General features: G+C 38.9%; 4 protein-coding genes across 5 annotated transcripts; 1 reads left to right on the top strand and 3 right to left on the bottom strand.

Moving 5' to 3' along the window:
• Positions 1-17,064: 17,064 nt before the first annotated feature.
• Positions 17,065-18,297, bottom strand: LOC103230946 (olfactory receptor 2G3). The gene has a single exon (XM_007990081.3). It carries the CDS (start codon positions 18,112-18,114, stop codon positions 17,065-17,067), a length of 1,050 nt encoding a protein of 349 aa, XP_007988272.1. The 5' UTR covers positions 18,115-18,297.
• A 16,462-nt stretch (positions 18,298-34,759) lies between these two features.
• Positions 34,760-35,829, bottom strand: OR2G2 (olfactory receptor family 2 subfamily G member 2). Its single transcript, XM_007990071.3, has one exon. The coding sequence runs from the start codon at positions 35,762-35,764 to the stop codon at positions 34,760-34,762; it is 1,005 nt and encodes a 334-aa protein (XP_007988262.3). The 5' UTR covers positions 35,765-35,829.
• A 53,714-nt stretch (positions 35,830-89,543) lies between these two features.
• GCSAML (germinal center associated signaling and motility like) lies at positions 89,544-143,813 on the bottom strand. Of its 2 annotated transcripts, XM_037986127.2 has the most exons (7): positions 143,705-143,807; positions 138,995-139,361; positions 120,068-120,243; positions 112,811-112,870; positions 103,975-104,024; positions 101,313-101,341; positions 89,544-91,735 (listed from the first exon to the last, which is right to left on the bottom strand). In XM_037986127.2, the coding sequence occupies exons 3-7, from the start codon at positions 120,094-120,096 to the stop codon at positions 91,496-91,498; spliced, it is 408 nt and encodes a 135-aa protein (XP_037842055.1). In that variant the 5' UTR covers positions 120,097-120,243; positions 138,995-139,361; positions 143,705-143,807; the 3' UTR covers positions 89,544-91,495. The 2 variants fall into 2 exon arrangements, with proteins under 2 accessions (XP_037842055.1, XP_037842056.1); XM_037986128.2 differs by lacking the exon at positions 138,995-139,361 and having other exon boundaries at positions 143,705-143,813.
• Positions 125,804-136,455, top strand: LOC103230934 (olfactory receptor 2C3). Its single transcript, XM_037986126.2, has one exon. The coding sequence runs from the start codon at positions 130,915-130,917 to the stop codon at positions 131,935-131,937; it is 1,023 nt and encodes a 340-aa protein (XP_037842054.2). The 5' UTR covers positions 125,804-130,914; the 3' UTR covers positions 131,938-136,455.
• Positions 143,814-144,179: the final 366 nt, after the last annotated feature.

The following is a 144,179-nucleotide window of genomic DNA, read 5'->3' as shown; positions in this document are numbered from 1 at the left end:
TGGAAACACACAGCCTCCCAATATTGAAGCTGGAAGAAATTAAAGTCATGAACAAACCAAGAATGAGTTCTGAAATTGAATAAGTAATAAGATGCCTACCAAGAAAAAAACCTTAGACCAGATGGATTCACGGCTGAATTCTACCAGACATAAAAACAAGAGTTAGTACCAGCCTTACTGAAATTATTCCAAAAAATCAAAAGGTAGGAACTGATTCTATGAAGACTGCATCATTCTGATACCAAAATCTGGCAGAGACACAACAAAAAATGAAAACTTTACACCAACATTCTTGACAAACAGAGATGCAAAAATTCTCAATAAAATACTAGCAAACCAAATCCAGCAGCATATCAAAAAGCTAATTCACCATAACCGCATGGAATGCAGATACCAAATGCCTGTAGTGAGAGCTGATATTACTTAATGAAGAACTGGATTTGTGAATGTATAACAATTGTAGCACCAAAGGGGGTAACTAGATTTTTTTTGACAATTTCATTTGTTCAATTTACCTTTATTAAGAGAGGTATGTGAAAAAAAAAAAAAACAAAGACATAAAGAAATTTGTTGGTGGTATAAGTATTTTGGCATTGTTAGGTTTATAATACATATTAAACATCCCATGTGTACGTTTAGTAAGTATTCAATATATTGGTGTGAAATTTAGAGTAACCACCAAGGTGGATGTCTAAATTTTGCAGTACCCGACATACAGATGTTCCTCAAAGCTACTGAAGTGGACCAACTCTCTGGGGAAGATAACATAGAGAAGAAAGCCATGCCCAGATCTTCAGTTTACACTAAGAATTGATGGCTGAACTGAGGAGAAATTTAACAGGATGAAGAAGATTCAGCATGGGGGAGAAAGTCAGGAATGTGTCTGCCACAGCAGCCTGGAAAAGAGCAGGGCTCAAGAGTGAGGAGTGCTCAGTGGGACAGGGTGCTGCTAAGACTTCAGGTAGGATGAGGAGAGAGAAGAGGCCACTGAATTTATTAAGACTGACATGGTAGATGATACGACTTCATTTTAATTGTATTGACTGACGAATTAATAATAGTTATGAAGGTCAGACAGTCATTTTAGACAACATTTTTAAGAACTTTGTCTCTAAGGGAAATAGATATAGAGGGATGTACCTGAATGTGGAACTGGAATATAAAAAGTTTTAGTGGACTGTATCTTGAGACATGTCTGTACATCACTGACAAGCATTCTGACAGGGATCATGTAGAAGCATGTCTTTTGAAAAGCAAGTAAAAGTTGAGTCCAAGTAACAACCAGAGGGACTTTAGTTTTCTATTTTAACAGAAGGGAAGACAGAAATGCCATTAAAAATGCAAATGTCTTTGGATTTCATGGTGGTAAGATAACACCACCAATTGCATTGCTTATACTTTCTTAATAAAGTATACAATGTAGATATAGGTACTGTTGTGAAAAGGCAAGGTAAGGTATTGAATAATTTTTTTCTGGAGTGAAAGAGTAAAAACAGTAAGAAATATTCTTTCTCATATTCCTTCTCAGAATTGTCTACCTCATGCTTTTGGTACCAATAAAGGGACTTGTGTGTTGATATCCACTTATGTTCAGCTGTTCAACTCCACATACTGAATAGGCACATGGTTGGGCTTTATCAGATACACGATGTTTTCATATGTTGAAGAAAGAGAGACGTGCAAGTAAATCAAGGCAATTTCAGAGACTGAATAAGGATTTTGAAAACAAAAGAAGGTTAAGGAAGAAAATGGAAACCAACAGAGTACTGGACAATGGCAATTTGTGTGCTAGATAATTTCTATCTTCCCCCTTCAGATTCACCTTCTGATTTCTCTACTATGCTCCAGAAAAGGCTGACCCCTAGGTTTTGAGTCATCCAGCTTCCTTTCCTCTCCATGCCAGGTGTATTCATCCAGTGAGAATACAGCAAATGTATTAGTCCATTCTCATACTGCTATTAATAAGAACTACCCAGGACTGGATAATTTAGAAAGGAAAGAGGTATAATTGGCTTACAGTTCTGCATGGCTAGGGAGACTCAGGAAACGTACAATCATGGCAGAAAGGGAAAGAGAAGTAAGGTACCTTCTTTGCAACATAGCAGGAGGGACAAGTGCTGAGTGAAGAGGGAAAGAGACCATTATAAAACCATCAGATCTCATGAGAACTCACTCACTATCACAACAAACAGCAGGGGCAAAACCACCTCCATAATTCAATTACCTACATCTGGTCTCTCCCTTGACACGTGGGAATTATGGGAATTATGGGGATTACAATTCAAGATGAGATTTCGGTGGAGACACAAAAGCTAATCATACCATTCCACCCCTGCCTCCTTCCAAATCTCATGCCCCTTTCACATTTCAAACCAATCATGCCTTCCAACACTCCCCCAAAGTCTTAACTCATTCCAGCATTAATTAACCCAAAAGTCCAAGTTCAGAGTCTCATCAGAGACAAGGCAAGTCCCTTCTACCTATAAGCCTGCAAAATCAAAATAAACATCAAGTTAGTTACTTTATAAATACAATAGGTGTGCAAGCATTAGGTAAATACACTCATTCCAAATGGGAGAAATTGGCCAAAACAAAGGGGCTACAGGCCCCACGCAAGTCTGAAATCCAGGGAGGCAGTCAAATATTAAAGGCCTGAAATGATCTCCTTTGACTCTGTGTCTCACACTCAAGTGACACTGATGCAAAAGGTAGGTTTCCATGGTATTGGGCAGCTATGTGGCTGTGGCTTCACAGGGTACAGCCCCATCTCCCAGCTGCTTTCACAGGCTGGCATTGAGTGCCTGTGGCTTTTCCAGGCTTTTGCACGGTGCAAGCTGTCAGTGGATCTACCATTCTGGGGTCTGGAGGATGGTGGCAGTCTTCTCACAGCTCCACTAGGCAGTGCCCCGGTAAGGACTCTGTGTGGGGCTCCAACTTCACATTTCCCTATAGCACTGCCCTAGCAGAGATTCTCCATGTGGGCTCCACCCCTGTAGAAAACTTTTGCCTGGAGATTCAGCCATTTCCATGTATCCTCTGAAATCTAGGAGGAGGTTCCCATACCTCAATTTTTCACTTTTGTGCATCCACAGGCCCAACACCACAGGTAAGCTGCCAAAGTTTGGGGCTTGCACCATATGAAGCAATGACCTGAGTTGTACTACACGTTGGCCCCTTTTAGCCACAGCTGGGATGGAGGGCATCACATCCTGAGACTGCACAAAGCAGCAAGGACCTGGACCCAGCCTGCAGAACCTTTTTTTCCTCCTAGGCCTCTAGACCTGTGATGGGAAGGGCTGCCGCAGAGGTTGCTGACATGCTCTGGAGACATTTTCCCCATTGTCTTGACGATTAACATTTGGCTCCTTGTTATTTATGCAAATTTCTGCAGCCAGCTTGAATTCCTCCTCAGAAAAAGGGTTCTTCTCTTCCATTGCATTATCAGGCTGCAAATTTTCTGAACTTTTTTGCTCTGCTTCCCTTCTAAACATAAACTCCAATTCCAAACTATCTTTGTGAATGGATAAAACTGAATGCTTTTATGAGCACCCAAGCTACATCTTGAATACTCTGCTGCATAGAAATTTCTTCTGCCAGATGCACTGAATCATTGCTCTCAAGTTCAAAGTTTCACAGATAACTAGGGCAGGGGGAAAATGCCATTAGTCTTTGTGCTAAAGCATAGCAAATGTGACCTTTACTTTATTTCCCAGTAAGTTCTTCATTTACAGCTGAGAACACCTCAGCCTGGACTTCATTGATCATACCACTAGTAACATTTTGGTCAAAACCATTAAACAATTATTTAGGAAGTTTCAAACTTTCCCACATCTTCCTGTCTTCTTCTGAGCTCTCCAAACTGTTCCAACCTCTTCTTTTTACCCCATTCCAAAATCACTTTCACATTTTGGGGTATCTTAATAGCAGTACCCCACTCTACCAGTATCAATTTACTGTATTTGTCCATTTTTACACTGCTATAAAGACATATGAGAGACTGGGTAATTTATAAAGGAAAGAGGTTTAATTGACTCACACTTCAGCAAGGCTGGGGAGGTCTCAGGAATCTTACAATTATGGTAGAAGGTGAGAGAGAAGCAAAGCACCTTCTTCACAAGGCAGCAGGAAGGAGATGTGTCAAGTGAAAAGGGAAGAACCTCTTATAAAACCACCAGATCTTGTGAGAACTCACTATCATGGAAACAGCATAGGGGAAACCACCCTTATGATTCAATTACCTCCACCTGGTCTCTCTCTTGACACTTGGGAATTACGGGGATTACAATTCAAGATGAGACTTGGGTGGGGATACAAAACTTAACTATATCATCAGAATACTGGAGGGTAGAAGGAGAGGTCAGAGTATTTAACTCTACTTCTTCCTGTCAGCCTATGGTCTGGCAATTGCCCTCTTCCTTTGCCTAAGTTCACAGCTACCATTGTCAGTGAATAAAACCACTTTCTTCTTACCAATTGAGATTTCGTCTTGTAAATTCTATTATGTGACATTATTGCTTGTTGGGTCTCTTAACCTTAATAACCATGTGTAAATAGTTCCTTCATTAAAATCTCTTCTCAACTCCTTTGAGTAGGCCATCTGTTTTCTACCAGAACCCAATTAATTCTCCAATCGAGACCTTAAGAACCTCACAAAACAACACATCAAAATGGGTTCTTGAATTGGTTTGCTCACCTGTTTTGGAATACAAGAATAACTTTAGACTGATAAGCCTAGATTAATTTGGAAGGATACAGAGTTACATTACCAATTGAATCTATGATCATCCAAGTTCTCCTATGCTACAGGAAAGACATGGATTGGGAGGAGTGTGATCCTGAGAAATGGGTTGCAGACAGTTTAGTATAAACAAAGACAAGAGTGGCAACTTTGAAACTGAAAACACTGAATATTACTTGTTGGTGTAAGAATTTCATACCCCCTACCCTGATTTGAGACAATCAGCAACTCTGTACATAAGTCTTTTCATTGGCTTCAACTGGGTAAGTTATTCACATGTTTGCCAGCATCTTTCACTTCCTCTAAAGCATAGGAGATTGATATCCAGCTTGGCAGAGAAGAAGTAGAGAACATGCACTGAGGAATATGGCTCATGTACTAAGTGAGTTGCAGGTCTTGACATTTTTCTTGGCAGAAGTCTGAGGAACAACTATGGATGTACATTCTATGGCTTTTAGACAAAAAAAGATGTAATCTAATACCAGATATGGTAATATTCATTACCATGGGTACTCCTGAAGGATTTATAATTTAATATGTTAGTTTAAGTGTCTGGGAGGAGCATTCACAGTCTTCTATGTTGACTAATTGAAATCTGGACTTAAAGGAGGCCTATAGTAAATGAGTATGAGATGCCAGAACTTCTGCGTCAAAGTGTAGCAAGATGAATACTAAGGCTTAGTGAGATAGGTATTTATTATGGTAACTGTACCCAACTAGTTGTTATCTGTACTTATGGGAGGGCCCAAAGGCTACTGTTGTTGTTGTTGCTGTAATTTTTAAATCATATTATTTTGTTTTTATTTTTAAGCAGAGCACCAGAATCCTAGAAAAGCTTGTGGCTGTCCTCAGTAGTCCACAAATAACAGTGAGGCATTACACATTGATTCCATTGGCCTCTCTGATATCAAAGAGTTTTAGACATGTTGAAGGGGCATAAAAATCAGAGATAAGGTAGACACATCTCTGGCAGATGGTGAGCTCAGTTTCTGTGTATTCCAAACTTTCATCAAGTTCTGAGAAGCACACCTGCTCCACCTGACCCAATCATGACAAACTAAATATACCCCTGCATTCTGGGATAGCTCACTGAACAGAGGCTCTAACATCAGCTGCCATGCACCTTGACATTGCTCCCCTCCAGTCAAAGCTTATAAATGACAACAAGTGACACAGAGAAACCAGGGCTCTTTTCTGTCTTTACGCAAGGAAATACAGCATATACTCCTGGTAAAGTTAAAATTATACCTTCTCCTTTTAAGCCTTTTGATTGAAGGTTTACAAAAACATTACAACTTTCGGAAATCAGATCTCTAATCCAGGTAACTGAAAGAAAAATAAAGGAAACTGTATAAAAAATAATATTGTCCCTAATACTGTCAATTCACAACTTTACCTCAAAATTCTTTTCCCTCAAGAAGTAATGTTTATTAACTGCTCTTACTGGCAAGAAACTTGCTCAGGTGAAGCAAATATTCTAGAGAACAGAAATTTAGTCCAAAAAAAAATTTTTTTTTTTTGAGATGGAGTCTTGCTCTGTCACCCAGGCTGGAGGGCAGTGGTGTGATCTCAGCTCACTGCAAGCTTTGCCTCCTGGATTCAAGCCATTCTCCTGCCTCAATCTCCTGAGTAGCTGGGACTACAGGCACCGCCACCACGCCCAGCTAATTTTTTTGTATTTTTAGTAAAGATGGGGTTTCACCGTGTTAGCGAGGACGATCTCAATCTCCTGACCTCATGATACGCCGACCTCAGCCTCCCAAAGTGCTGGGATTACAGGCATGAGTCACCACTCCTGGCCAGTCCAAAAATATTTTTTAATTGAAAGATCAAAGATTTTTTCTCAATTACAAATAGATAAAAATACACATTTTTAACATAATTTAAATTGTAATGATGAATCAGGATCATTAACATAAACAAACCATTCTTTCCATTTCTAAAGTATATCACTCATAACAGAGCTTTCTCTGAGACCTCTACAGATATTAGAGAACAAAAAAAGTGGTGGAATAATTCAATTTTTAGGACATTTAACATATTAATGTGTATAGCAACTTTCTTAGAAAGGATTATACTAAGTAGTATTTCCCACATTTTAGCAGCATTTTTTTCATTTATTTTCAAACAGCATCCTGTAGGAAGGCATTACTAGATGTATACTTTGGAATACACTGCCACAGAGGTGGCTATAAAAAAGGGGAGGGGGTAATGTAGAAGAAAGGGACAAATGAGGCTTCCCATCTCTGAGCTGCTTTGGTCTATAACTTCCCTGAAATGACTCTCCAGAAAAAGACCTTGATGTCTGCATTCCTTTGGAGATTTTTCTGTTTCACATAAAGGCAGGGTACCACATGTGTTCCACAGGGTACCACTGTGATCCACAGAAGCAGCGCAATCAAGTGCCTTTTTTGAAAACTATGGTCAATAAGCCAGATCAACCTGCTACCCATCAGGGTCCATTCCTGTGTGTTCCTATGGACTGACCTCTTAAGGGTTAACAGTCTACAGAACATGACTCAAAATCTCACCTGAAGGACCACCTTTCTAACCTACACTTCCTTGACAGGATGTAAAGGACATCCTTCACCATTCCAAAAATGCAATATTTCCAACTACCACCCAACTCACACTAATCCCCTCCAAGGTTGGCTTCCCTTTCAATACTTATCTCTCATCTCTATTCTCTACCTCATTTAATAGTATCACCATCTACCTAGGCACTTCAGCTGGAAAGCATGGGGAAAATGTCTGTTTCTCTCTCTCTCTGACTCAGCCACAAATGCCATTAACTTCTAGGCCCCAGCATGTCCATCCTCCAATCTCCCTCAAATCTAACTTGCTCTTCTCCATTTCCAATCATACTAACTTTCAACATTTCCTGGCTTTATAACAATCTCCCATCTGGCCTCCTTGCTTTCTCTACATCATCTTCATTCTAGCTTCACTTCTGAATCACACATCTGGGCACGCTGCTACAGTGCTACAGTTCTCACTTTTTCTTTTTTTTTTTTTTTTTTTTTTTTTTTTGGAGACAGAGTCTTGCTCTATTGCGAGGCTGGAGTGCAGTGGCACAATCTTAGCTCACTGCAACCTCCATCTCCCAGATTCAAGCAATTCTGCCTCAGCCTCCCGAGTAGCTGGGATTACAGGTATCTGCCACCACGCCCAGTTAATTTTCATATTTTTAGTAGAGACAGGGTTTCACCAGGATTGTCTCGATCTCCTGACCTCATGATCCACCTGCCTCGGCCTCCCAAAGTGCTGGGATTACAGGCATGAGCCACCGTGCCCCACCAGTTCTCACTTTCATGTACATATTCCCACTAAACTTTAAAGCAAGCCTCTTAGAACTAGTTGACGCCTTGCACAGGTGCTTCAGCAAACATGGATAAGAAGATTCATATGAGGACTGTTGCTCACAACAAAAACTTACAAACTACCCAAATTATGTGACATAATCAAGTGGAATAATAGGCAGCAAGGAAAAACAAACTAAACTGTACACACAGTTGGATATAAATAACATACTACTGAGTGAAATAAGCTAACTCCAAGTCGCTCCATACAGAATAATAAGATTCATTATGAAGTTCATAAATGAATAAAAGTAAATAGAATATTGTTTAGGTGCTATATTTAGGCTACACATACATGTGAACATATATACACAAACAACACATATACATACATACATAAACATATATAAATACATGCACACTGACAAAACTATGAAAACTACAAAAAAGGCAACAGAACAATCAGTACAAAGAGGTAAGAGAGACAGGCATACAGGCTGCAGAGAAAAAGTACAGAGATAAATACGGACAATGTTGTTATTCTCTGGTTGTTAATCATGATCATATATGATCATGCCATTGTTTAGCTATTTAATTATTAAAAGAAAGCTGTGCATAAGCTAAGAATTATATGTCCAATTCAGTATAACTAACGTATAGTGAAAGGAAGGGAGGCAGGAAGAGAGTGAGAAAAGACTGTGCAATGCAGGAAGAAGTTTCCATATTTAAAAGAGGACTTGAGGCCGGGGGCGGTGGCTCATGCCTGTAATCCCAGCACTTTGGGAGGCCAAGGCAGGTGGATCACCTGTGGTCAGGAGTTCAAGACCAGTCTGGCCAACATGGTGAAACCGCATCTCTACTAAAAATACAAAATTAGCCAGGCATGGTGGCAGGCGCCTGTAATCCCAGGTACTTGGGAGGCTGAGGCAGGAGAATCGCTTGAACCCTGGAGGCAGAGGTTGCAGTGAGCCAAGATCACGCCATGGCACTCCAGCCTGAGCAACAAGAGTGAAATTCCATCTCAAAAAAACAAAAAATAAAATAAAACAAAAAAAGAAAAAACGAACATACAAACAAAAAAAGAGGACATGGAAGAAGACCCAGAGCAAAATCATGTTAGTGAAAACTGGCTACATGGGTCTGACAGTCAATGCTTTTGGGAAACTGTAATCTGTGGCCTATCTACAGGGAAGAGATTCTCCAAAAGAGCATTCAAGCAGCACAGACCACCCCGGCAGTGCTATCTGCTCCCTCCTCCTGAGCTTGCCAAGATTTGGTGGTTTTAATTAGGCCTCCCCATTCCTGGATCCCAAAGCACTCCAAGCAAAGTAATATTGGTACTGTTTATCCCTACATTCAGTGTGCCATCTGAAATCTTCAGTTTCCCACGTCAGTCTGTTTTGTTTTTTAAAAAGGATGATTATAAAATAAAGTGAACATCTGGATCTCTGGCCAAGTGAACCTCAACCTCCCTTATAAACCTCAAGATGCTCACTTCATTTACTAAGAAGCAGTAACTCTCTTCAAATCCTTAAGCAAACAATACAATATTAATTGCAATCTGGATCTCCCAACATGTCTTCCTTTGATCAGCTGTCAAGGACATTAAGGAGATGCTCAAGACTCCTCAAAAGTTGGGGGCATGTGTGTAAGGGGAGAGATTTGTGACCAATTAAAATGCAGAAAAGTTAAATAACATTTCCAACTTTCCGGTTTGAGGCGCAAACACATTTGATGTGGAAGGAAACAGATTAGGAATGAACAAAGCTATAATTTATAGCTTCAGTACGGTCATGGGACGGGAGATAATGTGTGGCACTTACAAATTCCATGTCCAGGCCAGGAAAAGCAAAACAGAAACAAGGACCAAGAGGGTGGTACTTAACCTAGAAAGACTGAGGACTAAGTAAGTCCCTACTGCTGAGCAAGTCCATGCAAAGCAAAACCAGCAAGTGACAAGCAGCTGTCAATAATTTTGGCTTCCTGCCTACCCTGAGATACTCTTTCCAATAATTCAAATCTAAAAGGTTTTGAGCAGCATGGGAATTAAAAAAGAAAAGAAAAACCCACCTCTGTGAAAGAGTGGCTTATACACAGGTGACCATTTTGGATGGCACATCTTAGCATTACTAACTTAATGCATCAGAAAGGTCACAAACCTATCCTCTGTAAATCGGGACAGAACCATGCCCTCTACCTGCTTTCTGCCTGAGCTTCATCCTTGACTTCTGAAGTTAATTTTAATGGTTTAAGCCCTTCCTCTCCGTTTCCAATAGTTTTGTTTAACTTTCTTTTATCCCCCATTCACATCCCGACAGATTATGGTATAAAATAACAAAAAGTCCATAGACTTTGAAATCAGATAGACCTGGGTTTAAATCAGATAGACCTGATGCTTCATCTCTGAATCTTAACTGTAAGCTTCTGCAAAATGGACTAGTAATAACTACTCCTGAAGTTCTTCTGAGTGTTAAATGAGACAATGTATGGAAACATATCATGTATGTTGTAGCAGACATGCTACAGTGACACAGCACACCTACTCCAGGACAAATCATTCATGCTTTGGATAGTATCTGGAACAGTTAGGCCTCGGATAGTATCTGGAGCAGTTAGCTGCTCAACTGCAATCATCTTCTCAACACATTTACCAAAATACAGAAACGTGCTATGCATCAGTTGCTTGCAAAAATTCTATCTCCAGCCCTGATCTCTCTTCCTTGAGTTAGAGCCCTGGATTTGTAGCTACTTAGTGAATATGACTGTCTACTAGAGACGTTAGAATTGGCTAGAATTCATTTTATGCCATTGCTATTAGAAATAGGAAAGCAGATCTCAACACATGAATTCATTTGGCCTCTGTTATACATACACAGACAGGAAAGGATGTAGGACTTAGGTCACTCACCTCTCTATTTCCTGTATTTTCCTAAGTGCTTCTTGATGTCTCTCCACCAGCTGAACCATATAGAAAAGCAAACTTATCACCACATTTCCTCCAAAATTAGTTCCCCCTCTGGACTTATTTCTGTTAATTGAACCTTAATTTTCCTGGTCTGATTCAGGACTTGCAGTGTCCTTGGCGATATTTTCTGCCTTCTTCTACATCCATCCACCAGTCCCTGCATCCATTTGTTACCAAACTACCATAATTTTGTCTTTTACAAAGTCTCCTGTCTATCCTTTCCTTTTAGTTTCACATTGACAGCACATTCTAGAACCTCATTACCTCACACCAGGACAAAGGGGTCCTACCTAGACGCCCTTCCACTTGCCCATCTAATCCCAAACACTCTACACACACTATCACTTTCACCATCCCATATCCACACTTCACAGAGACACCTGCAAAAACACTTCTAATGCAAGACTCAGCCACAACTGAGCCTCAGAGTGTGACATCTAGGGGACACGTTGACAAAGAATCACAGGAGAAACCAAAGCGGTGGGTAAAGAACCAGGAGAGGAAACTCCAGAAAAAGGTCAAGACCCGGGGGCAGACACCAAAGAAGAGATGAGAACGGCAAACATTGCTCTTTCGCAGCCTAAAGTCCTCCAAGTAAATGTCAGAAGCCAGCAAATGCCTTGAGGAGCTGATAGGGAGCCCTGACCCATCTCCAGAGATTAATCAAAAACCTGTGCAAGTAGAACAAGGGGCTGGAAGACTGATCTAGCTACACGGGACGCCAAGGTGACGCTGAGGGACTCACTCACAGATGCTGAAGGCTCAGCAGGGTCTGCACCGGGTCTAAGGAACCCAGCACTGAAACGCCATTCCGCGTTGCTCAGCCACTCCGTGGACACGCGCTGGACTCCCACATCCTGAAGATGTTCGTTATCCCAGGAAGACGTTTATCAGAAGAGAATTTCAAAAAGAATAAGTAACTTTTCAGTAAATGTCTTCAATTAGACTCCTGCTTTAAGGCAACTGTTGAACTTTCCCCAGTGTTGGAGGATACATGTGACGACATGAAATGTTCCTATTTTTCAAAATTTTCACTTCCAAGTCGTTTCATGTGCGGTTTAGCACTGTTAAGTTCACTCCTCAAAGTAACAGGTTCTATATTATGGCAGAAGATTCTTCGTCCTAAATTTCTGATTCAAAATTGGGAAAAACTTCCAAGTCATAAAAGATAAAGATATTTACCAGTATTCCAGTTAAATGTATAATATAAATGGAAAAATACGAGTAATCATTGAGTCACCTTTTCCAGATGTCTCAGAGAAAACCTCTGACTACAATGCCCATGGAAAATCATCTTAATTCCAGAAAGCGGGGGCTGAGGGGACACACTGTTGAGAGGGTGAGTCATGGAAAATCATGGTGGTGATGATTGGTGGCCGGCGCCCCGTCTCAGTTCCCCTCAGGAGAGGGCGCCCGCCGGTGCGGACCGCGAAGCGGCGTCCAGGACAAGGGCGATTGGGCTCCGCGGCCCCAGCGTCCGCCCAGCGCGCCCTCCCGCGCTGCCTCGTCCCGGTTCGGCCCAGGTTCCCCGTCTCCAGTCGCCGGCGTCGTGAGGCTCGCGTGAATCCCCAACGCCCGCGCCGCGCTATGGCTGCCGGGTAGCTCTGAGAGGTTCCAGGCAGCCCAAGGGCGGGATCCTCACGGCGCAGGCGCGCGCCTCTGCCACAGCCAGGAGAGGAGCGCGGCGCCAGCAGCTACAGGTAACCGTTAGTGGAGGAGCCCCGCCCCCACGGCCGCCAGGCCCGCTCCTCCCACTCCGCCTCCGAAGCTGGAAGCTGAGAGAACCCAGGGCTCGGGCTCCACCTCCCAAGCCTGTCGCAGAGCGTGGCAAGTCCGCTTTCGGGAAGACTAGATCCTCAGACCGACATGCCTGTGGCCCAGGTGGGATTTCCAGGACAGGCCACTCACCAAGAAGCCAGACGACCAACTTCCCTTCTCTTCGGGCTAAGGTAGACACAATTGCTTCACTTTTAGTTTTAGTGACATTAAACATGCTCTGGGAAAGGACGTCCCGTTTCTGAGTCAGCAGTCCCGCCTTTTCCACTTCTAAAGAGGGAATCGTGAATTCCCTGGAGTGCTATAAAAGTTAGGCCTAAATAAGATGATAGAACTTCGCATCAGACTTTTGAATCTTTTGGTAACTTTAGTAAGGGTTTGCTGCTTGGTGGCGAGAATTCCTGGCTCATTCAAAGAAAGCTTTACCAAAGGAGAATCAACCTGGAGAAGGGTTAAACACCGTCACACAAGTGACAAATCCGAGGGGACTTTGCATTAGTAAAGAAAAACGAGGCGCAGGCCCTTAGATGCTGTAAAGGTGACACCGTCAGCTGTACTGGCCACTCCAGAAAATATCAAAAACACATGTGGTTTCTGATTTCTTCTTACATTTTTGACTAAACATCCTGGCTTACAACATTTTATGTAACATCTGGAAATGGAGTGAGCTGGCTATAGCAGTATGTGCATTAAAATATATCTAATGCATGCTAATAGTGTATTTTTATGAAATTTCAGCCCTAGAGACAATAGTAGGAAACTTAAGATGTAAACTTGTGAAACATTCCATCATAAAACTGATTAAGTTGAAAAAGGGAAGTAGTATAAAAAGGAAATAGAGTAATAAGTGCCAAAATACACTCTGATGCACTTGTCCCTTTTTCGTATGTCTTCCCACTATTGTTATTTTTCCAGTCAGTTAATTTCTCCTCTGCTTTTCCTTCATTTTCCTAAGTTGTTCTTCACTTTCTACCCCTCTCCCTGCTCCACTTTTCGAACCCTGTGGCAGTGAATCAACTATGTGATCCCAGCTCTCACAACTGCTGCTGGGAGGGTGTGGATACGTTACAGCTCCTAGCTCACTTTCTCACTTGTACAGCGGAACTGACCACACCCTCCTCCCAAGGTTATTATGGGGTGGAGCAAGTCACCGATCTGGGAAGTGCTCATTTATTCTTATCAGAAGATGGGAAGCCCCTACTATGAACTGGACACTGGTATCAGGACCCAGGAGCACAGTTCCTGTGCTCAGAGATCGCATAACCTCATGGGAACAGCAACCAGAGAAGAATTTCATGAGGATGAGTTCCATGCACTATCCTCACTCCGGGCCTCTTCCTTTTCCTTCTCTTTTACTTTGCATCTTAATGCTCAAGGCTAATGCCAAAAAAAAAAAAAAAAAAAAGGTGAAGTAGGGAAAGGCTTTCTAGAGCATCTCAAACTTCTTTATGTCAACTTTACCTCCCTCTCCTGATGGACTCTGCTCTTTTCTCCACCCCATCCTCAATTCTGTGGAGTTCAGTAAATGTTAACTGCACAGTCCTTGTGCAGGCACTCTACCGGGTGCTGAGAAATCAAATAACGTAATTTCAGTGTAAAAGTGAGAGTACTGAAATCAAGGGAACCTATCTAAGTCATCTCTTGCTGCCAAAAGCCCAGATACTGTTTTCCATCAACAGGACTTTCCTAGGCCTCCACCATGGCTTTATGCCCCAGCAGGACAGAGCTGCCCTCCTTGTTGATTTTACATTTCTAATGAAATCTGGATTTTTTTTTTTTTCTTTTTCTTTTATGTCCCCATTATTTATATTCCCAAGCACACTGCAGAGCTCAGCTCCCAGCCAGATTGAGCTGCCATGTGACCTTGTTGGTTCTTCTTCCCACCTGGGCCCTGCTGTAGTTCCTCAACATCCTTCCTGCTCATGGAAAAGGTCTCACCCCAAAGTGGCCCTGGGATTCCCTCTTGCACATTTTCGTGTGTGTGTGTGTGTGTGTGTGTGTTTACAAACTGAACTGATTTACTCCCACCTCTTTAGATCTCCTTTAGAAAGGAGAACACAGACTGGGTGGCTGTGAGCAGCAATTACCATTCTCCATGGCCTTGGTAGGGCCCCTTGAGCCCTGCTTGCTTCTTCACACAGGAAGGAAACTAAAGAACTTTCTTGACAACCAGTACCTCTCCCAAGCATATTTGTGTTTTCACACAGGATTTTAATTTCTACCACTGTGGGAGGCACTAGGTTCATAATTTGAAAAAGTTAGTCCCCGTGCTGTCTCTGAAATTATATCCACAAAGATAGTTGTTCATTTTAAGTGGCAATTAAGATGGTGAGAAATTCAAAATTGTGCCTAACAACAAGAACAGTAATAATAGCAACACCATCTATTAACTGAGTTTTAGTAGGGATCAAACATTCTTATTTAATCTTCAGTGCTTTATAAACACTATCTTACTGAATCTTCACTGACATCCTATGAGACATTTGTATTCCTATTTCACAGGGGTCTGTTGGGTGCACAGAAATCATGTCTTTCAAAGACCACCAGGTGGAGAGGCCATGGCGAGGCCCCTGGACTCAAGTGGAAAGAAGAGGAGCAAATGTGTTCCCAAGCCCATGTTGAGACATCACCATTCCAAGGACACCCAGAAATAGCTGGGGAGGAATTTAAGGAGACAAGAGAAACATGGGGTTGAGATCTTGTCAAGCAAGTGAAGATTTGGAGACATGGAGCTATGCATGCGAATATGCATTGACATTCATGAACTTATTTACACTCATGAACTCCTGAAACCTAGGAGGGGTTGAAAAATTGCAAATCCTCTTGCTCCTTCTCCACACCCAGGCTCCACTTCTAAGTTATTGCCAACTGCTCATGGCTGAAAGCCCGCATTCACTTCCATCCTTCATCAGCCATGTCAGGCTCTAGTTTTCGTGGCCCTCCAACTGCCCACCTACTCTTCCCTGCCTGAGTTGGTTTTCAGACACTTGGACTTCACTGATCTGCCTGTTCTTCTGAACACTGGACACTGCTCTCCCATCTGAATTTTTGATACTCCCATTGTGTTATCATCAAAAACATATATTTGGGCCAGATGTAGTGGCTCGCACCTGTAATTGTAACAGTTTGGGAAGCTGATGCGGGAGGAATCCTTGATGCCAGGAGTGTAAGACCAGCCTGGACAACAAAGGGAGACCCCATCTCTACAAAAAATGAAAAAAATTACCCAGGTATGAATGCATGCCCTTAGTCCCAGCTACTTGGGAGGCTGAAGCAGGAGGATCACTTGAGCTCTGGCATGACCCTGTCTCAAAAGTTAAGGTCAACATGTTTATCTATTTGATCTTTGCCCTTGATTCCTGGTAAAAAGGCACCTGACATTCTTGGAATTTCCTGAGTGATAGGAGTTTCTTTCATTATTCATAAAGAGCCCCTTTTGAAGCTGTATTTTTCAAAAAAGAAAATAATAATGTCTTTTGAAGTCCAATTATTCTCATTGATCAAATATACGAAAAGGTTTAGAACAAAATTATTTGATTATTTTATTCTTTCAAAAGTCTTGTACCTACCATGCATAAAGTGACCTCAGTGCTCACTTCTGTAACTCATATGCTAACATTGAAATAATACAGAGAAGATGAGCATGGCTCTGTACATGGACAAAGTGGCCTCAGAACACAAAAAGAGATGCACTCTCTAAGTTATGAAAAATAATGTGTTTAGCATATTTTGTTCTTGTTGCCCCTTATTAAATTCTTAAAATGTATTTGGAATGATTATTTAATAATAGCTAATACAATATCCTACTGACCAATAAAGTTGAACTATGAGCACATGCAGGAATTGCTTATTTTCAACATAAAACTATAATGAAGGACATTACTATGTAAGTGTGAAGTGTTTGGCAGGAAACTGGACATTTTATTAAAAATGAAGAAAATCATCATAACCTGGATAAATAAGTGGTAAATATTTAATAGTTTATTTTTCTGAATCCCTGGGAATAAGTGTAAGACATAAAATAGAGACTTTGTGGTGAGAGACTTTGTGGTGAGGATCACAATATACAACCATCCACAGCTCTCTTTTCAATAGTGTATGCGACCAAATACACATATAAACATTTTACTTAGTTACACATAAAAAAGGAAAAAGTCCCTTATGAAGAGAAAATAAGTGAATAGTAATATAGCTCATGTGAAATTTAGAACTATGGGTTTGACTAAGTAGAAGCTGAATAGCTACATGTCTTATAATGAATTCCTTGCATATCATGTCCACAGGAATCACAATTTTCCCGAGAGAAGTTTCCTCAGAGCCTCTTTCACATCCTTGTTCCTTAAAGTATAGATGATAGGATTTAAAGTGGGGGTCACCATGGTGTAGAAGAGGGAGATAAACTTCCCTTGGTCCTGGGCATAGCTTTCACTGGGTTGCAGGTACATGTAGATTATGGTGCCATAGAAAACAATCACCACTGTAAGGTGGGAGGAGCAGGTGCTGAAAGCTTTGTGCCTTGCCTCTACTGATTTGATCCTCAGCACGGCTTGAGTTATGAAGCCATAGGAGATAAGGATGAGTGCTGGTGGAATGACAAGAAACAGAACACTAACAACAAAAAGCACCAATTCATTGACAGTGGCATCCACACAAGCCAACTTGAGGAGAGCTGGTACTTCGCAAATAAAATGATCCAGCCTATGGTTGCCACAGAGAGGCAATTGCAAGGTAAAAGTTGCATGGATCAGGGAATTGGCCAAACCACTAAGCCAGGAGATAGATGCCAGCTGTTGGCATAGCCGTGGGTTCATGATGACTACATAGTGGAGGGGTTTGCAGACAGCAACGTACCGATCCAAGGCCATGACGGCCAAGAGGATACATTCAGTGGAGCCCAGTGCCAGAGAAATATAGAGCTGTGCCACACAACCACCGTAAGTGATGGTCTTTGGTCCTCGCAGGTTAACTAAGATCTGAGGAGCAAGGCTAGTAGTGAAGCAGATGTCCAGTAAAGAGAGGTTGCTGAGAAAGAAGTACATCGGGGTGTGAAGAAGGGGATCCCGACATGAGATGATGATTATGGTGAAGTTTCCCACAAGGGTCAGGAGATAGAAGAAAAGGACAAATACAAAGAAAACAGCCTCCAGACGAGGGTGGTCTGAGAAGCCTAGAAGGATGAAATCCATTAGGGAACTCTCATTGGCCAATCCCATCCCTCCAGGGGGAACTGCACCTAAGACAGGGATGGAACGGGTACATCCAAAACAATTAAATTTAGAATCACAGAATACACGAGCCGAGAGGATCATGGAGACCAACTTTCCCAAACTGTTCATTTTTCATCCCTAATGTGCTGCTGACTTGGAACATCAATCCATGTTTCCTCATTCCAGTTCAAGGCTCATCTTTAAAAATTATGAATGGTTTCAACTTTGGAGTTGTCTGGGGACTGATTATTAAAGCCAGTCAAAGTGCATATTTACATGCATATCGAAAATTCCACAATGACCTACCACTAAAAATAAATTTCTCTCAAAACAGAGTGAACAATATCTCCATGATTTTCAACTGTCAACAAGTAATCTGCATATGAAATACCTTACTGAGATTTGGTTGTAAGCACAATCAGATGAGGAAGTCTTTTTAGATAAAACTAAATAAAACAAAGACTTTAAAACCTTTAAAATGGGTATGGTTGGTATGAAAGAGATAGAAAATCATTTCTGACATGCGTCACATTGGTACTAACTGGAGGAAAATGAAAAGACATATTTAAGGAACCAAAATACATGATATAAATTCAAATCATCTCATACAAGTTTATTCAATGACTGAACTACCAAAAAATAAAAATTATTTTTAAAATTTTTTATTTATTTAGGCATTATTTAACCAAGTTGGCTAACAGTCCTTACTAGTGAAGAAAAATATATATACTCAAAAGAATATATATTATTAATAAGAGTTAAAGATGCATTGCGGTATTCTTATAATTATAAAATTTGTTTGAAGGAACCCTTGGATAAATCTATTAAAACTCCTTAACATTTCAGCTGGGTGCTGTGGCTCATGCCTTTAATCTCAGCACTTTGGGAGGCTGAGGCAGGTGGATCACTTGAGGTCAGGAGTTCAAGACCAGCCTGGCCAACATGGTGAAACCCCATCTCTAATAAAAATACAAAAATTAGCCAAGCGTGGTGGTGCACACCTGTAGTCGCAGCTACTCAGGAGGCTGAGGCAGGAGAATTGCTTGAACCTGGGAGGCAGACAGTTGCAGTGAGTCAAGATCACACTGCTGCACTCCAGCCTGGGAGACAAAGTGAGTGAGATTCCATCTCAAAAAATAAAAATGAAAATAAATAAAATTCCTTAACTTTCAAAATGTCAAAAACACAAAACAAAGTATAAACAAAAATGAAAATAACTTACAAGACTGTTTAAGAAAACTCAAAGTCATCTGGAGAACATTGGAAGAGGATGTGTGAATGATTCACTTGTCTTTGTAAGAAGATTCAAAAAGAAATACTTTGCAAATTATGCATCTGACAAGGGACTAATATCCAGAATCTACAAGGAACTCAAGGAAATCAGCAAGAAAAACCAAATAATCCTATCAAAAACTGGGCAAATGACATGAAGAGACATTTCTCAAAATAAGATATACAAATGACCAACAAACAAACTTTTTTAAATGTTCAACATCACTAATAATCAGGGAAATGCAAATTAAAACCACAGTGAGATTCTACCCTACCCCAGCCAGCATGACCTTTATTACAAAGTCAAAAAAACAATAGATGTTGGCATGAATGTGGTGAAAAGGGAATGTTTATCCACCGCTGGTGGGAATGTAAATTAGTATAACCTCTATAGAAAACAGTATGGAGATTTTTCAAAAAACTAAAAGTAGATCTAAAATTCAATCCAGCAATCCCACTACTGGGTATCTACCCAAAGGAAAAGACGTCATCATATCAAAAAGACGCGCATGTGTGTATGTTTATCACAGCTCAATGCACGACTGCAAGGATCTGTAACCAACCTAAGTGCCCTTCAACCGATGAGTGGATAAAGTAAATGGGGTATATGTCATGGAATACAACTAAACCATGAAAAAGAATGAAATAATGCCTCTCACAGCAACTTGGATGGAGCTGGAGGTCACTATTCTAAGTTCAGAATGGCTAATACCGTAGGTGCTCACTGACAAGTGGGAGCTGAGCTGTGGGTATGCACAGGCACACACAGTGGTATGATGGACGTTGGAAACTGAAAAGGTGAGAGAGTGGGAGGGGAATAGGGGATTTAAAAAACTAGATATTAAGTACAGTGTACACTACTCAGGTGATAGGTGCACTGAAATCTCAGAATTCACCACTAGGCAGTTCATCCAGGTAACCAAAAACTACTTGTACCCTCGAAGCTATTGAAATTTTAAAATATAGTTTATTTGTTTTGTTTTGTTTTCTTTACTTATTCATTTATTTTTAATTGACAAATTAAAATTGTATATAATTATCATGTACAGCAAGATAAATACTGTGTTTTAAAAACATAGTTTTTTTTTCCTGGGCCTTTTTCATTTAATATGCTTCAAAATGTGAGGTAGGTAGTAGTGTTCTAATTCCACAGATGAAAAATGTTTAAAATACATGCCCCAAATTACTCAATTTGTAAATTTATGGGGCGGATTAAGCCCAATCCAGAGTTAGCCTTAATATTTCCCTAGAGGCAGCTCATATACTTGATTCCATAAACACCTTTGGCACCTAGGACATGTGTATTTAATTTTCTTGTGCAAAAGAGTAAATGGAGTTGCCTGTGGCCGCGCCAACTGTCTTTCCACTACTTCAGCCAACTAAAGTTACTGCTGTGTCCCCAGGACCTAGCAAAGGGTCTGACCCACAGTTGGGCTCAGTAAATACTATGGAATGAATGAGTCAGTATTTAATCAGAAAGCTGATCACATGATACCACTATTATCATGGATTTTTAAATTATACTTTAAGTTCTAGGGTACATGTGCACAAAGTACAGCTTTGTTACATAGGTATACATGTGCCATGTTGGTTTGCTGCACCCATCAACTCGTCATTTACATTAGGCATTTCTCCTAACGCTATCCCTCCTCCAGTCCTCCACCCCCCAACAAGCCCCTGAGTGTGATGTTCCCCTCCCTGTGTCCATGTGTTCTCATTGTTCAACTCCCACTTATAAGAGAGAACATGCGGTGCTTGGTTTTCTATCCTTGTGACAGTTTGCTAAGAATGACGGTTTTCAGCTTCATCCATGTCCCTGCAAAGGACATGAACTCATCCTTTTTATGGCTGCATAGTATTCCATGGTGTATATGTGCCACATTTTCTTTATCCAGTCTATTAATGATAGACATTTGGGTTGGTTCAAAGTCTTTGCTATTGTGAATAGTGCCGCAATAAACATACAGGTGCATGTGTCTTTATAGTAGCATGATTTACAATCCTCAAAACTTGTGCTCTCAAAGCTATTGAAATTTTAAAATACAGTTTTTTGTTTGTTTTGTTTTTCTTTACTTACTTTGTTTTTATTTCTTTATGTATTCATTTATTTGTAACTGACAAATTAAAATTGTATATATTTATCATGTACAACAAGATAAATACTGTTTTTTTAAGTGTAGTTTAAAAAAAAAAGATTCAAAATGGTGAGTGCTGAAGGTATGCTTAGAAAATAAAATGCTTGGAGTCAAACCGTAGAAATCACTGGGTGAAATAAAGTTCTTAGCTTTGCTGTGCAGGCAGTGAGATGTTGTTAAAGGCTCTGAGCACACAAGAGTAATATTTTCTGTTTCCATTTTGGAAATATTGGTGCATTGATAGAAAGATGGGTAGGGAGGATATTGATGTGAGGGAGTTCAGGTAGGGATAGTTCCATAGTTCTCATGATATTAACTAGGTTCATGTCATGTGAATAGCCTGAGAATTACCAAAAATGACAACATGAACTGAATGAAAGTCAATGGGAAAAAAATTAATGGAATGAAAATGACAAAATTAACCTAATACTGACTTTTTAATGGAAAGGGAGGTAAACTGAGGATATAAGATGATTTCGTGCTTTTCTTTCAAACAAGCAAAGTAGGGATATGTGAAATAACAGGACAATTCCTATTCTGATGAATTGTTTTATGACTTACCAAGACTCCCAATTCAAAAGGTGTTTCAGAATCTCATCAGCCAAGGTTATTCTTCCTGCTTGTTGTAAAATGATAGCATAAAATTTGAATAAGGTGTTTGTGTCTAATGTGCATATTTACATTCCCTTCAGAGCCAGCTGTGGGTTCCTTCCTCCCACCGGAGGCAGAGGGAACATTTGCAGAATGTCTTTAGAAATGCCAGTTTGTGCTAAACTCAGACACTTTTCTTTTACGATTTTAGACAGTTCTAATTTATATTTCTCCCTATAATTGAGAATCTTTGCATTAAACATGGCAAAATAAATAATAAATAGGAAAAGATAGATATTAGTACAAGTTCAGAGAAGAGAATGATCACAAACACATTTAGAGAAGAGGGCAGAAAGCAAGCTGAGCCCTTACATCCAGCTATGCTGTGTGTGTGTGTGTGTGTGTGTGTTTACCTTTTATTTTAAGTTCAGGCATACATGTGCAGGTGTGTTACACAGGTGAACTTGTGTCACGGGGCTTTGTTGTAAGATTATTTTGTCACCCAGGTATCAAGCCTAGTACTAATCAGTTATTTTTCCTATTCCTTTCCCCCTTTCACCCTCCACTCTCTGGGAGGCCCGAATGTGTGTGGTTCCCCTCTATGTGTCCATGTGTTCTCATCATTTACCTCCCACTTACAAGTGATGACATGTGGTATTTGGTTTTCTGCTTCTGCATTAGTTTGCTAAGCATAATGGAGCTATGACTTTTCTTATGCTGCTTCCCATGACAGTGATAATCTTCTCCAACTCCCTTTACCAGGCAGTTATCTACACACTTTTAAGGCTCAGTACTTCTCACGAACATACTAAGTCCTCTTTGACTCTGATGAGCACCCTCTCTCATACATCCCTCCACCCAGCCTTGTGAGGCTTATTTTGTGTTTATTCCTACCCTAAACTTACCTCTATAATAAAAAGCTCCAATACCATACTGACCTAATGTTTTATGACTGTATATATCTACTAAATCATAACCTACTTCTTAAAGTGAGGGGTCACGTTCTACCGATATTTTATGGAATTTATATGATATCAAATGCATACGAATGTGTCAATAAATGCTTGATGAAGAAATGAATGCATTTTTTTATGTGTCCTATTTCCTAGTCAGACTATGTTGAATCTTTCTGGACGGAAGATACTGGGAAAAGAAGTGGTTAATATTGGTGGATCAGCTGACCTAAAGAGAGAGCTGAGCTATAAGGCGTCAGAGGAGCCTAAAGCAGCAAGGAACCAAAATGAAAGCTACAGTGAAGCCTCTAATCACTGACTATGATAATGTATTTCAGTGTATAAAACTGGAAGAAGCATCAACACCCGCTAATCCCTTCCCATCCCACTGCCCCACTTCTCATGCAGTGGTGCTTGGTGAAGGTAAATCAGCCCAGATGCGAAGGTCCTGTCACTGTCAAGGGTTCCACGAACAAAAGGCCCCTGCAATTTTATGGACTCCAAAACCAGGGAGAGTGAGAAAGGAAAAGGGCTACATGTGGTAAGGTACTGAACACTGAGTCAAAGATGGGAAAGTTGTCTTTAAGGTTTTCTCCTCCTCCTGCCTTATAAGAAGGCTTTGGAAGAAGACCTCTGCCCACAGCACCAAACAAAGTGCAAGGAATAAAGATGAGCAAGGAATAAAGACACTTAAGATATAAACGTCATTATGCAAAAGAACATGACAAACCAGAGAGGTCAGAGCAAGCCCTTGACTGCAACTGCCTCCAGAGTCTTCAACATGCTGGCTGTTCAGGAACAGTGAGGTGGGGAGGCAGCTTTCCCCTATCGGTACTTTTCCACATCTAGCCCTTTCCCTTTCTCATGGCCCCTGGATCCATAAAATTGCAGGAGCCTTTTGTTCATGGAACCCTCAACGGCGATATGACCGTCACATCTGTGCTGATTTACCTCAGCTTTCACCAAGCACCATTGCATGCCAAGTCCTTGCAATTCCCTGCAAAACAGGTTTTTAACCACAAACCAACCCCTTAAATACCTGTGCTGTCGTGCCACTCAGCCTTTGTTCATTATTCTAACCATCTGCCTGAATAAAGCTTTAAGACAGAGACTGAAAAATCATAATCGTGTCCTCTCTCAATCTGGAGAATCCAACTTAAGACCAATGCGTTTCTGGTCTAGTCCATTTTCCAGATGCTCTGGTCTTCCACGGTTACTTGACCAGTTGGTGAAAATATGAAACCAATGGCTATAGATTTCCTAGTGTCTGTTCAAGTGTTTTAAGACCAGGTTGGAAGTTGCCCACCTGATCGGTAAAGTACTTGGTCTGATGTTTAAGTAAGTGTCCTCTACCCATACATATTCTTGCCAACCATCAAATTTTACTAAAATACAATTACTTCACGAGAAAGAAACACAGAAATTAGAGCAGCATTAATATTGTCAAGAAAGAGTGGTCCTCTGGAAAACATTTTATTTCTACTCAGTGAAATCCAACCCAATAATTTAAACCCTCATTCATTTTGGTTAAATTGTACTTCAACTATCCCTCTGTTTCAGCTGGCAGAGAGCTCACAATTTCAAAGGTTAGAAATGGTGTACTTGGGCCAGGCGCGGTGGCTCAGGCCTGTAATCCCAGCACTTTGGGAGGCCGAGACGGGCGGATCACAAGGTCAGGAGATCGAGACCATCCTGGCTAACACGGTGAAACCCCATCTCTACTAAAAAATACAAAAAAATAGCCGGGCGAGGTGACGGGCGCCTGTAGTCCCAGCTACTCAGGAGGCTGAGGCAGGAGAATGGCGTGAACCCGGGAGGCAGAGCTTGCAGTGAGCTGAGATCCGGCCACTGCACTCCAGCCTGGGCGACAGAGTAAGACTCCGTCTCAAAAAAAAAAAAAAAAAAAGAAATGGTGTACTTGAGGAAGCTTCCTCTGCAGTACTTCTCTTGAGTGATTTTTTACAGAAGGCTGAAATTACCTTGAATTGAGTGTTCCACTTGAGTTATAGCTGTGTTTTTGTGGAATTGAGTGTGTGCTATATCTATCAACTAAGTTGTTTGTATAAGTAAAATTTTTCCCCAAAATGCTAATTATACTAATTATATGACACTAACTTACACATATGAAGACTAACAAGAAATTGCCCTATCTTTATATTTGATAAACGAAAGCAGAAGTCCAGATAGTTTACCTGTGTCACACAACATTATTACTTTAATAATAGAGCAAATCCAACAGTAATGAAAGCAATAAACTTTCTACCTATTAACTTTTATAAACTTCTTTAAGATATGATTGCATTCAATTTAGACTACACCAGATTGAATTTTTACTTACTCTCAGGAATATTTAAAAGTGTCAGTGTTTTTCACATCTTCAGGATGCAAGTCATAAAACCTTTCCTTAGCTTTGTTATTTTGTGTCTAGCCTGCTGTTGACCCACAAGACAACTGGCTTCAAAAAACAATCTGTTCAAGATTTATTTTCTCACTTGAGTTTATCCTGAGGAAATTATGTTAGTGGCAATGAAAACTTGGTGACAAGGGGAAGGAGAAACTGTGAATTTTGCAAATTTACAAAATTGCCATGATTTGTTTTTACCACGTCTTCTGGGAAAAACCTGCACCCCCAGTAGGCAATTAGTGGAGGAACTGACTAACTTCTTGGGATCATCAAGGAACAATAGTACACATATTTCCCCAGTGTGAAGTATTCCTTTCTTTCTTCAGTATCATTCTGGGACCTCTTACTTCACATAGGAAATAGAAGCCATCAAACTTGTCCAACATGAAAGAGAGAAAAGAAAACCCACTTAAGTCTTCTGGGTCCCTCCTCCTTCACTCTAGTTACCATAGAGAAGATCTTCGTCATCCCCTTTAAAGAGAATCTCTTTGCCCGTACTTTGGATTTCTAACCTTGAGCACCATTCTCTTAGAACTGAGATACTTTGTATTAAAGCTATCATAACAAATGTCTAGAATAACTGTCTTTTTTGCAATCTCTTCTTACTCTATTAAGCCCTTAATGGTTGGATTCATCAGTCCCAGTCCAGTGTCCTCATCTTCTAACAAATTAAATTTTCCCCTATGGGAAACTATATGCTTATTGCTATGTTAATTACGTGTAGATTTCTCTACTGAGGACTAGATTCATGTATCCTATTTTGAAACTACCATGTCCACTTGGAGAGACACCTCAAATGCACTGTGTTCAGATCTAAACCCTTGCTCTCTCCATTTTGTTTGCTGTAAAAGTAAATAATGTCACTATTAATCCAATTATGCAAGCTAGAAATTTAGGCCCATCTTTGATGTAACTGTCAATAACTTTTTCTACTAGGTATAAAAGAGTTAGGGCTGAAATTCAAAACTATTCAAGTCTGGTGATCTTTGTACTACATCAACAGTGTCACTTGGGAGGTTATTTGACATAATGAAATCTGTTAGCTTTTCATATGTTCAAGCTCTTGTATAATCACTGTATTTTTTAGACTTCCTTCCTGAATTCTTTCCCCTCTGAATTCATAGCCTGTTTTTAATTTCTAAAAAGTATACATAGTAGTAAAATATTTATTATATGTATATAAGCATATATATAAAATAAATAAAAAGTGATAAAATATACACAACAAAAACCTCACCATTTTAATAATTGTTTAATCATTTTGACTTTTATTATAGATTAAAGGGAACAAGTACAGGTTTGCTACATGGGTAAAATGCATGACATGTAAAATGCATGACACTAAGGCTTGGGGTCCCAGTGACTCATCCCAGGAAGTGAGTATAGTATACAACAGGTGGTTCTTCAACCAACAGCCCCCTCCCTCCCTCCATGTCTGTTGGTCCCCCGTGTCCATTGTTCCTAACTTTACAATCATGTGTATTCACTGTTTAGCTCCCACTTATATGTGAGAACAGGCAATCTTTGGTTTTCTGTTCTTGCATTAGCTCACTCAGGATAATGGCCTCTAGCTCCATCCATGTTGCTGTAAAGTACACATTTTTATTATTTTTTGTAACTCCATAGTATTTCATTGTGTATTACATGTCTACCACATTTTCTTTATCCAATCCACTGCTTATGAGCACCTAGGTTGATCCATGTCTTTGCTAGTATAAATAGTGCTCCAACACACAGGTGCATGTGCCTTTTTGACAGAATGAATTATCTTCCTTTGGGTGTATACCCAGGAGTGGAATTGCTTGGTCAAATAGTGGCTCTATTTTAAATTCTTTGAGAAATCTTCAAACTGCTTTCAAAATGGCTGAACTAGTTTGCATTCCCACTAACAGTGTATAAGTGTTCCATTTTCTCCCCAGCCTCACCAGCATCTGCTGTTTTTAGACTTTTTAATAACCGGTATTCTGACTGGTATAAGATGGTATCTCCCTGTGGTTTTGATTTACATTTCTCTTATGATTAGTTAATGTTGACCATATTTTCATATGTTTATTGGCTGCTCATATGTCTTCTTTCTTTTTTTTTTTTTTTGAGACGGAGTCTGGCTCTGTCGCCCGGGCTGGAGTGCAGTGGCCGGATCTCAGCTCACTGCAAGCTCCGCCTCCCGGGTTCCCGCCATTCTCCTGCCTCAGCCTCCCGAGTAGCTGGGACTACAGGCGCCGCCACCTCGCCCGGCTAGTTTTTTGTATTTTTTTTAGTAGAGACGGGGTTTCACCGTGTTAGCCAGGATGGTCTCAATCTCCTGACCTCGTGATCCGCCCGTCTCGGCCTCACAAAGTGCTGGGATTACAGGCTTGAGCCACCGTGCCCGGCCGTATGTCTTCTTTTGAGACATGTCTGTTCATGTCCTTTACCCATTTTTAATTGGATTTTTGGGGGGGTTATTTGCTTGTCGATTTAAGTTCCTTGTAGATTCTGGATATAAGACCTTTGTGAATATTTTCTCTCATTCTGTAGGTTGTCTGCTCACCCTGTTGGTAATTATTTTTCTTTTTTCCTTTTTCTTTCTTTCTTTTTTTTTTTTTTTTTTTTTTTTTTTTTTTTTTTTTTTTTTTTGCTGTGCAGAAGCTATTTAGTATAATTATATTCAGCTTGTGAATTTTTTGTTTTGTTGCAATTGCTTTTGGGAACTTAGCGATAAATTCTTTGCCAAGACTGATGTACTGAATGGTGTTTTTTAGGGTTTTTTTCTAGGATTTCTATAGTTTGAACTTACATTTAAGTCTTTATCTTGATTTAATTTTTGTATATGGTGAGAGGCAGGGGTACAGTTTTATTCTTCTTCACATGGTTAGCCAGTTATACCAGCACCATTTATTGACTAGGGAGTCCTTTTCCCACTGCTTATTTTTATAGATTTTGTTGAAGATCAGATAGTTGCAGGTTCATGAGTTATTTCTGGGTTCTCTATTCTGTCCCACTGGCCTATGTGTCTGTTTTTGTACCAGTACCATGCCATTTTGTTACTGTAGCCTTATAGTATAGTTTAAAGTTAGGTAATATGACTTAATAAAAATGATAAAGGGGATATCACCTCTGATCCCACAGATATACAAACTACCATCAGAGAATGCTATAAACACCTCTATGCAAATAAAGTAGAAAATTTTTTAAAAATGGAAAAATTCCTGGACACATACACCTTCCCAAGACTAAACCAGGAAGAAGTCAAATCCCTGAATAGACCAATAACGAGTTCTGAAATTGAGGCAGTAATTAATAGCCTACCAACCAAAAAAAGTCCAGGACCAGATGGACTCACAGCCAAATTCTACCAGAGGTGCAAAGAGGAGCCGGTACCATTCCTGCTGAAAGTATTCCAGACAATAGAAAAAGAGGGACTCCTCTTTAATTCATTTCATGAGGCCAGCATCATCCTGATACCAAAATCTGACAGAGACTCAACAAAAAAAGAAAATTTTAGGCCAATATCCCTGATGAACATTGATGCAAAAATCCTCAATAAAATACAGGAAAATCAAATCCAGCAGCACACCAAAAAGCTTATCCACCTCAACCAAGTTGACTTCATCCCTGGGATACAAGACTGGTTCAACATATGCAAATCAGTCAATGTAATTTATCACGTAAACAGAACCAAGAACAAAAACCACATGACTATCTCAACAGATGCAGAAAAGGCCTTCGATAAAATTCAACACCCCTTCATGCTAAAAACGCTCAATAAACTAGGTATTGATGGCACATATCTCAAACTAAGAAAAGCTATTTATGACAAACCCATAGCCAATATCATACTGAATGGACAAAAGCTGAAAGCATTCCCCTTGAAAACTGACACAAGACAAGGATGCCCCCTCTCACCACTCCTATTCAACATGGTATTGGAGGTTCTGGTCAGGGTTATCAGGCAAGATAAGAAAATAAGGGGTATTCAAATAGGAAGAGAGGAAGTTAAACTATCTGTGTTTGCAGATGACATGATTGTATATTTAGAAAACCCCATCATCTCAGCCCAAAAACTCCTTAAGCTGATAAGCAACTTCAGCAAAGTCTCAGGATACAAAATCCATGTGCAAAATTCACAAGCATTCCTACACACCAACAATAGACAAGCAGAGAACCACATCAGAAGCGAACTCCCATTCACAATTGATACAAATAGAATGAAATACCTAGGAATACTATTTACAAGGGACATGAAGGACCTCTTCAAGGAGAACTACAAACCACTGATCAAGGAAATAAGAGAGGAAACAAATAAATGGAAAAAAAAATCATGCTCATGTAAGAAACAATAAATATTGTGAAAATGGCCATACTGTCCAAAGTAATTTACAGATTCAATGCTATTTCCATCAGGCTACCATTGACTTTCTTGACAGAATTAGAAAAAACTACTTTAAATTTCATATGGAACCAAACAAGAGCCCGTATAGCCAGGCAATCCTAAGCAAAAAGAACGAAGCTGGAGGCATCACACTACCTGACCTCAAACTATACTACAAGACTACAGTAACCAAAACAGCATGGTACTGGTACCAAAACAGATATATAGACCAATGAAAAAGAACAGAGGCTTCATAATTAACACCACACATCTACAACCATCTGATCTTCGACAAACCTGACAAAAACAAGCAATGGGGAAAGGATTCCCTATTTAATAAATGGTGCTGGGAAAATTGGCTTAGCCATAAGCAGAAAACAGAAACTGGACCCCTTCCTTACATCTTATACAAAGATTAACTCAAGGTGGATTAAAGACTTAAACCTAAAACCATAAAACCCCTAGAAGAAAACCCAGGCAATACCATTCAGGACATAAGCATGAGCAAAGACTTCATAACTAAAACACCAAAAGCAATGGCAACAAAAGCCAAAATTGACAAATGGAATCTAATTAAACTAAAGAGCTTCTGTACAGCAAAGGAAACTATCATCAGAGTGAACAGGCAACCCAGAGAATGGGAGAAAAATTTTGCAATCTATCCATCTGACAAAAGTCTAATATCCAGAATCTACAAAGAACTTAAGCAAATTTGCAAGAAAAAACAACCCCATCAAAAGAAGACATTTATGCGGCCAACAAACATATGAAAAAAAGTTCATCACTGGTCATTAGAGAAATGCAAATCAAAACCACAACGAGATACCTTCTCAAGCCAGTTAGAACGGCGATCGTTAAAAAGTCAGGAGACAGACTAAACAGACTGGGCGTGGTGGCTCATGCCTGTAATCCCAGCACTTTGGGAGTCCGAGGCAGGTGGATCACGAGGTCAGGAGATCAAGACCATCCTGGCTAACACGGTGAAACCCCGTCTCTACTAAAAATACAAAAAATTAGCCGGGCGTGGTGGCGGCGCCTGTAGTCCCAGCTACTCGGGAGGCTGAGGCAGGAGAATGGCGGGAACCCGGGAGGCGGAGCTTGCAGTGAGCTGAGATCCGGCCACTGCACTCCAGCCTGGGCGGCAGAGCGAGACTCCGTCTCAAAAAAATAAAATAAAATAAAATAAATAAACTCAGTCAGCCACTCACTGTTTTTAATTGAATTGTTACTTACATTTAAAATAATCCCTGGCCAGGCGCGGTGGTTCACGCCTGTAATCCCAGCACTTTGGGAGGCCAAGGTGGGTGGATCATGAACTCAGGAGTTCAAGACCAGCCTGGCCAAGATTATGAAACCCCATCTCCACTAAAAATACAAAAAAAAAAAAAAAATTAGCTAGGCATAATGGCGAGCACCTGTAATCCCAGGTACTTGGAAGGCTGAGGCAGAGAATTGCTTGAACCCGGGAGGCAGAGCTTTCAGTGAGCCGAGATCGTGCCACTGCACTCCATCCTGGGCAACAAAGCGAGACTCCGTCTCAAAAAAAAAAAAAAAAAATGTCAGGAAACAACACTCAGATGCTAGAGAGGATGTGGAGAAATAGGAACACTTTTATACTGTAGGTGGGAGTGTAAAGTAGTTCAACCATTGTGGAAGACTGTGTGGCGATTCCTCAAGGATCTAGAACCAGAAATATCATTTGATCCAGCAATCCCATTACTGGGTATATACCCAAATGATTATAAATCATTTTACTGTAAAGACACATGCACATGTATGTTTATTGCAGCACTATTTACAGTAGCAAAGACTTGGAACCAACCCAAATACCCATCAATGAAACACTGGATAAAGACAATGTGGCACCATTGCAATACCATAGTATTCCATATACATCATGGAATACTATGCAGCAATAAAAAGGGATGAGTGCACATCCTTTGCAGGAACATGGATGAAGCTGGAAACCATCATCTTCAGCAAACTAACACAGGAACAGAAAACAAAACACCGCATGTTCTCACTCATAAGTGGGAGTTGAACAATGAGAACAAATGGACACAGGGAGGGGAACATCACACACCGGGGCCTGTCAGGGCATTGCGGGGAAAGGGAGGGAGAGCATTAGGACAAATACCTAATGCACATGGAGCTTAAAACCTAGCTGATGGGTTGAGAGGTGCAGCAAACCACCATGGCACATGTATACCTATGTAACAAACCTGCACGTTCTGACACGTATCCCAGAACTTAAAGTAAAATTTTTAAAAAAAGAAAAAATACTTTCATCTCTAAAAAGAGGGTATATCTTATACTGTATGTACTTCACCATTACAGTTCTTTTCCTAACCCAAGTCTTAACTCATTTTATTGTTAGTGCTGGTTTAATTGCATCCTTGTTGCACTATAATCTCTATGATTCCAATTATTCAGACCCCAGTTCCCAGAACAAGCTTAGTTTACATTTGATAAGCAAACTTATTAATGGATGAAATATATGTCTCCATGAATGGTGACAAAATAAACATAAATAGATATCCCACTTTATGCAAGTCTTCTTCTGAAAAATTATCATTGATTAGAAAGTGAAGGTCCAGTATAAAATTTTGATAGCTACAGATCCTACTTACTCTACAAATATTTTATCCAATATAGTTTAAAGCATTTGGTATAATTTACTAAAAATCCACAGCAAACAATGATAGAGCATTATTTTTATTTTGGTAACATAAGGAGGAACTTTGTCACTTGACAAAGTACCATGGTATCGTGGTACCACTTGGTAGTACTCAAGAGAAATCTATGTTTGTAAGCATATTTTTAAACCTTGTCAGCTTATAAATTGGATCTTTCAAAGTCAGGGTATTTGTTGGTGTCAAAATACTGCAGGAAGAGAGATTGTTGCTTCTAATATTGGAGAAGAATGTGGTACTCCTGGAAAGGGATGGAAGGGCCAGCATAAGGAAAAAAGAATGATAAGGAAGATTCAAATGCTTTCAGTGCATGTTCTGTCATATCTGCGTTATCTCTGCTTAAAACATAATTTTGTTTAAAGTGTTCTAAACTCATGAGAGTTTTATAAACAGCAAAAGATCATAGTTACTCTAAAAATAAAAGCCCTCAGAAAATTTGGGGAAGTTTGGGAGAGTTTGGAAAACAGCAGGCACTATAATTTGTTGGGTACACACCCATATTAACCAGATTTGGAAGGTCAAGATAAAGCTCTAGCTGACAACTTGACAGCATTGCCTTAGGCAAAGTCTTCTACAGGAAACTCTTTCCTTTCCTTACCCATCCTTTCCCCTGTAGTCCTCCAGGGTTGCTTCTTAGCTTTTCTGAGGCGGCAAATTAAATGCCACTTTCCCAGGAAGCCTTCAGTTAGCTCCTTGATAATCAATTGCATAACACACTATTTTTTTCACAGGCCTTATTCCAGTTTCATTTTCATGGTCATCTTGTAGTGTTTTGTTTTGTTTTGTTTTGGGGGGGGGTTGTTTGTTTGTTTTGTTTTTGAGATGGAGTCTCACTCTGTTGCCAGGCTGGAGTGTAGTGGTACAATCTCGGCTCACTGCAACCTCCACCTCCTGGGTTCAAGTGATTCTCCTGCCTCAGCCTCCCAAGTAGCTAGCATTACAGGCACGCGTCACCATGCTCAGCTAATTTTTGTATTTTTCGTTTTTAGGTTCATCTTTTCTAATAGCAATGAGTTCAGTGTGGGTATATACCTTTTATTTCTAGTTTTCTACCTATTCTTAGCAACTAGCACTGCATGTAATATTCAGTACTTGCACATCAAAAATGTAACGAACGGGTAAATAAACAACTGAGAGACACTGAAAGGATAGAAGCCATACAGTGCATTGTGTTACTAATTATGCCTCTACTTCTGAACAGTTAAAAATGACAGCTCATTCTCTAATGTTTAATACTGTATTTAAAATGATTACCACTTTTGGACTTACAAGACCCTTCTACAATATCCTTCCTCATCTCACTGAATTCATTTCTTTCTTTTGATGTAAGTTTGAACAGAGGACATAGTTTCTTACTACAGACTATACAATCCAATGCCTGCTATAATGCAGTGAAATAGGAAGTATCATACCACGAGTTCACGCAACGTTTTCTAGACTCAAAATGCAAAAATTCCTTATTTCCAGAAAAAGAATGGTATAGGCAAAGACCACTTAGAGCGAAGCCATGGTAAATGAAGATCAGTATTTTAGTGCAAATAATTTAAACAAGTTGGTTAAGGTTTTATCTGGAAGATATATCTCAAAATTATGAAAATGTTTCGTATACAGATACGCAGTTATAATAACGATAAGTGTTATTTATATATCTATGTGAGCCATAGAAAATTTTACAGCTGTGTTTTTTTCTATGGACTGAGACTCCAGTGTTAGGCAATTCAAACTACTTCTTTGATGCAACTACACAACCAGAGAACTAGGCTGCTTTCGTCTACTTTATACATCACCTTTAAAGTGTGCCCTTTGTCTTTGTGTTGTATTTGCATGTCTACACCTCTCTTCCACATGTTAAGAGGATGGCATATAGGGTACAATTTAAAAATTGCCTCATTACAGCTTGCTCAATATGCATGCATCTCTGCTACATTCTTGGAAAGGAATAAACTATGTGTCCATCTACAGGAAGGCTCAGAGATTCATGTGCTATTGGCAACCAAAAAAAAAAAAAAAGTTGGCTGACATAAGCATTTCTTGAATATTTTCATGCCTATCTTATTTAAAAGTAGTTTCAAATGTACTACACAAATGTTATATTCTACAGCAAAGGCACTGAAGCATACATTGACTAAAGGATTCACTTTTTACTACTACTGAGTAATGGCCAAGTTACGACTTTGTAGACATATATTTCATGTATGTATGTAGACATATTCCATTGTATTTTACATAATGCAAAATGTTGTACAAGTATTTAATCAAAAGAAAACGGGAGAAGAGCCCATAAAAAAGCCTCTTATTAAAAGACGTTACTTTTACCAAAAAAAAAAAAGAAAAAAAGAAATTCATCACAGCGTCACTTGCAATTTTTTTTATGATCATAAAATATTTACTCCCAGAGCCTTTGCTAGAACTTTCTTTAATGCCCCTTTCACCTCCTTGTTCCTCAAGGTATAAATAATCGGGTTAAGCATAGGGGTCACCACAGTGTAGAAGAGAGAAACAAACTTTCCCTGGTCCCTGGATGTACTCTTGGCTGGCTGCAGGTACATGAATATGATGGTTCCATAAAAGATGACGACCACTGTCAGGTGGGAGGAGCAGGTCCCAAATGCTTTCTGTCTCCCGGTAGCTGACTTAATCCTCAACACCGCGTGGGCAATGAAGCCATAGGAGACCAGGATGAAAGAGACAGGCACTATAAGGAAAAGGATACTAGCCACGAAAAGCTCAGCCTCGTTAAACGTGGTGTCCACACAAGCCAGCTTGATGAGCACAGGGACCTCACAGATGAAATGATCCACTTGATGATGCCCACAGAAGGGCAGCTGCAGGGTGAGGGTGGACTGTACCAGGGTGGTGGCTATTCCACTGAGCCATGCCACAGATGCCAAGGCCATGCAGAGACAGGGATGCATTAAGACAGTGTAACGGAGAGGATGGCAGACAGCCACGTAGCGGTCATAGGACATCACAGCCAGGAGGACACACTCAGTGGATCCCAGGGCGTGGGAGACGTAGAGCTGAACGGCACAGCCGCCATAAGTGATAGTTTTCATAGGTTCCCACAGGTTTACCAGGAGCTGGGGAATAACACTGCTGGTGAAGCAGAGGTCCAGGAAAGAGAGATGAGAAAGGAAGAAATACATCGGCATATGAAGCTTGGGTTCCAGACGAGAAACCAGAATGATGGTGGTATTCCCCAAAATAGTTAGTAAATACAGAATCGATATGAGCACAAATAGAACCTTCTGTAACTGAGGATAATCAGAAAACCCCAGAAGGATGAAACCTGCTAGGTTGCTCTCACTGGTATTTCTCACCATCCCCATATGTAAAGTGTGTTCCTGAAGGCTGAGGAATAGCTGAGAAAGATAACACATCACATAGGGTTAAATGAGTGACAATGTTACCTGCCCACCCAAAAAAGTATTGTATGTTAAATGCTTAAAAGCTATGTCTTTACATCCAGTGACTTAGATCTATTTATTTTCCAAATATGTACATTATAAATAAACACAATATACATCCTTCTAATATCTTAGCTGTCCTTCAATCCTTTCCAAAGCAGAGAAGAGCAAGAGCAGACATCATCTTTTGCAGGAAATAAATTTGACCCTCCCTTTAAAATAAATTTCCCCTTTTATATTAATGTCTTTCAAATTACAGAAAAAGAGAGGCTCAGATAATTCTAACTAGAGACAGAAACCTGAGGTTTTATTTCAGCAATTTTTAATTACAGGAGAAAAATGATTTTTTTATCCTAAAAGTGTGAAAATTTGGGCTGAGGGCAGTGGCCTGCACCTGTAATTCCACCACTTTGGGAGGCTGACACAGAAGAATTGTTTGAAGCCAGGAGTTTGAGATCAGAAGTGTGGCAATTATTTATAAGGGTAGATGGTTGAAATGTACTACATGTGATTGGCATTAATTAAAAATCAACTCCTGGCCGGGCGCGGTGGCTCTAGCCTGTAATCCCAGCACTTTGGGAGGCTGAGACGGGTGAATCACAAGGTCAGGAGATTGAGACCATCCTGGCTAACACGGTGAAACCCTGTCTCTACTAAAAAATACAAAAAAATTAGCCGGGCGAGGTGGCGGCGCCTGTAGCCCCAGCTACTCGGGAGGCTGAGGCAGGAGAATGGCATGAACCAGGAGGTGGAGCTTGCAGTGACCTGAGATCTGGCCACTGCACTCCAGCCTGGGTGACAGAGCGAGACTCCATCTCAAAAAAAAAAAAAAAAAAAAAAAAAAAAAAAAAAAAAAAAAAATCAACTCCTGAGAGCTTATGTGACCTGACCAAAGGCACATACTTAGTAAACAGTCATAAAGGCGATGCTTGAATCTGTCTCTTCTGACTTCATTTCTCTGTACATTCTATACTCTGTGTGTGTTCCCTCTTCCTTCCTTGAGTTCCTATTTGTTTGCTTGCTTTTATTTATTGCTTGCTTCCTTTCATAGGGACCCAGGATGCTCCTGACTCCCAAACTAGTTTTTCATAAAGAAATGTTATCCCTATTATTTTAGACCTTTTCTTTCTGGAATCATTTGCACTTTGCATAATAGCTTAAAGTTTAGAAGCAAAATGTGGTTCCCATTACTGGGAGCACGTAATTAAGGATGATTTATTTATTTATTTATTTATTTATTTTAGATGGAGTCGCACTCTGTTGCCAGGCTAGAGTGCAGTGCCGAGTAGCTGGGATTATAGGCACATGCCACCATGCCCTGTCAATTTTTGTATTTTTAATAGAGATGAGATTTCACCATGTTAGCCAGGATGGTCTCGATCTCCTGACCTCATGATCCGTGTGCCTCGGCCTCCCAAAGTGCTGGGATTATAGGTGTGAACCACCGCGCCCAGCCGAGGATATTTTATTTGCAAATAAGCATTACATCTGATTTATGAGACAATTCTACTCAGGAACATGCAAATTAATCCTTCATTATAGAAAGGCCAGTCCTTCCTTTCTGTCCGCAGTGACCAAGGTGTCCGCTCCCATAACCTTTGTTCTTAACCACATAAAAGCTTTGCCAAGAGATTAAGTTTTTAAAACTTTTTCTGTTTTGTGCGTGTTTGACTAAGTTGTATGTGTGTCTATTCACAATAGTTTGTGAGATTCATGAATCCAGGGACCACATGTGACAAGCGCTCACAGCCCCAGCCCCTCAAGTGCTCAGCACAGAGTAACCTCTCAAAGATCATTCATCTATGTAATACCTACAACTTTTTACCTCTTTTATTCTCCCAGGAGAAATTAATACAGGTAGAGTCAACTAGAAGATAGTTGATATCATTATCAAATGAACAGACCTAAAAATCTGGCAGAAAAAACTTACCAATTTTCCTCCAAATTGGAGCTGCCTCAAACGTGTGTGATCCTACCATCTATCTGAATCTGGCTTTATTAACAGCATCAATGTGAGTAAGAGGGACTTGTAATGTGGCTATTAGAAATCATAGCCACACACTCTTCCTTCTTGATTTTGATGAACACTAAACTCTTGTTAACTACAAAATGGAAACACTGTGCAGTAAGCTCATTATTATCTTGTCCTTTTCACTTCACTCTTTCCACATAGGAAGGTTCGGACATTTTGTCTATTATTAACTAAGTGTCTTTCTATTACTGAAGAAAGTGTTTCCTTTTCAAATTCATTTTCTTTAAGTAAATATTGGGCAACATTAACTATTATTAGTCCTCTCTTTGTCGCTGCACATCAGTGTCCTGCAAAATGTTCTCCTGGTTTTTCATTTGTGAGCTGCTAAGTCACTGGCTTTTAAATTTTCACAGTGAAGAATTACTGCCTTGGATCAGTTTTCCTCTCTTTCTGAACCTTTCATGCCTTCCCAGTAAACGCCTATGAGTAGACTCTGGGAGGAGAGCAGCAATGTCCAGGACTTTCCAAAAGTGCATCACAAGGTGCATGGAAAGTAATTAATTTCATTTGCAGATAACACTGAACTTCGACCGACTGAACAACAGCAACTCTTCTGAGCAAGAAAACCATTCTCATTGGTCACTAAGAACATCATACATTACTAAACATGAAAAGTTTGACATTAGTTCTAAGAAACAATTTTTAAAATGTAAATATTGCTAGATTGAATGTAGTATTTCTATAACTTCTTTCTTTAACCTAATAACCTTCACAAAAGTTGATAAAATAGAAAAGAAAAATCAACGTGAACAAGAACAACCCTAAAATTAGGAATGCCTATAAGCCTATATCACATACTCCACAAATCATGTTCCTGATACACTGAAACTTAACAAAATCACATGGACACAGAACACAAAATCCTCTTCTCTGAGCACCATTCTACACACCACTAGCTTTGGAGAAATGAGGTGTAGAATATAGCAGGTCGTGGAAAATAAAATATCCCACTGGAATTATTGTTTCATATGGTAGATTGCTCATTGCTGGGAAGATTAGCTAGACCCATAAGTGAGTGACAGAGCTAAATGCCAAGATGAGCTGGGTATGATTCCTAGTAGAGATTTCACTTATTTGGGGGAAAAGTGATTGAAAAACTGTATCTGAGTGAAACTTCCAGATGTCCACCCACACTTTCTCACCAAGTTGCTGAAGGACTGAACATAATTTTTAAATTATCAATATTTAATCCTCCAGTAGAAGTTTTACATTCCAAGTACAAGAGCACTGAGGAAAAAAAAAAAGAAGAAGAAGAAGTAAAGGCAAACCATCCCAGTGTATCTGGGAAAAGAGCAAGCTTGTTGACTGTCTATATTCAGAAATGATGGATAGTAAAGAAACATCCCAGTGGGCCTAGGTTTTGCACACTAAAATAATATTCTATAAGAATGAGATAAAGAAAAAACAAAAGAAAAAAGGCCCCTACAAAACAAAAGTTAGGTAGAGAATGTGCATTTTTAAAAGAATTGCTCCAAGAAGTTGTATATATTCCAGAAGATAAAAGTAATTGTCCACATTCTCAATACATTTACCATAACCTCCAGCGAGTCAAACAAGTGGTTTGAAACGAGAATCGAACTAAAAAGAGGGATTGTCCCAGGTACGTTTTTAAAAACACAGAAATATATAATGCTTAGATCATATAGCATAGTTAGGAGGAAAAAATGGAACAGAATTAAGATGTGCTTGAGTAATGTGCACAGAATGCAACGGAAACAAGAAAAATGAAGTTCTTAGGAAAGGAGACATGAAAAAGTCAAGCAGCAAAAACATGGTATGTCCTAAAGTTCTTACAGGAAGTTTCTTGACATAAGTAGCTTACTTTTTAACACCATGAAAACTAATATCCAAGCTAAAACATTGAAACTTGTAGTTATTTTGTAAATACACTTTGAGGAAATATTACTGACAAGCTTTCATGCACCAAATAACACAACATTATTATACTAAAAAACAAAAATGCTAGTAATATAAGGTCTGTGTCATTGACCAGGTATTAAGCCTTAATAAAAATTTTGATTATGAATAAAGCAGAAATTTTGCTCCTGTATTCTCTCATTGCTGTAAAACTGAAATCAATAACAAAAAGTTCAGTAAGAGGTAATGTCAACATTTCAAGGGAGATTATTAAAATGTGTCATTAAAAAGAAAGCTGAATATCAAAACATAATCATATTCACCATTTTAACATATTTATTAAACAAGATAAAATAAACAATTAAGTCAAAGAAGTTATAAAACTACCAGAAAATAAAACTTAGTAAAAGCAAAAACAACATCTCAAAATAAAAATTTAACAAAATAATAAATATTTAATAAATAACATTGAAAAAAGCCCTAAACAAAGCCTTAGGAAAAAAGAGAATCCAATGGCACACTTAAAACAATAACACAAAATCCACACGTATGCATGGTAAGTTGTGGTCATGTTTCAGAGACATTTCGATAGAATGCACTTCATACAGAGATAGCCACATATGACAGCCAGTTAATGTGGATATTGTAAACAATTTGTAATTTGGTTTTAAAACTAAACTATCTATACCACAAAACATCATTAATTTGTTAAAGTAGAAAAATTTAATGAAATAGTTTTTTAATTCAAGGAGAAAAATATTTGTACTCCAAGATCAGTTTCCCTAAATACACAAATGTATCTTAGAAAGAATCAGGTTATGTAATTGAGATAAAATAAATCATACTAATACATTGCCCCTTCCACAATACCTAAGGAGTCTCTTCCAAGGGCCAACCAGTTTCCGTTTTAGCCCTCCCCAGATGCTGACTCTCTTCCCTGAATTTCTGTTTATTCTTCTGTGCAATCTCATCTTCCTTCAGCCCCACATACACCATCACATGGGCCCTAAACCACACGTGAAGCAGACTTTTGGATTTGTCAGGTGAAAGCTCTCCCAACATAGGCACATTTGGCCTCCTTGCCCAGCATGAATCCACATGGCTCTGGGGCATCCCATGGGATATGTTTTCCTAACGACCTATTTATAAAAATACTGTTCTCTGTGTCCCCACAACGTCTACCACTTTTAAACATCACAGATTGCCACCCTTAGAAGACGAAATACTCATAATACATCTTGTGATGGGTCTACCTCTGGCCCAATCATCTATCTTAAACTATTGCAAACTTCTAAGTGTTTTCATACCACACAGTATCCTGCCTGACTGTAACACAAGCATTGATAAAACCCTTCTCTTTGCCTTGTGCTGGACATTTCCCGCAGCTCCTCACACTCATAAGTGCTCATCTCTCTCTCACCAACCTGCTCAGACGATGCCCATTCACGAGACGCAGGCCTTAGCGTCACTTCCTCCATTTGTTCCTCTTAGTTGTTCACCATCAGAAACACCACATGAATCAACAAAGGATGCAAGCCCCCATAACACGCCTTGTTCCCTAACACAGATTCGGTCTTCCAGACGAGCATCTATTATTTTGCAATGTAGTTGCAGGGTAGAGTCCAAAGTGCTGTCATAGATCTGAACCCATAAACTATTATTCCTTATAAAATACTTTTAAGTATACAAATATTGCTATGAATCGTTTATCCTTCACTCTCTTCTGGTAAATATTTTTATTTAAAAAATTTTTTTTAGGAATAGGGTCTCCATCTGTCACCCAGGTGTGAGTAAAGCAGCACAATAATTGCTGACTGCTGCCTCCAACTCCTGGGCTCAAACAGCCCTCCCACTTCAGCCCCCTGAGTAGATAGGACTACAGGCATTTGCCACCACACCCAGCTAACCCAGCTAAATTTTTTTTTTTTTTTTTGAGAGATAAGGTCTTGCTATGTTGCCCAGGCTGACCTCAAACTCCTGGCTTCAAGCAATCCTGTCTCAGCCTCTCAAAGTGCTGGGATGATGGGCGTAAGCCACTGCACCTGGCCAGATTTTTTTTTTCTCTAATTTCCCAAATCCAACAACAAAACACAAATATAAAAACATATTTTTTAAAAAATTCTAAACAGAGCTTTTTGATCCAAACAGAATAGACATAATTCTAGGCCAAACACAGTAAATATTGCTAGCTAACTAGATTTCCTTTTAGAAACAACAAAAAAAGTTGCATCAAAAATAATACTCAAATTGATCCCAATGTCCTTTCACTAGGATGCAGAGATTATGGGATGTAGCATGAGAGGAAGAAGGATATTTATATGAAAGGTGGGTGACAAGCATTTTAATTGTTTTTAAAAGTAATTATAGCACTAAGCAGATCAGAAAAATAAATAAAGGAGCAGAAAGTGTGATAAGTAGCGATGTGTGCCATATCTTAATCTCCTTTTGGAACTGAATTTCTGGGAATTTATTTATAGTCATAAATAAAATTAATTGTCTGAGCAGATAATATATCCTGACTTAATTCTCTTTTAACTAAATGACATTAAACCCTGATAAGATGTTTCACAAGTGTGTATCCCACAGAGAAAGCTTTGAATTGAAAGGTTTTTTTATTCTGAAGAATATAGAAAGCTCAGAGCTGATTAAATTAAACCTATTCTTTGCTGGCTTTGAGCAGACGTAATATTGTGCATAAAAAAAAAAAACAGAAATCATGACAATTTATGAGAAAAAAAGATTCTGAAATAGAAACAGGAAAAACACGAAATCATTCATTTGAAATACACAGACTTCACAATTCTGTTGCTTTAATGTCATAGTTACATGCAATAAACCATACAACCTGACCATCATCACTGGACCAGTTCCCTCCCATCTGCATACCTATTTCTGGCCAGGAGTGTGCTTTCTGACCTCAGAAGTTACTTCTTTGCCCATGGTATCTCCGGCTACCTGTGTCTCAAGAGGAAATAAATAGATTTGTTCAAGTCAAGGTCCCAGAGCCATAGGAGCTGTTCAAGAAAATCTCAAGCTAAGAAACAAATGTGAGGTACCGCAAAAACCAGTCAGTCAGTGTTCAAGATTCCTGCCACTGACTACTGCATGAATTGAGTGTCAGTATGCACAGAATACGTAGAATACCTACTCTTTATCCCCCACCTGGAGGAATCATGAGATGTTAAAAAACATCCTGGAGAGTTTGGTGCACAGGTGAAATTTGATCCTCAGTTATGAGTAAGAACTATCACATGGCTAGATGCCACTTCTCTGGGAACTGAATCTCTCTGCAATGGCTCAAAAAGGTGTCACTCCTGGTTCATGTAGTCTGTGTGGTACAACATGAAAATGTCCATTGCAAATCCTAGAAAGAATTAGATGGCTTCTGAACCAGAATTTGGAGCCTGCTTGGAAATGTGTCAGAAGAAAGTGAGCTATTCCCAGTGACTTGCCCCTAAGAAAAAGAACTTGAGGGTGAGAAATCCCAGTAATTACCTTTTTGATAAGGAGGCAATTTATTCTGGGAAGGAAAAAACATGTTTGTTAATATGGCATCCTCATGTCTCCAGAAGGGTTAGAGAATTATCATCTTTCCTCCATGGAAAATGTGTGACTCATTAAAATGTTCATAATGGAGGATCCTGGGATATGGCCATGGAGAAATACTCTACCGTCATCATCTCTCCCTGTTACTTAAGGATTCACACAGTAAGATATCAGGAAACTCGGCATTTTCCCAAACATTTACCAATTAAATTCATCCTGATTACTCCATTATAAGGTATGATTATGGCATTAGAAAAATACTATCATTCAGAAGTAACAGAAAGAGTCTCATGAGTAAATCTCTGGAGTAACTGGCTGACCACACCAAGTGGCTATGACTGACTTCCAAGTGCAACAGAAAGAGTCTCATGAGTAAATCTCTGGAGTAACTGGCTGACCACACCAAGTGGCTATGACTGACTTCCAAGTGCACAGCAAACAGGCGTGATTGCACTGTACAGTTGCCACTGCAGTCAAATCTCCCATTTTCACATTTTGTGAGGCAAGTAGATAATTCTATTCTTATTCCTCTTTTCTACTATTACAGTATTTCAAACGACTTACAGAAGTAAAAATTAATCATTGCTTTACTGTTGCTCAAAATAGGAAAGTCTCCATTTTCCCTTGATTACCTAATTACATAATTATGCTTGTTAACAATTTCCAAATTATATACGCTACCTAAAATGTCTATTTTTCTTTCCTTAATATTTTGTCCAGATCATTAAGCTGCATTTCACTTGAAGTTCAGAGATGTTTGTACCCTCCTCAGCACAAGAGAGAACATTTTGTTTCCAACCATATCCTAGTATATTGTGTGGATGCATCCTCTGACTCTAGTAACTTTAAAAGAAGTATCCTCTCTGTCATCTAAAATTTGATTTCCATGATAAGATGTTAGACTCTTCAAAACCCATCTATGGGTTATCTCCTTTCTTATACAAATATGAACAGAATCATAATTTAGAAAATAATATAAACTTTGTTTTTCATCAAGATGAAGTATCTCTGCTTCTATAATATTGCTTTGCAGCCATATCAATTTAATACTAAACATCCAAATAAAATAAAAACATATACCATTAACCTTGTAGCTTCATTAATATAGATTTGGTTTTACAAACAATTTGCTAAAAATGAGGATCTTTTTTCTAACATTGACTTCTATTTTTTGATAATAGATATCATTACATAGTGAAAATCCACCAAAAATCGAGTTGGCCCATTAGCATATAAACTCTATGAAGACATGTGTTCTATTTTGTTCACATCTGTGTTCTCAATACTTTAATAATTAAATTAATCCATTTCTTTTCTTTTTTTTTTTTTTTCTTTTTTTGAGACGGAGTCTTGCTCTGTGGCCCAGGCTGGAGTGCGGTGGCCAGATCTCGGCTCACTGCAAGCTCCGCCTCCCGGGTTCACACCATTCTCCTGCCTCAGCCTCCCGAGTAGCTGGGACCACAGGCGCCGCCACCTCGCCCGGCTAGTTTTTTGTATTTTTAGTAGAGATGGGGTTTCACGTGTTAGCCAGGATGGTCTCGATCTCCTGACCTCGTGATCCGCCCGCCTCGGCCTCCCAAAGTGCTGGGATGACAGGCCTGAGCCACCGCGCCCGGCCAAATCCATTTCTTAAAAGAGGGAAGACAAACATAAGTTCCATGACGCATTAAAAATTGCATGAATTCGGCAATGTATGAAAGAGATGTAAGGGAGGAAATGATTAAGTCTCTAAATAAATATTCTTTGCCCATTAGAGAGGCCATTTCTGCAGTCCGTGTGACAGGTAGCAGAAGGTTAAAAGAAAGTCAGCGCCTCAGGTGAGAGTGGACTGTGCAGGTGGTGGCTCTTCCACCAAACCACTCCACCAACACCGGGATGTGACAGAGCCGAGGATGCATGATGAAGGCGTTAACATAGAGGACAGCAGACAGCCACGTAGCGGTCACAGGACATCACAGCCGGGAGGACACACTCAGTGGATCCCAGGGCAAGGGAGACGCAGAGCTGAACCACACAGCGGCCGTCGGTGATGGACTTACCTGAACCGCCCAGGTTGACTTGAAGCTGAAGGATGATGTTACTGGTGAAGTAGAGATCAGGGAAGGAGAGACAGGAGGGAAAAGTACATAGGAGTGTGGAGTTTCGAGTCCAACGGGGACACCAGGATGATGGCAGTGTTGCTGAGAAGGGTCATGAGGTGAAGAATTAAGATTACCCCAAAGAGAGCCATCTCTAACAGGCCCATCTGAAAACCCTAAGAGAATGAAGCCAGGGAGGCACTGTCATTGGTCCCCTACATTACACTTGCTTTGATTATTCACCCTCTAAAGATGAAATAACATTAAACAGAAACCCAAAGTGTCTTATATCAAGACCTTAACAATTAAAAACCAGGTTTTGGGAAAACAAAACTTGGAAACAGGTGAAAAGAAAAGGCCAAAGTAGAGAATACTAATGTCTGATACATTTGATTATCCCATGAAGTGTCATACCCAGTCTGTCGGCCATAGGTTTTTCATCTACTTTGGAGGATAAAACAAAGTTAGAATACATCAACACTGAGATTTTGCCTGATTTTTATCAACAGTTTGTTTCATGTAAAGGTGGTGGGAACTTATAGGACTATGGGAACCACAAACACCATAGAAATATAATATATTCCCAGGATCTGCCAACTGTACATATAAATTTGGTGAACACATGATGAAGCATGTCTGAATACACATGACATCATCTGTGCACTATGAGAATGCAGAGAAGAGTAAGCGACTTATAGAGAGGAAGGTTTGGAAGGAGTTCAAGTGTGTGGTTATTGCTCTTAACGAGGTAAAAAAAAGCAATCCAGGCCTAAAAAAATACCTTGAGTACAGAAACGGAGAAGGTACATTAAAAGATGCAATAGGAAAAACGATTCCAAATTTAGAGAGTGATCTTGCATATAATAGGGAATGCTACATAATAAAACATGGCACTTACAAAGTAAATTTGGGTTAGTTTTTCAAGGACCATAATATCAGTAGACATTGTTTGGGTAGCATAGGTTATAGTTTGTTTTAAATTTTCCTTTTTAAGATAACTGTGTCTGTACAGCATAAGAGAATTTGAAACAGAAAACGCCCTTGTCCAGAGACTGTGTAGGCAGCTAAAGCCACAACGAGCAATGTTATGCATTTGGAATAGACAGAGTATAAAATAAATAGAAAGCAAGAAACACTGTAGAGGGCTAATAAAGTGAAATTCATTAAAATTTGGGTGTCAATAGGACATTGGGCCACAGAATAGGAAAAAAATCAAAATGATTGAAGCTTTATACATGATGAAATAAGGAGACTGAATAATTAAAGCCAGTCCCTGGCCATTCAATCCTAAGCCAGTTGATGCTGAGATGAGTCAGAGTGACCATGTCTAAAAACTCCAAGAATGAAATTGAGATCAATTTAGTGTTCTTCCTGCAATAAGGACTTTGCCCATTATACTCTCCCCATCTGTAACACATTAATACCACCTACTGACATGACATCCTCCCAGTTAAGACACATATAAACATATAAATCATGTATGTAATTTACAATAATGACAATTATTTAATCACAAGATTAGGGAAGCCAAATGAATATAAGTACCATCCTCAGGCAAATGCCAAACCCTGCAGGTCTAACAAGCAATATGACACATCAATCATGGCCATCCCTCAGCTCTCTGTAAAAATCAAATGCAGCTGACACAGCCAACACTTCAAGACCCTACATACTTACTCTGAAGCTGTTTTTTTTTAAACCAATCCTGTTCAGTTTTGAAATATTTGTTAACTGTATGTCCATATACAACAAAATTTCTTGTGTCAGCTCAAGTTGTCAAAATTTCAATTTTATATCATTAAAATGAACTTGTAACTAGTGTCCTACCACCAGGACACCACTGAAGCTACATTTAATGTCCTTACACACACATGCTATTGCTGCTACATGTGTTAATGAAAGTCTGTAGAGTATGATGGAAAAGCAAAGACCATCATAACAGAAAAGGCTTGAGTTTAATTCCTGGTCTTTCACATTTTATTTGTGTACTGGATACCATGGAGCTTTAGTTTGCTACTTGTGTTTATGAAAGTCTGTAGAGTATGATGAAAAAGCAAGGACCATCACAACAGAAAAGGCTTGAGTTTAATTCCTGGTCTTTCACATGTTATTTATGTGCTGGATACCATCAAGCTTTAGTTTGCTCATCTGCAACATCAAGAGGATGAATAGCTCTCACGTTTTAGGGATGATGTAAGCACTATATGAAATAGAATATCTAGAGTGCCTGCCCTTTGGTGCAGATGAATGCATGTGAGTAAACAGTGTGTTAGGTCTATTAAAAGATAGGTCAAAAGTCCCTCATACAGTTTACAATCACCCCAAAATCATGCCTAAGCCTCGTTTGCAAGATTTGCTGTCTGCATTTGAGCCACTGTAAGCCCCAACCATACAAAACCACTTCTATTTCTCCAAACTTAGCATATGGTTTTCCATTGCCAAGTCTTGTCATTTGCTGTGCTTTTCACAGTATCCACTCACTACATCTGCTTAGACATTGTTACACGCTACTCTTTTCAATATAAATACATCAAAGACAAGTTTTCCCATTCTTTAATAACACATTCTAAAGCACTTTATATTAGATGAAAAACTGTTATTTAACTATTTCTTATTGGACATTGTTTTAATCTATTCATTAATATGTATTGGATGCATAATGTGTTTCAGGCCCTATGCTAGATATCAGGAATGTGAAATAAAAATACATGAGTTTTGCTACCAGGAACCTTGTTAGCTACTAGAAAACCACAAGCAAACCCCAAAATAACTACAAGAATCAGTTCTAGGTGTAACTGGGTAGCAAATCTAACTCTATTCTACCATGGCAAGTGCAGGGAAGAAAGAGGGAGATGAAAGACAAATTTCAGAAAGATTTGCATTGAGTTTTGAAGATTATAAGGCACTCAGGTTAAACAAAGTTCAGGAAGAAGCAACAGTCTTATACGTAATACAAAGTCTTGAAATAACCTGGCATCTTCATAACTGCTAGAAGTAGGGTGTTATTGGGGTTCAGACAGCAAGGGATGGAGAGTAAAAAGGGTTTTAGAGGCTGCAACTAGCTGTGGATTTGTCTTAGGAGATGTTGTACAGATGCTGGACGTCTAGACAAGCACTTTTATGTACAATGACAACCACGTGGACAATTTCACAAAAGTGAATGTCAGGAAACTATTTTGAAGGCTACAGCAGTCGCTGGGTGAGCAAAAAAGGGATCTGGAATGTCAGAATGGAAAGGAGAAAATGGTTCCCTACTTTCACCTTCCAGTCTTTCTGACCCAATTTCTATTTTTATCTGAAACTAATGCATCTCATTCATAATTTTAAACAGCATGCTTTGATAAGAGAATTCCAAATGAATTATCTGTTTAAGTGTGTTTATTTTACAGTACAAGGACCTGGAAGTCCACCTCTCTCCTCCATACTTAAATAGAGGGCCTAACTCTGCAGGCTTTCTAGTAGGAGGGTCAGCGGATGTGAAATGACCTCAGGGCATTTCTATGAGTCCTTCCTTCAGAGTAACCATTTGTAGACAATAAAGATGCATGCAGGAAGGAGAAGAAAACTGGGACAAAGTGATAGAGGTAAGGCCAGCAATAAAAGTCTTCCAAGGGTTTGATAAAATTCGATAGATAGCAGCGTGGGTAATGGAAGACATACGCATTTAGGAGAGATTTAAAGCATAATTTACATGGCTTTTGAAAATGAACCTAAGTCCTTAATTTCAAAGAAATCACTCTTAAAATTCTTTGGGTCCTTTAGGAGATGACAAAAATAAAGCCATGATTTCCAGTTTCAGCAGCCATGTAGATTAAACTTTGTCTGCACCCACTAAATCAAATACCTTGATATATTTCCCTCTTCAAAGGAAGCCCAAGTGAATTTTCCCAGGAGAGTGTTACCAACTGGATAGAGTCAACATCCTCTTGAAAAGTAACCTGGAAGTGAAGGGACAACCGCAGGGGAGTGATCATCAGTTTATTCCTCTGAAGACTGGGGTGCTGAAAGAACCACCAGGGCAAACATCATGTCTGACAGTAAACCAAGTGCTTAGTAAATAAGTCCAGTGGTCCCCCCTGGCATTGTCAACTGTGGGAGCCACTTCTCTCTCTTCAACAGAATACACAGCCTAGTCCAGATGCTTTGCTAATGAAACCTTCTGCCTGCTGTTACCTGTTTTGCAACACAGGACAGATGTTCTGAGCTGTATATGTGGTATTTATCCTGAGAGAATGTCAGGACTGCAATCTATGTGCAGCTATCCAGGAATTTGAGAAAGGACAGTAAGAGATCATGGGACGATCACTGACGTCCTCATTAACCTTAGGAAATGATTTCCTGTCCTTGGGACTAAGTATCTCCATAGATAAAGTGAGGAGATTAGCATCAGTTTCTCTGTGCATCTAAGACGTGTTGCTGTGGTTAATTCAAATCACATTTGGGGTAGACAGATGAGCCCTGAGTCAACAATAGAGTCAGGAGCTCCTGGTGATTCTGATGATATAAGAGGAGACACTTACAGAGCACTCACTGGCACCAAGCTCTGTTCTAAGGACATGACTTATATGAAACTGCTATATTCTCTTGACAATGATACTAATGATATCCCCATTCATATCATCACAGACAAGGAAACTAAGGCTGAGAGTGGAGAAGTAACATACCCAAGGACACTTGCATAGCAGAACCAAAATTTTGAGCATAGGTGCTGACATTCCAAGTCCCCACATATTATGCTGCTGTCATGGGTTCCTGCTGAAACGGAAGAAGGACATACATGCACCTACCGGGCAACCACTACTCACCCTTCTAAGTCATCTCTTTAGTGAGTCATTTTTAGTGTTCTGCTTTCCTTTAAACGATATGCTTTGGGGAAAATTGCTCTGTTTTGAGTTACAGCTTTGAGCTCCCCAGACTGCTCTGTTCTCTTGAAGAATCCTCAGATATTTAACGTTTAAATAATTGATGTTCATACTGCATACATGTAGACAGGAAACAGTGTCACCTTGGTATACATCAATTTCTATTTCACACAAATATATCTGAATGCTCTGCTTTGGAGTAAGAAGAGTAAGGGAGGTTAAATAAGAATATATAGGCAGGGCCAGTGACAAGTGGGGTTCTGATAAATTTTAATGACTGACAGTGACCCTGAGAAGGGATGAAGGGTAGGAATATAATTATAAAAAAACTAGCAGATAAGATACAGCTTTGTAGCTTCTGAGTTTGGGGATATTTGCTTTGTCAAACCTGTTGAGAAAACCTGGCATGGATGAAACCAACATCTAGAGTTTAATCCTAGGATGGTGTTTTCAGGTTCAGAAGTGGACACCAGAGGACAATTGGAATATGGGAAGCAGTTCAGAATATGCTTGTCTCATTCAACAGGATGGCCCCTCAGCACTAGATCCAAGCATGTTTACTCTAATCAATGTGCAGTGAGGGGACCTGGTGAGACATTGTAAAACACAGGAAGTGTTACTTGTGGGAGAAGGAGGACTGAGAAATCTTACAAAAATCACCTTTAAAAATCTGTTGATAGATAGATAGATAGATAGATAGATAGATAGATAGATAGATAGCTTTACATGTAATTACAGATCTGAGCTACCCACTGTGAAGACTATAATCATTCCTGCAACAGACATTTGGTCTCATCTCAGCATTTAGTTTTTGCTTGTGTTGACTAATTCTCCCTTTTTCCTGAAGTGGAATGAGAATGACAGAGAAGAAAATTGAACTGTACAAGGGCCTGATTACAAAAATTTAATTTTCATTATTATTATTCAAGTTTAAGCATCGAGGAAGAAAGGGGAGGCAAAGGTGTCTTTGCTACTATCTGACCTGAATACTGTATGCATCACTACTAATGTGGTACTATTTAAAATACAAGTTTGAGCCCACAAAACTGAAGAGGAGAACCCTATATTTTCATTAATTCACTGAGGCAGTTGGTACTGTTAGAAGCATCTCAGTAGCCAATTTCTCACAAATCCACTAACGTTTCTTCTTCTGAAATGCATTACCCAGTTACCTTTCGTTTGCTAAATGGTGACACTGATCCAAAATGATTGATCACTAATCACTGTAGATCCTCAAACTCGTAGTTTCTTTTCTATGTTTCTGTTTCCATCTTTGAAAAAAGGAAATGAAAATTCAAATACCTTTTGGTATGCTCTAAAGAAAAACTAGATTTTTTTATTTTTTTAATTTTAAAATTTTAAAATGATTTTTAAGTCAACAAACTATGTCTTAGGACCGTTGTCTATTTCCCTGAAGAATGGATGCTTGCACACTCTGCAGAGAGCTCATGAGTTGGTCCTCTGGGGTATCAGGCTGTACTAGAAAATATTTATTAAACACAAGATAACCAAAGGAAAAAGTGAGTTGTAATCCCTAAGGTCATAATTTTCACCATATGAAGCACTCTTTTCTAACCTAGGAAATGTAAATGTAAATGCAATTCTGGAAGTACTCTCAAGACTTCATTGAACACATGTGCACAGTCTCTCATGCACTCACCCATCCAGCCAGTCATCTAGCGATCCTCCCATATCAGCCTTTTACTTAAATCCCCTTCATGGTTTTTCATTTGATGCTGACAAATCCCAAAGTTCTGAGCACTGATTACAGGGTCCGGCATGCTTTGCCTCGGCTTACTTCCTCAGCTCTGTTTGTTCCAGTCTTGGAGTTACGTTTTGCTTTGTTTAAATTCCTTACATTTTAATTTGTCTCCCATATTAGGGCATTCTTACTTGCTATTTGCTTACATGGAAATATTCTTCTCACAGTATGTTTCTTCGTATTTTATTCCTCAGAAACATTGTCCAAATTGTCAACTAAACCAAATCACTCGTTTGTCATGTCTTTGATTTTACTTTCCAGCATCAAAAAATAATTTTGAAAAAATTACATACCTATTTTTAAATTTCTGGCTATGACTTTAGATCATAGCCAGAACTATGTGGTGGCTGCTTGACAGTTGTATTTCTAGCACTTAGCCAAGTGTCAGACACAGCAGTATGCAATAAATATTTTTAAATGAGACTATTTTAATCCACCCATCCTTATTTAAACTATTTCCACCAACATTTCTTCACATTTAAAATACTTTATGTAAACTCATATTAAACTTAATGTTATACCTTACATTATTGAAAAGTGGGATTGTGTCTTACTAACCTTTTTTTTTTTTTTTTTTTGCTTTTTATTGTCTTTTTTTTATTATTACACTTTATGTTCTAGGGTACATGTGCACAACATGCAGGTTTGTTACATATGTATACATATGCCATGTTGGTGTGCTGCACCCATTAACTCATCATTTACATTAGGTATATCTCCTAATGCTATCCCTCTCCCCTCTCCCCACCCCACAACAGGCCCTGGCATGTGATGTTCCCCTTCCAGAGTCCAAGTGTTCTCATTGTTCAGTTCCCACCTATGAGTGAGAACATGCGGTGTTTGGTTTTCTGTTCTTGCAATAGTTTGCTGAGAATGATGGTTTCCAGCTGCATCCATGTCCCTACAAAGGACACGAACTCATCCTTTTTTATGGCTGCGTAGTATTCCATGGTGTATATGTGCTACATAATCTTTTAACTCCTCTGTAGTAATAAATATTGTGGGTGGCAACTAGCTGGGGCTGGTAAATGAATTTACCAAGACAGTTGAAGGTAAAGAGAGGCAGATGTATTACAGAAAATATGAAAATACATTGCAAGGGTACAATGGGCAGATCAGTAAGAGAGGAGGTGACTGCCAGGAGACAAAGGCTTGCTGGGGGATTTATAATGGTGCTTGTGCTGGAGAGGGCTACGTGCCGTACTGATAATGCCAGGTTGCAGTGAGCTAACTTGCACTTTTCTGTCATTTGAGGGTCTGGTGATAAATTGGGCATGGGAAGACTGTGAGTTATTTGTGCAGGAGGGCTGTGTGCCACGAAAAAAAGGCAGACTTGCAGCTTATCTGCTTCTTCTTTCTGTTTTCCTCTACTCCCACCAGCCTCGCTCCTTTTCCCTTATTAGGACCCCACAGTAAACACAAACTGAATTAAACTTAGTATTAAATGAGTAAAACTTAGCCAGAGTAGATTATCTATCCATTATTAAGAAGGTTTTCATGTCATAATCATTTCTTGAATACTTACCTCTTTCTAGCTACTGAACAAGAAAACAGAGATTAGCAAAGAACTTGTTCTCAAGTAGATCACATGCTAGTAGAAGACAGATTAAAGCTAAAGCTATTGCGTAAACCCAGTGCAGTGTCATGATGCCATGTTACCATGTAAGGAAAAACAACAAGCATTTAATCCAGACTTTGAAAGGACAAAAGAGCTATCTGAAGAAGGAATGCTTGATCAAAGTTTCAAAAACAAAAAATAAAAAGCCGAAACTAGTCAGAAATGTGAGGAAAATAAACTTTTCAAGAAAAAGGAAGATAATGGACAAAACTACCAGAAGGAAAAAGCATATTAGGTGTCTGAAAATAGTTTTTCAAGGCTGACACATATAAAGGGCATGACAGAGTGGTGGTAAGTCTATGTGGGCAGTTTTCAGAACAGTCAGGTATCACAGAATTCTACATCATACCACATCATTTGAAGTCATCTCCTAGGAAGTAATCTCAACAGGAACTTGAACTCATATGGAAATGAGACTGCAGTTTTTGCTTCTTTTAATGGGAAATTTATACTTCACTTTTTGAGAAAGAGAGATGCTATTTCATATCTTAGGATAGGTGGTGGTGACATAAATATTAAATTATCATCATTGATTTTAAAAAGGTAAATATATGTAGAACTGTACAGGTAGATAAACACAACAGATGGAAAGCATGAATTTATCTCATCCATCTTCCATCGTTGACAATTAAGACATCCTAGGGTATTAACCAATGAGGATGAGACAAAGAAAAAACAAATTTGGGGAAATGAGTTGTAAGTTTAATATAATAACCTAATGAAAATACAAACAAGCAGCTGGGTGCGGTGGCTCACACCTGTAATCCCAGCACTTTGGGAGGCCGGGGCGGGCAGATCACAAGGTCAGGAGTTCAAGACCAGCCTGGCCAACATGGGTGAAATCCCATGTTTGGTATTTTGAAATACCAAAAATACAAAAACTAGCTGGGCATGGTGGTGGGCACCTGTAGACCCAGCTACTCAGGAGGCTGAGGCAGGAGAATCGCTTGGACCCAAGAGGCAGAGGTTGCAGTGAGCCAAGATCATGCCATTGCACTCCAGCCTAGGCGACAGAGCGAGACTCTGTCTCAAAAAAAAAGAAGAAGGAAGGAAAGAAAGAGAGAAAGAGAGAGAAAGAGAGAAAGGAAGGAAGAAAGGAAAGAAGGAAGGAAGGAAGGAAGGAAGGAAGGAAGGAAGGAAGGAAGGAAGGGAGGCAGGCAGAGAGAGAAAGAAAGAGAGAAGGAAGGAAGGAAGGAAGGAAGGAAGGAAGGAAGGAAGGAAGGAAGGAAGGAAGGAAGGAAGGAAGGAAGGAAAGAAAGAAAGAAAGAAGAAGAAAGAAAGAAGAAGAAAGAAAGAGAAAAAAGAAAATACAAACAAGCTTTGGTGACCCATGAAAAGCTAATTCTAAAACTGTATATGAAAATTAAATTATATTGAAAAACTAAAAAATAACTTTGGAAAAAGAAAAAAATGGGAGAAAATTATTCTATTATTGAGATCTCCTAAAATAGTAATTAAGAGTGTGTGATATCTGGACATAGATAGGCAAATGGATCAATAGAAACAAGAACCCAGAAACACCAACAAACATCCATGATATACAACGAGGTTGTCACTGCACATCAGTGAAGTTAAATAGTTGTGTAAAAATTAGATAACCAGATAAAAATGAAATTGCTAAAGAATTTCTTTTGGGGATGATGAAAAAGTCTGAAAATAGGCAGCGCTGATGGCTACACATGCTTTGATTATACATAATGCCCCTGAATTGTATACCTAACAGTGGTTCAAATGATAAACTTTATGTATTTTCACCATAATGAAAGAAATGAAATTTCATATGTCTAAATGTTGAAAATTATGTCCATGCAAAAAACCTACACACAGACATTTATAGCAGCTTCATTCATAATTACCAAAAACTAGAAGAAACCCAGATGTCCTATAATATTAAGTAAATAGGTAAAATACACTTTTGCCTATTTAAAATAGATTTAAAAATAAATTTTTACAGTTTTTATTATACATAAAATTTTAGTTTTACTATTTAATGTTTTACTATTTCAATTTTACCATGTGCAATTTATTATTCATGAAATTTTCAAGTGGATTATAGGTATAGAAAGCTATAGAAACATTTTTTCTTTCACATTTACCTTGGAGAATCTGATGACTATGTATCTTGAGAATGATTATCTCACATAGTATCTCACAGGGGTTCTCTGAATTTCTTGAATTTTCATGTTGACCTCTATAGAGAGATTGGGAAATTGTTCATGAGTTGTATCCTCAAATATGTTTTCTAAATTGTTTTCTCTCTCTCTTTCTCTTTCTGGAATGCAAATCAAAACCACAATAAGATACCATCTCACACCAGTCAGAATGGCTATTATTAAAAAATAAATAAATAAAAACAGATACTGGCAAGTTGTAGAGAAAGGGAAATGCTTACACACTGCTGTTGGGAATGTAAATTAGTTCAGCCATTGTGCAAAGCAGTGTGGAGATTTCTCAAAGAAGTTAAAGCAAAACTATCATTCAACCTGGAATTCCCACTATTTGGTATACAGCCAAAGGAAAGTGAACCATACTACTAAAAAGACACATCCACGTATGTGTTCATTGCAGCACTAGTCATAATAGCAAAGACATGGAATCAACCAATATGCCCATCAGTGGTGGACTGGATAGGCTGGGTGCAGTGGCTCATGCCTATAATACCAGCATTTTGCAAGGACTGGGCGGGAGGATCACTTGAGGCCAGGAGTTTGAGACAAGCCTGGCCAACATGACGAAACCTCGTCTCTACTAAAAGTACAAAAAGATGTGAGCCAGGATGAAGGCACACACCTGTAATCCCAACTACTCAGGAGGCTGAGGCAAGAGAATCACTTGAACCCGGGAGGTGAAGGTTGCAGTGAGCCAAGATTGCACCATTGCGCTCTAGCACAGGTGACAGAGCAAGACTCTGTCTCACAAAAAAAAAAAAATGGTGGACTGCATAAAGATAAAGAAAATGTGGTACATTAACATCATGGAATACTTCACAGCCATAAGAAAAAGAATGAAATTATGTCTTTTGCAGCAATATGGATGTAGCTGGAGGCTATTGTCCTAAATGAATTAACAGAGGAAGAGAAAACCAAATACCACAGGTTCTCACTCATAAGTGGGAGCTAAACACTGAACACACATGGACACAAAGATGGAAACAATAGACATTGGGGACTTACTGGGGAGGGAGGGGTGGGAAAGAAGGAACAGGTTGAAAGGCTACTTATCGGACACTGTGCTCAGTACCTCAGTGACAGGATAATTGTTACACCAACCCTCAGTGAAATGCAATTGACCCATGTAACAAACCTGCACTTGTACCCCCTGAACCTAAAATAAAAGTAGAAAAAATACATAATCCAACAGGAAAAATGGGCCAAATAATTGAATAAGTATTACATAATATAAATCAATAAATTTAAAAAGGTGCTCAGGAAAAATATAAATTAAAACTACTCCCTGATACCATTACACACCCCCATACAAGATTTACCACAATCCAAAAGGCTGATAACATGAAGTGCAGATAAGAATGCAGAGCAACACAAATGGCGATACAATTACGTTTGGACTTCATAATGACTATTTAAAAATTATTGTGACTTTTTCTAGTGCAGTCAAAGGTTTGTACACACTATTGCTCAGCAATTCTACCTTTAACATTTCTAGAAAAACCTTAGACACGTGCACAAGAATATATACAAGAAAATACTTGTATTGTCTAAAAGCACCAAAAACTGGAAACAATCAGCTGTCTATCAAAAGTCGAAGGAATAACACAGAGTATCTTCATTCAATGGAGAACTCTGCAAAAATGAATACAAATGAATTAGAATCATCTACACCATGGATTAATAATCTCCTTTTAAAATATGTTTTTATTTACCATGGATAAATCATATACATATGATGTTGAGCAAAAATGAATATAAAGACACCATTTATATAAAATTCCAAACAGACAAAACTACACAATATTGTACAAATACATGGAAAGGTGGTCAATACAAGTGGGAAAGCTATTTTGATAATGTCAGGACAATGGTCATTTCTGGAAGAAAGAAAGCATTGTCCCTTGGAGTATTTTTTAATCAGCAAAATTTCATAGTTTACAGTATCTTCTTTGTGTCATATATTTGATGGATTTTGAAAAATGCATGACATAAATTCACCATTACACTATCATACAGAATAGGTTTGGTGCCCTAAAATCCCCTGTGCTTGCCCTACTCATGTCCCCTCCTCCGGAATGCCTGGCAACTATTCATCTTTTTACCATCTCCATAGTTTTGTCATTTCCAGAAAGTCATGTAGTTGTAATCAGACAGTACGTAGCATTTACAGATTGACTTTTGACATAGTAATATGCTTTTAAGATTCCTCCATCTATTAGTGGCCTGATAGCTCATTTCTTTTTACCACTGAATAATACTCCATTGTCTGAATATACCACAGTATATTCACCTATTTACCTTTTATTGGACATCTGGGTTTCTTCTGATTTTTGGTAATTAGGAATAAAGTTTGATAATTGTGAAAAAAACCCCTACATTTATACTTTTTTTTGTGTTCAACTCATTTGAGTAAATGCCAAGGAACATGATTCCTGGATCTTATGATAAAACTGTGTTTAAATTTTCAAGAAACTGCCCAACTGTCTTCTAAATTGGCTGTAGCATCTTGCCTTCCTACGGTCAATGAATGAGTGTTCCTGTTGCTCGCATCTTATCATCACTTGGTATTGCCAGTGTTTCGGAGTTTAGCCATTCTGATAGGCATTACTGTATCTCATTTTTGCTTACATTTACAATCTTAGAATGATGTACAGTATCGAGCATCTTCTTACATGCTTACTTGCCATCCGTTTATCTTCTTTGGTGAGGTGTCTATTTAGATCTTTTGTCCGTTTTTAATTGGATTGTTCATTTTTGTATCATTTAGTATTAACATTTCTTGTATATTTTGGATCAAAGTTCTTTACAAGATGTATCTTTTGCATATCATTTTATCCCAGCCTGTGACCATTTCTTCTCAGTCCCTTGACAGTCTCTTTAGGAGTCTAGAAGTTTCTAACTTAAAAAAAAAAATTTGTTTTGTTTACTTGTTTATCATGGTAAAATGTATACTACATGAAATTTATTATTTTATTCATTTTTACTGTAGGCTTCAGTGACTTTAAGTACATTACACTGTTATGCAAAAACCTATTGATAGGTTAGGAAACATCATCAATCTCCCAGGACTTTTTCCAATCTTCTCAAACTGAAACTTTGTACCCATTAAACAATAATTTCCCACTCATCCCTTTTCCCAATCCCTGGTAACCATTAACATATTTTCTGTCTCTATTAATTTGCTTATTCTAGGTATATCATGTAAGTAAAATCATGTAATATATGTCCTCTTTGTTTATGGCTTATTTCACGCAGCGTAACGTCTTCAAGTTTCATCTATGTTGTAGCATGCGTCAGAATTTCCTTCCTTTTAAAGACTGAAAGAAATTCATTTTATGCATATACAGCTCCACATTTTGTTTATCTATTTCTTATCTATTCATCTATTGATGGACACTTGTTTCCTGGAAGTTCTTAATTTTAATGACATTCAACTTATTTTTTTTCTATAATGAATAGTGTCTTTTGTCTTGTATTTAAAATGTCATTGGTTCCAAGTGATGTGTGCCTATAGTCCCAGCTACTTGGGAGGCTGAGGTGGGAGGATCGCTTGAGCCTAGCTGTTTGAAACCAACCTGCAAGACTTTATCTCAAAAAAAAATTATTGAGAAGTGGTCACTTATATTTTCCCTTCTGCTATCGTCTAGAAATTTTTAACTTTGTGTTTACATTTAGCTCTATGATCCATCCTGATTTTTTTGAAGGGCATAAAGTGTGTCTACCTTCATTTTTTCCACATGGATCCAATTAGTCCAGCATTATATATTGAAAAAAACTATTATTTCTCCATTGAATTGCCTTTGCACCATTGTTAAAAATCAGGTGACTGTATTTATGCAGGTCTATTTCTGAGTTCTCTATTCCATTCCATCAACTTATTGCATATTCTATTGCCAACACCACATTGTCTTCATTACTGTTGTTTTATACTAAGCCTTGAATTCTGGTGCTGTTAGTATTCTGACTTTGTTCTTCTTTAACACTGTGTTGGCTATCCCGGATATTTTGCCTCTCCAAATGAACTTTAGAATCTGTTTGTCAATATCTACAAAATAACGTCCTTGAATTTTGATTGGGATTGTGCTGTATCTATAGATCAACTTGATAAGAACTGATTCTTTTTTTGAGACAGGGTCTTGCTCTGTCACCCAGGCTGGAATGCAGTGGCACAAACACAGCGTTCACTGCAGCCTTGACTTCCAGGGATTAACTGATTCTTGCACCTTAGCCTCCTGAGTAGCTGAGACTACAAGCACATGCCACCACACCTGGCTAATTTTCAAAAATTTTTGTAGAGATGAGGTCTTACTCTGTTTCCCAGGCTGGTCTTAAGCTCCTGGGCTCAAGCAATCCTCCCACTTTTGCCTCCCAATATGTTGGGATTACAGGCATGAGCCATGTGCTTGGACTGACATTTTAACATGAAATCCTCCTATCCATGAACATGCAATATATCTTCACTTATTTAGTTCTATTTTAATTTCTTTTTACCAGAATTTTATAGTCTTTCTCATGTAGATCTTCTACACATTTTGTTGATTTATACCAAGTATTTAATGTTTGGTACTTGTGTAAATGGCATTGTTTTCATTTCAAATTTCAATTGCTCATTGCTAGTCTATAGGTAATCGATGACTTTTTATATTAATCTCATACCCTGCCACCTCGTTATAATGACTTGTTAGTTCCAAGAATATCTTTTTGTTTGGGTTTTGCTCAATTATTTGGGAGTTTCTACATAGCCAATCACATCATATGTTAAATGGTAGTCTTATTTCTTCTTGCCAAATGTGTACTTTTTTACTTCCTCTTCAGGTCCTGGGTAGGCTAGGACTTCCAGTGCGATGTTGAATGAGAGTGGTGGGAGGGTGCATCTTTGCCTGGTCCCTGATCTTAGTGGGGAAGCATCTAGTTTCTTATCAATAAGTATAATCTTAGCTACAGTTTTTTTGTAGATGTTCGTTGTTGAGGAAGTTACGCCACTATTCCTAGTTTGATGAGAGTTTTTATAATGAATGAGTATTGGATTTTGCCAAATGCTTTAAATGCATCTATTAATATAATCATACCATTTTTTAATTTAGTCTGTGATTTGATTATTTACATTAACTAATTTTTCAATATTGAACTGGCCTTGCATACTGGGAATAAATCCACTTGATCATGGTTTATAATTTTTTATACATTGTTAGATTTGATTTGCAAATCTTTATTAAAATTTTTGCATCTGTGTTCATGAGAAATATTGTACTTTTGCAGTTTTCCTTTCTTGTAATGTCTTTGTTTGCTTTGGGTATTAGGATAATGATGGCTTCAAAGAGTGAGTTAGGAAGTATTCTCTCTGCTTCTTCCTTCTGGAAGAAACTATGTAAAATTAGTATAATTTCTTTCTCAAAAGTCTGGTAGAATTTATCAGAAAATTCATCTGATTCTGTTGCTTGCTGCTTTGGAAGGTTAATAAATTACTGATTTAATGTATCTATAGGTTAGGAAACATATATAGGTATGTTGTGATGACCCCAATAATCTATTCTTTCTTGTCTCAGTTTTAGCTGACTGTGTCTTTTCAAGAAATTGATCCATTTCATCCAGGTTATTAAATTTGTGGATATAGGGTTGTATATAATATTCTTTTTTTTTTTAATGGCCATGGGATCAGTTGCGATGACTCTTTTTAAATTTCTGATATTAGTAATTTGTGTCCTTTCTCTTTTTTTGGTCAGCCTGCCTAGAGAAGTATCAGTCTCATTGATCTATTCCCAAAAAAGCAGCTTTTGGTTTCATTGATTTTTCTCTATTCGTTTCTTGCTTTTAATTTTATTAATTTCTGCTTGTAGGGTTGTTTTGAGATGTTGGCATATTCTATTTCTTAACTTGGTGATATGTAAATTTTTATGTATAGTCATTATTAAACTATTTCATGTACTTTTATATATAATATATATAAATGTATATATAAAATATATAAACATAACATATATTTTATATATAACATATATATGTTACATTTCCAAGAAAAATTGTTTAAAATAATGTGGCTGGAGAATTGATAATTGACTTACCAGAGCCACAGAGATTAACAGTTAAATGTCATCAGATGGATATTCAAGTCATAAGCAAACCCATTTACCCTGGCAGACCTCTTGAGAAACTGAGCACTTGAAGGTCTATATACCATTGAAGAGAGGGGCAGAACACATGACTGAAAACAGAAGGATTCATTTAAAATCTGGATTCAAAGTAGTCGGATGCTAGCGTTCTCTCTACTGGTCTAGGACTCCTGACATTCCCCATTCCTCTGTACCTTCAGAAGACTAGAAAGAGTTTTCTACACCTTCTCCTTCTGCTTGCTCTGATCAGGCTTTTCCCTTCTCTTACACAGCTTTTGTCAAAATCATTACTGACCTTCACATAATTACATCCAACAGTCAATTCTCAATTGCAGTTTGAAGGTCTGTCATTCCCCATGATGAGCTACTTGGTCCATCGGCCGTTCTGTATGAGCTTTTGTCAAAGTCGCTACTGACTTTCACATGATTACATCAATCATCATCTGGGTCCATCATTCTGTATCATTAGCTACTTGGTCCGTCAGCCCACTCTGTATGAGTAGCTCTTCATGTGCTTCTTAACTTGGCTTCCAGCACATCATACTGTCTGGTTCTCTCTTGCCATGCTTGCTGCTCTTTCCACTCTGTTTTGCTAGTGCTTACTCATTGCCTTCTCCTTTTAACTTAACAATATACTAGAGTTCAATTCTGCATTCCTTTATTTTAATAATGTAATGATGTTGCATTCATTCCTTTTCCTTTTGCATAATTCACTTCGCCTTTTATCAGTCTCTTTGGCTCTTTAAGAGATCAACAACATATGGGAAAATAGCAGATGAACACTACAGATGGAAGACTCTTAATGAGGCTGTTTTTCATCTCTCTTACTAGGTATATGTAAACAAACAAATGAAAACCTGGTTCATTCAAACACAGAAAGCAATTTATATGCATCAAGTACTCAAATATCTGAGTAAAAAGCGGTGTGACATGTAGATACAGAATATACCTTTGCCTGAAACCTTATCAAGCTTCCCTCTGTGATACATTTATATAGTGTGCTTCAGGTGGAAAAGTCATTATATCAAAAATAAATTGTGATCTGAAAAGTGATATAACTTTTCAAGAGCCCATGTGGCATTATATAAAGTAGATATATGGGTCCTACCAACTTAATGGTACTATTTTTCTTTCCTGAGCACTATCATCTCTCACTGATTTCTGCCTTAGATTTTCTACTTCCAACCTTGTCTTCTACACTCTCTTCCCAACACAGTAGCCAAAAGGATCATTTTTAAAAGTCAGACCTCCAGTTTTCTTTCTTGTGTGTATCTTAGAAGTCACCACTCCATCCTCACAATATGTTTTAAAAAAAAAAAAAAAAAACTAAACAAAGTGAAAAACAAACAACTTTTCTTCAATCCCCTGGAGAAGTGAATAGTGAGATCACTGGGCAAAACACTACCCCCAAGTTGGAGAGACACCTTGTCTGTGAAAGACACTGTCAGAGAATAGAAAGACAATCCATATACTGGGAGAAAATATTGGCAAATATCATACCTGATAAAAGACTTTATATAGTTTGAATGTGTCCCCCAAAGTTCGTGTGTTGACAACTTGGCCCTCCACCCCATGAGGTTGTATTAAGAGTTGGGACTTTGAGAGTTGATTAGGCAGAGTCCTCATGAACAGATTAATTCTGCTATTGGGGGAGTGAGTTCATTATGGTGGGAGTGGGTTCCTTACGAATGTATGAGTGAAGCCCCCTTCTGTCTCTCTCTCTATCGCTCTGTCTCTCTGTGTCTGTCTTCCTCTCCCTCTTTACTTGTGTAAAGAGCTTCTGTGCTGAATCCAGATCTAGCTTTTTGTGTTAGTTTGAGCTCTCCAAAGAAATAGAACCAACAGGATGGATGGATGGATGGATGGATGGATGGATGGATGGATGGATATAAAGTAGAAGCCTTGTGATCTGCTGTCTGTAAGCTGGAGAACAGTCTAACTCTAAAGGCCTACGAACCTGCATCACTGGTATCCAATTGTGGGAGAAGGTAGAAATCCTAGCTCAAACAGAATGCAAATTTCCATTTCTTCTATCTTTATGCTCTAATGGGGCCCTCAGTGAATTGGGTGGTGCCTGACTACATTGGTGAAGACAAATCTTTACTTAGTCTAAAACTTCAAATGCTAATCTCTTCTAGAATATACTCACAGACAAACCTATAAATAATGTTTCACCAGCTATCGGCCCAACCCAGTTAACGCATAAAACTAACCATCACATTTCCAGTTCATTATTGCCTCTTCAGTGCTCTCTAATCCACTGTGCAATTCATTCATGAAGTTTCTAACTTCAATGGCTACTTCACTTAGATAAGTTTTTTTTTTTTTTTTTTTTGGGGGAAAATACCTTGTTTTTCTTCATATTTCTCATTCTTTATGTTCCTAATCATAGTTTTTCATAGCCTCCATTATTGAAGGCTTTTTGGGGTGGGGGGGCTTAAATCTGCTATTTTTATGTTTGTAAAATCATTCTAGTAATGGGATTTTTCTCCCATTTATTTTCTAACTTTATATTGTGAGTGAGCTCACCTTAGGCAGGGCTTGATCTGTAGGAATCTCTTTTTAATCTAGCGGGAGAAATAACTATGCCAAGAGCATCACCACTTATGGGCCATTTTTAAAATTAATTTCTTAATTTGAGGTTACAGCATATTTTAGATATGATAAAAACAAAGTCTTCAACAAGAAATTATAGGCTGCACTGGAAATTATATTTTTTTCTCCTCAATCAGAGGCCAGGATGAGATAGAAAATGTAGAGACAAAAGGAAAGAGGAAAAAAGGCAAGAACCTGAACCACAGACATGAAACGTTAATGCATAGGCTTCCAAGGTCCTAGAAATAAACTTTTCTTTATGTCTGCAATTTTTTTCTGTGGATAAAAACATATATTATTCATTTGGTGGACATCTTTCTTAGGAAAAAGATCAATAAACATTACAACAAAAGGAAATACTCAAAATCACCAAAACAGTCACCACACTTATATTTATGTGTTTGTCCACACACACAATATACACTTTAAAATATGTAGGAAAATTTTGCATTAAAATGTCAGCAGTGCTTTTACTTGATGGTGGCATTACATGCAATCACATGTGAAAAATGTGTATAAAATAGGCTGCTCTATGTGAGTGTTTTGGGGAGTATTTTTTCTCCATTCAACAATATACTTTGGATTTTCCCATTGCACTCTGTGTGTGTATGTATTTTTTAATACTTGGATACTGTTATATCATAAACTATGTTATGTACCCGTAATTCATCAAAATGTCCTATTGTTGAGCACTAATGTTGTTTCTGTTTTTACAATATAAAGCATTTCAATGAACTCTCCTATATTTTGTAAAATTATTTCACACTTTTCAAAAACATTTTCTACCTCCTCCCACAAGCAGTATGAGCTCAATTTCCCACACCATTGCCAAAATTAAGATTAACAATTTAATCTTTACCTACATGTCAGATAAAAATTATATTCAAGTATTATTTCAATTTATCTATTTTATTATCTGTCAGTTTTAATATGTTTTTCTACAGTTATTAGTCACTAGACGTTTGACTTATCTTCTATACTTGACCTGAGTGTATTTTCATATTGGGATATTCAATTTTCTTCTAAGGCCCACATATTATCCTTCTGAATTGATGATATTAAAACTTTCAATGTCATGTCTAGTCAATGTCTTTCTTTTCATCTTTTTACCAAGAATTTAAAAACACCAAATGTCTGGTCCCCATCTTCCTCTCCTGACTCTCCTTGATTACTTTAATGGATAATTCCACTTTCCATGCATAAATTCCAGTTTCAGAAATTAAATAAACTCTACAAATCTTCCCGCACTGAAAAGGCTTTACCACCACCTAAAAATCTCCCACTTTCTACCAAATTAATCTTACTTAACTCTAGCTCATCCTGCTACTTGCCCACCCAAGATCCACCTGCCTTTTATGCCATAACTTCTTCAGCCTCAATTTGTTTGGGGAAGTAATGTCGCCATACTAAAATACTCAATGTCCCACCCTAAACTGAAGCTACAGGTGGCCCAATTTGGGCAGAAAGAATGCAGGAAGTCTCCAGGAGGGTGTACCTTCTCAGTTAAAAATTAAAATATTGACAGAATATATCTTTGTGCTGCTTTACTCAAGTCCTTCCTGCCTGGAACATGAGCAGAGGCCATCCAAATGCAAATGCCTTTGCTAATTATACAGCAAAACGTTTGCAAATGAAGACTTATGCCAAAGACACGGGGTGGGGGGCACGGGCAGGAGGGCAGTGAAAGAAAGAGGAGGTTCCTGGGAACTCTTTTATTCCATCTGGCCTCAGACCTATTCTCTGCCCTTCTTTATTCTGCTCTGCGCTGGGGAAGCTGATCCCTGAGGACTGCATGCCCCAGATGCAATTGCTCGCTGGATTCCAACTGGAGTTCCAAACTCAAGGTGATTCAAGGCACCAGAAGAAGATCAGAAAACTTGGGGTGAAAGAGCCCTCAGGATACTTCCCCACTGCTTTCTCCTTGCTTCAGCTGTACCTTTGACAGCAGCTGCATCCCTACAACACATGCAAGGCATCTGCATTCACATCTCTCAATTTCTGTCAACTTTGATGACAATTTTTTCTTCCCTCCTTTTTCCAGATCAAAGGGGAGCATACTTTCCCCCGTGACTAATCTCTGGGTGCCTCATCATCCTTTCTTTATTCTCATACTCCTACTAAAAAGAGTAGGTATACCTTCATTAGAACTTACTTCATGTAAACAAGGGTGGTTTATCTGCCAAAACCTTCCTATTAACCAAGATTATTTCTTTTTTTAATAAAACATACATTATTCCTGATATAGGTATTAATATTTAAGAGAAATATCTATGGAAGTATCTGACAAATACCTAGATGACTTCTAATGGTATCATTGAGCCACCACACTGTTGGCCTTCTTGTTGCCTAAGAAACCTAACTCATCTGTGTTTAAACCACTGTTGTTCAGATTTTCTCTTGCTTACACAAAATTTTATTCCATCTTCTGTCAGGTGTTATGTAAAAGGAAATGCTCTCTAGGAATTGAGAAGTGAAAACTTCTCAATACTGCCACTTTTCTGTATTTCCTGCAACTCCCCCATTAGAGTATCCCCTCTTTCTTTTAATTGTTTTGTAATTGATTTTTGTATTATCTTCATCAACAGACTATAACCTTCTTTTATGATATACTTCATAATCATCAAGATTATATTTTGAGAAAAGTACTAGTTCAGAAGAATTATGAGCACGTATTAATTCAACTGAAAATCATAAGTGAAACATTTATTTTTAAAACATTATCTAATAGTCCCCATTCCAGTTTTCCAAAGATGAGTCAATAGTATAAATATTAATTTATCAGAAAAAAAGACCTAAAAGAAAAAATTCCCATAATTTACAAAGTAAATACAAAGCATTTGGTAGAATTCAGTAACAATTTGTGATGCATTAATCTCAAAAACCAGAAATGAAAGAGAAGTTATTTTTTCTATTAAAAGTTACATGCCAAAATTTACTTCTAGTATCATATTTAGTTGAAAAACTTGAACACATTCCTTAGTACTAAAAATAAGAAGTGTGCACACCATCATTGCTACTACTAAAGACACTTCCAATAATCTGAATCATTATTATAAGGAGAAAAATAATTAATGCACAATTCAAAATCATAAAATAATTGAATGAGTTATGCCTTTTAAGTCATTACTGCTGGTATATAAGGAGTCTGTTTTATACAGGTTGCCATATAAGTATTTACATATGTGCAGTAAGTATTGCTTCCTAACCAATTTACTGAACTCTAATCATTGTTAATTTGAACCATTCAATTATTCAACAAAATATTCATAAAAGCAAATGGCATTATCTCTTAAGTTCGATTATAAATGATGATAAACTAATTTGAGAGATATTAGGAGGGAATGTCTACGGGAATTAGTGATCGATTTTGAGATGACACTTGAGAAAGAAAAGGGGGCCGGGCGCGGTGGCTAACGTCTGTAATCCCAGCACTTTGGGAGGCCGAGGCTGGTGGATCACGAGGTCAGGAGATCGAGACCATCCTGGCTAACATGGTGAAACCCCGTCTCTACTAAAAATACAAAAAATTAGCCGGGCGAGGTGGCGTGCGCCTGTAGTCCCAACTACTTGGGAAGCTGAGGCAGGAGAATGGCGTGAACCCGGGAGGTGGAGCGGAGCTTGCAGTGAGCCGAGATTGTGCCACTGCACTCCAGCCTGGGCGACAGAGTGAGACTCCGTCTCAAAAAAAAAAAAAAAAGAAAAGGGACCAAAGATGTCTCATTATATATTTCCATTTCAAACGACCAAGCAGAAGGAAACACCAACCTTTATATGTTTATTACTTTTCCTTATTTTATTGTCAATTTTCCATGAACATGGTGTAATAATTTCTATGCTAAGCAAAGAATACTGTGTGGAGAAATGATGAACATGCCTTTAGTAGCACTGGTGGTCTTCTGAGCTATGAACGATCTTGATGATGCTACTCCATTGCAATGGGAATGTAATTCACGATGACCACTGCTTGTTCACTAAGATGCAGAATCCTATTGCCTATCAAGAAGAGAATGGACATTTTCCTTCCTACACAATCAGAGAGGAATGTCTAAAGGAATTAATTTAAAAATAACCTCCCCATTTTAAAATTTGGTTGGCTTTTAGCAAAAGATATTCATGGAGTTTAAAAGACAAATCTAGCCCACCTCACTATCTCTATATAAATCAACTTGATCAACAAAATTTATTTGTAAAAGTAGGTTAAAATTGTTAAATTTAATTTAGAAAAATACCAGGATTTTGTGGATAGTTGACATCATGTTACCTAAAAAATAGTTTAAAGTATTATCCATTCAGAGAAGTTCTGCATGGTAATCTATTTCATATGTTCAAAATATTTAGGCAAATGGAGTATTACTTTGTTTGGCTCTGAAGGTCAAAGCCAAAATCAACAAGGTCAAAATAATAAATAGGCAGATTCCCAGCTTAATCTAAGAAGCAAGACTATAATGAACATAACTGTCCAAATGTGTAACATTTGGGAAAAACAGATTGTTCTGTCATGGATATGTTCAAACACATTTGAATGACTACTATTCAAAAATATTTTGCAGGGATTCTCATACTGGATGTATTAGGCCAGATGGCCTCTGATGTCCCTCACAAATTGGAGAATACTCCCAAAAGTTTTATGTGAAATTGTTATAAAGCATTTTACATTTGGAGGCTATAAAACATTGCTTTATCTAGCTCTGTCTCCACAATAACCTCTACACAATGCAGGGTGGGTGTTTTCATTGCCATTTTTGTAAATATAATGACAACAACAGAAATTACATGAGTTGGCCATTGTTGAGTAGCTAGGCATTGTCAGAATCAAGATAGCTATTCTATTATCTAACCATTGTAAATAAGATATAAAAATATGTTAACATAGTAAATATATTTTCCTGTATGAGTAATGCAACTCCAAAAGAGATATTACCTTTTTTTCAGAATTAAAAGCATTTCAATTTCATGATTTATTTCAATTTCATGATTTATTTCCATTAAGCAGTTTTCCATTCTTCAGTTTCTACCATCTTTTCAAACTCTTTCATTTTCTTTACTTTTCCCCATTATCTTCCACAGTGCCCCTTTCATATCTTTATTACGTAATGTATATATGAAAGGATTTAGAGTTGGAGTAACAATTCCATAGAATAAAGCCATAAACTTGTTCTGGTTCTGGGAGGTGGCTGAACCGGGCTGCAGATACATGGCCATAGCAGTGCCATAGAAGAGAAACACCACCACCAAGTGGGAAGAGCAAGTCTCCAGGGCCTTTCGACGTCCTTCAGATGACCTGATCTTCCACACGGCCTGAACAATGCAGGTGTAGGAAACAAGAATGAGAGTAAGGGGCACGAGGAGTAAAAATGCACTCACCAGGAAGAGTTCCATCTGATTGAAGGTGGTATCCACACAAGCCAGTCTGAGGAGAACTAGCACTTCACAGAAGACATGATCTATGATGTTTCTTCCACAAAGGGGAACCTGTGTGATAAGCACAGTCTGCACCAATGAGCTGGACAAGCCAGTCAGCCATGTCGTAACCACCAGTTGCAAACAGATGCGAGGATGCATGAGAATAGTATAGTGCAAAGGCTGGCATACAGCAACATAACGGTCGAAGGCCATGACTGCAAGAAGGATGCATTCTGTGGAACCCATTGCCAAAGACACATAGAGTTGACCAACACAGCCACCATAAGTTATAGTCTTTGGGCCCTGCAGGTTGAAGATCAGCTGGGGGACTGTGCTGGCAGTGTAGCAGAGGTCCATTAATGACAAGTGGCTAAGGAAGAGGTACATTGGGGTATGGAGCCTGGGATCCAGACGAGCCAAAATAATAATGGCCATATTGCCAAGTAAAGTCAGCAAGTAGAAAATCACAATGATAACAAAGAGGACCATCTCTAGCAGAGGCTGCTTGGAGAAACCCAGCAGGAAAAACCCACTGAATGAGCTGATGTTAGAAATGACCATTACCTTTCATGGCATTGCTTCTAAAATGGATAACTATGTTTGAATGAGTAGATACGTGAGGTTGAATAAAAATCTATACCTTCATTATCTTTCTGGGGTGCCACGTTGAAGGATACAATGAGAGCACATTTCTCTCTCTGAACTGTGAATCATCACTTCAAATTAAGCTCTTATTCTTCTAGTATGCCCACATTAATATCTTTTCTCCACCTTCCCTGGGACGCTTATCATTCACTTATTTTGTGCATTTACAATATCTGGAATCTTTACTTCTCTTCCATTTCTTTATCTCTGCCTTCAAAAGTGCATATTATTTCCCTTATTTTGAAAATTAACAATATTCTTAAAATTTATTTGTCCTTGTTGTTCTCTGTACCTCCTGCTATCATGTCCTAAATGACACTGTAAAGTTATATGGTTCTAATATCACATAAAATCTGAAGGATATTTCCCTGATTTCATCATTGTATGGAACTGCAGCCTATGGTACACTTCTTCTCACAGCTCCACATTTCTTCATTAAGGTATGTATGTATACCACTTTCTTTTTTGCTCAATATCCCAAATCTGTTTTCTGTTCTTTGGCTTGCTGAAACAGAATTCATAAAGCTTAGAAATAATCCCTTACCGGTTAATCCAATTAACTTGACGCACTTATATTCTGCCTCATTACTTTGGTAATGGAAATATGATAATTGCCATATTTTATTCTTTAAATTCTATCCATTATGGAATTCTAAGTATGTTTTATTCTTCTTTCACTCTGGAAGATTTTATCTTTTCTATACTGAGTTTTTTCTTTCTCCTCCTCCCCATTGGGGTCACTTCTCAATTATTTCTGACAGAGTCTCACTCTGTCACCCCAGGTTAGAATGCAGTGGCACGATCAAGGCTCACTGCAGCCTCGACTTCCCAGGCTTAAGAGATCCTCTCACCTCAGCCTCCTGGGCATCTGGGACCACAGGTGCACACCACCATGCCTGGCTTTTTTTTTAAGTGGAGACGGGGTTTCACCGAGGTAGCCAGGAGGGAATTCAATTTTTTTTTTTTTTTTTTTTTTACAAAACAGCACATTCATGTGTTGAAAGAGGATAGAGTGATTTATAATGATTGTATCGTATCCAAATAATTGTTTTCAAGTTAGCACTTTTTTCATGACATAAGAGCAAGTGAAATGACTGTTTTTAAAATCTATGAAAATTATTTGTTTAATCAATTTGCATAAGAGACACATAGTTGGTGAAATACTGAGAAACAATCATTTATTTCACTTTAATCTGATTAATAACAGAATATTTTATTTAATTTTAGAAGTATTTATTTATTAAAAATGAACCATAAACAAGCAATTGCCTTACTCCCTAGAGCATTTTACCACAAGATTTATAAATTCATCATCATGGAAAGACATTTGAGCATTATTGATACAATGGGTGACATCTTTTACCTGAGGTGGAACAGCAGACACCAGGAGAGATCAAATGCATATGCTCACAGAAAAAAAAAACAACAAACTTATTTCTCTTATTTTTCTCTAAAATAATGAGACAGACAGTGGGGAAGTCACAAAGAGAAATATAGAGAATATTTACTTGGCTGAGGTCACTGGGGCAAAGGATCCCAAGGAAGCAATTAAATCTTGTGTACAGTTAGCCAGAAATCACTTAGGGAAAAGGACACTTTCAAGGCAGATATTTTTGTCACTCTGCTTTTTGAGGACTCAGCTCTATTATTTAATGTTACCCAAATTCCTATTTAAGAGATCTAGGGAGCCATGCCCTACAAACCATAAATCTCATCAGATGGGTTTTATTTAACCCTATATATTGTGGCTTACTTTCCAATCTGACTCTGGCATAAAATTATGAGACAAGGAAAAAAATCAAAATATTTTACCCCAAAAACATGTTTCTCTGCCATATCTTGAGATGGCCTTGGAAAGCAGTCCTTTGTGGGGGAAAATCTGCGTCTGTAAAGAATCTCTATGAATAGCTAGTTAGAGCTTTTTCTTCCAGGCCTTCCCAATCCTGAAGAGATTACCTAAAGTGTCACACCTTTTAAAGATCTGAATAGGAAGCATTTGGTATCTGCTGTCTCTTATGAGACTTCAAAAGAACCTTGGTCTCCGGAATCTTTTAACCTGATCATTCCCTTTCTGTGGATCCCAGATCTTTAGACCAACTCAAACAGTTGTCAACCAGAAAATGTTTAAATTTACTTACAGCCTGGAAGCCCTCGCTTTGACTTGTCCCGCCTTTCTGAACTAAACCAATGTATTTCTTAAATGTATTTGATTGATGTCTTATGCCTCCCTAAAATATGTAAAAACAAGCTGTATCCTGACCACCTTGGGGACATGTTTCTCAGAACCCCCTTAGGACTGTGTCATGGAACATAGTCACTCATATTTGGCTCGGAATAAATCTCTTTAAATATATTACAGAGTTTGACTCTTTTAGTTGACCTTTTTTTTACTTTTTTTTTCTTAAGAGTTTCACTCTTGTCTCTGGAGTGCAATGGCACATTCTTGGCTCATGGCAACCTCCACCTCTCAGGTTCAAGTGATTCTCCTGCCTCAGCCTCCCAAGTAGCCGGTATTACAGGTGCCCACCACCCAGCTATTTTTTTTTTTTTTTTTTTTTTTTGTATTTTTAGTACTGACGGGGTTTCACCATGTTGGCCAGGCTGGGCTCGCACTCCTGACCTCAGGTGATCTGCCTGCCTCAGCCTTCCAAAGTGCTGAGATTACAGGCGTGAGCACTGTGCCCGGCCAACATTTTTATTTAGTAAGACATTATTGACGTTTCCAGCACGCAAATAAGAGTATCAAATGGAACCTGGCATCACTTCACTTGCAATAAAACTTTTCGGACCTCAGCTCAGGATTCATCCTCTCCAGATACTCTCCTAACTGCTCCAATAACCCCAGTCACTCTAAATAAAGTATGGAAAATGTAAAAAGTCTGACTAGGAGACCTTGTGTAGGTCCATATTATTAGTCATATAGTTATTTAAATAGACTGACCAAAGCAATTTCTCAGGGAGAAAAAAACTTTTCCTCTCCTTTAACAAATGACAGATCAACAGCAGGAAAACGTTTGAGAACACAAGAAGTAGCCAGCTTGCTAAATGGTTAGCTAGGGCTTATATGCCTACTTTAGTAGGGAAAAGTTGGGTTGGGTAGAAAAGATCTCTGTGTAAATAACAGATAGGTTTCTTTAGGAAAGACAAATGGGTTTTTAGAAGAACAAAAGAAAGATAAGAAAATCTATGATGATGTTTATTTACGTAGGTGTAAGTGGCCTTTCTGTCTTCCTGTCTTCATGACCATGAGACAACCCCTGAGAGGGAACTTATGATAGGTTTACTTTGGTCTCCCTCCTAGCAGTAGCCCCTCCCTGAAGAGGGAATTTATGGTAGCCTCATTTCCCAAAATGTGTTGCTTTGCATCAGATAAGACAGCCCTGAGAAGGCTTCTTTTGGTATCCACTGATTCTCAGATGTCTTCAGCATAAAATTATCTTTATATCAACTCTGAATTGTGATATGAGGTATGAGTCCTGACACATCAAAAAGGGAGATAATAGTCCATTGAATTAATAGACAAATTAAGCTTAGTTACAACACGGAGTCTAATAAATAAAAATAACAATATTGATATATAAAGTTTAGACAAAAGCCAAATCAGAAGATGATGGGGACTATACATTTAGAAGAACCATATAGAAGAAATTCTAGGACCGTCTGCACACCCTCCCCCAATCTACCCCCCCCCACCTTCTACACACACACACACACACGCGCGCGCACACACACACACACACAGCGTTGCTCAGCTATCAGTTTCCTAGGAGACCTTCCTGAGCCTCCTAATCATAGACACCCTCCGTGTGCTTGGAGACATATTCTCTCGACAAGTCCCAATCAGCCTAGTTGTGCTAACTCTGACTGGTGGCCCGAGGTTTCATGATGAGTTAGTGTCAACAATCATGCAAATATTAATATATTCAACACACAGAGGTAGTGATAACAGGGAGAAGGAAGGAACCACACTATAGCTTAGAGCCCAGCACTCCCACTGACAAATGGACAGGTCCGGTTTTCATCAGCCCATGGCAGGTGGGGGGGTGTTGCTCGATGCTTTTTTCCCCCAACAGGGCCTCCAACAACTGCAGTAGAAGAAGGCCTCGGAGTTTTCCTGGGCAGAGACTCTGCAGGTGTCTAGCGTCTCAGCCACACCCAGTTTCCTGGCAGGTTTTATGGCCCTCTGCAGGAGAGTACATGATCATTATCTCAGATGCCTTCTGGGTTCCTTTTCTTGTCAGGTCTGAGGGGTCCCTGGCCACAGTAGGTGTCATCCCATCACCTCAGTTCACCACACATACGCTTATCATTCGGAGGGGTCAGCAATTTCACTGTAAGCTGAGTCACTTGCATAAGTGACACCATTTATGGCATTTATGATCACAAAACATTATTATAAATCACATCCTAACCTATGAGTTCCTGTCTTCTGGGACCTCCCTTGCTCTGACTTTTCGCAGTAATCACTTGACTGCAGATTATCTTATCTACGCAATAATAAACTCCTTCAAAGCCACAGACATGCACTTGTGTCTAGTTTTCCAAATCTAGAGTTTTTGAATTATTTTTACCTTTAATTTATTCTTTAATTTCAAATTTTGTTGCCTTGTGACGATATAACTGGCACAGAGTAACCCCCTCATGGTTATGAAAGTGTATTTTTAATATTATTACCTATTTCTAGCAACATAAGTGTGTATAATTCTATATCCATATATTTAAACCTAAATCAACATGGACAATTGTCAAGGAAAAATTAAAACTTCCAAAGTTAATTGAGGAACAAAGAGCCTAAGGACAACAATTAAGATGGATTCTTTAGTCAAACATCTGCCCCACCCACTAAAAGCAAATGTGGTTTCCCGGAAATCCAGCAAACAAAGGGTTTCCAAGTGAAAGGAGCCAAGAGCCAACAATGCCAAAGGAAATGCTCATGAGGGCATTGGATTTAGGTGGAAGTGTGGGTGAAGCGAGTTTAAGAGTTAATGGTAGATTCACTTATAAATGGGAGCTACATCATGTGTATTTAGTGTGGAATGATACTGGAGACTGGGAAGAATAGTGGGATGGAAAGTGGGTAGATAATGAGAAATTACTTAATGAGTACAATGTACATTATTCTGGTGATGGATAATCTAACAGTCTAGAAATCACCAATATGCAGTCTATGCATGTGAAAAAATTACACTTGTACCCCGTAATGTATATGAATAAAAAAGTTATTAGTAGGAGATGAATTCCAGTAACAAATAAACATGATTCTGAAGAGTTTTGCTACAAAAGGGGGACAGAAATGAGGAGCTCTAGGGAGAGAGTTCTGCTAGATAAGGATGTTTCTTCATTAGAATAAAAATGGCAATTCTTAAATATTGATTGAATAATCCAGTAAGGAGAAATGTTGGATATAATGAGTTCTAAATTTCTCTTCAAATAATCAGTATGTCAGTATGCTCAGTTCTTTGTCCTCCATTTTAAAGGTTAACTTCCTCATAGTTTCAGTAAACAACCTTTTCCACCAGTTTTAATCAGTAGCTCACATCTGTTCCCCTGGTCACCTGCTGTCCTGACTCATCCTGGTTACCTGCTTTGATCTGAGTCACCCCAATCACCTGCTCTGACCTAAGTCACCTTTAGTTACCTGTTCTGTAACCATCTTTCCCACCAAACTGCTCCCCCCCACCACTCTGTCTCATACCCCTGCTTGCTTTAAAATAGCCAATTGGAATTAGCTTAGACTGTGCGGTCCAACCCTAGCCAATAGGGGAACAACACAGCAGTAGGGGCTACCTGCATCAGGGATGAGAACCCCTTCCCCTCCCTTGTTCAGGTGCACTCTCGCATTGCTCCATCCAGGACACGCAGCCTTCTATAGAAGTAAAATTGCCTTGCTGAGAAAATTAAATTTATGTTTGAGTGCTATTTCCTTGCAGCATTGAAAATGTATTTATAACGGAAAGAAATCAATGATTCCGGAGAGAGATTGCAATCCTGGAACAATTTCCTTGAAGTCACAGGAGAGTTGTATGTAGGCCAGAAGTGGGAGAACTGGTTGTCTATAGGAGTATGAGAAATGCATCCATCAAAGCAGGTGGAACCAGGAAGTGTGTGTCTGCAGACACTGACAGGAAGACACATGGAGTTGTAGGCATGCCTCAGAGTTTTCTTCTGATTCATTAAATTTCCCTTAAGAATGCATGATATAATAAAATAATAATACTAGAATAGTCAAAAGCATAACAGTTAGCTCACCATCAAACCCAGGATAGAGTGAGGGAAGGAAAGAAAAGAGTATTAATTGCATCATTTCTCAAAAGTTGAATATTTTAATTTCTAGCCGATGCCTCTGAACTAATCATTTTCGTTATTTTTTTCAATTTAGAACTAATGTCCAGCCTAAATTACTTCTCAAATACTGGATCCCTAAAAGGCTAAAAGAAAATAGTTTATGAAGAAAAGGGCAAAGAACAACAATGGCACATTAAATAATACAAGAAATCCCAGTGACTTGAGAGGCCCAGATGGGATGGCAGCTTAAGGCCAGGAGTTCGAGACCAGCCCTCACAACACAGCAAGACGCTGACTCTACAAAAAAAATTTAAAAATTAGGTGGCCATGGTCCCATGCACCTGTAGTACCAGCTACTCAAGAGACTGAGGCAGAAGTGTCGCTTCACAGGAGTTTGAGGTTGTAGAGAGCTATGATAATGCCACTGCATTTTAGCCTGGGCAACAGAGTGAGACCCTATCTCTAAAAAAATAAATTAATTAATTAAAGTAACAAATAAAAGAATAAATAGTAAAATAATGAAAATAAGGTTAAAGAAGACAGACAAATCATGTCAGTATAGGCACACAATGATTGCTCATAAGTGATTATAAATATGAGTGAAATAAATACATCAATCACTTAAGGGATGAGTGTTCCAATTAATAGAAAAAGGCATGTCATAAGCTAGGTTAAAAAAAAAAAACTAAACTCAAATTTATACAGTCTGTTTGAAACAAACAATACAGTCAATTAAAGAAAGAAAAAACATTTTTAAAAATTAAATTAGAAAAATTCAATATAATTTTGAGCTAACAAAACTGGCAAAACAGGGCAATTTTATTGATTACAGATTGAATCTACAATAAACATGTGGATGTACTAAAATGTTATGTCCCAAGCAAGCATCAAATTGTGTAAATCAAAAACTGTTAGGACCAATTGCATAAAAATTAAAGCATGTTTTTTAAAAAGAAACTGAAAATGGAGAAAATCAAAATATGTCATCCAAAAAGATGTCCCTTTTTAAATACAGTTTAAACACTACTTTTAGTTTCAGGGGGTACATGTGCAGGTTTGTTACCTGGGTATATTGTGTGATGCTGAGGTTTGGTGTATGATTGATCCTGTCACCCAGACACTGAGCACAGTACCCAGCAGTTAGTTTTTCAGTCCTTTCCCTTCTCCCTTTCTCTACCCTCTAGCAGTCCCTGTGTCTGTTGTTCCCATCTTTATGTTCACGTGTACATATTGCTTAGCTTCCACTTATAAGAAAGAACATGAGGTATTTAGTTTTCTGTGCCTGCATTAAAGGCCTCCAGGTGCATCCATCTTGCTGCAAAGGAACATGACTTCATTATTTTTTATGGCTGCATAGTATTCCATGGTGTATAGGAACCCAGTTTCTTTATCCAGTCTACTATTGTTGGGCACCTACGTTAATTCCATGTCTTTGCTATGGTGAATAGTGCTGCAGTGAATATACAAGTGAATGTGTCTTTTTGATAGAATGATTTCTTTTCCTCTGGATATATACCCAGTAATGGGATTGCTGGGTCAAATGGTAGCTCTGTTTAAGTTCTTTGAGAAATCTCCAAACTGCTTTTCACGACGGCAGAACTAATTGACATTTCCACCACCAGCATTCCCTTTTCTCCACAGCCTCGCCAGCATCTGGTTTTTTGTTTTTATTTTTTTAATTTTTAATAATAGCCATTCTGGTATTTCACTGTGGTTTTGATTTGCATTTCTCTGATGATTAGTGATGATCAGCATTTTTTCACATTTGTTGGCTACCTGTGTGTCTTCTTTTGAGAAGTGTCTGCCCATGTCCTTTGCCCATTTTTATATGGGGTCATTTGTTTTTTGCTTATTGAGTTAAATTTCTTGTAGATTCTGGATATTACACCTTTGTCAGATGCATCGTTTGTGAATATTTTCTCCCATTTTATAGGTTGTCTGTTTTCTCTGTTGATTGCTCCTTTTGCTTTACAGAAGCTCTTTAATTTAATTAGGTAATTTTTGGTTTTGTTGCAATTGCTTGGAGGACTGAGTCATCAATTCCTTTCCAAGGCTGGTGTCCAGAATAATGTTCCCTAGGTTTTCTTGTAGTATTCTTACAGTTTGGCATCTTCCATGTAAATACTTAATTCATCTTGAGTCAATTTTTTGTATATGGTGAAAGGTAGGAGTCCAGTTTTATTCTTCTACACATGGCTAGTCAGCTATCCCAGCACCGTTTATAAAATAGGGAGTCCTTTTTTCATTGCTTACAAAAATATATCTCTTTAACATAAAAATTATTTTGAACTGAGTGCACCTGGGAGGAAGCAAATAAAGAAAACGTTACCTGCCTTTCCTCAATTTGCCTAAAAGTGGAAGACAGATGTACAAAGACAATTGTGTACTCCTCCCCCCACCAAGAAAGACGAAAGTTACCACTGAAGATAACTTTAGATGTTAACAGCCAGGAGATGGCACCAGAGGAATCTACAGAACAACCCCTCCCAACTAGCCTTTATCTGTCGTTTATTAGCCTTCCCACAATGTGCTGTCTCCAGAAACTTTTCCTTTGTCTTGTCCTTTTTCTTTGTCTTGTCATCCTCTAAAAATTTACCATTCTTTTTTGAAGCTGCTCCATAAGCTGGAGGCCTAGACCTAGGAATTACTCATTCCCTGAGTATCTCTCGTGTATACTGCAGTATAAATTTTAATAAACTTGTTCATGTTTCTCTTGTGAATCTTTATTTTGTTACCAGAGTCAGTCCCACCAATAAACCTAAGAAAGGTAGGTAAAAATAACTTCTCCCCTACAAAAGCAAATTTTCAACTGTATTTCAAATATTAAACACAAATTTTAAAATGTGGGAAATATTTGCAAGACAAAAAGCAAAGATTTAATAACCATGGCAATTTTAAATTATCAGTAAGAGACAAATAAAAACCTGTATTGTAAATATATATGTGACAGATACAGAAAAAAGAAGAAATACAAATAGGTCAAAAATATGAAAAGGCAAGTAATTGTTAGACAACTAAGATATGTCCCTTCTAGGCCAGTTTCACTGAGGGTTTTAATCATAAAAGGATGCTGGATTTTGTCAAATGCTTTTTCTGTGTCTGTTGAGATAATCATGTGATTTTTGTCTTTAATTCTGTTTATGTGGCATATCACATTTATATACTTACATATGTTAAACCATTCCTGCTTCCCTGGTATGAAACCCACTTGATTGTGGTGGATTATCTTTTTGATATGTTGTTGGATTCTGTTTGTTAGTATTTTTTTCAGGATTTTTGTATCTATGTTCATCAGGGGTGTTGGTCTGTAGTTTTCTTTTTTTGTTATGTCCTTGCCTGGTTTTAGAATTAGGGTGATACTGGCTTCATAGAATGATTTAGGGAGGATTCCGTCTTTCTCTATCTTGTGGAACAGTGTCAATAGGATTGGTACCAATTCTTCTTTGAATGTCTGATAGAATTCAGCTGTGAATTCGTCTGGTCTTGGATGTTTTTTTGTCAACAATTTTTAAATTACCACTTTGATCTTGCTGTTTGTTACTGGTCTGTTCCAAGATTCTATTTCTTCCTGGTTTAATCTGGGAGTGTTGTATATTTCCAGGAATTTACCCATCTCTTCTAGGTTTTCTAGTTTACATGAGTAAAGATGTTCATAGCAGCCTTGAAAAATCTTTGTATTTCTGTGGTATCAGTTGTAATATCTCCCATTTCATTTCTAATTGAACTTAATTGGAGCTTCTCTCTTCTTTTCTTGGTTAATCTTACTAATGGTCTATCGATTTTATTTATCCTTTCAAAGAACCAGATTTTTGTCTCATTTATCTTTTGTATTTTTCTCTTTTTGTTTCAATTTCATTTAGTTCGCTCTCATCTTCTGTTTTCTTTTATTCTGCTGAGTTTGAGTTTGGGTTGTTTTCATTTCTCCAGTTCTGTGAGGTGTGACCTTAGATTGTCTATATGTGCTCTTTCAGACTTTTTGATGTAGGCATTTAATGCTCTGAACTTTCCTCTCAGCACTGCTGTTGTCGTATCCCAGATGTTTTGATAGGTTGTGTCACTACTATCACTGGGTTCAAATAATTTTTTAAATTTCCATCTTGACTGCATTGTTGACCTAGTGATCATTCAGGAGCAGGTTGCTTCATTTTTATATATTTACATGGTTTTCAGAGCTCCTTTTGGAGTTAATTTCCAGTTTTATTCCACTGTGGTCTCAGAGAGTACTTGATAGAATTTTGAATTTCTTACATATACTGAGACTTCTTTTGTGGCCCATCATATGATCTATCTTGGAGAATGTTCCATGTGCTGATGAATAGAATATATATTCTGCAGTTGCTGGATAGAATGTTCTGTAAATATCTGTTAAGTCCATTTGTTGTAGGGTATAGTTTAAGTCCATTGTTTCTTTGTTGACTTTCTATCTTTACGACCTCTCTAGTGCTGTCAGTGGAGTGTTGAAGTCCCCTACTATTATTGTGTTGCCATGTATCTCATTTCTTAGGTCTAGTAATTTTTTTAATAAATTTTGGAGTTCCACTGTTGGGGCATATATATTTAGAATTGTGAAATTTTCCTGTTGGGCAAGTCCTTTTATCATTATATCATTATATAAGGTCCTTCTTTGTGTTTTCCCTTTTTCTTTTTTTTTTTTTTTTTGAGACAGAGTCTCACTCTGTTGCCAAGGCTGGAGGGCAGTGGCATGATCTCAGCTCACTGCAACCTCCACCTCCTGGGTTCAAGTGATTCTTCTGCCTCAGCCTGCAGAGTAGCTGGGACTATAGGCACCCACCACCATACCCAGCTAATTTTTTTGTATTTTTGGTAGAGACAGGGTTTCACCATGTTGCTTTAAAATTTGTTTTGTATGATATAAGAATAGCTACTCCTGCTTGCTTTCAGTGTACATTTGTGTGAAATATCCTTTTCCACTCCTTTACCTTAAGTTTATATGGGTTTTTATGTGTTAGATGAGTCTCCTGGAGACAGCAGAACTTTGGTTGTTGAATTCTTATTCATTCTGCCATTCTGTATCTTTTAAGTGGAACATTTAGGCCATTTACATTCTATGTTAGTATTGAGATGTGAGGTACTCTTCTATTTGTTGTGCTATTTGTTGCCTGAATACCTTTTTTGTTTTTTCATTGTGTTGTTGTTTTATAGATCCTGTGAAATTTATGTTTTAAGGAGGTTCTATTTTGGTGTATTTTGAGGATTTGTTTCAAGATTTAGAGCTCCCTCTAGCAATTTTGTAGTGCTGGCTTGGTAGTGGTGAATTCTTTCAGCATTTGTTTGTCTGGAAAAGACTGTATATTTCCTTCATTTGTGAAGCTTAGTTTCACTGGATACAAAACTGTTGGCTGATAATTGCATTGTTTAAGGTGGCTAAAAATATGACTCCAATCCCCAATCCCTCCTAGCTTGTAAGGTTTCTGCTGAGAAATCTGCTGTTAATCTGATAGGTTTTTCTTTTTCTTTTCTTTACTTTTTTTTTTTTTTTTTTTTTTTTTTTAAGACAGAGTCTTGCTCTGTCACCCAGGCTGGAGTGCAGTGGTGTGATCTCAAGCTCACTGCAACCTCTGCCTCCCAGGTGCAAGCAATTGTCCTGCCTCAGCCTCCTGAGTATCTGGGAATACAGGCATGCACCACCACACCCAGCTATTTTTTGTATTTTTAGTACAGATGAAGTTTCACCGTGTTGGTCAGGCTGTTCTCAAACTCCTGACCTTGTGATCCACCTGCCTCAGCCTCCCAAAGTGCTGCGATTACAGGCGTGAGCCACCGCACCCAGCCAGGTTTTCCTTTAGGTTTTCCATGGATTACCTGATGCTGTTGCCTCACAGCACTTAAGATTCTTTCTTTCATCTTGACTTTGGATAATCTGACAACTATGTGCCTAGGTGATGATCTTTTTGTGATGAATTTTTCTGGTGTTCTTTGAGCTTCTTGTACTTGGATGTCTAGATCTCTAGCAAAGCTAGGAAAGTTTTCCTTGATTATTCCCTCAAATACGTTTTCCAAACTCAGATTTCTCTTCTTCCTTGGGAACACCAGTTATTCTTAGGTTTGGACACTCAACATAGTCCCAAACTTTTTGGAGGCTTTGTTCATTTTTTTATTCCCTTTTCTTTGTCTTTGACAGATTGGGTTAATTTGAAAGTGTTGTCTTCGAACTCTGAAGTTCTTTCTTCTGCTTGTTTGATTCTATTGCTGAGACTTTCCAGTGCATTTTGCATTTCTCTAAGTATGTCCTTGATTTCCAGAAGTTGTGAATGTTTTTTATTTATGCTACCTATTTTGCTGAAGAATTTTCCTTTTATATTCTGTATCATGATATCATGTTTCTGATTTATTTAAGTTGGACTTCACCTTTTTCTGGTGCCTCCTTGATTAGCTTCTGAATTCTGAATCAACCTTTTGAATTCTTTTTCTGGAAATCCAGAGATTTTGTCTTGGTTTGGATCCATTGCTGGTGAGCTGGTGTGATCTCTTGGGGTGTGTTAAAGAACTTTGTTTTGTCATATTACCAGAATTGTTTTTCTGCTTCCTTCTCATTTGAGTGACTGTGTCAGAGGGAAGATCTGGGACTCAAGGGCTGCTGTTCAGATTTTGTCCCACAGAGTGCTCCCTTGATGTGCTGTTCTCCCCTTCCCTAGGAATGAGGCTTCCTGAGAGCCTAACTGTAGTGATTGTTTTTGCTCTTCTGGGTCTAGCAGTGGAGCTACTGGGCCCTGGCCTGGTAGTGGGGAATGTGTCCTAAGAGTCCTGTGATGTGATCCATCTTCAGGTCGTGCAGCCATGGATACCAGCACCTGCGCTGGTGGAGGTAGCAGGGAAGTGAAGTGAACTCTGTGAGGGTCCTTGGTTGTGTTTTTGCTTCGTGCACTGGTTTTGTGTTGGTTGGCCTCTGACCAGGAGGTGGCACTTTCAAGAGCACGTCAGCTGTAGTCCTATAGGGAGGACATAAGGTTGACCTAGGGACATGTGGTTAAGTATTCAGGTTTCTCAGGCAGTAGGCAGGGCCAATGTACTCATGAAAGATTATGACCTTTGTTTTAGGCTACCAGGGCAAGTAGAGAAAGACCACTAGGTGGGGTCAGACATAGGTGTATCTGAGCTCAGCCTCTCCTTGGGCGGGACTTGCTGTGGCTGCTCTGGAGGGTGGGGGTGTGGTTCCCAGTCCAATAGTGTTATATTCCCAGGGGCATTATGGCTGCCTCTGTCGAGTTGTACATGTCACCAGGGAAGGTGGGGAAAGCCAGCAGTCACAGGCCTCACCATTCTCCCACGCAGCCCACAGTCCTAAAAAGGGTGGTCTCATTTTCACCATGCTCTCCCCCAACAGTACCAAGTCTAGTTCTGGCAGCTGGTGACCAAGGCTGAGAACTTGCCCCAGACCACAAAACTCCCTGTTGAGAAAGCAAGCAAACTCACAGTTTTTCAGCATCTCAGGAAGCCTGCAGTAGTGTTCCAGTCCTGTCAAAGGGTCTGTGTATTCTCTCAGCTTTCCTGTTGTGTTTCTGTGGTTGTTCTTGGAGCAAAAGTTCACAATGCGAATCTTCATACACTGCCTTGCCCAACTGAGTGGGAGCTAAAAGCCAGTCCTGCCTCCTATTCATCATCTTAATCCAGAAGTGATGGATCCTCTCAATAATTTCAGGGTAGGATTTGTTACCAGAGAAACCAAGCACATGATGAGAGGGTTTGAATTTTAGCTTGACACCTAACCTCTGACCTTTGGGGAGAAGAGAGTTGCTGGAGATTGAGTTCAATCACCAATGGTCAATAATTTAATCAACCATACCTACATAATGAGGATTCCATAAAAACTCTTGAACAACCATGTTCAGATGTTCAGAAAGCTTCCAGGTTAGGACACATGTGGGCTCTGGGAAGGTGGTGTTCCCTGAGACAGCATGGAAACCTTGAATTTTAATAATCCTAGAACATATAAAACAATCTTTTTAAAAGAATGTGTTCAAAGACTTACACTGCCTGACTTTAAGGTTTACCATAAAACTACTATAATTAAGACAGTGTGGTACTGATATGAACATTGTGCAATCATTTTTAATGTAAGGATCAAGGAAAAATTTTCCTTTTATTCTCTGAAGGTTCACTGAAAAATCAACTCACAAAAGACAGATTAATTGGAGAATATCCTTAATTTATTAACTCATGCATGGGGCAGAATCACACAGTAATTACCCCACCACACAATGGACTACAGAAAGATAGTACCCTTCTTCTTAGGGGAAAGGGAGATGGAGAAGTATGAATGAATTTAGTGGGAGTAGTAAAGGGGGTAGTAAAGAGGAATTCCATGGGCTCGAAGAGCATACAATAGCCTGGGACAAAGTCTGTGGGGCCGACAGAGAAGACAATGATTTGTGACAAAAATCTGTCCAAGTGCACCAACAGACTTTTGTCTCTCTTCCTGCAATACGAGTTCAGTGAATGAAAACTCAGCAAAGGGGCCAGAGGTCATTGTTTTCTTCTCTAGTGGGTCCAGACTTTAGGCACATAAGGTAACTTCAGAGAACAATTGCACCCATTGCTTTGGGAAAGACAGAGGACTGAGGGATGGTGGGAGGAGGAGTCACAGAGACCTTGAGACTTCTTCTTCAGTTCAGCATGTCAGCGTGGCTTATTTTGGGTGCTGGTTTCTGAGTCCCAACACCAACAAAGTCATAAAAGCAGTCTAATCTGGAGAGGAAAGTCTCCTCAGCAAATTGCCACTTTTCAAAATGAAAAGTCAAGCATGACACTACAAAATTAACTGGAGATCTACCATAATTCTAATTGAAAAAGCTAAACCATGAAATTTTTAATATAACATCTTAGATCAGTATGTTCACAACAGGAGAGTATACGATGTTTAGTCAAATAGGACACAGAAAGCAAAACACTAATAAAAATACTTCCAATTGTAACTTCATCAACATTATAAATATCTGCTCATCAAAAGATCCATTAACAAAATGAGTAGGTAAATCACAGACTGAGAGAAAATACTAGTAAAATTTACATGTGACAAGGATGTACCAGAGATATATATATAAAGAAACCCTGTGACACAATAGCAAAATAGGCAACCAATAAAAAACAGATAGATATACACGTACATGAAAAGTAGCCAGTATGACTAGACATCAGGAAAATACAAATGAAAGATACAACATGATACCACCACACGCCCCCCACAAAGAAAAAACTTAAACAAAGCGACCACAAATATTGGCAAGTGTGTTGAGCAATCAAATGTCTCATAAATTGTATGCGGGAGGGAAAAAATGATACAATCACTCTTGCAAAAGGTCTGGGAGTTTCTTATAAAACTAAATATATACCTACTCTCTGACCTAGATAATTCACTACTAGAAATTTACTGAAAAGGAATGACAAATGTGTACATAACAGTACATGTAAGAAAATATTCACAGTAGGTAGCTTAAGTATCTATAAATAATTGACTAGAAAACTGGCATATTCATAGAATAAAATAATGTTTTTAAAGAATTAATTCTGATATAGGCAACAAAATGAGTATGCATCTCAATAAAAGAAGTTCATGCAAAATAAGACTGATTTCATTTATATGTAGTTCTGAAATAAGTCAAATTAATTCATGGTGGACAAATCCAAAGTGTGATTGCCTCTGGGAAGAAGCATGAAAAGGAGAATCTATTGGAATTGGTATAATAGAACATTTGGGGTGATTTCAGTTTACAAAGATATATGCATTTGTTAAAACTTGATGAATGTGCTATAAGATATTTTTTAATTTTAATGAATTTAAATTTCACATCAAAAACACAATTATGAGAACTATAGTTATGGTATGCATAGTGAAGTAGTTAAGACAGGAGCATCCTGATGTCTGTAATTTAACCTGAAACTCTTCAAATAACTAAGATGGATTAATGGATGGATAGTTGACGTATTAGTCAGAGTTCTCCAAAGAACCATTATCTGTTGTCTGTTATCTATCTATCTATCAACTGTCTATTGAAAAATTTAAAAATTGACTCACACAGTTGTAGGGGCTGGTAAGTCTGAATTCCGTCTTCAGTCTAGAAATTCAGACTCCTTGAGTAAAGCAGATTTAAATGTTAATTGCATCTAAAATATACAGATTTAAATGTTAATCACATCTAAAATATACTTGCACAGCAACATCTAGGCTGGTGTTTGACCTAGCTGGGTACTATAGCCTAGAAAAGTTGACACATAGAATTAACTCTTATAGATCAGTTTAAGTGTTAATTTAAAATATACAGATTTAAATGTTAATCACATCTAAAATATACTTGCACAGCAACATCTAGGCTGGTGTTTGACCTAGCTGGGTACTATAGCCTAGAAAAGTTGACACATAGAATTAACTCTTATAGATCAGTTTAAGTGTTAATTTAAAATATACAGATTTAAATGTTAATTGCATCTAAAATATACTTTCACAGCAACATCTAGACTGGTGTTTGACCTAAGTGGGTACTATAGCCTAGAAAAGTTGACACATAAAATTAACTCTTATAGTTCAACCTCGACACTCATACACAACTCCTCAAACCATACTGAATCTTCAAATAAGGAAACTAACAAGCGTTATTTTCTCTTTGATATCCCATAACTTACCTACTGTGATGTAAAAGTAATACATCTTATCTTACATCATAAGAGGATAAGAGAGGGAAGAAATCAAAGATATTTGCTTAATATGTGTATACATATGCATATATATATATGTAATACATAAAATACATATGTAATATACATATAAATGTTTATGTCTATACATATATGCATTCATACAAACATATTCACAACAAAATAAAGAAGAAATATAACAATACAGTCCTCATTTCTGTAACTAGTCACTTGATTGTAGCTGGTATTTATAACTGCCTTCTTTTATATTCTATGCTCTTTTTGCCTTTGCAAGCATCTTGGTTGTAGTTCTTCACCTGGTGAGGCAGCCTAGACCTTTACTCCTGAAGACTCTGGGCCATTAATAGTCCTGTCTCAATCAGGTTGTTGTAGTTTTCCCATGGCTTTAATCACAGGGCATGATAGTACTGTGTGGAGTACTGGAGTAGCAGTCCAATTTGTCCTTTTTAGTCAGTATTGATTACCCCAACCACTATAGTAATTTCCCTTTTTACCTTTTGATCCAGAGGAACAAAGAGCTCAAAGTGGCCAGGTGGCAGTTTTAATTTCCAGTTTAAAAGAAATGTTGTTTTGTCTCCTGGCCTAAGCATTACTCCCTCTGGAACCAAGACCTCTAGGCAAGCAGAGCTTAAAATCATGAGGACAAAAATTGTTTGTCAGTGGATCACTAAGAATAATAATGAATGATGCAAATTCCATTTCCATCCTTTGGTTCCTGAACCCATGAATCCTCACCGTGTTGGAAACACCATATATTGGACATTGATTCAGAGTCTATATAGCATCATAGAGAACCTGTCTCAACCCTTCAAGGTTTTACCACCAAACTGATACTGATACTGAGTCTTCCAAAGTCTATTCCACTATTCTTACAAGCCAACTGCTTCAGGATCATGGGGAACATGGTAAGGCCAGTGAATTCATAATTCATGAGCATGAACTCATTGGCACACTCTGTTTGCTGTGAAGTGAATTCCTTAATCAGAAGCAAAGCTGTGTAAAGTAACATCATGGTGGATAAGGCACGCTGTAAGTCTGCAGATGTTACTTTTGGCAGAACCATAATGTGCGGAGAAGGCAAATCCACATCCAGAGTAAGTGTGTATTTCAGTAAGAACTACCTTCCATGACAGAAGTGCTCCAGTGTAATCAACCTGCCGCCCAGCAGCTGTCTCATCACCCTGGGGAATGCTGCCGTATTACGGGCTCAGTGTTTGTCTCTGCTGCTGGCAGATTGGGCAATCAGCAGTGACCGCAGTCAGCCTTGAAGAATGGAAATTATGCAAAATCTCCATCCCTGCCACCATGGCCACCCGTTTGCGAGCCCACTGTGTGATGACGGGGTGACTGGGGAAAGAGGCTGACTGGTATCCACACACTGTTGACTATTAAAGTTTCTCTGCTGACGTCACTCTTTGGTGAGCACTCACATAACACAATATCTTCAGGTTTTTAGCCTGTCAAGACAGGTCCATCCACATAATTCTTTCCCAGACCTCCTTGTCACCAATTGTCCAATCACATTCATTCCAAGTCTCTCACCATCCACCAAATCACTGGCCACAGCCCATGAATTGATAAAAAATCACCCATGTGGCCATTTCTGTTTGAGAAATTCTCTGAGTACAGGTGTGCGCCACCACGCCTGGCTAATTTTTTAATTATTTGTAGAAACGAGGTCTCCCTGTGTTGTGCAGGCTGGCCTCAAACTCCCAGACTCAAGAGATCCACCTGTCTCGGCTTCCCAAAGTATTCGGATCACCAGCATGAACTGCATCACCAGCCTAACATCTGAAACTTTTTGAGTACTGACTTGAAATAGTGACACTTTTGCTTTCTGACGGCCCAGTGTACACAAACTCTGTTTCAGGCATAAAATTATTTAAAATATTTTATAAAATTACCTTCAGGCTATTCAGATAAGGTGTATATCAAACATAAGTTTATTATTATTATTATACTTTAAGTTCTAGGGCACATGTGCACAACGTGCAGGTTTGTTACATATGTATACATGTGCCATGTTGGTGTGCTGCACCCATTAACTCGTCATTTACATTAGGTATATCTCCTAATTCTATCCCTCCCCCCTCCCCCAACCCCGACAATAGGACCTGGTGTGTGATGTTCCCCTTCCTGTGTCCAAGTGATCTCATTGTTCAATTCCCACCTATGAGTGAGAACATGCAGTATTTGGTTTTCTGTTCTTGCGATAGTTTGCTGAGAATGATGGTTTCCAGCTGCATTCATGTCCCTACAAAGGACATGAACTCATCCTTTTTTATGGTTGCATAATATTCCATGGTGTATATGTGCCACATTTTCTTAAGCCGGTTTGTCAGTGAATTTTATGATTAGACTTGAATCCCATCTTCCAACTCCCTCATTATGTATATGGAAATATTCCAAAATCCAAAAATAAATCTTAAATCCAAAACACTTCTGCTCTCAAGCATCTATCTAAGGGATGTTCAACTTATATACTGTAACTATACAAAAATATATATATCATAAACGCATTGTCAATTAAGGGTTTTGTCTCCAAATTAGGAAGCTGGCATATCATTTAAAAATTTCTTGGGAAAGAAAGTATAATTAGATGGATTATTTTCCAGTTTGCTTGACTTTTAAAACCAGAAACTATACATCCACCTTCAGTAGAGATAACTAGTCACAAGTTAAATTAACTAGTGTGTTGCACACAAAGTATAAGCACAAGTTTATTTTCAATTTTTACTAATCTTTAAACAGAATCCTTCAATTCTCTATTGGCTAGAAAATTGAAAAAATGGACAATTATATATGATTCATTTCATCTTTTTTTTTTTTTATTTTGTGACACTTTCAATTTTCTTCTCAGAAAAGCCATTGTCAAAAACTATTAATTTTTGAACTATCACTGTAAGTTTATAAGCAAAAATCTCCAGTACATAGAAAAAGAAAAATTGAAGTAAATATCAGGTTAGCAAAGGGTCTGGTCACTGGTCTTATACAGTTTGTTGAGTAGATTACACCTCAAAAATGAAATAGGTAATTGGATGGGGAGATGTTGGCATTTGAACTTTGGTGAGCAGGGTTGGAACTGAAGATTCTTGGACATTTATTTGTCGAGATTTATTGGTAACCAAAAGCCAAATTCTGTAAAATATTTAAAGACGTTGATTCTGAGCCAATATGAGTTACCATGGCCTGGGGTACACTCTCAGGAGGTCCTGAGAAAGTGTGCCTGAGGTGGTCAGGTCACCGTTTAGTTTTATACATTTTAGGGAGACAGGAGTTACAAGCAAAGACATAAATCAATACATGGAAAGTGCACATTGGTTCAGCTTAAAGAGGCAAGACCTTGAAGCAGGAGAGAGCTTACAGGTCATAGGTAGATTCAAATATTTTCTGATTGGCAATTGGTTGAAAGAGTTAAGCTTTGTCTAAAGACTTAAGAAGTCAGTAGAAAAGAATGCTTTAGCTAAAATAAAGGGGTTGTGGAAACCAAGGTCTTTGTTATGTAGACAAAGTCTCATCGATGGAATCCCTCAGACAGCGTATGATCTACACCAGAGTCAGGTTGGAATTGGGACTCTTATTGCCACAATCAGTCTGTTTCATCAGTCTTATGACTCATCCTGGTCACTTGTGCCTAAACTCCAAAAGGGAAGGGGTATAACAAGGTGTGTCTCACCTCCCTTCCTATCATGGCCAGAATTCAGTCTTTCAAGATTTTCTGAGGTCTCCTTGGCCTAGAAGGGGGTCCATTCAGTTAGTCAGGGGGATTAGGAATTTATTTTCATTTTATATTATTGTCCTAAGAAAGTTTTTTTTATCACCTCCATGTCCTCAAACTTTACAAGCAAAAACACATAGAATATTTTAGATCATTGTTTCAATTTCTATGATTCCACTTAAACCACAGAGATGACACATTTCAGAGTTGCCTAAGGATATATAATAAGATAATATTTCTAAACTTTAGCCAGAAAGGAATGTTTCATGAACTGCTCAAGGTGAAGAACTTCTCCAGAGTCTGCTAATCTGCATCATCTTCATTGCTGCAAGGTGATAAAGCAGCTTGAGGGTTTTAGTGTGGAAGCACAACTTCGTAATCATGCTCATGGGTGCAGGAATAAGGCCTACTAACAGAAGTCCTAAGAAGGGCATATTCTGTCTCTGACCTTTCTCTAAATTCTCTCACTTTCCTTGTGAGGGAGTCAATGTTCTCATAGCCATCATCATTGGAGCTCAGGGAAGATCTCCGATGGGGGATGTGATTAATGACAGTGTAGCACACTTCTTCAGAACCACTGCCATTCTCGTTTTCCTGCCAAGCACAAAGAGAAAAGAAATCAAGGACCCAGGGTCACTCATAAATTGAACTCAGTGTCCCTTCTTCTTTATATACCCAATGGTGCTCTTACACCTAAGGTATCCAAAACCCAAGCATTCCTATACACTAATAATAGATAAGCAGAGAGCCAAATCATGAGTGAACTCCCATTTACAATTGCTACAAAGAGAATAAAATAGCTAGGAATGCAACTTACAAGGGAAGTGAAAGACCTCTTCAAGGACAACTAAAAACCACTGCTCAAGGAAATGACAGAGGAAACAAACAAATGGAAAACTATTCCATGTTCAAGGATAGGAAGAATCAATATCATAAAAACGGAAATACTGCCCAAAGTAATTTACAGACTCAATGCTATTTCCATCAAGCTCCCATTGACTTTCTTCACAGAACCAGAAAAAAACTACTTTAAATTTGATATGGAACCAAAAAAGAGCCTGTTTAGCCAAGACAATCCTAAGCAAAAAGAACAAAGCTGAATAGGAATAGCTCTGGTCTGCAGCTCTCAGCAAGACCAATACAGAAGGTGGGTGATTTCTGCATTTCCAACTGAGGTACCCAGTTCATCTCAGTGGGACTGTTTAGACAGCGGGTATAGCCCACAGAGGGTGAGCAGAAGCAGGGTGGGGCATCACCTCACACAGGAAGTGCAAGGGATCAGGGAACTCCCTCCTCTAGCCAAGAGAAGTCATGAGGAACCATACCTTGAGGGACAGTGCTATCCAGCCCAGATACTACGCTTTTCCCATGGTCTTCGCAACCCACAGACCAGGAGATTCCTTTGGGTGCCTACACGACATGGGCCTTGGGTTTCAGGCATAAAACTGGGTTTCAAGCACAAAACTGACTGGCCATTTGAGCAGACACCAAGCTAGCTGCAGGAGTTTTTTTCGTACCCCAGTGGTGCCTGGAACACCAGTGAGAAAGAACAGTTTACCCCCCTGGAAAAGGGGCTGAAGCCAGGGAGCCAAGTGGTCTTGCTCAGTGGGTCCCACGCCCATGGAGCCCAGCAAGCTAAGATCCACTGGCTTGAAATTCTTGCTGCCAAGCACAGCAGTCTGAAGTCGACCTGGGACATTTGAGCTTGGTGCGGGGAGGGGCGTCCGCCATTACTGAGGCTTGAGTAGGCAGTTTTCCCCTCACAGTGTAAACAAAGCCACAGGGGAATTTGGGCTGGACAGAACCCACCCCAACACTGCAAAGCCACTGTAGCCAGACTGCCTCTCTATATTTCTCCTCTCTGTGCAGGGCATCTGTGAAAGAAAGGCAGCAGCTCCAGTCAGGGGCTTACAGAAGGGAAGGCTATGAGCACAGCTTCAGCAGACTTAAATATTCCTTCATGTCGGCTCTGAAGAGAGCAGCAGATCTCCCAGCACAGTGCTCAAGCACTGCTAAGGGACAGACTGCCTCCTCAAGGGGGTCCCTGACCCACATGCCTCCTGACAAGGAAACACCTCCCAAGAGGGATCGACAGGCATCTCATACAGGAGCGCTCCAGTTGGCATCTGGCAGGTGCCCCACTGGGACAAAGCTTCCAGAGGAAGGAGCAGGCAGCAATCTTTGCTGTTCTGCAGTCTCCACTGGTGATACACAGGCAAACAGAATCTGGAGTGGACCCCCAGCAAACTCCAGCAGACCTGCAGAATAGGGACCTGACTGTTAGAAGGAAAATTAACAAACAGAAAGCAATAGCATCAACATCAACAAAAAGGACGGCCATGCAAAAATTCCATACAAAGGTCACCAAGAGCAAAGACCAAAGGTAGATAAATCCACAAAGATGAAGAAAAAATAACTCAAAAAGGCTGAAAATTCAAAAAATCAGAGTGACTCTTCTCCTCCAAAGGATCACAACTCCTTGCCAGCAAGGGAATAAAACTGGACGGAAAATGAGTTTGTCAAATTGATAGAGGTAGGCTTCAGAAGGTGGGTAAAAAACTCCTCTGATCTAAAGGAGCATGTTCTAACCTAATGCAAGGAAGCAAAAACCTTGAAAAAAGGTTACAGGAATTGCTAACTAGAATAACCAGATTAGAGAAGAACATAAATGACCTGATGGAGCTGAAAAACACAGCACGAGAAGTTTGTGAAGCATACACAAGTATCAATAGCCAAATTGATCAGGCAGAAAAAAAGATATCAGACATAGAAGATCAACTTAATGAAATAAAGCATGAAGAAAGGTTATAGAAAAAAGAATGAAAAGGAACAAACAAAGCCTCCAAGAAATATGGGACTATGTGAACAAAGACCAAACCTACATTAGATTGGTGTACCTGAAAGTGATGGGGAGAATGGAACCAAGTTGGAAAACACACTTCAGGATATTATCCAGGAGAATTTCCCCAACCTAGCAAGACAGGCCAACATCCTAATTCAGGAAATACAGAGAACATCACAAAGATACTCCTTGAGAAGAGCAACCCCAAGACACATAATCGTCAGATTCACCAAGGTTGAAATGAAGGAAAAAATGTTAAGGACAACCAGAGAGAAAGGTTGGGTTACCCTCAAAGGGAAGCCCATCAGACTAATGGCAGATTTCTCTGCAGAAACCCTACAAGCCAGAAGAGAGTGGGGGCCAATATTCAACATTCTTAAAGACAAGAATTTTCAACCCAGAATTTCATATCTAGCTAAACTAAGCCTCATAAGTGAAGGAGAAATAAAATCTTTTACAGAGAGGAAATACTGAGGGATTTTGTCACCACGAGGCCTGCCTTACAAGAACTCCTGAAGGAAGCACTAAATATACAAAGGAAAAACCAATACCACCCACTGCAAAAACAAACCAAAATGTAAAGTCCATCGACACTATGAAGAAACCATTCAACTAATGAGCAAAATAACCAGTTAGCATCATAATGACAGGATCAAATTCACACATAACAATATTTGTTAAATTTACATTTAATTTGTAATAAATGTAAATGTATTAATGTAAATTAATATAAATAATATAAATTATAATTTATTAATGTGGCAAATAAAATAAATAAATAAAAATATAATTTATTAATGTAATTTAATATAAACAATATGAATTAAATGTAAATTTAATTTGTAATAAAAGTAAATTTATTAAATTTACATTTAACAAATATTAACCTTAAAGGTTAACCTTAAATTTACATTTAACAAATATTAACCTTAAATCAAATTCACACATCATAATATTTGTTAAATTTACATTTACAAATGTAAATGTTAAATTTACATTTAAATTTACATTTAACAAATATTAACCTTAAATGTAAATGGGTTAAATGCCCCATTTAAAAGACACAGACTGGCAAATTAGATAAAGAGTCAAGATCCATTAGTGTGCTGTATTCAGGAGACCCATCTCACATGCAGAGACACACATACACTCAAAATAAAGGGATGGAGGAAGATGTACCAAGCAAATGGGAAGCAAAAAAGAGCAGGGGTTGCAATCTGATAAAACAGACTTTAAACCAACAAAGATCAAAAGAGACAAAGAAAGCCATTACATAATGGTAAACAAAATGAAGGCAGAAATAAAGATGTTCTTTGAAACCAGTGAGAACAAAGACACAGCATACCAGAATCTCTGTGACACAGCTAAAGCAGTGTTTAGAGGGAAATTTATAGCACTAAATGCAAACAGGAGAAAGCGGGACAAATCTAAAATCAACACCCTAACATCACAATTAAAACAACTAGAGAAGCAACAGCAAACAAATTCAAAAGCTAGCAGAAGACAGGAAATAACTAAGATCAGAACAGAATTGAAGGAGATAGAGATGTGAAAAACCCTTCAAAACATCAATGAATCCAGGAGCTGGTTTTTTGAAAAGATTAACAAAATAGATAGTCCATTAGCCAGAATAATAATGAAGACAGACAGAAGAATCAAACATACACCCTAAAAAAATAATAGAGGGGAGGTTACCACTGATTCCACAGAAATACAAACTACCATTAGAGAATACTATAAACACTTTTAAACAAACAAACTAGAAAATCTAGAAGAAATGGATAAATTTCTGGACACATACACCTTCCAAGACTAAACCAGGAAGAAGTTGAATCCCTGAATGGACCAATAACAAGTTCTGAAATTGAAGCACTAATTAATTAGCCTACCAACCAAAAAAGCCCAGAACTAAATAGATTCACAGCTGAATTCTACCAAAGGTACAAAGAGGAGCTGGTACCATTCCTTCCCAAACTATTCCAAACAATAGAAAAATAGGGACTCCTCCCTAACTCACTTTATGAGGCCAGCATCATCCTGATATGAAAACTTGCCAGACACAAAACAAAAATAGAAAACTTCAGGCCAATATCCCTGATGAACATCAATGCGAACATCCTCAATAAAATGTTGAGGAAAACCAAATCCAGCAGCACATTAAAAAGCTTATCCACCACGATCAAGTCGGCTCCATCCCTAGGATGCAAGGCTGGTTCAACATACACAAATCAACAAATGTAATCCATTACATAAAAAGAATCAATGACAAAAACCATATGAATATCTCAATAGATGCAGAAAAGACCTTCGATAAAATTTAACACCCCTTGATGCTAAGAGCACTCAGTAAACTAGGTACTGATCAAACCTATCTCAAAATAATAAGAGCTATTTATGGCATACCCATAGTCAACATCATACTGAATGGGCAAAAGTTGGAAGCATTCCCTTGGAAAACCAGCACAAGAAAAGTATGCCCTCTCTCTCTACTCCTATTCAACATAGTATTGGGAGTTCTGACCAGGGCAATCAGGCAAGAGAAAGAAATAAAGCATATTCGAATAGGAAGAGAAAAAGTCAAATTGTCTCTGTTTGCAGATGACATGATTGTATATTTAGAAAATGCCACAGTCTCAGTCCAAAAACTCCTTAAGCTGATAAGCAACTTCAGCAAAGTCTCAGAATACAAAATCAATGTGCAAAATTCACAAGCATTCCTCTACACCAATAATAGACAAACAGAGAGCCAAATCAGGAGTGGACTCTCATTCACAATTGCTACAAAAAGAATAAAATACCTAGAAATACAACTTACAAGGGACATGAAGGACCTCTTAGAGGAAAACTAAAAACCACTGCTCAAGGAAATAAGAGAGGACACTAACAAATGGAAAAACACTCCATGCTCATGGATAGGAAGAATCAATATTGTGAAAATGGCCATACTGCCCAAAGTAATTTACAGATTCAATGCTATTCCCATCAAGCTACCATTGACCTTCTTCACATAATTAGAAAAAAGCTTCTTTAAATTTCATAAGGAACCAAAAAAGTGCACATATAGCCAAGACAATCCTAAGCAAAAAGAACAAAGCTGGAAGCATCATGCTACCTGGCTTCAAACTATACTACAAAGCTACAGTAACCAAAACGGCATGGTACTGCTACCAAAACAGATATATAGACCAATGGAACAGAACAGAGGCCTCAGAAATAACACTACACAGCTACAACCATCTGATCTTTGACAAACCTGACAAAAACAAGCAATGGGAAAATGATTCACTATTTAATAAATGGTGTTAGGAAAACTGGCTAGCCATATGCAGAAAACTGAAACTGGACCCCTTCCTTACACCTTATACAAAAATTAACTCAAGTTGGATTAAAGATTTAAACATAAGACCTAAAACTATAAAAATCCTAGAAGAAAACTTGGGCAATACCATTCAGGACATAGGCATGGGCAAAGACTTCATAACTAAAACACCAAAAGCAATTGCAACAAAAGCCAAAATTGACAAATGGGATCAAATTAAACTAAAGGGCTTCTGCATGGCAAAATAAACTATCATCAGAGTGAACAGCCAATCTACAGAATGGCAGAAAATTTTTGCAATCTATCTGTCTGACAAAGTGCTAATATCCAGAATCTACAAAGAACTTAAACAAATCACAAGAAAAAGACAACACCATCAAAAACTAGGTGAAGGATATGAACAGACACTTCTCAAAAGAAGACATTTATGCAGCCAAAGAAACATATGAAAAAAAGCGAATTATCACTGGTCATTAGAGAAATGCAAATCAAAACCACAATGAGATACCATCTCATGCCAGTTAGAATGGTGATCATTAAAAATCAGGAAACAACAGATGCTGGAGAGGATGTGGAGAAATAGGAATGTTTTAACACTGTTGGTGGGAGTGTAAATTGTAGAAGACAGTGTGGCAATTCTTTAAGGATCTAGAACTAGAAATACCACTTGACCTAGCAATCCCATTACTGGGTATATACCCAAAGGATTATAAATCGTTCTACTATAAAGACACATGCACATGTACTTTTATTGCAGCCCTATTCACAATAGCAAAGACTTGGAACCAACTCAACTGCCCATCAATGTTAGACTGGATAAAGAAAATGTACCACAAACACACCATGGAATACTACGTAGCCATAAAAAAGAATAAGTTTATGGTATTTGGAGAGACATGGATGAAGCTGGAAACCATCATTCTCAGCAAACTAACACAGGAACAGAAAACCAAACACTGCATGTTCCTACTCATAAGTGGGAGTTGAACAATGAGAACATATGGGCACAGGGAATGGAACATCACACATCAGGGCCTGTTGTGGGGTGGGGGTAAAGGGGAGGGATAGCATTAGGAGAAATACCTAATGGAGATGACAAGTTAACGGGTGCAGCAAACCACCACAGCATATGTATACCTATGTAACAAACCTGCATGTTCTGCACATGTATCCCAGAACTTAAAGTATAATAATAATAAAAAAGAAATATAAAAATAATAATAATAATAAAAGAACAACCTGGAGACTTCCTGCTACCTGACTTCAAACCATAATACAAAGCTACAGTAACCAAAACAGCATGGTATTAGTACCAAAACAGATATATATGCCAATGTAGACCAATGGAACAGAACAGAGGCCTCACAAAAAACACCACACATCTACACCCCTCTGATCTTTGACAAACCTGACAAAAACAAGCAATAGGGAGAGAATTCCATGTTTAAAAAATGGTGCTGGAGAAACTGGCTAGCCATATGCAGAAAACAGAAACTGGACCCCTTTCTTACACCTTATACAAAAGTTAACTCAAGATGGATTAAAGACTTAAATATAAAACTTAAAACCATAAAAACCCTAGAAGAAATCCTACGCAATACCATTCAGGACATAGGCATGGGCAAAGATTTTATGACTAAAACACCAAAAGCAATTGCAACAAAAGTCAAAACTGACAAATGGGATCTAATTAAACTAAAGAACTTCTGCTCAGGGGAAAAAAAAAAAAAAAAAACTATCATCAGAGTGAACAGGCAACCTACAGAATGGGAGAAAAATTTTGCAATCTATTCATCTGACAAAGGTCTAATATCCAGAATCTATAAGGAACATAAACAAATTTATAAGAAAAAGACAAACAAATCCACCAAAAAGTGGGTGAAGGATATGAACAGATACTTCTCAAAAGAAGACATTTATGCGGCCAACAAACATGAAAAAAACCTCATCATCACTGGTCATTAGAGAAATGCAAATCAAAACCACAATGAGATACCATCTCACGCCAGTTAGAATGTCAATCATTAAAAAGTCTGGAAACAACAAATGCTGGCAAGGATGCAGAGAAATAGGAACTCTTTTACACTGTTGGTGAGAGTGTAAATTAGTTCAACCATTGTGGAAGACAACGTGGCGATTCCTCAAGGATCTAGAACCAGAAATACCATATGACCCAGCAATCCCATTACTGGGTATATACCCAAAGGATTATAAATCATTCTACACAAAGGATTATAAATCATCCTGCTATAAAGTCACATCCAAACATATGTTTATTGCAGCACTATTTAGAATGGCAAAGACTTGGAACCAACCCAAATACCCATCAATGATAGACTGGATAAAGGAAATGTGGCACATATACACCATGGAATACTATGCAGCCATAAAAAAGACTGAGTTCATGTGTTTTATAGGGACATGGGGTATAACTGAAGGGCTTCTGCACAGAGTTTACGTCCTTTGCAGGGACATGGTTGAAACTGGAAACCATCATTCTCAGCAAACTAACACAGGAACAGAAAAACCAAACATGGCATGTTCTTACTCATAAGTGGGAGCTGAACAATGAGAACGCATGGACACAGGGAGGGGAACATCACACACTGGGGCCTGCTGGGGTGTGGGGGGCAAGGAGAGGGAGAGCATTAGAACAAATACCTAATGCATGCGGAGTTTAAAACCTAGATGACAGGCTGATAGGTGCAGTAAAGCACCATGGCACATGTATTCCTATGTAACAGACCTGCACGTTCAGCACATATATCCCAAAACTTAAACTAAAAATAAATAAATAAAATATATATAATGTAAGAAATATTTCTAGGAAAAAAAAAAAGCCCTTGCTCCAAGCCCTGGTGTCTTAGAGACCTCATTATAGCAGCATAAACTGCACTCCAAGCTTCTACTAATTATGCTTTAATTTTACCTTGAATAATAAAAAAAGGAAGAAGGATGCTATTATGCTTCTAAATATCTAGGGAAAAACAATTCTATACTTTAGGTCACACATACTGAGATGCAATGTATGCAACAATCAGACCTCAGTAAGTAATGAATAAGTCATTATTCACTATAAGTTTTATAAGATAAAATACTAAGAAAAAATGAGTTTATGCACATTTTCAATTGCATAGACAGTGAAGGAAAGAAAAAATAAAAACATTAATATATACTAATTAAATCAACAAAAATTTTATGGTGTAGTATCAAAAGGAATAAACTTTTTTCCATGTTATAGTTTCCACCATACTTGTCAATGTAAATGCTAATTCCTGGATATAAGGTTTGAAGGGGAATGTGGAAAGCTAAAAATAGTTAATCTTTTATGGTGGTCAGTTTATAAGTATAAATTTACTTAATTTCATCTGTTTTTGTCATAATAGCTTTGAAAATTAAAATAATAGGCTGGACACAGTGACTCATGCCTGTTACCCCTGCACTTTGTGGGGCAGAGGCTAGTGGATTCACTTGAGGCCAGGAGTTAGAGATTAGCCTGGCCAACACAGTGAAATCCTGTCTCTACTAAAAATAAAAAATGAGCCAGGTGTGGTGGTGCACACCTGTAAAGCCAGCTACCTGGGAGGCTGAGGCACCAGAATCACTTGAACCCAGGAGGCAGAGGTTGAAGTGGGCCAAGATTGTGCCATTGCACTCCAGCCTGGATGACAAAGTGTGACTCTGTCTCAATAAATAAATAAATAAATAAATAAATAAATAAATAAATAAAATTAGACTTCAGCAGAATTGAGGCCAAAACAATAAGAACTTGCTACTCATCTAGATCAGTTAAAATATTTTTGATTTTTTATTTCCTTTCATTTCTGCATTACAATGGCCATATAAATTATTTAAAATACGAACGATTTCTAAAAGTACATTTAGAAATTACAAATGAAGGAAGACAGATGCTACTCTTGAATAAATCATCTGTATTTTGACATTGCTATCAGACAAACATAATAAAAGTTTGTGTTTTTCTTTTGTCTTGCTTTTTGTTTTCTACTTACCTGATTAGAAATGGATGAAACTTCTTTGCCTGGAGGATTAACAAAAGAAAGAAAGAAAGGAAAGCATTGTGAGACTTTTGCACCATCACAGATTGAAGGAAAAGGTGAAAAAAACAGAGTATAGAAATAATAAAACTTCAGAGGCCTATTATCGAAACATCTGACATTACCCCATCTTATAATTGAAGTTCTCAAGACTGAATGACAAAATCAAGAAAGAACATGTGTTCTGAGATACCATCAATAGTATGTTCTTTCTGTAAATAAAGCACATTAATGTACTGAATAAAATGGATTTCAAAATTTGGTAATAAAATGTTCATAAATGTGCTGTCAATGCAATATAATAAGCATAAAGAAAGAATGATTATAGCTGCAAATTTAAGATATAAATTTTATGTAAATATTACAGGAAAATTATACAATTCTTTAAAATGAACACTCACTATAGAGGTAGGTACAGAAATAACACGAGTAACTATCTCAAGTTACATACAAATATGCAGATTCATGTTGATTCCCTCTGTGAATGGTGAAGCAATTTACATATGTGTGAATCTGATCCACTACTAATTTTTCTTTTTTTTTTTTTTTTTTTTTTTTTTGAGACAGAGTCTAACTCTGTCGCCCAGACTGGAGTGCAATGACGCTATCTCGGCTCACTGCAACCTCCGCCTCCTGGGTTCAAGCGATTCTCCTGCCTCAGTATCCCAAGTAGCTGGGACTACAGGCACATGCCACCACGCCCAGCTAATTTTTGCATTTTCAGTAGAGAGGGGAGTTTCACTATGTTAGCCAGGATGGTCTCAATCTCCTGACCTCATGATCTGCCCACCTCGGCCTCCCAAAGTGCTGGGATTACAGGTATGAGTCACTGTGACCAGTTGTTTGTTCACTCTTGTTAGTTATTTTTGCTGTGCAGAAATATTTTAGTTTAATTAGATCCCATTTGTCCATTTCTGCTTTTCTTACAATTGTTTTTGATGTTTTCATCATGAAATATTTGCTCATTCCTATGTTCTGAATGGTATTGCCTAGGTTGTTTCACAGGGTTTTTGTAGTTTTGGGTTTTACATTTGGGTCTTTAATCCATCTTGAGTTAATTTTTGTATATGGCATAAGGAAGGGGTCCAGTTTCTATCCTCTCCATATGGCTAGCCAGTTAACCCAGCACCATGGATTGAATAAGAAATCCTTTCCCCATTGTTTGTTAGTTAGCAACATAGTATTCTTTATTTGAAATTTGGTAAGGGAATAGATCTCAAGTGCCCTTATGTCCCCACATTCATACAGGATGGTATAGTGATGGATATATTAATTTGGTGTAGTAATCATTACACAGTGTATACATATATCAAATCATCGCATTGCACACCTTGAATATAGGCAATTTTTATTTGTCAGTTTTACCTCAATAAAGTTGGGGGTAAAAATAAACAGAGTTTCCTTTAGATATACTTGTCCACAGGGGCTGAGCCCTGTTATTCATAACTGTCGATTTTGAGTAATTACATGATTACTATACCTAGATACTATGGCAAACAGAGCAAATTCTTTTTTTGTTTTTTGTTTTTTTTAAAGACAGGCTCTTGCTACATTGCTCAGGCTGAACTGTAATTTCTGGCCTCAAGGAATCCTTCTACTTTAGCTTTCCAAGTAGCTGGGACTACAGGAGTGCACCACCAACTTCTTTCAATTTCTTGAGAACAAAATAATACACTTTTTAGGGGCCGGGAGTGGTGGCTCACGCCTGTAATCCCAGCACTTTGGGAGGCTAAGGTAGGTGGATCATGAGGTCAGGAGTTTGAGACTAGCCTGGCCAACATGCTGAAACCCCATCTCTACTAAAAATACAAAGATTAGCCGGGTGTGGTGGTGTCTGCCTGTAATCCCAGCTACTCGGGAGGCTGAGGCTGGAGAATCGCTTGAACCCGGAAGGCGGGGGCTTACAGTGAGCCGAGATCACGACACTGCACTCCAGCCTGGGTGACTGGGTGTGACTCCATCTCAAAAAAAAAAAAAAAAAAAAAAAAAACACAAACACACTTTCACCTGCTAATATTCAGAGGCCCTATTTTAGAACACCAATATACAAATTAAAATCAGTAGAATTTTGGTTAACTTCCTTCCACAGGCGTTTCTTAAATGTCTCTCAAAAAATAATATACAAATATCACTTTATTTATTTATTTATTTTTTTTTTTTGAGACGGAGTCTCGCTCTGTCGCCCAGGCTGGAGTGCAGTGGCCGGATCTCAGCTCACTGCAAGCTCCGCCTCCCGGGTTCACGCCATTCTCCTGCCTCAGCCTCCCGAGTAGCTGGGACTACAGGCGCCGCCACCTCGCCCGGCTAGTTTTTTTTTTTGTAGTTTTAGTAGAGACGGGGTTTCACCGTGTTAGCCAGGATGGTCTCGATCTTCTGACCTCGTGATCCGCCCGTCTCGGCCTCCCAAAGTGCTGGGATTACAGGCTTGAGCCACCGCGCCCGGCCTACAAATATCACTTTAATACCAAGAATGATGTGATCAATTTTATGACAGAGTAAGAACTCCAAGCAGCCTCTTCTGCAATCTGTTATTACAATAGGCTCAAGAGTGTCTGCTAATGGGATGCTTAAATTTGCACTTCCCTACTATGAAAAATATTATACAGCCATGACTTACTTTTCTTATCTTGATCTTGAAGTTTTCTTTCAAATGTAGTCATTTCCTGCCTACAAGGAAAGAGATCGTTAACATGAGATACTCCAGGTTCTCCCAAGCTGAAAATGCCTTTCAAAGCATTTGGTTGCCCTTAACCTAAGGTCATTGTTAGACTTTCCATGCAAATATTAAATACAATTAAAAGCCTGCTTACTCCAGCCTTTTTTTGAAAAGCCACAAAAATCTAGATAAACAATGAAAAGTGGAAAACAAAGCTCCATACAGCAAGAAGCTAAGGGAATTATTAGCTTATCAGATATATTATCGCATGCATGGAAAACATACGTATAATATAATGAAATTTAGGACAATTCAAGAGAGAAAATTGAAAGTTTTGAAATTTACTTTTCTGCTATTCTTGATGAGGGTGTATAAATCCTTAAAGGTAAATGAGAGGGTCAAACTAAAACAAATTCTAACTAAAACTTTACGGTAATACACATTAACAAGTGTGGTGGCCAGGTGCAATGGCTCATGTCTATATCCCAGCACTTTGAGAGGCCAAGGCAGGCAGATCATGAGGTCAGGAGATCGAGACCATCCTGGGCAACACGGTGAGACTCCGTCTCTACTAAAATACGAAAAAAAAAAAAAAAATTAGCTGGGCACAGTGGCATGTGGCTGTAGTCCCAACTACTCGGGAGGCTGAGGCAGGGGAATTGCTTGAACCAGGGAGATGGAGGTTGCAGTGAGCCAAGATCGTGCCACTGCACTCCAGTCTGGTGACAGAGCAAGACTCCATCTCCAAATAAAATAAAATAAAATAAAAATAATAAATGTGGGCCAGTGATGAAAGAAATAGAGATTATTTTTAAAGGGACACAATTTACACACTAAAGAGGATTCAAAGGTGGTAGTGAGGAGATGGGGTTGCCAGCATATCACCTTTTATTTATCTGTCGATCAGACTCCTAAATTTAAGGGGAAATATGAAAAAAGGATATAACTCGTAATGAGCTGCCCGCCTCAAGGACAGCCAGTTACACAGTATAGAGATGTGCCTGGGCTGAGGGAAGAATATTTTGTGAGGAAGTATTCTAAAACGACATGCCACAATCACCACCTGGATTTTGCAACAGAGCAGAGACCCCTCTTGGAAGCCTGTTGGGCACCCACAAGCAAGGAAATAAAGGAAAGTCGTGAGTTTCTTCAGGGGAAATTCCAGCACCCGGCCAGCCCTGAGAAGTAAATGAGCAGCCTGATCAGCAGGAGGAAACCTGGACCTCCACCACACGCATCCTCTGGCACACAGACCTCAGGCGCAGGGGCGCTGAGGACTGAACTCCCACTGCCAGGCTTTGTCTACATTTCTTCCTGAGGAGCCTGAGAAAGTCATGACCAGAAGCCAGACCTTAGCATTCCTTTCTCTTGACTCCACATTTTTAGACAAAGTTTGCTTCCTTAAACAATAGCAAATCAAAGAATCTTTCATTCCACCTATGACCCATAAGGCACCCTTCCCCCTCAGCTTCAAGGTATCTCAACTTTTTAGGCCAAACCAACTATAATCTCCATGTACTGATTTACAATTTTCCCTGTAAATTCCGCTTTCCGGAAATTTACCCCCGCCTTTTAAAACCCTTAATTGTCAGCCATTGAAGAGGACAGGTCTTAAGCCTGAGGGACCGATTCTCCTTGCTTGGTGACCTGCAAATAGATGTATCCTTGGTCCTGCTGCAACCCTCAGTGTGGATGTTTTTGGCTTTACAGCACCGGGTGAGCTGCCCTCAGTTTGGTTCAGTCACAGCCATAGCTTGGTTCTCTTCTGCACCCTCCTTAAACACACACGCATACACACAATTTTATCTCACAAATGATCTACTTTCATTCAGAATACTAAGCACAAAGTTACAAAGATGAACTGCATAACAAAAGCAAAATTAAAAAAGCAGAAACAATATTTAGAAGCAGAAAAATAATATCTGTTTATTACTGTTAATAGTTATTAACAATAATAAATGGAGAAGGAACAATTATTGGAATAATTACTAATAATTATTGTGAATAATAATTAACAATAATAAATGGAGAAGGAAAATGGACTGGCCTAAACCAGGAAAACAATTGTAGAGAATAACATTTTTATGTTAAATTAAAACAACATTAATGGGAGAGGAAAGAATCAAGAGAAGTTAGCTAATGGGTACAAAAATATAGTTAGCTAGAACAAATAAGTCCTAGTATCTGATAGCATGGTGAGGAAAATTATAGTTAACAATAATTTATTGTACATTTCAAAATGGCTAGAAGAATTGTAATGTTCCCAAGACAAAGAAAAGATTGGTGTTTGAGTAGATGGATATCACAAGTACTCTGATTTAATCATTACACATTGTATACATTTATCAAAATATCACATGTACCACCCAAATATGTACAAGTATGCTAGTTATATCACTTTTAAAAATAGGCCAGGTATGGTGACTCATGCCTGTATTCCCAGCACTTTGTGAGGCCAAGGCAGGTGGATCACTTGAGCCCAGAAGTTTGAGACCAGACTGGGCAACATGGCAAAACCCTGTCTGTACAAAAAAGCTGTATATTATCCAGGCATGATGGTGTGCACCTGTAGTCTCAGGTACTTGGGAGGCTGAGGCGGGAGAAGTGCTGGAACCCAGGAGGCAGAGGTTGCAGTGAGCCGAGATTGCGCCATTGCACTCCAGCGCCGGCGACAACAGCGAGACTCGGTCTCAAAAAAAAAAAAAAAAAAAAAAGATCTAAACAAATGAAACAAAAGTATAACAAGAGAAAAGTCATAAAATAAATACTTAAATCTGAAAACTGACTTCACAGGGGGAAAAAACAAATGGCACGGAACACTGAGATATGGTGACTACAGCCAGTGACAATATGTGCTTGAAATTCGCTAAGAAAGTGGATCTCAAGCATTCTCATCACACACAAAAACAATGGTAACTGTGTGAGATAATAAATATATTAAGTAGTTAATGTACTTTATAGTGGTAATCACTTCACTATATATACACATCAAAACATCATATTGTATACCTTCAATATGTACAATTTTTGTTTTTCAATCAGCTCAAGAAAGATGAGAAAAAAATTTAAAATAAAGACATATGTATAAAAGAAAATAATACATTATTAGGGGGTGGGAGTAGGGAACAAATAATGAGTTTTTGAATTTTCACGGGGAAAACGTATGTAAAACCAAGTCATCAGGAAAGCCACTTAAGGTGGCCCAGCTCCACAGCCGCAGAGTGGAATTACACTCACTAAGTTGTGAGGAGAAAGATACGATCCAAGAACTGTATTACTCTCCAAGGAAAGAAAATGTATTGTCAAATGTCTTAGTACTGAGATAATCTAAAACCTATGAGGACTTTAGGAAAGAAATAAAGCAAACATTACTGCCCAACCACATTCGGACTTTGTAAAATGCGAAGTTATGTAACAAAGCAGTTGGTGAATGAAGAATTCGGCCACTCGGTTATGTGTCATTCTGAGGCTCTAGCCACAAAATCCAAACCTGTCTAAGTCCAGGCTGTGGATTATCAGCACCTACTGGTTGTCCACTCTGTCTTAAATACAGTGGAACAATTCTGCATGCTGTGGCCACTGGGAACTTCCAGACAGTGGCAGGAATTCCTGGATTTCTAGGAATCCTCTTAGATTTTCTTGACATCTCTCATGAACTAAATTGTGTCCCCTTAAAATCCACATGTTGAAGTCCTAATCCCCAGAACCTCAGAATGTGACTGTATTTGGAGATAGGATCTTAACAGAGGTAATTACATTAAAACGAGGTCATAAGATTGGGCCCTGTTTCAGTATAACTGGTGTCTTTGTCAGAACAGAAAATTTAAACACAGTCATAACACAGAGGGAAGACCATTCGAAGACTCGGGGAAAAGACAATCATTGACAAGCCAAAGACAGACTTCACAAAACAGCCCACCTCTGCCAACACGTTGATCTCAGACTTCCAGTCTCTGTAATTGTGAGAAAGAAAATTTTGGTTCTTTAAGCCACCCAGTCTATGGTACTTTGCTTGAGAGCCTTAGTAAATGAATACAGACTGATATGTGGGAACTGGACTAGGCCATACTAATGAAACAGGACGTCCCTCTATCCTCCCTATCCGAGAGGAAGCTGCCTGCAATGTCCCCTGGTGTCTTTGATCTCCCGTCACAGGGACCTTCTCACACTCCGGAAGATGAAGACTTTAGCAAGACTGTCATTTCAGAAAACGAGCTGGACAGGAGATGGCATGATAGAGATTAAAACCAACAAACACCTAATACCGTCATGAATTGCTACACATGAAACTATTTAGAATCCATATGAAAGAAAGAAAAAGAAAACATGAAAGGTAACTTAAATAAACCAGTAGATTAATTTCTCTCAGCTGATAACAAGTAGGAAAAATAATGACAGTGAATATCTGAAATACACAATAATGTTTCTCTAGCAGACAAATTTCAAAATTATGATCTTTGAACAAAAGATTACAAAATAGATTTTCAAAATCTAGGTACATAATAATGTGCACAGATACCAGCTAGTATGTATTGAGTGTTGGTGTCAGACAGCCATCATGCTGATGAAATAGGCCGTGATTTCTTTTTCCATAAACACAAGCTAAAATTGTAGTATTTTAATGCTATTTTGCATATGAAGAACCCAAAATTTACAGAATGTAAGTAATTTGTCTCAAAGTTAACATATAGGAGAAAGAAAACCTTACTGCCCAAGGTTATTTATAGATTCAATGCCATCCCCATCAAGCTACCAATGAGTTTCTTCACAGAATTGGAAAAAACTGCTTTAAAGTTCATATGGAACCAAAAAAGAGCCTGCATCTCCAAGACAATCCTAAGTCAAAAGAACAAAGCTGGAGGCATCACGCTACCTGACTTCAAACTATACTACAAGGCTACAGTAACCAAAACAGCATGGTACTGGTACCAAAACAGAGATATAGACCAATGGAACAGAACAGAGTCCTCAGAAATAATACCACACATCTACAGCCATCTGATCTTTGACAAACCTGAGAGAAACAAGAAATGGGGAAAGGATTCCCTTTTTAATAAATGGTGCTGGGAAAATTGGCTAGCCATAAGTAGAAAGCTGAAACTGGATCCTTTCCTTACTCCTTATACGAAAATTAATTCAATTATTTTTAGAGATTAGAGACTTAAATGTTAGACCTAATACCAAAAAAAATCCTAGAGGAAAACCTAGGTAGTACCATTCAGGACATAGGCATGGGCAAAGACTTCATGTCTAAAACACCAAAAGCAACGGCAACAAAAGCCAAAATTGACAAATGGGATCTCATCAAACTAAAAAGCTTCTGCACAGCAAAAGAAACTACCATCAGAGTGAACAGGCAACCTACAGAATGGGAGAAAATTTTTGCAATCTACTCATCTGACAAAGGGCTAATATCCAGAACCTACAAAGAACTCAAACAAATTTACAAGAAAAAAACAAACAACCCCATCCAAAAGTGGGCAAAGGATATGAACAGACATTTCTCAAAAGAAGACATTCATACAGCCAACAGACACATGAAAAAATGCTCATCATCACTGGCCATCAGAGAAATGCAAATCAAAACCACAATGAGATACCATTTCACACCAGTTAGAATGGCGATCATTAAAGTCAGGAAACAACAGGTGCTGGAGAGGATGTGGAGAAATAGGAACACTTTTACACTGTTGGTGGGATTGTAAACTAGTTCAACCATTATGGAAAACAGTATGGCAATTCCTCAAGGATCTAGAACTAGAAGTACCATATGACCCAGCCATCCCATTACTGGGTATATATCCAAAGGATTATAAATCATGCTGCTATAAAGACACATGCACACGTATGTTTATTGCGGCACTATTCACAATAGCAAAGACTTGGAATCAACCCAAATGTCCATCAGTGACAGACTGGATTAAGAAAATGTGGCACATATACACCATGGAATACTATGCAGCCATAAAAAAGGATGAGTTTGTGTCCTTTGTAGGGACATGGATGCAGCTGGAAACCATCATTCTTAGCAAACTATCGCAAGAACAGAAAACCAAACACCGCATGTTCTCACTCATAGGTGGGAACTGAACAATGAGATCACCTGGACTCGGGAAGGGGAACATCACACACCGGGGCCTATCGTGGGGAGGGGGGAGGGGGGAGGGATTGCATTGGGAGATATACCTGATGTAAATGACGAGTTGATGGGTGCTGACGAGTTGATGGGTGCAGCACACCAACATGGCACAAGTATACTATGTAACAAACCTGCACGTTATGCACATGTACCCTAGAACTTAAAGTATAATAATTAAAAAAAAAAAAAAAAATCCATAAAGCGGAAATAACACAGGCCACACAGATACTGGTAACAATGAAATAAAATTTAAATTATATTTAAGACTATAAAACAATATTTGAAATTTAAAACCTACTCAGGTCCAAGAATAAATTAAAAGTTACAAAATATTAGATAATAATAGTATTTCCTTTAATTACACATAGGATACAGGTAAAATATTATTTAGAGGGAAAGTTTATATTCATATATGCTTCCATTCCTAAACAAAAAAAATCGAGAACAAAATTTTTAAGTTTTGAATTCAAAACAATTAGAATAGCAATAATTTAAAAAACTAAGGAAAGCAAAAATAAGAATGCAATAAAGATAAAAGCAATGATACTATGACATCCTGGAAAAAAAAGCAAAACAGAAATCAGATCAGTGGTTGCCAGGGGTTGAAGGGAAAGGGAGGGGTGGTAGAAATATTCTGTATCTTGATTGTGGTGATTACATGACTGTGTATGTTTTTCCTAAACTTATCAAACTGTATATATAAGGGTGAATTTTACTGTACTATACCTCTATAAGCCTACATTTTAAAAGTTAAGTGACTTGAAAGAGCTCATACTGTCCTTTCTGTAAATATGTTTTCATGAATAATATTCTGGTAAGAATCTAATAATCAAAATTGACTCAGGAAGATATAGAAGATCCAACTTTATTCAATAGACATCATCCTGTGAAATTAGCCAAAAAGGAAACTGACTTCTCAGCCCGCGTGAAACACATATTTGACTGCAATTGACTAGAATGGTAAAATGGTTCAGATCTTCCTCACCATGCTGACTAGTGAAAATTCCATGAGTTGAGCTCCTAAAATTTTCTTGCATGAGAAAACCCTAACGACATTTAATTTATCTACATTTAGTTCTTGTCTGCTTGTAATAAAGACTTGCTGGTATTTGAAAATGTTAACACTTCAGTTCCTTTAACAGAAAAATATTAGAGAATGACATCTAGTGCAGATCTCACCTTAGACATGATGAAACAAAAGCCTAGTTTAAATGACTAGTTTATGCCTAAATTAAACATCTAATGTAAATGCCTAAATTAAAAGTCTACTTTAAAAGACGCTATACAGAACTGATTCACAGCAGCTGATAAAAGAACCTTGGTTCAATAACATCACCAAATCATTGCTATCTCCTCGCCAGCTACAAACCATAAGGGGAGTGGGGGGAGTGGGGAGAGCATGAGACAGGGTCACAAGATAGGCATAGCCAACTCCACTGTCCCTGAGGGCTGACTCATGAAGCCAACTCTCTCCTTTGGCAGGAAAGTGTTATTCAAATATTTAGGAGGGGGCTGATGCCTGCAAACATCATTTCACATCACCAACAGATACCTGGCTCATCTCCTCAATCCTCTGCCCCTTCATACCATGGAAGAGAAGAAGAAGCCATCTCAGAGACAGAAACCAAGACATTGAGATGAAATGATTAAAAAAGAGCTTAGTGCAAAAATATGAAAAGCCTATGGTTAACCAACAAGGCAGGGTGTTTCTGTTCATCTAAGCTGAGGCAAGATATCAACATCTAGATATCTACCATTTTTCCACTCCATTTTTTATCTTTTTTCCATTGAGTGTCTTGTGAGGGTTGAGCAACAGATATACACTAGCAAGTGAAACAGATGTGACTTTAAAGTGCGTGTGGTCTATGAAGGAAGTGGACTATAAACAGCTCAAACAACATATAGAGCTACAAGTTGAGATAAAGGCCACGACAAATACAGGCAGTTTCTAGTGCCATAAAACCATGGGGTGCCGAAGCAAAGTTCCTCCATAATCTTTCAGAGAAGGGCATGAGGGCCAGCATCTCCAGGAGGAGACATTATCAATCAGTCCAAGTGCAAATATGGAAATTTGTTTTAATTGTGAAGTAAAAGACCAGCTTGTAGAAACGCCCTAAAGTGAGGCTGAGTTTGGTGGCTTGAAGAACATCAAACAAAAGGAGAAAGCATGTAAGATAGTGAGTGAAGGTAGAGGGTGAGGAAGCACATGGGAGAGATGCAGAATCCAATCCTGATAGAATTGTAGGCCCTGGTGAAGAGTTTGCATTTTATTCTGAATGCAGTGAAGAACCATTGAATGGTCTCAGGCAAGGAAAAGGCATAATGAGACATGCTTTCCAAAGATTATTCTGGCTACTTGTGAGGAAAAGGTGGGAAATACGGCCACTGCATATAACCAACCAAAACCAGACCTCCTTTATTCTATCTTTATGTTTCTACGCTCGCATTATATAATCAATAGAAACAAAACAAGTGGCTAACACCCTGTCTTTCTTATTTAGACAGAGTCAGTGTCTAACCTGCTGCCAGGTCATGCGGGTAATCACCAAAGAACTCTGTTACAGTGGCCCTGAGAGGTGCTAGTTCGAGTGGGGCACAGACTCTGGAAGTAATCTCAGAGAAAACAAAAAAAAAGACTCTGATATGCTCTGTTCTTACCGTTTTCTTTCCTCATCTGGGTTTCCTTTCCTGGGCTTCTTCTGATTCTCTCCCAGGCAACTATATGGAAACACATAAGAAAAAAGAGAGATTGTTACTGCCCTCCACATTTTTCACCTTCTTCTCTAACTTTCTGTACCATTAAAACCAAACCTGCCTTTTCTTTTTGACAAACTTCCCTTTCCTTCGAAATCAATAAGCAGTCCCAGATAGAATGCATTTCAGAACTTAACCACAGAAACCAGGCCTCTGATGGGACAAAATGCCCCTAGTCTGACTTTTGATTCTCTCAGTCTTTGGATTTATTGTGACCCGACATGCAAACTTCCTGAATCTCCAGAAGAGGTGAGAGCTCCCAAGAAGCTAGAAAGACCTTAACAACAGGGAGGCGCCACTTCTGCAACAACCTGAGGCAAGCTGAGCTGCTTGTACACACCTTTGTGGACTATGAGGACTGTTAGTCTTGGCCCGCTGAACCACAGCAAGCTTCTCAGGGCCCTGCTGCATGTGGCCATTCATGTGCAGATAAGACACTGGGATCTTTACATACATTCAGGAAAGCTGATTTTTTCATATTACTCTTGGTGTTTTGCCATCAGTTATCATCATCTTTATGATAATCAGGCAAACACTAAATGATGAAGTTAGAGAAATCAGGTGATTTGCATGGTTAACACAATAGTTAGCTGCTTGTGTTTGTGACTTGGTTAATCAAACTTTCTACTCCACCAGTTGTCCAAACACAGCATTTCTTTCACGGTTTTCTTTTCCTCTGTTATCACCTCTGGAGCGCTGGTCTATCCTTTTGCTTCTAGGTAGCTTTGCATGTAAGAGCCTCACCTCTGCTTACCAGCAGGATTCAGGGAAGGCATTTCAAACTAACGTTGAGAAAGTGCCTTCCCTGAATAGAGCTCATACGTATACGTTCAAGAGACATTGCTAGATGTCAACACACAAGGCCACTAAGCAAAGAATATATTTGTTAAACATAAAGGAATACCAATTTACAGAGGAGGGGGCTTTTTATAGAATCAGTTGCTGATGTAGAGATTTTGTATAATAGTCTCAATCACAGTCAAATCTGGATGTAATGTTTATTTAAAAGTGCAGATTGTAAATCAGGTAAAAAGTAATTTAAGTGTCTCCTTTTTTCCCCCTTTTCCTGGAGTTCAGTTTTCTCATGATTCCATCTTCCTAAACTGGTCAATAAAGAAAGAATTTGGTAAAATAATTGTCCTTGGGGTTATTAATGATTCATTGACTTATACATCTAAAGGATGTTTGTATTTTAAAGTTGAAAACAAGACAGGAAAGTACTTAGCATCAGTACAGACCTAATTGGAATTCCACATCATTAATATTATTGAACATAACTGGATACTAAATTCTACTGTGAATAAAGTAAAAAGTGTTTTTCTTAATCCACAGGAATTCAGATAATATCAGGCCATAGGTGATGTACAAAAATTTGTTGACCGAATTAATAAATCCACTGATACTCCATTGTTTTTAAAAATAGGTATTTTACTAAACTTCAAAAGTATCTTGGCCAAATAATTAAGATTATGAGTAATTTTTTATACCTTCTGGGTTTTTTCTTCTGATTTTTAAACTTTCTAAATGTTGGATGTTGACTTATGACTTCATAACTCCACAAAGAAAGTCTTAATAAACATCCCCCAAAATCAGCAATTTGCACATGATTTCTCCAACTATCAAGCAGTAAAATTAAAACCCAAGAAGCTATAACCAAAAGTGTACATGTCTAGGTATAAGTAATATTCTAAACAATCCTTATGTTAAACAGGGAATCATGAAGGAACTTTCTAAAAACACAGAATAAAATAATAATGCAAGCTACACAAGACTATTTGAAGGATAAAGTGAAGTGTGAAGAAAATAGCTTGCTAAAATACATTCATAAGAAAATATAAATGACTAATAATGACAAAGTAAGCATTTATCTTAAGAAGTTGGGAGAAGAAAAAGGAAACAAGAAAGTTGTGGGTAAAAATAAATATGATAGGGAACTATATCTTAGAATAATATCAGTAAGATAGCAAAAGTCTGGAAAGACCAACTAAAGAAATAAGGAATGGAGACAAAAATATAATGAAAACAGAAAGTTCAGAATAAGTATTACAGACATACAACAAACATGATGAAGAATTATTTATAATAAACATGATGGCTTAAAATGAATAATATCTTGGAAAAAATGAAATAAAAAACTGACACATGAATACCATCAATAATAAAAAATTCCAGCTTACACAGCTGCATACACAATTTACCAAACTTCATGTGACAAATATACTCTCTCATATATAAGATGTTCCAGAAAGTAGAAATATGTAAAACGATGCCAACCCATTTAATGAGATTGGTAAACTTTCATTTCAAATTAAATAAATCAAATTTTAAAAAATCACAGGTCCAATTCAATCATGAAAATAGATGCAATAATCCTCAATAAAATATAAGTTAACTAAATCTAAAACTATGCTAAAATTGCACATATCACAATCAAATGGGTTTTATCGCAGAAATTAAAAGATAGGTAATTAGCAAAAATATTTATTAACACAATTAACCACTTTAGAAGTCTAAGAGAAGACTCATGAGGTTATCTCAATAGTTTAAAAATGCATTTGATAATGTTTGGTCCTTATTAACAAGAAAAACCCTCAGAAGAGCTGGGTGCAGTAGTGCATGCCTGTAATCCCAGCTCCTTGGGAGACTGAGGCAGGAAGATCACTTGAGGCCAGGAGTTCAAAGTTGAGGTGCACTCTGATCGCATCTGGGAATAGCCACTGCACTCCAGACTGGGCAACATAGTGAAACCTCATCTCTACATATTTTTTTAAAAAGTAGAATCTCCTTATTTTGATAGAGGCAATATGCCAAAAACATAAATGCCAACCATAAATGTCAAAAATACACAACAACCTTAATGAAAACAAATTTAGATAAAAATTATTATGATCAGTTACAAGGCAATGATGCCTAAGAATTCTGACATTGTTAAACATAATTATGCTATAAAACATGATAAAGATACCTATAAGATTTGTAAGAAACAAAAAAGAATAGAAAAATCTTTAACTTTATAGATGATATATTAACTATGTAAACCCAGTAGGATTAAAAAGCCATGAAAAAAAAAATGAGAAATTCAACAAGGCTAGTGGATACAAAGTCATCTTGCAAAATTCAGTAACATTCCAACAATAACAGGCTAGGAAAAAATGTCATTCATAGATTTATTACTATTGCATATGGTATCTAGAAATCTATCTAACAAGGAATAAAAGAAAAACAAAAAGTTAAAGCTCTATTAGAATACATTAAAGAATATTTGAATAAACGTGGTTATAAATAATTGTTTTGACTGGTGTATTAATAGTATATCTTCATAGGCCAGGCGTGGTGGCTCACGCCTGTAAGCCCAGCACTTTGGGAGGCCAAGGCAGGTGGATCATGAGGTCAGGAGTTCAAGACCAGCCTGGCCAATATGGTGAAATCCCATCTCTACTAAAAATACAAAACTTAGATGGGCATGGTGGTGCGTGCCTGTAGTCCCAACTATTCCATAGCCTGAGGCAGAAGAATCTCTTGAACCGGGGAAGCAGAGGTTGCAGTGAGCTGAGATCGCACCACTGCCCTCCAGCCTGGGTGACAGAGCAAGACTCCATCTTTAAAAAAAAAAAATATATATATATATATATATATAGTTTATCAGCATAAACATAGAAGAATTTGCAAATAGATCTCTATATTCACAATGTTATCCCAATCAAAATTCAAATTGGCACTTTTTATACAAAACAGAAATTCAGAATTTGTGTATAAATTTATATGGGAGGATAAAATCTTCAAAGAACTAAATGAATTTTGAAATAAAGACTAAAGAGGGTATGTGATGGACACTGCCCATGGGCGATGTCAACATTTATTTCACCCTCTTGCTAGTCAGAAGCTAGAAAGCAGCAGCTACCTTCCCCAGACTCATCTGCAGCCAATTATCAGGCTGCAAATTAGGTACTGCCCAAGGTAACAGGCCTCTGACAAGCAGGGTCAGGGCAACAGGAGCCTCTCTGCATCCGTGTTCTAGAGGCCATTCTCCAGCCTTCTCTAACACCACATCTGTGATCCAAATGACTGACACACACCAAGGTGACTCCTTGGGAATGCATTTACTTTCACTGAATTTCCTCTTCGTGTTGGTTGTTCCTAATGAATTTCAGCTCTTTACCATCTCTTTGTTGGGGCTCAGAAAATGATACTCCAAAATAAAAGCCTCAGAAGCAGCTCTCTTTCTCCTGCCCTCCTCTCTGTGGCAACTCTTTCCTACCCAGGGCTAGCCATAGAAATTAGAATCCCTCTTCCCCAAGGTGATTGATAGAAACCAGAACCTCTTTTCCCCAAAGCCAGCCATAAAATTAGTCAGATGACTCTAACTTTCCCTCTATCTTTCTGGTAAGAACCGGTCATAAAGACATTATCTGACCTACTTTGTTTGACCGTAGGTCATAAGCCGCCATTCCAGAGAGTGTTCTGCCCCATACCCATAAGTAAGGAACCCGCACAGAGAGGTCAAGAAGAATCTAAACAGACAGAACAAGACTTGCTGGGATTTTCCACTCTGTCTATTAGCATTAGGTCATATCCTTTTTGTCCAATCATATTTCTACATGGCTATCCAAAATTTGTTGAACCTAAGCATAGAAATGGACAGTTTCCTTTGCATCTTTGCATCTTCATTCTGAGGTTCCTGTGTCACATAAAATGATGATCAATAAATTTGTATGACTTTTGTCCTATTAATCTGCCTTTTCTCAACTGATTTCAGAGAACTTTCAGGGAACAAAGGGGACGTTTTCCTTTCGCCCCTGCATCTTCTTTGGTATATTTTAAGAGCTTGTTGTCTATTTCTCTCTGTGTCATTCCTCCATACTCACTGAGCATAGACATTTCTTCCTGAAATACATGCCACACTGCATTTTTCTCCAGCTTATAAATGTTCACTGCTTTACCACTTGGTACGTGCCTTTGAAGGCGCTTCATTATCAGACCCCCAACTTCATTCTCAACTTCTTCTGCTACTGGAGTCATCTCTGAACAATATGCTCCAATTATTGACAGTAATACCATGTTTTTGAAACTCATACATTTTCACAGGTTGTCCCTTCAGCTTGGACCATCTTTTCCTGCTTTGTAAGTCTGCCTAACATTTACAGCACAATCCAAATGGCAATTCCTCAAACATGTCCTTCCTTCCTGCTATCCCAAATCAGAATTCCATTCCTTCCTTCCTTTTATTTCTACAGTGCACTGTTTGTGCTTCTACCTACAACACATTAGCACCTGCCTTATCTTAAAAAGAAGACATTGTGGTGTAATGGAAATGATGGATGACTTGACATCATAAATTACATGTTACATTCATAATTTTATAGCAAAGGCAACCTTGGCAAGTTTTAATTCTCTCTCAGTTTTAATTATCTGAGCCACGTAATGCCTATTTTTTTAAAGCTGAGTCAGAGTGATTAAGTACGATGTTCTTTGAAGGGGCCTATCCATTTCTAAAATTTGCCTCCATATCCATTTTCCTTCCATGTTTAATTTTTTCTTGCCACCAAGACCATTGTCTTACCTAGGCTTTCCATAAATATTGGTTAACTTTAAAAGAAGGGAAGCATTTTTTCTTCAGGGTAAATAATTGAATTTACCTCTCAGCACAATTGTGTCATTTTTCCTCCATCTACTGCCCAGACTCATGCTCATCCTGAATTTTGATGGGCCCTCTCCATCCATGAACCATTAAGCTTTTTTTTTTCTTTTTTTTTGAGACAGAGTCTCACTCTGTCGCTCAGGTTGGAGTGCAGTGGCGCCATCTCAGCTCACTGCAAGCTCTGCCTTCCAGGTTCACATCATTCTCCTGCCTCAGCCACCCGAGTAGCTGGGACTACAGGCGCTGCCACCACGCCCGGCTAATTTTTCATATTTTTAGCAGAGACAGGGTTTCACCGTGTTAGCCAGGATGGTCTCGATCTCCTGACTTCGTGATCCACCCGCCTTAGCCTCCCAAAGTGCTGGGATTACAGGCGTGAGCCACTGTGCCCGGCCACCCTTAAACTCTTTAAGAAATAGGGATTTACTGAAGACTAAATGAAGAAGTCGGGACAGTTGAGCTATTTAACCTGGTGAAAGGAGACGGCATGAACCATCAGGTGTGGGGAAGACAATCTGCTACCTCATAAAGACAGCTTCTCTGACCTATTTTGTTTGACCGTAGGTCATAAGCCACCATTCCAGAGAGTGTTCTGCCCCATACCCATAAGTAAGGAAACTGCACAGAGAGGTCAAGAAGAATCTAAACAGACAGAACAAGACTTGCTGGGATTTTCCACTCAGTCTCTTAGCATTAGGTCATATCCTTTTTGTCCAGTCATGTTTCTACGTGGTGCCCACTGGAGCACAGGAGTGATATGATGAGAGTTTTGCCTTGGGTCTATCAATGTAGTCACATCATATGCAAGATTGTCTGGAAGGGGACTGGGAGAGTGTACAGAGGAGTGGGATGCTGTAGAACCCATCATTTAAGATTAAGCAAGATGTAAGAACAATAATGCCTGTCATCTGTATACATTCTATAAATTATGAAGTATTAGAAGAGTGTAAGGCTAAACATTACCAAAAAAGGTGTGACTAAAGTCAGAAGCATTCAAATGCATATCCTGCATCCATAATTTGCAAGGACCTGACTGTTCATTCTCATACCAACCTACAAAGCTGATGGATGGAAAGTTAAGCTCTACACTCTCATGAAGAAAAAGAGAAGCAGAAAAATTCACGTGACAATTGTGTACGGTTGCCAGATGAATTACAAGATGCACTGCTAAATTTGAATTTCAGATGAACAATGAATAACTTTTTAGTAAAGTACAACCCATGTTATAATGCCCAAAATATTATATGAGGCACATTCATACTAAAAAAAAATGTTTTTCTGGAATTTGAATATGACTTAGCATCCAGTATTTTTGTTTTCTACATCTGGCAACCTATCATGGTCCCAGAGTAAGGCAAGAGAAGGAGTCAACGGGGCGTCACTGTGTGCTCCTAGAGGATGCTGTCTTCAGGCTCAACCTTGTAGAAGCACAATGTACCTCACCATTACAAATGCATATGTTCAGCCTCCTTATCTCTGTTCTCTTTCTCCCAAGAAAGGCAGCACCAAGAGTTAAGACTCACCTGAGTTTTCGCAGGAGATAATTTCCCATCTTTTCACAGTGACTCGGTTTCTCAGCTCCTGAGTTTCACTCCACTTGGGGAAGTTCTGACCAAAGCACCAAGAGGAAAATGCATGAGGCAGGACGTTGCATCTGACCACGGGTTCGTGCTCCTGCCAACCACGAGCTGCCAGGGGCCTGTGCATGATAGAGAAGGCAGGAAGAGCGCGAAAGGGGAGGCGGAAAGGAAAGTGTGAGTGTGCGTGTGTGTGTGTGTGCCTGCATGTGCACACACACACACACTCATACACACACTTGTGGACATACAGTGGGAAAAAATCAGGCTGAAACATGAGAGTGAATCTATCCAGGTTCACTTTGCTTTCAAGGAAATTCTGGTATCGCAAGACGAAACAAGGTAAGGACTTCCCTATTCCTCCGAAATGAGCATAATAATAAGATTACACAAGAATGGCAATAAGAGAGTTGCATTTTTGCTGGAATAGAAATGATTAATCTGGATTCATGATTTCTTAGGCAAACTGTTCATTATGGAGATCTGAGATCTCAAGATTCCAAATATGTTTTCCTCTTCCAAACATACAAACAGAAAGCCTCTTCTTGGGGAAAACAAAAAAAACAACATTAGAAATAAAATTTCTCTTTGTGGCTCTGGCAATGATAATCAGATCAAATGTCAATAGCCTTTCCTCAGAGGTCTGATACTTCCAAAGACAAGATGGGAAAGAAAAAGGGAAAAAAAAGGATGAGAATAGAAGGTTATCAAAATTATTTGGGGTAGGTTAAGAAGCCGTTGTTCTGGTTGTCAACTCAAAGACTAACATGACAATGGGGAAAATGCAGGGCCTGGAAGACCTGTTGCCAGCATCTGGTCCCCCACTTCCTCCCCTACGCTGCCCACCAGAGCCACAAAGCACAAGCTGGTTCTAGTGATAATTTCAAGGCCACAATATCAGCGGCAGGAGATTAGCTAACAGCTGACTCTGAGCCGTGGCTGTCAGGAGGCTGAAATCGCTTATTCATGATGTCTCCCGCCGAAGGATTTACACCACAGGTGGCTGATCTTCTTCAGTTTCCAACCAACGCAAAATCTATTTGCTGAAATCAGAAACTATATGCTCACCTATTCCAACTCTTTTTTTATCCCAATGAGGAAATCGGGACTGAGGAAGTTTAATTGACTGTTAACCAGCAGCAGAACTCAGGAGTCTGGAGTGCTTCATCATTATTTATAAGTTTTGTATTATTTATTTATCAATCATAAACATAAGAAAAATATATTACAAGCAGGAGTGTCACACACCCCATTTCAGATTTATGATTTATCTAATTCGTATCTGAGAACCTATGTACCAAAGTGCTGCTTCCAAAACTTTCTCATGTAAGCAGATCACCTGAGGATCCTGTTAACATGCAGATTCTGACTCTTTCAAACTGGGATCAATATTCTGCCTTTCTAGCAAGTTCCCAGGTGATGCCACCCCAGCCAATCCATGGACCAGTAAAGGCGCTAAGAAGCGTGTTCCACCATTGCTGGTCCTTGACCAGAAACACGGGCATCACTGAGAACTTATTAGAAATGCAAATTCTCAAGATCCAAACCTGCTGACTCAGAAACTCTCGGGGGTGGAGTCCTCCTGTTTCCTACTAAAATTTGAGAGCTACTGAAATAAACCTTTGTTTCTCTTATCTGATTACTCACAAATAAGCGCATTAATCCTCAAATGCTCAAGTAGGTCCATGTTAGTTTTCAGGCACTGAATGACAGAAATATGGTAACACAAAAGGTTTCCATTTTTACAGCACGAACTCCCATTCTGTCCCATCCTAGGATAAATTGGTCTGGTAAACAAATCTCCTGGAACTCACGTTCTCCATCTGTAGAATGGATAGGAGCTACGTGAAAGGGAGTCTTAGTAAGCCGTAGGTATTCTGCTTATTATTATGGCCATGGCTGCTGTTTGAGAACAAAGACATGCACAATATTCAACTTGATTTAGATTCTCAGTGCCATGTATAAAATTAAGTACAAATAAGAAAAAATAAAATATTTAAATAACCCAGAATCCTACTACCCTCAACTACTTTCTTGTGCTTTTTTGTTTGTTTTTGTTTTTGAGACAGGGTCTTGTTCTGTTGCCCAGGCTGGAGTACAGTGGCATGATCAGGGCTCAGCTGCAGCCTGTACCTCGCAGACTCAAGCGATCCTCCCTCCTCATCCACCAAGTAGCTGGGAGTACAGGTGTGTGCATCACACTAGGCTAATCTTTTTATTTATTTATTTATTTTATTTTAGTAGAGGCAAGGCCTTGTTATGTTGTCCAGGCTGGTCTCAAACCCCTGAGCTGAAGCGATCCTCCTGCCTTGGTCTCCCAAAGTGCTGGGATTACAGGCTTGAGCCACCACATCCAGCCCCCTTGTGAATTCTGATGCACACATTTATCAGCTTTGCTTTGTGAAAACAAACATGCACCCGCTGATTTAAAAATTTCCAAAAATAGGATCATCCTTTGCACGTGTTTTCATGCCATTAAATACAGTTTTAAAGACCATTTTTGGCCGGGCGTGGTGGCTCACGCCTGTAATCCCAGCACTTTGGGAGGCCGAGGCAGGCAGATCACGAGGTCAGGAGATCGAGACCATCCTTGCTAACATGGTGAAACCCCGTCTCTACTAAAAACACAAAAAATTAGCCAGGCATGGTGGCAGCTGCCTGTAGTCCCAGCTACTCGGGAGGCTGAGGCAGGAGAATCGTTTGAACCCGAGAGGTGGAGCTTGCAGTGAGCAGAGATCACGCTACTGTACTCCAGCCTGGGCGACAGAGCAAGACTCAGTCTCAAAAAAAAAAAAAAAAAACTAATCCATAGCATCATGTTCCGGAAAATGAATTCAGGACAGTGAAGGATCTGGTTTGGGTGATTCGTATTGAGCTTGTGGTGACGGTCATAAGACTGTGATTTCTCAGGATGAATGTGATTGAAAAGGTTCTCAGTGGGAAAGATGCAACACTTACTACAGGATACAAAATCCCTGTATATCTTCCTGGACTACAGATCAGCATTTTTACTTTAAGTCTCAGTTAAGTCAGTGAGAACCTCATCTTTTTGGTAAGGCAATTTCGGAATTTGTTGCATTATAAGAATGTTTTTGGCTAGGTGTGGTGGCTCAAGCCTGTAATCCCAGCACTTTGGGAGGCTGAGGTGGTGGATGACGAGGTCAGGAGTTCAAGACTAGCCTGACCAACATGGTGAAACCCCACCTCAACTCCAAATACAAAAAATTACCCAAGCATGGTGGCGCATGTCTGTAATCCCGGGAGGCAGAGGTTGCAGTGAGCTGAGATCAGACCACTGCACTCCAGCCCCAGGCAACAGTGTGAGACACTGTATTAAAAAAAAAAGAGAGAGAGAGAGAGAAAGAAAGAGAGAGAGAGATGGAAACTATTCGAGGCAGAGGAACCAGCAAAGCTAAAAGCAGCATGGCAAATGAGAAACAAGGAGGCATGTTTGAGGAACAAGGAGGCCTGTGAGGCTGCAGTCGAGGGAGGAATGGGAGAAGTGGTGGGAAGTGGGACCAGAGAGGTAATGTGTGTGGAGGGGGAAGGCACAGACAGTAGATACCTCATGGACTATGAAACAACTTGCTGTATTTAGAGTCAGGTAGGAAGTCAGTGAAGTGTTTTCAAGTAAAATGGTTGTGATTTTAATACAAGTAATCTAGCTGAGACAGGGTGATTTGTTGTAAAAATGATTGTAATCTGGATATCTTTAAAAGTAGAGTCAATAGGATTTGCTGACAGATTTGATGCGAGGAACAGAGGTTGTGGAAATGAGAGGGGTCAATATTTGAGGCTGAGGGCTCCCTTGATTAGGTCCAGACTTAACTTGCCTCACTGGCTTTAGTCACTTGCTTTTAGCCAGTCACTTGCTTCTAGTTTATTTTAAGATTTACATAGCTAAAGGTCACATAGCTAAGCAATATATAATAAAACTTCCACCAGTTTCCTTATAGATAACATCTCTCACGTCTACATCACTGTGGTAATGACTGCTTACGTTCTTTTTCAGGAACTAGGGTCAACTCTTGTCCAGTTCAAGCTAGCTGAAACCACTGGCCCCCAACTGGACCTGCATGAATGTCCAATGGGTGACCTTTGGATGTCACAGTGCCCAAAACTCCACCCTCAGATCATGTTAAAGACACCATTTTGTGAACATGTGTGCTATGAAGAGCCATGAAGTTTGATGATATTTGAGCAGATTACTGATTACTGATTATCTCAGTATCTTTTTTCCTACCCCAATCACATTTTCCTACACCTGGGACCACCTCACTCTATCCCATAAATATCCCTAAAATTTTATTTTCAGGGAGATTGATTTGAGACCTGTCCTCCTGCTTTCTCACTTGACTGCCTCATAAATAAACTCATTCTCTGCCGCAAAACTCATCGTTTCAGTGATTGGCATACTGTGCCATGGGCAGAACAGACCTGGTTTGGAACCACATGGACTCCAAGCTTCTGGACTAAGCAAATGGAAGAACACAGTTGTCATCAACTGACAAGAGGAGCCTGCAGCTGGAGGAGGTCAGGTGTACAACAGGGTTCATTTTCTAAAGTGTTGCATTGGAGCTTCACATTAGCCATCTGTATTAGGCAGGTCAGGATATCAAAACAAAATACTACAAACTGGGTGGTGGCAAACAACAGAAATGTATTTTCTCATAGTTCTAGAGGTTGGAAGTCCAAGATCAAGATGCCCTCAGGGTTGGTTTCTGATGAGGCTTCTCTTCCAGATCGTAGCCATCTGCCTGCTTGCTGTGTCCTCATCTGGCCTCTCCTCTGTGCATGTGTGGAAAGGGAGAGAGTGGGGTAGGGAGGGAGGGAAGACAGCTAGTATTTCTCCCTCTTTTAATAAGGATTCCAAACTTATGACATTAGGCCACCACTCTTATAAACACATTTACTCATAATTATCTCCTTAAGGGCCCTATCTCCAAATATAGTCACATTGGGGGTTATGGTTTCAGTATATGAATGGGTGTAGGGCACAATTCGGTTCATAACACCATCAAATGAAGCTGTAGTATAGGTAGATATATGAATCTGAAGTTTGGCATAGAGGTGCTGGCCAGGAATATAATTCAGAGAGTCTTCAGAATATGGTTCGTATTTAGACCCATTAAACTAGATACTAACTAACATACATCTATGGGTCTATGTCACTTGATTTTTGACAAGGGTGTCAATAGAGAAAGTTCAATCCTTTCAACACGTATATCCAGTTCAACACAACTGGATCGACACCTGCTAAAGAATGAAGTTGGACCCTACATTACAGCATATACAAAAAAGTAATTCAAAATATATCAAAAGCCTAAATTAAAGAGCAAAAAATTATAAAACCCTTAGAAGTAATTATAGAAGTACATTTTCATGACCTTGGAAGTCTCACTGTTTTGTTAAATATGACATGAAAACCAAAAACAACAACAAAAAATAGATAAATTAGACTTCATCATTAGAAACTTTCGTTCATCAAAAACACATTATCAAGAGTTAAAAGACAACATATAGAATGAGACAAAATATTTGCAAATCATATATTTCATAAGGTTGTAGTATTCAGAGTATATAAAGAACACTTACAAAAAGACAAATAAACCAATCAAAAAATGGGCAAAAGACTTGATTAGAGATTTTTCCAAAGAAGACAAGTGGCCAAAAAGCACATTAAAAAATGCACAACATTATTAGCTGCTAGGGAAACACAAATCAAAACCACAGTGAGATGCCACTTTGCATTCCACTACGATGGCCATAAAGGAAAAAAAAAGATTGTAAAAAGTGGAAAATAACAAGTGCTGGTGATTATGTGGAGAAACTGAAACACAAATTGCTTGCAGAAATGTAAAGATGGTTTAGCTGCAGCAGAAAAGTTTGCTGGTTCCATAGTAAGTTGCTCATAGAATTTCCATAAGACCTAGCAATTCCACTCCCAGGTATACCCAATAGAATTAGAAACGGAGTTCAAACAAAAACTTGTAAGTGAATGTTCATAGCAGCTCTATTCACAATAGCCAAAAGGTAGAAACAACTCAAATGTTCATCAACAAACAAATCCAAACGTCTGTCAACAGATGAATAAACAAAAGGTGGTAGAGTCATAGAATAGAATATTATTCCTCTTTAAAAGAGAATGAAGTACTGAACATGTTACAACATAGATGAACCTTGAAAATATCATGTTAAATGAAAGAAACAAGACACAATAACACGTATGATATAAGTCCATTTATATGTAATATCCAAAATAGGCAAATCCATACAGACAGAAAGCAGATTAGTGGTTGGCAGGGCTGGGGAGAGCTGGCAAATGAAGACTGACTGCTTGATGGCTACAGGTTTTCCATTTGAGGTGATGAAAAAGTTCTGACGCTTGATAGAGGTGATGAAAAAGTTTGTGAAAGAACTTAATTCCACTGACTTGCACACTTAAAATAGTTACAATGATAAATTTATATGTTATCTGTATTTTACCAAAATAAAAATAAATTGGTAAATCTAACTTATTAAGAAAAACATTATCTCATCACTGAGGTATACACCAATAATAAAATCAATGGGTTTTTTTTTTTTTAGCAAAAGAGTCTATAGTAGCATGTATCAAAATTAACAGAATGAGCAAATATCTCAGACTATCCCCCCTACTACATGATAGAGAGACTTGATTCTTACGCTCCGTAAGCAGTTTGGCAGTATACAAACCTAAAATAATATTCTAGTCATAAAAAAGAAACAATTCCGTGTGTGCAATACAATGAAATTATAATTATCCAATAGGGAAAGAAATCTCAAAAGCTTTTTTCCCTCCACTTTTACTCCCCTGATATATACCATCACCCTCAGGCTCCCTCCTGAAGGCTCCAGGGGTTACAGTCAATGTCTCAGAATTATAAGGACTTTACATAACACTTCACCCTTTGGGGTCTGCATATAATTTCTCATTCTGGAAACACCACGAGCCATTCTCACTCCTTTGATTATCAATTTTCTTACAAAATATTTTAAGTGCTTTATTCTAGCTCAATCCCATTGTGATTTAAATACTTAATAATGTGTCCTTTAGACATGAATTTGAACAGAATCTAACACGTCTGCTACCACCGACTTAGAGATTTCCACTATTTGTGGGGCTTTAAAATCCCTTGGCTAATCTATTTTTTCAGTGCCACATGCACTGAATTCATGACTGTTATCAGTCTTTTTAATAAAATATTGCCCATTTTACAACATTTTCACCCTGCATAAATGGAGATGATGTTGCTAGCTCACCATTAGTAAGTGACATTTTGGATTTTGTCATTTGTTTGTTGTTGTTTTTATGGTATTTAAGATAAACTGGGATCTCAGACTTTCTGGTAATTCCAGTTAAAACTGATGAGCACTGATCCATTTAAGTGATCTGATTTTCTCATGTGGCCTTTGATATTTTAGCAGGTTGCCTATGCTCTGGGATACAGTTTGTGACTGCCTAGTTAACTCAGACAAAATTTGAATGCAAGATGTTTCCTTAACTTTCAGTATGCTATCTTTGTCTTAATGGCACAGTGTTTGGGTTAGGGTTGCATTTTGAAAGGTAAGTTTTTAATTGTGACAATTTTGTTGAATCTCTGTGGGTAAGCAAACCTCTTCCTTTACTGAAAATACTATTTTTGTACTAAGAATCTGAATATCTTCGGTATAGCTCCAGTATGACTAAGCAGCCCTGGGGCTTTGGATAAGTTGCTAAACATTTCTAGAAGTAGATCAGATCACCACAAAGATCTCTTTTTCCTCAAAAATTCTACTAAACTATTACCTCATGAGTGATCTTGTAGTTCCTCTCTCAGCATCATTTATACATTTTCCGCATGTTATCAACTGTGAGTCAACAAAATTTGTATCTTTCCACAGATGGGACATAATACTTACACCCACGGGTCATAATGCAGTCGTCAGTTGAATCTGTTGTTTTTCAGCTCATCAGCGGTGACTCTGTATACAGTACACCCACTTTGACTGTGTCATGACTCAGTTGTACCTAACTCTCCCAATCCCAGTTCATCTTTTCTTTCTCACATTCATATGATGAAAACACTCACGTTCTGACAGGTCTCAACTACCTCCCTGATTTGTTTGTTGTTTTGAGACAGGGTCTTGCTCTGTTGCCCAGGCTGGAGTGCAGTGGCACAATCATGCCTCATTACTGCCTTGATCTCCTGGGCTGAAGCCATCCTCTGGCCTCAACCTCCCAAGTAGCTGAGACTACAGACACACACAGCCACACTTGGTCATTTTATTTTTTTGTAAAGACACTCTCTCACTATGTTGCCCAAGCTGGTCTCAAACTCCTGAGCTGAAGTGATTCCCCCCACTTCAACCTCCCAAAAGTAGTAGGAATACTAGGAGGCCCCCGGCTTGCCTCCCTGATTTGGAGGAGGTTGGAATTCTCCAGGATGCCTTCTCCCACAGTATTAATGCTTCCCTGGCCTACTATATACAGGCCAGATGATTGTCTCAGTATTCTGATACAGTAAGTCCGCACTGGGACAGCTTCCACATGTGAATTTTAACAAATGCCTGGAGTTTTCTGAGCCTTATTTCTATACATGCACAATGGAAAACCTACCTGTATTTTTAAAACTGAATGCACATGTCTGTTCATGTCTATTTTGTTTAATTGACTTCCAGTTACAGGGATAGATAAATTCTACTCTCTGGGATTTTAAGAAGGCTGACAGTTAAGTTCACAGCTGCTCTGTTCCCCAAATTTGGGTGAATCCTAACTATAATAAATTGATTCTTCTTTTTAAAATACAGGCTAGAATTAATGTTTTTGCAAAGAAGGACCCCAGAGGTCTTCAGGGACATCTGAAGCACACTGAAATTATCCAATTTCTGACTTTATGCACTGCCCCTGATAAATCATGTTTGTTTTATTCCAACTGTACAAAAGCAGAGGATAGTCCAGACCCTTCTGCACGCCTCTGGCAGTTCCAAGAGCTCTTTCCTGACAACACTACTGAAAGTTTATGCTGAGCCCTTCCACTCTGCCTTCATATTACTCTAGTTCTACCTCTTCCACCCCACAAAACCTTTCTAGCAACCTGTTTCGCGATGCACGTCCATGAATATTAAGGGACTACTGTGTATCAGACACTGGGTTAGACACTGGGGACCCAGAGGTAAACAATACAAAACTGTGGCTCCATGGAATTTATGATCTAGTGGAGTGAGACAGGTAGCAGACAAAAGAAATAAGAGTAGTTTATTTGTTGTAAGATTATTGCCTTATATAAAAATAATTCAGGAAAGAGAAAGAAGGGAATTGTAAGGGTTTTCAATATTATATAATACAGTGAGGGAGGGCCTCAGTTAGAAGGTGACTTTTCAAAAATGGCCTGAAGAAGGTGAGAAAGGGGGTGTGTGGGTGTCTTGGGGAGAAAGCACTGTAAGTATAGCAAATTGCAGCTACAAGCCTTGTACCAAGACAATGAGGGTGTTGAGCAGCAGACTGACATGATCATATGTTTTAATGTAATCCTCTGATTCCTTTTGTAGGAGTGAGGGAAAATTTCACCTTTGTCCTCTGAAGTTTCACGGAAATCAACTGACAAAAGGCAGATTCATAGGAGAAAAGACATACACATTTATTTAATCATAGTTTTACACTACAGAGGAGCCTTTAGATGAAGATCCAAAGATACAGGAAAAACTTCCCATTTTTATGCTTAGGTTCAAAGACATTTGGACAGCCATGTAGAAATATGATTGAACACGAAGGGCATGATCTAATGCTGATGGACTGAGTGAAGAAGCCCAGCAAGACCCATCTGTGAGGTTCTTTGTGGCCTCTCTGAGCAGTGTTCCTTTTTTCTTGGTAAGGAGTAAGACCTGTCTGGAATGGAGGTCTTATAATCTACAATCCAGTAAGGTAGGTCAGATAATTTATTTATGGCTGGTTTTAACATAGAAAGGTGGAGGGAAAGTTAGAGTAACATTTTTAGGTTTTATGACTGGCTTTGAATTTCTATGGCTAACCTCGGGGAAGAGCGAGCCAGGGACAAAAAGGCAGGAGAAAGAGAAACTTTTGCTTCTGAGACCTTCATGTTGGGGTTATCATTTTCTGAGCCCCAACACTTTTTTGAGAGTACTTGGAAGGGGAGCAAAGGAGAAGCAGAGAGATGAGTTAGAATATTAGATGAAAATTCAGATGATAAATGATGGCAAGATGGGCCAGTAGTAGCAGAGGTGGTGAGGAGGGATAAAAAACTGGACATATTTAATGACAGAAAAAAATTGCAGATGATTGTGGAATTTGAGAGGGCACAATTTTAATGCCTGTACAGTGGTTCATCACATGAAAGACCACTCTCTACCTGACTAACCCTTTATTGTTAAACATTTAGGTTGCATGTAGATGTTGTTAATACAATATTTCAATTTAAAAAAAAACAGTGCTAAGGATTTTGCATAAATGTCCATTTTCTCCAGACAGTGAACACCCCCTAGTCTTTTATTATACAGTCCAAGTTGGCTGTGAGGAAGGTAATGCAGTGCCATCCACAGAGCTGGTGAGTGGCTGCTTTTGAAAACAATGGGTATAAAATTTATTTTTAACCAGTCAAGGTAGTGTGTGCCTGTATTCTCACCTACTGAGGAAGTTGAGGTGGGAGGATTGCTTGATCCCAAGAGTTTGAGGTTAGCCTGGGCAACACAGTGAGACTGTGTCTCTAAAAAAGAATAAGATAAAATGAAATAAAATTTACTTTTAATGTTTGCTAACTAATGTAATTGCTTGTCTCATGCCCGGTATGCCCTGTGCTCTTCCCACAGGTGGCCTTTTGCCCCACCCCCAGCATACAATGATGGAAATAGCCAATGTGAGTTCTCCAGAAGTCTTTGTCCTCCTGGGCTTCTCTGCACAACCCTCACTAGAAGCTGTCCTCTTCATAGTTGTCTTGGGTTTTTACGTGGTATCGATCTTGGGCAATGGCATCATCATTCTGGTCTCCCGTACGGATGTGCACCTCCACATGCCTATGTACTTCTTTCTTGCCAACCTCTCCTTCCTGGACATCAGTTTCACCACGAGCATTGTCCCACAGCTTCTGGCCAACCTCTGGGGACCACAAAAAACCATAAGCTATGGAGGGTGTGTGGTCCAGTTCTATATCTCCCATTGGCTGGGGGCAACCGAGTGTGTCCTGCTGGCCACCATGTCCTATGACCGCTACGCTGCCATCTGCAGGCCACTCCATTACATTGTCATTATGCATCCACAGCTTTGCCTTGGGCTAGCTTTGGCCTCCTGGCTGGGAGGTCTGACCACCAGCATGGTGGGCTCCACTCTCACCATGCTCCTACCGCTGTGTGGGAACAATCGCATTGACCACTTCTTTTGTGAGATGCCCCTCATTATGCAACTGGCTTGTGTGGATATAAGCCTCAATGAGATGGAGATGTACCTGGCCAGCTTTGTCTTTGTTGTCCTCCCTCTGGGGCTCATCCTGGTCTCTTATGGCCATATTGCCCGGGCCGTGTTGAAGATCAGGTCAGCAGAAGGGCGGAGAAAGGCACTCAACACCTGTTCTTCCCACGTGGCCGTGGTGTCTCTGTTTTATGGGAGCATCATCTTAATGTATCTCCAGCCAGCCAAGAGCACCTCCCATGAGCAGGGCAAGTTCATAGCTCTCTTCTACACCGTAGTCACTCCTGCGCTGAACCCATTTATTTACACCCTGAGGAACACAGAGGTGAAGAGCGCCCTCCAACACACTGTGTTAGAGAACTGCTGTGGCTCTGCAGGCAAGCGGGCCCAAATTTAGAGACTCCAGTTCCTTCTGAGAAGGAAGATCAAGTTTACATAGAGCAAACTGACCTTGGAGGACGGGATACTTGGGACGTCGTTGGGATGTCGTTTTTCTTCCAATATTGTTTGAGCTCAAGGTAGATGGAAATCTGAAAGGAGTGTGCTCACACTATTTCCAGGCCAAGAAAATACATTTATTGTTTGTTAATTATCGTAGTTTTGTTAAATTGTCATTGTTGGTTTTTGCTATATATACACGTTTGCTGTCATCTTGTTTTGTAAATTCCTTGCGTTGTTATACAGCTGTTTCTCAGTATCCGAATCGGGTGGATTCCAGGACGCTCCGTGGATAATAAAACTTTGACGATGCTGAGAGCGCGCGGGGAGACCGGAGCCGGCCTGTTTCCCGGCGCCCCTGGAGCCCTCCCAGCCCTCGGCTCTGCGCCTGGGGTGAGCTGGTCCCAGGACAGGCCGCGGCCTCCGCCTTGCAGGCTCCGGAGCCCTCGCTGTGGCTCCCCCGCCCGGCCCAGGCCTTCAGGTTGCGGCGAACCTCTTCCTACCCCACCTCGGGGACCTGACGACAGCGGCGGCCTCCCCTAGCCTTGATCTCCCGGTCCAACCCTACCGGCCCAGACCAAGATCGCGCCGAGCTGCCGGGATTCAGCGCCTTTGGGTGACGGCGGTAAGCAGGGAGGAAGCCGTTAGGCTGTGGAGGGCGAAGAAGCCGATCCAGGGGCGCGGGGTCGGCTGCCCGTTTAGGCCACGGAGCCGGCAGGTCCACATTCTGGGCGACCTCTTTGTCGTAGTTGGGCGAGACCTACCTAGTCCTGAAGGGTCGTATTTCCAAGACATTTTCATATTCTATCCATTATGTGTGTGCATTTTATTACTTCTCTATAGAGTTGACAACGCTAAGCTTTTTTGAAATGTTTGTTCCTTCTAGATGTTCTGAAGTACCTGATATATGTTACAATTAGAGACAGTAAAATGACATATTTTGTAAATAACTTTTTGTTAAAATTCATACGAAATGTTATTTTGTGGGGGGATGGCATGGTGTTTGTGGACTAGTTCAAGGAAGGAGGGGATAAGAGAGGTGCAGAGAGCTCTAAGCCAGTGTGCTAACAGTGAGGCGAGATTCACCATTGTTTCTTATGATTGTGCATTTTCTTTTACTTATCTGTGTATACAGTGTATCTAAAGGACAAACGAGTTCTAATTTACAACACCTAGTCTTTCGAGATGTTAAAGAACTTCTGTCAATAGAGTAACCTATCAATAGAGTTCACCTCTCTCTATATATATATATTTCGTTTTTAATATAAGGAACTATGACTCTCTATATGCTCTCATGAAACTAGTCTACTTTGGTACTAGGATCTTCCAATTCACTGTATTAGTCAGGGTTTTCCAGAGAAACAGAACCAAAAATATATGTAAAAGAGAATATATACACAAATACACACACACACACACACACACGGGACAGAGAGAAAAAAACAGTGAGAGAGATCGAGAGTTAAGAAATGGGCTCACATAATTTACGGAACTGGCAAGTCTGAAATTTTCAGGGCAAGCCAGCAGGCTGTAAATTTTGACAGCTGTTGATGTTGCAGCTTGAGTTCAAAGTCTGGAGGCAAAATTCCCTCTTTTTGGAAGCAGGTCAGTCTTTTCTCTAAAGGCTTTCAACTGATCGGATGAGGCCCACTCACATTATAAAGGGTAATCTGCTTTACTAAAAGTCTGATTTAAATGTTAATCGCATCAAAACAGACAAACAAAAACAAACAAACAAAAATAAACCCTTCACAGTAACACCTAGGCTGGTGTTTGAACAAAAAATGGGCACCACAGCCCAACCAAGTTGATACATCACATTAACCATCACACCAAATCCAAACTTTCAGTGAAGTGAAGCAGAATTCTTCAATTGGATTATTATGCATCATGTACAAGACACTCTCGTGTCTTGGTTTCTGGACTCATGTATCAGGTTACAGTGGCTGCAGGTTTAGGGCATATACTGCGGCCTGTAGGAAAGTAGTCCTTATTTACACAGTATTGTTTCTCAGGTTCAATAACTAAACCTTCAGCAGGCCATTCCATCATTCAGTCAAGCCCACTGCTTCTGAATATTGAGGTATGAAGTAAGAATCATGAATTCCAAGGGCGATTCTATCACCACACCCCTTTGGCTGTGAAATATGTTTCCTGGTTACAGATGACACTGCAGGGGATGCCATGGTGATGGTTAAGCCTTTGTTCATTATGTAAATGGTTGGGGCATGGAAGACAAAACGGTCCCCAGAATATTATTTTGTCCCTATAAAGACTAACATTGCTTACTCTATGCTCAAGAGTCCAAAGTAATCACTATGCTACTAGTCCAGCCAGACACCTGGAAATAGTGCCAAATTACATGCTAACCTTGGTGAGAGAAATGTCATAATGCTGTGCCCATTCATAGTTTCTATCCCTGCTTCCATGTTCAATTTTTCATAGGCCCAGTGAGCAAGCCTGCTGGCAAAAGAGATTGACTGATTATCTACTAGATGAGTCATCTTATCTACCATACTATCAAGATCCATCTCTGCAGTGGATGCCCTCTCCATGGGCATTTATGTAAGACAAATATCTTCATGATCTGTGCACTTTACAAGAAATTCTTCAGTGTCCTCTTCTCCAGATTTGCCTGCCATTAATTTTCCAGCCTTGTTCTTCACAAATCTCTCACCAAAAAAACCTGTTATCCAATGCTCCTAAATCAGTGCATATCCAAACTTCTGTGCCCATCTCCTTCTATAAAAAATTAACAACCAGCTAAACTGCCTGTAGTTTGACCACTGGGAAGTTTCCCTTCCTCACCATCTTTTGGCACCACCTGGAGGGGTACTGTGGTATAATGCCATTTGTTTCTTTCTGTTGCTGGTGTATAATGCAGATTCATTTGTAAAGTGGCCCATACTTTTTTCCTTAATAGTTGGCTAAACATGAAATATGAATGAGATCATGCAGGATTTGTCCCTTTGTGTTTGGCTTATTTCACTTAACACAGTGTCTTTTAGGTTCATCCATGTTGTGAAGAGAGGATTTTGAATGCTCTCACTACAAAGAAATGACAAGTGTTTTAGGTAATGGATATGTTAATTACCTTGATTTGATCATTACACAAGTATACATGTATCAAAACATCATACTGTACCCCATAAGTATGAACAATTGTTATTTGTGAAAAACAAAGTAAAATGAAATTTAAAAATAATTATACAATTTTAGGGGCTTCGGGGTGGGGGAAGGGGAAGTAAAAAGCAGACAGCAGGTACTCTAGGAGTCAGAGACACATAACATTAGTATGAGTCGGGAAGGGAGAAATCAAGTTATTGACATTTTTTACTCAGTTTAGAACCCAAAGACTGAAGAAACAGAAACAAATGGGGGAAATAATAACTTTTAAAGTATCAGATAAAATTTTTAAGAAAGTTAAATACTGCATTTCTCACTCATATGCGAAAGCTAAAAAAAAAGTTGATCCCATAGAAATAAGTAGAACAGAGGATACTTGAGGCTGGGAATGGATAGCAGTGGTGGGGGAATGAGAGGAGATTTGTTAAAGGATACAAAATTATAGCTCCACTGGAGGAGTAAGTTCTAGTGTTCTATACCACTGTGGGATGACCATAACAATAATATATTCTGTATTTTCAAACAGCTAGAAGGAGGATATTGAATGTTCCCAGCACGAAGAAACAATAAATGTTTGAGATGATGGATATTCTAATTACACTTATCTGATCACTATACATTATGTATATCCAAACATCACTGTTTACCCCAGAAATAGGTACAATTATTATATGTCCACTAAAAGCTAAAATAAAAAATGTTCAAACATTCAAAATCTGAAGAAAAACTTCAATCTGAATACTAAAAACTTTCCCTAACCTCTTGAAAAGATTAATTAAAAATCTCTGGAGTTTGGATGCACTGTAATTTTCCTCTGCCAGTTCATGGCTTTGTTTAAGCTCAGTAGTCAAGTTTTTAGAAACTCCAGAGAAAGCAATGAGGAAGTGACAGAAGGATCCTCTGGGACCCATTACCCCCAAATATCTGTCATCTTCTTGACCTCAAGGCTGGGTGTCAACTCAGGACAGGAGTGCAGGTCCTCATCAGTTTATTTGGGGGTAACGTAGACAACATAGACCCTCCCAGAACCATGAGGACAGCACTGGCCTGACCATCCATCAGCCCCTGTTTGGCACAGAGGAGAACAATGACCATAGCTCACACTTTCCTCCAACTGCCTTAAATGCTCAGGCTGATTGGTCATGTGCTCACCCAACTGCTCCCTAAATGCTTAACAGAAAATGAAGACATCCTCTCCAAAACCCAAGGAAACACACTTGAAATGTGATTTGTGCCTCAGATTGGTATCCAAGAAGAAGTGAAAGAAACACCAGGCATTCCCACACAATTTCTGGCTCTACATCCAGTAGAACTATTGGATCTTCCGACACAGCCATCTTGAAGCAGTAAATCCTGAAAGAAAGTGAAAGACCTTTCTAAATAGAGGGAAGTCCCATCTTACTTGGATTTAAATCATAGTAAATAAAGAGGAAAATGCTTACATGCCATATTGGATACGACTTGTCTTTCAATGTCAGGTCCCTTTTCAGCCTAATATGTCAGAATTTTCTAGGCTCCATCTTTTCCTTTATTCCTCTTGCAGCAACCATAGGCTTTGATGGCTTCTCACAGAAGGATACAAAACCTGGATCATCCCAAACCTGCTCTGTGAACCCTCTACTTCACGTTTGGGTTTCCTCCCATGCTGCCCACTGTGAGGGTCATGCATCACCAGAGCATGCACAGCTGAGGAATGTGGAGAGTGAAGGACCCAAGCCACACTGACTATGGGGACGTAAGCCAGTGGAGACACACTTCCTGAAGTAAGATGCATTTCACAAAGCTCCCAGGTTCCCGAAGGATGGAGCACCAGTCACCCTTGGTCATGGCCAAACCCTCTTTGTCCTTGCCCTTTCCTGCTCTTTGGGATCACAGAACATGTGCACTGGACACAGCTTCTGCCTTGGAAACACCCAGACTAAGGTAATTTCTCACGCACCAGTTTATCTTCCAGCTTCTGTCAGAACTTTAGGTCAAGTGTTGCGAGTCAAATACAGTAAAAAATATAAACTTTAAAAATTATGCTCACCCTCAACATGGCAAGCTTCTCATGGTAAGAAAGGAATGCAAGAATTGAGAAACCAACCCAGAGAATAGCACGCTCAAGATTTCTTGGCGAATAAATTCACTTAACAGATCACAGATATTTTCTCATCTCAACACATGCTGTGCACATGTATATTTCAAACCTAATGACCATGGAATTTTCTCATTTTCATTATTACAAACAAAGCTACAATAAGTTCATGTGTATTGAAATCTTTGCAAACTTGACTAGTAGCTCAAGATAAATTTTAGAATAAAAAATTAAATGGTATTCACATGTGTAATACTCTGAAGTATATATTTGGTCTTCAATAGGTTTCCTGGCATACAACTACTAAAATCCTTAGATTCTTTAAAGTGGTACTTGTATGTTAATGAGTGGACAAATGGCTGGTAGTCCCTAGGTAGCTTCAGGATGGGAGCTCGACACTTGAAAGACCAAGGCAGAATTAGAGGATTAAGATAATCAGACCCAGCCCCCAACCTCCGTGGAGGGGAGAAGGGATGAATGTTAAGCAGATCACCAATGGCCAGTGATTTAATCAGTCATGCCTACAGAATGAAACCTCCATAAAAACCCTCAAGGACTGGGTTCAGAGGGCTTCCAGACAGCTGAACACGTGGAGATTCCTGGAAGGTGGTGAACCTGGAGAGAACATAGAAGTTCCACACCCTTTCCCTATACCTCGCCCTATGCATCTCATCATCTGTATCTCTTGCAATATCCTTTACAATAAACTGCTAAATGTAGATGCCTCCGTGAGTTCTGTGGGCTGCTCTAGCAAATTAATCAAACCCAAGAAAGGGGCTGTGGTAACCCAGACTTACTGCTGATTGACTGGTCAGATGCACAGGTAAAAAGAACTTGAGGCTTGTAATTGGTATTGGAAATGGGGAGATGTCTTCTGAGACTTAGCCGTCACCCTGCATACTGACATTATTTCCAGGTAGACAGTGTCAAAACTGAATTGAAGGACACCCAGCTGGTGTCTGCCACAGGATTGATTGATTGCTTGGTATATGGGCTTAACCTCATCACCTTTAGTCACAGAAGTATTGTGTGTTGATTGTTGAGTGAGAGAATAGAAAAAGCACTTTAGTTTTTTCCTTACAGAACATGTTGACATTATGTGGACATATTTAAATTTCCCTTCAGAGACCAAATTCATACTTTTGCCAATAATGTGTAAGAAGGCATATATTCTCACAATTTCACTGACATTTGATTTTGTCAGTAACTTTAGTTTTACTTGTAAATCTTACCTCAGTATCATTTTATTTGGCATTGATTTAATCATTAGTGATGTTTAACATCTTCTGGTATGTTTGGGGGCTATTTGCATTTCTTCAATAAATTGCTTTTTCTTAAATTTTCATTGTTTTACACTTTTGCTTACTGATTTGTAGTGGTAGTTGACATATGATTCTACACATCTTTGTCATCATATAAGTGTTGAATCATTTTTCTAGTGGGACGTTTATCCTTTTGCTATGTTTTGTTTGTTTCATTTGTGGTACAAAAGTTTTAAATGTTATATGTATTAAACTCTATCAATCATGCCTTTATGCCTTCTAGTTGTGGAACTGTTCACTATTTCATTCAAAGAAATGAATTATTATTTAAACATCATTTATGTATGTGGCCTGTACTGAAGGCTGAAGATGCAGGAATAAATAACTGATATTCCTGCTTTCATGGGATGCAAAAGTTCCGGGAAGAGAGAATACTCATCAACAAAGGAAGCAAATGAGAATGTCGGTTAAGAAGAGATATGATCAACTGCCATGCAGGGTGAGCCTGGAGAAGGTGACATGAGGTCTAGGGCTGCCATTTGAGTTCTCACCTGAAATGAAGGAAGAAGTCACACAGCATGAGTATGGAGGGCATCCCAAAGGGAGGGAGTAGCCAGTATCAAGGCTTTGGAAGACGAAGGGCTTCATGTGTTGAAAGGCTATTGTGGCTGAAATAGAGTAAGGGAAAGAATGGCAGGAAGTGAGGTCTGAGAGATCCCTCAGGCCCAGGTAATAAATGTCTTAGAGGTCCTAGATGCATGGAATTTCATATTTTCAGACTATTTGGAAGAAGTAAAAGGTATGATAAGCCTTCATGCCTGGAGTTATGCTTAGAAATGGCCTCCGATCTTCCAGATTGTATTTATCTTCTCGTTTTATGGGTTTCTATTTTATGTTTAGGTTTTCAATTCGCTGCATCTGCAGAGAGAGAGAGAGAGAGAGTGTGTGTGTGTGTAAGACAGATGTTATTATTTTCCAAATGTTCAGTCAATAGTCCCAAAACAATTTATTTCACTAGTTGTGTTTTTGTTATTAGCTTCAAATTATATCTTTACCATATTCAAATTTTCATATATGTGCAAATTTGTTTCAGGAATATCAATTCTATTAATATTTATTCATTTATTTTATTTCATTTATTCACATTTGTAACACACTTTTAATAGCTGTTGATGTATATTTTGTCATGTAGTAGAACAAGGCATCAATCGTTATCTATTTTTCTAATTTAGACTTTTCATGGTTGTCACTATATTCTGCTCTACCAGGTTAAAGTCACAACTAGCTTCCTCCTAACCCAAAACAACATCTTATTGGGACTGTGGTTGGTATTGAACCACATTTTTAAGTTAACGTCTGGAAAATTTACCATGTTTGCAGGACCAAGACTTCCGTGTGGATAATGAAGCACGGGGGTGGGATCATGTCATTGAGTAAGCACTTGCTATGGGTCCTGATGCCTCACTTGAGTATGAGTCCTTGGTCAATAAACCTATCTCTCTGAACTCTGCTGTCTTTATCTGTAAAGGGTGGCAAAAACACCAGTCTTGAAGGGTTTCTGTAGAGAATTAAGTAACGAGAAATTGGTACTCAATACAGTGACTAGCACAGTAAAACCTCAATGAATGTTAGGAATTAGGCCTGTCTATATATGTATGTAGATCTTTTATTCCTTCAGGAAAGATTTCCAGTTTTATTCATATAGGTCTTGATTATTACTTGATTATTACACTGCTGTAACAGAGATCAAAACTACAGTGGTTCAAAGGAGATAAAGTGTATACAGGTTGACAGGACATCTGTTCTGTAGGAGGCTGCCAACCCCAAACTGCACAGCAAGAGCTACTGACAAACAGTAGATGGAGTTTCTTCAATTGCCAACTCCTTCTCTATCTGAAATAAAATGAACTGAGATGTGACAACCATCAGCTTCCTCTTAGTCCCTGGGAAAGGTCACTTGGTCCTTGCTTAGATCACAAGATAATACTACCCCACCTTGGGTTTTTATTCCAACTGCCCATGAGTTTTCTTAATTTAAGGTCCAGAAAATGAAGACAGTTGGGCTATCAAAGGAGAAAGATAAAGAAAACAAGAAAGTATATAATATCCACATATAGAAAGATTGTTACTTCATCCTCAGCATCATCAACATTGGCATTTTTGCCAAAATCATCGTTATCAAATTAATCATTATTTAGACCAAGTTTCTGATATTCAGAAAAGAAAACAAACCCAAAGGGTGGTGAAGTTATATGGAATAAAATGATTGTTTGGAACCATATCCACAGCTTAATCGTATTTAACAGCAAACCTTGAGAAGACTGTCCACACAAAAGCCTTTGAGTAGGAAGATGTGTTTAATGATTTCCTCTTGTTTAGAAAGCAAAGAAGTGTGCTTAGAGAATGGCTACGTAGAACTACTGAAATATTCAGCTACTCATTCTTATTCCGTATCTTGTAGTAATCTCTACATTTATTTACTAAAAATGATAAACATTTTTTGATACAATACAGAGGATTTCATATACATTTTCTAAAACTAGACTGTTAGCTATGTGAAGCTGTATTTGTTAGAGCACTCAGAAAAAATTCTCATTAAAAGTTATACATTATGTTTTTCTTAGTGTTGAAAATGCTTACAACCTTGTAACAGTCTCATCAATCCTGTTATAATTAATACTACAGGTATATAAAAATTGAGTGAATTCTTAATTTTTTGGATTCCCAATTCCTAGTTGGGTGGATGGTTAGAAAGGTGCCTATAGGATTTTCTCCTCGCAAAAAAAAAAAAGCAAGAATATAAATTCAAAATCTAAAACATTTATTTCACCACAGAATAAAATTTTTTTTCTAACACAGTTGCTTGACTAAGTTTATATAGGCCCACACTAAATGCATGTGGTGTAGTGCCAGAGGCAATGTCTAGTACACACCAAGCTAAACATACTAAAACTATAAGACAAAGTAGTGAAAAATTCAGAGGCTTAATAAGAAACACAGAAAAAGAAAGATTGCAACAAACTTCTTTTCCCTTTCAGAAATCAGAAGATAAAGTAGTATAGACGTAAGTTGGTTTCCCCTTTTCCTTTTGCAATGTCCATAATTTTTTTAACCTCTAATAATCCAATGAGGAAATCTGAACTGAAAATATAAGGAAAGATTGTCCTGCTTGAACAAACATATTTGAACATGATAAACGAAATTTGAAAACTATGCATTAACCTAAAGAGTTTAGGGGCTTTAAAAAAAGGCAAAAACATCCAAATTTGATCAAGATGTGCTTTGTTTTCTGTAACTTCTGGGAAGTTTGTAGTACAACTGCGTTAGTCAGGGCTCTCCAGAGAAACAGAATCAACAGAAGGGGTGTGTGTGTGTGTGTGTGTGTGTGTGTGTGTGTGTGTGTGAGAAGAGGTGAGGGTACTTATTTGAAGAAACCAGCTAACTCAACTGTGGGAGTTGGCAAATCAGAACTCTTCAGGACAGGCTGGAGACTCCAAGAAAAGTTGGTGTTACAGCTGTAGCTTGAAAGCAGATGTAAGAACTCCTCCTTCCTTGTAGGACCTCAGTCTGTTTTCTCTTAAGGCCTTCAACTGAATTGGATCAGGCCCATCCACATCATGGAGAGTAATCTACTTTACTCAAAGTCTACTGATCTAAATGTTAATGTCATCTGAAAAAAATACTTTCACAGCCACACTCAGACCGGTATTTGACCAAATATCTGGGTACTACAATCTAGTCACGTTGACACAAAACTAGCCATTACAGGAACTAAGCATAAGTAGTTCATGGAAATAGTTGCAATTTCATTTATTTTTAGAGTAATGAGAGAAGCTCACCTTTGTTTTTTAGTGTAAATTTTAAAGGGAAATATGAACTAAAAACTATGACTTGCCACTAAATCTTAAAATGTTCCTACTTCATGACTGTCAAAAGGTGAAAATGCATGAGTTGAAAAAATAGTTTCATTTTTATCATCATAATTAGCACGATTAACAATATCACTGTCAACATATCATCATCATTTATCCTGGCAAACCCTCCCATACTAAGCAGCTGTGATTTCCTTGCTCTACACACTCTTCGAATCCGTATCTTGCTACACACGACCCTATGTTTCCTTAAAGTGATATTCCTCGATTTTCCTCTTGTACAGACGTATGGGTTGCTTGGAACTTTGTTCCAACAGAAACTCTCTAAAGCTCTAAAGCAGTGACTTTCAAACTTTTCTGTCGGTGTAAGAAACAAATTTCACACACACATACACACAACTGACTCACTACCATGCATAGTCCTCTGTGAAATTTTCTAATCCATTTTATGCCAACCTAGAATAACAAATGTTTGCCGCATTCTTTAAATTGATGTTGTAAGTGGCATATAACCTGAAATGTAAAGGAAACACTGCTCTTAGGCAGGTACATGTTACCTACTTAGGGCCTGAGGGGACAGGCAACAGCCTGAGGAAGTAACAGTGTCATCTGCACAGTGGTCTGGAAAATTCAGAACAAAAGGGCCCGTAGGAAGTAAAAAGTGTACCCCAGAAAACACTCCCCACAGACACACACGTGCGTTCCTGCCATGCTGTCTGCTTACTCTTGTATCTGATCTAATATTGACATTACCGCTCAGTGGAATCAGTCACAAGTGAGCTGCAAAGCAGTCATTATCTGCCTGTAAAACCCCACTAAGGAAAGAGGAAGCAGCATCTCTCTTTCCACCAGCACATCATCTCTTGCAATGAACTCTTTTGCAATTAACTTTGAAGGACATGGGAGAGTCAGTCCTCCTGCAAGCAAACATACAAAGTCGGAGACCCCTGAAAGAGAGAACGCCTTGCTCCATTTACATTCACATCCCTGCCACTTTTTTCTTTTTTCAGAGATAGCGTTTTGCTCAGTTGCCCAGGCTGGAGTGCAGTGGTGTGATTAGAGCTCACTGAAGCCTCAAACTCCTGGGCTCAAGCGATCCTCCCGCTTCAGCCTCCCAAGTAACTAGTACCAAAGGCAGGCGCCACTACGCCTGGCTAATTTTTAAAATTTCTGGTAGCATGGGGTCTCGCCGTGTTGCCCAGGCTGCTATGGAACTGTCGAGCTCAAGCAACCCGCCCGCTTTGGCCTCCCAAAGCGCTGGGATTGCAGGCGAGCACCGCGGCGCCCGTTCGCCACCATTTTATTAATGGATGCCATTGCGCAGTGTTGTCCTGAAGAGAAAACGCTTCGCGGACCACACGGAATCACCGGGTGAGTGCTCCCGCCTACCTCCATGTCCTCCCGCGTCCAGCGGCTGCGGGCTTTCCCGCGAGCCTTCCCCAGGGCGCCTTTCTAGTCCGCTCAGCGTGTGGGTGAGGGAATTCGGCGGCGGTGACAAGCAGCTGAAGCGGGTGCGGCGCTCGTGCAGACTGCTGTGCTGTGGAAAGAGCGGCAGCCGCGCGGAAAGGCCGGGCGCTGAGACCGCATGCGCAGCAGTGTGCTGACCCCGAGGGGCCCAGGCCAAGTCGCGCGAGAGGCGCGGTAGGACCGCGAGGGTGGCCCGGGAAAGCCAGGCCTTCCACCTGGCCGGTCTACGCGGAAATGCGGTGATGGCCGGCGTCACATACACGAAGTGGCTGAAGCGGCGGTGACCGCACCGCCCCAGGTACGTGTCCGCGGCGACCTCAGGGCGAAACAGCAGCCCCCGGAGCCGGCGCGGCCAGGCCAGACCCGGAGCCAGAGGCTTCAGAGGGCCCCACCTCTC

Source organism: Chlorocebus sabaeus, chromosome 25 (assembly GCF_047675955.1).
Source record: "Chlorocebus sabaeus isolate Y175 chromosome 25, mChlSab1.0.hap1, whole genome shotgun sequence".
NCBI lineage: Eukaryota > Metazoa > Chordata > Mammalia > Primates > Cercopithecidae > Chlorocebus > Chlorocebus sabaeus.
Note: the sequence above shows the minus strand (reverse complement) of the source record. Positions and strands in the feature narration are given on the sequence as shown.

Bases quoted from the DNA above. Each gene is read 5' to 3' on its own strand.
- LOC103230946 (XM_007990081.3), bottom strand. From the start codon at position 18,114: ATGAACAGTTTGGGAAAGTTGGTCTCCATGATCCTCTCGGCTCGTGTA.
- OR2G2 (XM_007990071.3), bottom strand. From the start codon at position 35,764: ATGTGTTATCTTTCTCAGCTATTCCTCAGCCTTCAGGAACACACTTTA.
- GCSAML (XM_037986128.2), bottom strand. From the start codon at position 120,096: ATGGGAAATTATCTCCTGCGAAAACTCAG. The intron at 104,025-112,810 runs GTAAGAACAGAG...CTTTCCTTGTAG, and splicing joins CCAGATGAGGAAAGAAAACG to GCAGGAAATGACTACATTTG. The intron at 101,342-103,974 runs GTAAGTCATGGC...TTAATCCTCCAG, and splicing joins TCAAGATCAAGATAAGAAAA to GCAAAGAAGTTTCATCCATT.
- LOC103230934 (XM_037986126.2), top strand. From the start codon at position 130,915: ATGCCCGGTATGCCCTGTGCTCTTCCCACAGGTGGCCTTTTGCCCCAC.